Source organism: Monodon monoceros, unplaced genomic scaffold, assembly GCF_005190385.1.
Source record: "Monodon monoceros isolate NGI ecotype Baffin Bay Population unplaced genomic scaffold, NGI_Narwhal_1 Super_Scaffold_15, whole genome shotgun sequence".
Classification (NCBI taxonomy): Eukaryota; Metazoa; Chordata; class Mammalia; order Artiodactyla; family Monodontidae; genus Monodon; species Monodon monoceros.
In genome coordinates this window covers 54,233,086-54,377,264 of record NW_021703771.1, presented here as the reverse complement: position 1 = coordinate 54,377,264, position 144,179 = coordinate 54,233,086, and the positions used below count along the sequence as shown (strand labels likewise).

Here is a 144,179-nt window from a genome sequence, read left to right as displayed (position 1 = left end):
AAAAGTCCCAATTGCCAAACAGAGTATTCTGAGTGTTCACAACCAATTCTGTCTCTTTCAAGATTACTGGGACGATTGAAATCTTAACTTCCCATCAGTCTTCAGTGTTTTTAATCTATGGAACAATTATCCTCCTGTATTTTGATTTTTTAGATCAGAATTTTTTAATGCCATCCTCATTAATTTGCCAATATGATTTAAGTTGAAACAATGTACTATATTGTATATTCCAACTTTCTTGCAAGTGGCAGAAAGCAAGGTTATTTGCATGGCCGAGTGTTTTGTAGGTGCATGTGTTGATATAGGAAGTATCAGTATGTATTTAGATAAGAAAAACTTATGTGCTAGTGTTGACTTTGAAATTATAACATGTATACCTATATATTCTTTGTGTTTATTTAAAATTTTTAAAAATATACAGTATTATTTATATTTTTTATACCTTTTAATAGGTATCCACTTAAGGCTCTTGAGGTACCTATATTAACTAACCACTTCCTTGGTCCCAGCTACATACAAAACTAATTATACATATATCTAACGTTAGTAGATTTCTACAGACAACTCATAGTTCCTTAACCCATATAAATATAGACTAATACCATTGATCTCCTTGTTTACTCTTTTAAATAAACAAAAGTGTCACAGGTTTAAACAGATTAGCCTTCTAAAGCAAACATAAAATGTTCACAAAAGCTTTGATATATCATTCAGCAGTCCATTGCGGCTTTCCCTGTATACTTGATCCTCAGAGCCAGCATCCTAAGACTGCTTTATAAACGACGTGACTAAACCATGAATTCATTTTGGCAACTTCAGTAACAAAATACCTTAAATAGGATATAAAAAGAAATTTAATTATGCTGAATTCTACTCTTTGGTAAAATTATAGTAAATTTTTGTTCAGCTACTTTATTTGGAGTCCTACATATTGAGAGGTAAGTTATTCACTTTTTCCTTTTTCTAACCTTTCCCCTAAAATTAGTAGATAAGAGACGAATTCAATTTTTTATTAACAAAGAAAATCAGGAATGATATTTCATTGAGAACTGAATTATATTTCTTATAGTGTACTACATTAAGAAAAGCCTTAAACTAACCTTTGGCATCCATGGGGCAGCATAAGGGGCAGAAACTTTTTTGGGGCCACAGTTCATGAACAGTGAGCATATTATATCTATATTGAGAACTGACAGAAATATGAATGTTGAGGTGCTTGGAATTCTACATGAAAGATCTTAGAAGCAACTTTGCTCTCCATTGTCTCTATGTAAAACCAGCTACATTATTAGATAGTAATTCTATTTAAGCTTTTCTTTACTAGCAAAAAGGTTAAGGAATTCTTATGGCAAAAGTATTCAAAGAACCTTCTCCTTGTGATACATTCTAACAATTTAGAGAGATTCACTTCATTATACCATGACTTGAGGTAAAGTAATTAATTTTCAAATCCCAGACTGCCTTAAAGGCTCAAGACTGTTGCATGGTGATGGACAGATTCATACTTACCAGTAGGAGAGCTTCCAGGAGTTGAGCAGAATTAAACTTCTAGAAGGTGAGGTTGGAGCAGATAATAAGTAAAGGCTATAGATCCAGTCTTTTAATTCTTGTTTCTTTCAGGAATATCCTTTTCCATAGGAAGACTATCAGAGAAAAGTAACCTGGACATTAAATGATGTCACTCATATAATATGCTTTTCATCTAGAAGGGAGAAAACACTGGGGAGGTGGTAGCCTATGGCATAAAATGATGGACCTGGTAGGAAGATTCTGCTGTGTAACATTGGAGAGCCTGCCCAAGGGCTGTGTGACATAGCTGCTCCTCTCCTTCACTGCATTCCAGGTAGTCTGATGTGGATCTGTGGTTCCTAACTTGAATTACAAGTCAGAATATTGAAGATTGTTTTTTAAATTAGATCCTGACCTCACCCCATAATTACTAAAGCAGAATTTCCAAGGGTGGGGAGGGAATCTTGAGTCCTTAATGAAACAAAGCAAAATATTTGATGATTAGGGAGATTTGGAAGCAGTGACATTGATTCATACCCCAGTGGATGGGCACCATTGGGTAGTCATGTTACTTCTCTGGAACTTGCCTTTGTTATCTGTAAATTAAAAGGGTAATATTGTCAGGCATCACAATTTTATGCCACTTGTTCTAACCATTTGAATGAAAGAGGGGAACACGTTTTAACATCTTGTGTTGACAAAAATCATAGAATATTAGAGCTGAAAAAAACTTAGCATCTAGTCCAACTCCTTGATTGTAAAGACGGAAAAACTAAAACAAAGATTATTTGAATGTTCTGTTTTCTCTCTTTAAATATTTTACAATTTTTATGGAAAAACCTACGAGTTAAATGGAAATTATCCTTGAAAATACATGTTTGATGTATCGTGATTTTTAACCAGTAGTTTTTCTACTTTGGATGGGCATTTTCTTCCCAACATACCCTTTATTATGCCATCATTGCTGGATTTAAGGGATTTGTAAACATTTCAGGAGCACTTGATTAGATGTTTTCCCTGGCAGACTTTTTGGGGGTGGGATATCTTATATTATTTCAATAGAGGGTTATTGATATTATAGGTTGATCTCAGAAAGGAATAAGAATGAGGCAGAGAAGAGTGCTTGAGTTTCTGTGGGTGTGCGTGTGTGCACACGCGTGCACAACCCTTGCCCGAGTTCTCCATATTCCCTTATGCCCGAAGCCAAATATAAATGATGTTGCATAATTCATTTTATCAAAAATTATCTGTAACTTTCATTTATTTTTACATAGACAATGAAGATGATGAGATATTAACATGCACAAAACGTGATTTACCTCTACATAGAGGATTTAGCCAGACTCCATGTCATCCTGAGAAAACATCTGGACCTAAAAAAGGAGAATCTGCTTTCCTACAAAGATTTTTTAAATTATTTTGAGGCACACTTGCTGACAAACAACTACTTGATAATAAAATCTCTTCAGTCATTGGAAGCTATCAAGTAAAATAGGTGGGGAAACACGTGCTGTGGCATCGGTATACGTGAGGAACATTTTTATTTTCCTCCTTTTCTGGTGAAACTCCAGCTGAGAGTTTTTTAAAGTCTAAACTCAAATATGTACACAGTTCAACCTAGCTTCTCCTAAAATGTTTCTAGACAGTAGAGTCTAAAGACCAAGCCTGCCTGATTCCTACACCCAGCCGAATGCCAACACATCTAGTTTCTCATGTACTGACACCATTTTGTGCCCATTTTTCTGCTTATTGAGTCCGATTAAGTTTTGTTTAAAAAAGGAATACTCTGAAATTTTCTTTTACATGATGAAATTAGTTAAATTATTTTTAGGCATATTACAATTTCTAATATAGTACGATTTTACTTCAAATTCTTAACATTTCTTTTTTTTTTTTTTTTTTGCGGTACACGGGCCCCCCACTGCTGTGGCCTCTCCCGTTGCGGAGCACAGGCTCCGGACGCGCAGGCTCAGCGGCCATGGCTCGCAGGCCCAGCCGCTATGCGGCATGTGGGATGCTCCCGGACCGGGGCACAAACCCGTGTCCCCTGCATTGGCAGGCGGACCCTCAACCACTGCGCCACCAGGGAAGCCCTGCACATTTCTTCTTAAATAACAAGTACCTTTATCAGAATCTAGAACCATGACTTACTCATTTTACTATAGCTCAGAAAATATGCTCCTTCAAAAAATGAGCTTCATGAAGCAAAAAAATCAAAGCAAAGAAAAAAAAGTTGGGGGAGGAGTTTTAAGGCAAGTGTCTACTCAACATTTTTTAATCTTTGTCTCAATGGGAAAAAAATCATAAGACTTAAAATCTGACATATATTTCAATGATCTCATGAATCCAACAGGTAAGACTGGCAAATTCTGAAAAAAGAAAAATTCTGTTTATATGAAGCTGTGATGGAGTCTAGAAATGAGAGAAGAATCTAGAATAGGAAGGACCTTAGAAACCACACAGCGCAATCTCATCTAGAGGAGAGAAACCCGAAACTTGGAGAGGTCTGCATGGCTGCCAAGGTTATAGGGCCAGGAACCCAGCCAGATTCAAACACCAGTGGTTTGCCTCCTTGTACACCCATGTGCATCTGGGACTCGATGGTTTGCAAAGCACATTCATATGCCTAGACTTATTTACTTCTTAACAACGAGCTTCAAGGCAGCCATTGTGATTTCTCATTACAGAAGGAAAAATTAAATAGTCAAGACAATAGAATAAATATTTCCCAAGATACTGTTTAGAAATAAATAGGTGGCTCTTCGACTCTTAGTTCAGGTTCTTTTCCCAAAGAAGAGAAGAGGAAGGCAAAGAGTGAATAGTTCCTTTTCACTTATGTTTTATGCATGACAATGGAATTGTTTATTTTGCTTTCATTGAGAATTTCTCTTAATTTTTTTATTAATATCTTTATTGGAGTATAATTGCTTTACAAGGGTCTGTTAGTTTCGGCTTTATAACAAAGTGAATCAGCTATACATATACATATATCCCCATATCTCCTTTCTTGCGTTTCCCTCCCAACATCCCTATCCCACCCCTCTAGGTGTTCACAAAGCACCGAGCTGATCTCCCTGTGCTATGCAGCTACTTCCCACTAGCTAGCTATTTTATATTTGGTAGTGTATATATGTCCATGCCCCTCTCTCACTTTGTCCGAGCTTACCCTTCCCTCTCCCCGTGTCCTCAAGTCCGTTCTCTACTTCTGCACCTTTATTCTGGTCCTGCCCCTAGGCTCTTCAGAACCATTTTTGTTTGTTAGATTCCACATATATGTGTTAGCGTACAGTATTTGTTTTTCTCTCTCTGACTTAATTCACTCTGTATGACAGTCTCTAGGTCCATCCACATCACTACAAATAACTCAGTTTCATTTCTTTTTATGGCTGAGTAATATTCCATTCTATTTATGTGCCACACCTTCTTTATCCATTCATCTGTCGATGGACACTTAAATTGCTTCCATGTCCTGGCTATTGTAAATAGAGCTGCAATGAACATTGTGGTACATAACGCTTTTTGAATTATGGTTTTCTCAGGGTATATGCCCAGTTGTAGGATTGCTGGGTCGTATGGTAGTTCTATTTTTAGTTTTTTGTTTGTTTTTTTTTTTGTGGTACATGGGCCTCTCACTGTTGTGGCCTCTCCCGTTGTGGAGCACAGGCTCCGGACACGCAGGCTCAGCGGCCATGGCTTATGGGCCCAGCCGCTCCACGGTATGTGGGATATTCCCGGACCGGGACACGAACCCCTGTCCCCTGCATCGACAGGCGGACTCTCTACCACTGTGCCACCAGGAAAGCCCTATTTTTAGTTTTTTAAGGAGCCTCCTTACTGTTCTCTATAGAGAACGGTATGGCTGTATCAATTTACATTCCCACCAACAGTGCAAGAGGGTTCCCTTTTCTCCACACCCTCTCCAGTGTTTATTGTTTGTAGATTTTTTGATGATGGCCATTCTGACTGGTGTGAGGTGATACCTCATTGTAGTTTTGACTTGCATTTCTCTAATGATAGTGATGTTGAGCATCCTTTCATGTGTTTGTTGGCAATCTATATACCTTCTTTGGAGAAATGTCTATTTAGGTCTTCTGCCCATTTGTGGATTGGGTTGTTTGTCTTTCTGATATTGACCTGCATGAGCTGCTTGTAAATTTTGGAGATTAATCCTTTGCTAGTTGCTTTGTTTGTAAATATTTTCTCCCATTCTGAGGGTTGTCTTCTCGTATCTTTTATGGTTTCCTTTGCTGTGCAAAAGCTTTTAAGTTTCATTAGGTCCCATTTGTTTATTTTTGTTTTTATTTCTATTTCTCTAGGAGGTGGTTCAAAAAGGATCTTGCTGTGATTTATGTCATAGAGTGTTCTGCCTGTGTTTTCCTCTAACAGTTTTATAGTGTCTGGCCTTACGTTTAGGTCTTTAATCCATTTTGAGTTTATTTTTGTGTATGGTGTTAGGGAGTGTTCTAATTTCATTCTTTTACATGTAGCTGTCCAGTTTTCCCAGCACCACGTATTGAAGAGGCTGTCCTTTCTCCATTGTACATTCTTCCCTGCTTTATTAAGGATAAGGTGACCATATGTGCTTGGGTTTATCTCTGGGCTTTCTGTCCTGTTCCGTTGATCTATATTTCTGTTTTTGTGCCAGTGCCATACTGTCTTGATTACTGTCGTTTTGTAGTATAGTGTGAAGTCCAGGAGCCTGAACTTCCAGCTCCGTTTTTCTTTCTCAAGATTGCTTTGGCTATTTGGGATCTTTTGTGTTTCCATACAAATTGTGAAATTTTTTGTTCTAGTTCTGTGAAAAATGCCATTGGTAGTTTGATAGGGATAGCACTGAATCTGTAGATTGCTTTGGGTAGTATAGTCATTGTCACAATGCTGATTCTTCCAGTCTAAGAACATGGTATGTCTCTCCATCCGTTTATATCATCTTTACTTTCTTTCATCAGTGTCTTATAGTTTTCTGCATAGAGGTCTTTTGTCTCCTTAGGTAGGTTTATTCCTAAGTATTTTATTCTTTTTGTTGCAGTGGTAAATGGGAGTGTTTCCTTAATTTCTCATGCAGATTTTTCATCATTAGTGTATAGGAATGCAAGAGATTTCTGTGCATTAATTTTGTAACCTGCTACTTTACCAAAATCATTGATTAGCTCTGGTAGTTTTCTAGTAGCATCTTTAGGATTCTGTATGTATAGTTACCATGTCATCTGCAAACAGTGACAGTTTTACTCTTGTTTTCCAATTTGGATTCCTTTTATTTCTTTTTCTTCTCTAATTGCTGTGGCTAAAACTACCAAATCTATGTTGAATAACAGTGGTGAGAGTGGGCAACCATGTCTTGTTCCTGATCTTAGTGGAAATGGTTTCAGTTTTTCACCATTGAAAACAATGTTGGCTGTGGGTTTGTCATATATGGCCTTTATTATGTTGAGGAAAGTTCCCTCTATGCCTAATATCTGGAGAGTTTTTATCATAAATGGGTGCTGAATTTTGTGGAAAGCTTTTTCTGCATCTATTGAGATGATCATATGGCTTTTCTCCTTCAATTTGTTAATATGATTTATTACATTGATTGATTTGTGCATATTGAAGAATCCTTGCACTCCTGGGATAAACCCCACTTGACCATGGTGTATGATCCTTTTCATGTGCTGTGGGATTCTGTTTGCTTGTATTTTATTGAGGATTTATGCATTTATGTTCATCGGTGATATTGGCCTGTAGTTTTCTTTCTTTGTGACATCTTTGTCTAGTTTTGGTATCAGGGTGATGGTGGCCTCGTAGAATGAGTTTGGGAGTGTTCCTCCCTCTGCTGTATTTTGGGAGAGTTTGAGAAGGATACATGCTAGCTCTTCTCTAAATGTTTGGTAGAATTGTCTGTGAAGCCATCTGGTCCTGGGCTTTTGTTTGTTGGAAGATTTTTAATCACAGTTTCAATTTCAGTGCTTGTGATTGGTCTGTTTATATTTTCTATTTCTTCCTGGTTCAGTCTCGGGAGGTTGTGCTTTTCTAAGAATTTGTCCATTTTTTCCAGGTTGTCCATTTTATTGGCATATAGCTGCTTGTAGTAGTCTCTCATGATCCTTCGTATTTCTGCAGTGTCAGTTGTTACTTTTCCGTTTTCATTTCTTATTCTATTGATTTGAGTCTTCTACTTTTTTTTCTTGATGAGTCTAGCTAATGGTTTATCAATTTTGTTTATCTTCTCAAAGAACCAGCTTTTCTATCTTTTCTATCATTTCCTTCATTTCTTTTTCATCTATTTCTGATCTGATCATTATGATTTCTTTCCTTCTGCTAACTTTGGGGGTTTTTTGTTCTTCTTTCTCTAATTGCTTTAGGTGTAAGGTTAGGTTGCTTATTTGAGATGTTTCTTGTTTCTTGAGATAGGATTGTACTGCTATAAACTTCCCGCTTAGAACTGCTTTTGCTGCATCCCATAGGTTTTGGGTCTCGTGTTTTCGTTGTCATTTGTTTCTAGGTATTTTTTGATTTCCTCTTTGATTTCTTCAGTGATCTCTTGGTTATTTAGTAGTGTATTGTTTAGCCTCCATGTGTTTGTATTTTTTACAGATTGTTTTTCCAGTAGTTGATGCCTAGTTTCACAGTTTTGTGGTCAGAAAAGGTACTTGATACGATTTCAATTTTCTTAAATTTACCAAGGCTTGATTTGTGACCCAAGATATGATCTATCCTGGACAATGTTCCTCGAGCACTTAAGAAGAAAGTGTATTCTGTTGTTTTTGGATGGAATGTCCTATAAATATCAATTAAGTCCATCTTGTTTAATGTATCATTTAAAGCTTGTGTTTCCTTATTTACTTTCATTTTGGATGATCGGTCCACTGGTGAGACTGAGGTGTTAAAGTCTCCCACTATGATTGTGTTACTGTCGATTTCCTCTTTTATGACTGTTAGCATTTGCCTTATGTACTGAGGTGCTCCTATATTGGGTGCATAAATATTTAGAATTGATATGTCTTCTTCTGGATTGATCCCTTTATCATTATGTAGTGTCCTTCTTTGTCTCTTGTAATAGTGTTTATTTTAAAGTCTATTTTGTCTGATATGAGAATTGCCACTCTAGCTATCTTTTGATTTCCATTTGCATTGAATATCTTTTTCCATCCTCTCACTTTCAGTCTATATGTGTCCCTAGGTCTAAAGTGGGTCTCTTGTAGACACCATATATACAGGTCTTGATTTTTTATCCATTCAGCCAGTCTATGTCTTTTGGTTGGAGCATTTAATCCATTTACATTTAAGGTAGTTATCGATATGTATGTTCCTATTACCATTTTCTTAATTGTTTTGGGTTTGTTACTGTAGGTCTTTCCCTTCTTTTGTGTTTCCTGCCTAAAGAAGGTACTTTAGCATTTGTTGTAAAGCTGGTTTGGTGGTGCTGAATTCTCTTAGCTTTTGCTTGTCTGTAGAGGTTTTAATTTCTCTGTCGAATCTGAATGAGATCCTTGCTGGGTAGAGTAATCTTGGTTGTAGGTTTTTCCCCTTTATCACTTTAAATATGTCCTGCCACTCCCTTCTGGCTTGCAGAGTTTCAGCTGAAAGATCAGCTGTTAACCTTATGGGGATTCCCTTGTATGTTATTTGTTGTTTTTCCTTTGCTGCTTTTAATATTTTTTCTTTGTATTTAATTTTTGATAGTCTGATTAATATGTGTCTTGGCGTGTTTCTCCTTGGATTTATCCTGTATGGGACTCTCTGCGCTTCTTGGACTTGACTATTTCCTTACCCATATTAGGGAAGTTTTAAACTATAATCTCTTCAATTACTTTCTCATCCCTTTTTTTTCTCTTCTCTTTTTTTTTTTATCTCTTCTTCTTCTGGGACCCCTATAATTCGAATGTTGGTGCATTTAATGCTGTCTCAGAGGTCTCTGAGACTGTCCTCAATTATTTTCATTCTTTTTTGTTTATTCTGCTCTGCAGTAGCTATTTCCACTATTTTATCTTCCAGGTCACTTATCTGTTCTTCTGCCTCAGTTATTCTACTATTGATTCCTTCTGGAGTATTTTTAATTTCATTTGTTGTGTTGTTCATCACTGTTTGTTTGCTCTTTAGTTCTTCTAGGTCCTTGTTAAATGTTTCTTGTATTTTCTCCATTCTATTTCCAAGATTTTGGGTCATCTTTCCTATTATTACTCTGAATTCTTTTTCAGGTAGAATTCCTCTTTTCTCTTCATTTGTTTGGTCTGGTATGTTTTTACCTTGCTCCTTCATCTGCTGTGTATTTCTCTGTCTTTTCATTTTGCTTAATTTAGTGTGTTTGAAGTCTCCTTTTCGCAGGCTGCAGGTTCGTAGTTTGCATTGTTTTTGGTGTCTACCCCTAGTGGGTAAGTTTGGTTCAGTGGGTTGTGTAGGCTTCCTGGTGGAGGCGACTGGTGCCTGTGTTCTAGTGGATGAGGCTGGATCTTGTCTTTCTGGTGGGCAGGACCGCATCCAGTGGTGTGTTTTGGGGTGTTTGTGAACTTAGTATGATTTTAGGAAGCCTCTCTGCTAATGGATGGGGTTGTGTTCCTGTCTTGCTAGTTGTTTGGCATAGGGTGTCCAGCACTGGAGCTTGCTGGTTGTTGAGTGGAGTTGGGTCTTAGAGTTGAGATGGAGATCTCTGGGAGAGCTTTCGCTGTTTGATATTTTGTGCAGCCGGGAGGTCTCTGGTGGACCAGTGTCCTGAACTCAGCTCTCCCACCTCAGAGGCACAGGTCTGACACCCGGCCAGAGTTCCAAGACCCTGTCAACCACACGGCAGATGAATGGTTTATTACCGAGGATATTGAAGCACAGGAACCAACAGCCAGATGAAGAGATTCATAGAGTGAGGTCGAGAACAAAGAAACTTCAGTCCTCTTGTAGTTAGTTTGGAGCCCAGAATTGTGGCCCATGGAGGCATTCTGCTTCACCAATCTGGAAGCTCTCTGAAATCCCTCCTTTTGGATTTTAATAGTGACTGAGAATTTCTCTTAATTTTGTCTTCCAGTGATCTTAACCAAAATTCATCATTCCTGATATGTATGATTTCAGTTCTTCCAAGAGATATTATTCAAGAGGTCATGAAGTCTCACTTTATGAAAATAATTTAACTTTTGATTCTTATGCTCTGATATTGTATACGTTTTGTATGTAAGTCAAAATGTTAAAGGTAAAAACCAGTAAGTATCCCAATAACTATCCAAAGCAATTCTCATCTATAGCAGCAATTGAATCCTGACCTCTTCAATCTTCAAAAGAATCACAGAAAATGTTCACTCTATATGACTTATGTGTACTCCAGAATAAATGCACGCATTTCCCTTGGTGCATGCAGTTATTTCCAATTTATAATTTCGCTCTAAAATTACTTGTGTCCCATCAATTTCTTTTTGAGGCTTTATTCTCCAATTACCTTATTTACTCATGTAATTTTATAAAAATCACTGAACAAATTTAATCCAGCTATTTGGGATCTGCATTTTTTTTTCCCACATAATGCTATTCAGCCTCAAAGTAGCACCAAATTATACAACCTGAACTATAAAATTTTTTATTTCAGTCTTTGCAAGAAATTTTTATGTTAAAATTAACCCAGTAAAGGATTCTCTGAGTTAATGATACCTAGAGTAAAAGAGTTAATTAGCAATGAAGGCCAGAAAAACTTATTTTTAAAAGGAAGTTATATAAAGGAGTAAAAGGGGACAATATTCTGTCTCTTATACATTTAAATTCAGGAGGTAAATCATTGAGAATAAAGATTCTTCCTGGGAAATCCCAGGCAAGGAGAGAGGAGCTGAGACCAGGCTTGTCACCATTTCATTATGACGGAAACTGGTGGTGGTGTAGCCCAGTGAGCCAAAGCGAAATGAACTCATGACATTTTCAACACAGCAAAAGCAACCACTAGGCTTTCCCAGGCAAACTGAGGGCCTGGGAAAAGTACAATATCAAGGACTCCAGGGTGGATGTGCTCAGGAGTCACACAGGTGTTCATCTTCATGGAGATTCCTCATAAAGCATCAGAGACCTGACACTGGGTCCAGGGCCAGGGTAGGAATGAAGTGTCCAGAGAAGGCAAATAGCAAGAGCAAGATACTAGATCAAGAAGCCTAGTCCTGGGGACCAGCATGTAGGAAATTTGAGAGATAAAACTAGAGGTTGGGAGGGAAATTTCCATTGGAAATAGGAACAGAGAGGTTTTCACCAGTGTACCAGATCTTTACCGAAGCTTGGAGCCAAGAAGACTTGAGTATCAAGTGAAGGACCCATTTGTAGGGAATTAAGAGTGTAACCACCAGAAACTAAAATAAATGGAGGATCAGTGCAAATTGAGCTCTGATTTTGCAAGACAAGTGAAGGTGATGAGGTATGGACTGATGTTCTCTTCTTTTCACCTTCCTTTTATTGTCATTTTCCTGTGACTCTGCTGCCAGAATCTAAAATTTTACCTAGATAATCTCAGAAATAAAATAAGCCATCTGTATCTTCACATAATAGACCATAAGAGCAAAACTAGATACCCCAGAAATTGAAAGTGACATTTTTCTTCAATAAAAAATAAAAATAGGCACACCATCAAAGAGTACCACCATTTTTAGAAGAACTTCTTAGAAAATTACTATATATATGAAGTGGATCAGCATAGGTAACACCCAGATTGCATCTGAGAATAGAATACAGTCTTAGAGAAAAAGAAATGCAATGTTATCATAACTAAAGACGGTGAAACGTAATCAACTTCTCTGAGCTCTGTCTGAATGGAAAGGAGGTAGATTTCATGGAGCAGAGGAAAAGGTACCTGAGAGCAAGTATCCAGTGTTGATCCACTGCTATCCAGTTAAAAAAAAAAAAAGGCCAGGGTCTGAGAACATGAAGTTTCTGACCACAGGATTATTCCATTCTGTCTCGGGAGGAAGAGCTTCCCACACACTGATCTGTGCCACGAGGTCACCCAATGCCATCAGCTCACTTTTCCACACTAACTCAAGCACCCTTCTGATTCTCAAATTAATGACCTAGATATTGAGAGAAGTAAGAGAGCATCTAGACTGGTGTTCTTTGACTATTTCCAGGAAGTCTTCTCTAAGAGCAGAGAAAAGAAATCACTACCCAAAGGTCTCTGACGTTGTCTAAAATTCTTTAATTTGGGGGGGTTGTAACTTGAAAATTTTTACAGTCGTTAAACAAACAGGAATTTTGTTTGCTTGCCTTTGCCAAGCGCTTAGGAAGGTGCCAGCAGAGAGTAAGCTCAATAATGTTTGTTGAATAAATTAACAAAAAATTTTTGTTAACTGTTTAACAATAACAGAATGAAGTGTTTTAATCACCTCCTATCAGGAACTTCAAAATAGGTTTTCCTGTCTGCTTCCTTATTTAATTACCACTGGACTGAATTTATTTATTTCCTAAAATTGAGCCACCTGAATTTACATTGTATATTCATTTCTCTTCTTGTCATAGTGTCACCATATTTTTAGCACTTAAAATGTGCATACAAATTGAGATCATTTTTTTCACTCTTTTGTAAACTTTATAAGCATAATCACTGAGGCAAGATACAAAATCACTACCAAAGAGATAGTATTCCTCTATGTTTGAATTGACTGCTGGTAGAAATTTTAAGTATCTTTTAGCTGAAAAGTTGACATGTTATATGAAATATTGTAAGGCTGTATCTTTTATTATCTTAGGAGAAAAACAGTTGAAGGGCCTTTGTGAAGGAAAAAAAAATAACAGTATATGGACTAACTTTTATCACAGGTCATTGAATTAAAATTTCCAAAATTTCATTGTCGATAAGGTCAACTCTTTACAACTCTCACACTTCAATTCTGCTGCAGTCTTATTACGCCCAGTGAAAGCTTTCACAATTTCACTTTCACAAAGAATTCAATCTTAACAAGTTTTTGCTAAATAAGCCAACTCTGAGAACTGCTGTTTATCATTAGCCAAAGCAGTGATTCATCATTTTAACCCATATTTTAGCCATTTTTACAAGTTTTTAATTCTCCATTTAAAAAAGAGTAATTCTACTAAATTGAAAATCTGATCAGCATTTTTCTCTGTCTAAACCAGCACATATACATGTCAAAGTGCAAGTTTTCAGACTCATTTCCCATTTCCTTATAAATTTATCTAAAAGATAAGCATCTAAATAATTATTTTTGTTAATTTTCAACAAAATTCAGCATTTATTTCCAACCCACTAATACACAAAGAAAAGCAAAAATCAAACTCTTTGAAAGGAGGTATTATTGATGCACAGCTTCAGGGCTGCTGATTCATGCAGGATGTAAAAAGTGACCTTCCCCATCAATGTCAACATCATAGATTCGTTTCTCTGCATTCACTCATCAATGTGTATTTTCATTCATTAAAAATGAATCTCATATATAGTTTAAATTTTATTTTTACTGTTGTTTTACTCTAAATCATCCATATAAAATTAATGGGCAAGGATTAATTAAATTGCCAAATTATTAGTGTCCCTGCTTTTCAGTTAAAATAAAGAGCAAAGTTAATGTTCGTCTCTCAGTCATTCCAGGATATACTTCTGGTGTGTTAGAACTATTGAACATCATTTAATAGTTGTGTCTTTTTCACCTTGTCAGTTTCTTTTTAAGCCCCAAACAGGTATAACCATAGCTATAGCATGGAGCTTCACCAAGGTTGGGGTTTTTTTCTTTAAATAGACTTTAATCATCAGGAAATTTTGACTTTTCAATTGTGCTTTTCATTCCTACCTAATTTTTTTTTCTCTGTTGGTGCAACATTTTCTGGTTGTTTGAACAGTTCATTTTAATATTAACCACAAGAACAGTGATGGTTTATGCAATTATTCTCAGGGTTTTATCCACTGAAAGATATAAAGGACTAGACCTTTGGCAGGTCCACGATATTATAGCTCCTATTTCAAATATGCCTCTAAGTACATCCTACTATTTTTAGATGGCAGCTACCTAGTACTAGTTCAGCAGTAAAGAGAATGGCCTATGACCTTTTCACCATCATTTTCACCGGAAAAACTCATCTCTCTGACCTTTGGTGATTTCTGGATGTACTAAAAATTTTAAATCATCTGTTTTATTTTACTCAATATTCAGCTTGTGATTAAAACTTCCTGTATTAAATCACAAAGTGTATTTCCTGTAGGGAATACAATTTTAAAATTACTACATTTTAAATGTATAAGTGAAAAAATGATAACACAGTACAGATTATTTTAGTATATATATTTGCTACTGGCAGGAAGTAGAACTTAGAAGGAATCAAGCACTTGTAAACAAAATACACAATGACAGTAATTGTTAGAAATTCTTAAATTCCATTTTGGAATCAATGACTTTACGTGGCATGTAATCTAAAGTTTGAAAACACTGACTCTTGCAGTAACTAAATAATTTCTCTAAAGAGTGGCTGTGCAGGTCTCTGAAGACACGTGACGAAATCTCGCTTTTCAGCTTTTCCGCTCTAGCAGCCAGTGCCTTAGCACACTCTGTTCTTCCCCTAGTAGCATGTTCAGATTAATTTCTTGGGACGGTAATGTTGTCAGCCCTTTATTCCCTCAGCACGGGAGTACCAAATTTTCCAATCAACAATCGTGCCTAAGCAAGTTATGCTTTCTAGGCTTACATAAAAGCAGCAAAATATTCACCAACAAAGAAAATCAGATTATCTACTTTTCATTGAGTTGGCATGTACTAAACACAGCTTTTTACACTTTTTACTTTGAAGTAATAATAGACTCATAGGCAGTTGAGAAAATAGAACAAAGAATCCCCCATGCACCCTTTTTTACCCAGCCTCCCCTGATGATGACATCTTATAAAGCTCTAGTGTAAAATCAAACCAGGAAATTGACATTAGGATATTACCGTTTTAAAACCTGCATTCATTTGTGTGTGTGTGTGTGTGTGTGTAGTTTTATGCACTTTTTTTCATGTACAAATTTGTATAATCACCACCACAATCAAACTAATTGCTTGTTCTATCATCACAAAAGAACATCCTTGGCTGCCTCTGCGTGTTTGTGTCTCCCTCCTTCCTGCACTACACCCATCCTTGTGCCCTGGCAGCCACTAACCTGTTCTCCATTTCCCTAGTTTTATCAATTCAAAGACGCTATATGAATGGAATCATATACAATGAAATGTTGTGAAATTAACTTCTTTCACTAAATGTAATGTCCTTGGGGGTCCATTTGGTTTGTTGCATATATCATTAGTTCACTACTTTTTATTGCTGAGTAGTATTCCACTGCATGGATGTACCAGAGTTTGTTCAACCATACATCCACTTAAAGACATTGAGTAGTTTTCAGTATTACGCTATATAAACTGCTGTAAACATTCACAGGTTTTTGTGTGAAATAAGTTTTCATTTCACTGGGGTAAATGCCCAAAAAGAGTACAATTGCTGGGTGGTACGATAAGTGTATTTTTAGTTTTGTAAAATCCGGAAAACCATTTTCCAGAGTGGATGTACCGTTTTACATTCCCAAAAACAATGTATTCGAAATCCAGTTTCTCTTCACCCTCCCCAATATTTGTTATTATTATATTTTTTATTTTAAATGTTCTAATAGGTAGTAATATCTCATTGTCATTTTTGTTTGCATTTCCCTGTGGTTTTTGTTTGCATTTTCCTCCACCAGAGTGGAGGAAACCAGAGTGCCATCCAGCCCACTTCATGCCACCTGTCCACCTTGATGCCAAACAAGGATGGAGACTTGGCTCTCCATTTGGCCCTGGAGACAACAGGTATGCAGACTAAAGACTAGCGCAGCTTGCATCTCCTCATTCTACTTCATTGATGCCGTAGTGGGGTAGAGGCTCAGCTTCCAGCTGGACTCCACTAACACTACTACCCAGGAAGAAACACCAGAGGATTGCCACCTTCCTCTACTGAGTAAGAGGTAGATCGGCTCGCCACTTATCTTTGCCAAAACCACGGAGGGTGTGCAGTCAGTGAGGTGGACAGTGTATTGTACTGTAGTGGTATTTTGCTGGAGTACAGTGGGTATTGTCAAGAAGCTTTTATGTTCTGTTAGACTGCCTTTTTCCTGGTCCTTTGACCAGAACAAATAGGCTTTGCTTGGAGTTCGTTTTGCCTGTGCCTGTTGGTGGTCCAGGTTGCAGGCTTCCCCGGTGCCCTGTCTGAGTTACATGAAAGGCCAAAAGAAAAACCAAGGAACTGAATCCCACGCCATGCCTCACATCCTGGGGTAACTGGTCCCTCTTCCATCTTTATCCCAGCTTTCAGAGACTTCTGATGTTTGTTTATTGTGTTATGTCCAGTGTGTTTAAAGAAAAACGACCTGGGAAGAATTGGACTACTTCACATTGGCTAGAACAAGAAGTCTTCCCCAAGCAATTTCTTTTTATAAAAGCTTTATTGAGATGTAATTCATAAACCATAAAGTTCATCATTTTAATGTGCATAATACATTGGGTTTTAGTTTATTATCAGAATTATACAGCCATCACCACCATCTGATTGTAGAACATTTTCATCACCCCAAAAAGAAATCCTGTACTAGTAAAAGTTACTCTCCATTTCATCCCCTACACTTCCCTTTCCCCTCCCCCACCCCACACAAGCCCATGGCAACTACTAATCTAATTTCTTTATGGATTTGGCTTTCTGGAAATTTCATATAAATGGAATCATATGATATATGGCTTTTTATAACTGGTTTCTTTTACCTAGCATAATTTTCTCAAGGTTCCTTCACATTGTAGCATGCATAAGTGCTTCACTTCTTTTGTTTCCCAGTAATATTCCATTGTATGGTTAGAACACATTTTGTGTTCTAACCATATGTAGAACCATTCATTGGTTACATTGTAACCAATGTAGAACCATTCATTAGTTGATAGACTTTTGGGTTGTTTCAGTTTGTGGGCTATTATAAATAATGCTGCTCAGAACATTCAGGTACAGGTTTTTGTGAGAATATATGCTTCATTTCTCTTGATCAGATAGCTACGTATGGAATTTCTGACTCACGTGGTAAGTCTACGTTTAACATTTTGAGAAGCTACCAAATATTTTTCCAAAGTGGCTTCTCCATTTTACAATCTCACTAGCAATGTACGAGGGTTCCAATATCTTCACATCCTTGGTAACACTTTACATTGTCAGGATTTTTTTATGTTAGCTGTCCTGCTGAATGTGAAGTGGTATCTCCGTGTGTTTGATTTGCATCTCCCTTATGATGAATGATGTTAAGCATCTTTATGTGTGCTTATTGGCTATGTGTTTGTCTTCATTGGAGAACTATCTATTCAAATTCTTTCCCAATGTTTAAGTTTGTTGACTTTTAGAAATTTTTTACATATTCTGGACACAAGTTCCTTATCAGATACATGATTTGCAAATATTTTCTACTATTCTGTTTTTTTTTAAATTTTCTTAATGGCGTCCTTTGAAGCATAAAAGTTCTTAATTTTGATGAAGTCCAATTTATCTATTTTTTCTTTTGTCACTTGTGCGTTTGGTGTAATATCTAAAAAACCATTGCCTATTGCAAGGTTATCAAGATTCATTTCTATATTTCTATAAGTATGTTGCTTTTTAGCTTACTTTTAGTTTTATGATCGATCTTTAGTCAATTTTTGTATATGACATGAAGCAAGGCTCTAACTATATTATTTTGGATGTGGATACCCAATTTCCCCAGCATAACTGATAAAAATAAATGATTTATTTCAGGACTCTCAGTTCTATCCCACTAATCTGTATGTCTATCTTGATGCAAGTACAATATTGTCTTGATTACTGTAGCTTTAGAGTAAGTTTCTGGGCTCCTTACATTCCCATATAAATTTTAGGATCAACTTATCACTTTCTGCAACAGAAGAATGCAGCCGGGTTTTGGGTAGGGACTATATTCAATCTGTAGATCAATATGGAGACTATTGCCATCTTTATTATGTCTTCTGATCCACAAACATGTGATATCTTTTCATTTATTTCTATCTTCTTTAATTTCTTTCCATAATGTTTTGTAGTTTCCAGGGTATGAGTTTTGCACTTTTTTTGTTAAAATCAGTTTTAATCATTTTATTCTTTCTGATGCTATTGTACATGGAATTGTTTCTTTTTATTTTCAGATTGCTCATTAATAGTGTATAGAAATACAATTTATTTTTATATATTGATCCCGTGTCTGGCAATCTTGCTGAATTCATTTGTTAGTGCTAATATTTGTGTGTGTGTGGTGGGGTGTTTCCTTAGGATTTTCTACATACAAGATCATAGCGTCTGCAAATAGACATAGTTATACTTCCTCCATTCTAATCAGGAAGTCTTTCATTTCTTTTTCTTCACCAATTGACTGGGATAGAATATCCAGAACAATGTTAAATAGAAGCAGCAAGAGTGGACAGCCTTGTCTTGTTCTAATCTTAGGGGGAAAGCATCAGTCTTTCATTATTAAGTATGATGTTAGCTATAGGCTTGTCACAGTTCTTCATTATCAGTTTGAAAAAATTTCCTTCTATTTCTTAGTTGAGTGGGGTTTTTTGTTGTTGTTAGGTGAGTGTTTTGTTTTGTTTTTTAATCATGAAAGGGGGTTGGCTTTTGCTGAATGATTTTTCTGCATCTGTTGAAATAATCATGTGATTTTTGTCTTTTATTCAATTGATATGGTGGACTACATCGATTGAGTTGATATGCTAAACCAAACTTGAAGTCCTGTAATAAGTCCTACTTGGTCATGGTGTTTAATCCCTTTTATATGTTACTGGCTTCAGTTTGCTAGTATTTTGTCATTGAGGGTTTTTGCATCTATATTCATAGTGGATATTGGTCTGTAGATTTTTTGTGATATCTTTATACATTGTTTTGGTATGAGGGTAATATTGGTAATACTGGCCTCATAGAATGTGATGTGAAGTGTTTCTCCTCCTTTTATTTTTTGGAGAGTTTGTGAAGGATTGGTATTAATTTTTCTTCAAGTGTTTGGTAGAATTCACTAATAAAATTTTCTGCCCAAAACTTTTAAGCTTGAAGAAAATATTGTCTTTTTAAACACAAATCTCAAAGTAAATATACATTCCAGTAAGCTGTGTTGAGTTTATAATATAAACTTCTATTTACATTTCCAAAGCATGAATGTACTTTATCATTCTTTTGTAAAACCATATACCTTGCTATAAAAAGAGCATAATTCTTAAGGTACCTCTTCATTCTGGTGTCAAAGACAGATGTCCTGTTTGTAGTGTAGGATTTCTAGTGGCTTCGTATCAGTACTTTATCAGTCAGGGGCCAGTCAGGAAAACAGAAACAATGGTAGGAATCTAAACACAAAAGAACAGGAAATTGATAACAAAGGTACTGGCATTTCTGGAAGAACAACTGATGATGGGGCCTAGAGGAGCAAGAAAGGAGACGTAACACCTAGAGATTAAGAGCTAATGTTCCTAGCCTGGAGCACACACTTGATGCTGCGCTGTTGGAAGCTCTGTCAGGGCTGATTCTAGGATGTTAAATAAGGACCATTTCATATAGAAAAGTGCAGCTTCCATTTGGACTGTTGAGTCTGAAATCACCTCACCTCCACTACCATTACAATGACACCAGCAGTTACCACTGGGTGGGAGCTAGAAGCTTCTCTTTCCCTTTATCATCCTGATCTCCTGCCAGTATCAAAGGAGCTTAAGATGTGTAGTCTCCCAGCCCTGACCATACACAGCAGAGTGTACAAAGGCAAGTGGGAAAATCCAAAATGCTTCTGCAGAACTTACTATAAAATTAAACATTTGATTTAAAATGCCTTAACAGGAAAAATGGTAGTACATGGCACCTGTTGGGAAACTTTATTTTTTTACCCCAATATTTTAGAGCAAAATGAAATTATCACCAGTGTGTAGCAGGATCATTTACTTATAGATTTTAGTAAAAGTCACAAAGAGGGTTTATAGGCTTAAATTGGCACAGAGTACTACATAGAAATTTCAAACTGCTAGTAAGAGAACAAAGAAATTTGTGGGGGTTTTTCCCAAATTGTACTCAGGATATTAACTTGTTTGTGTGAAGGAGAAGAGCAAGGAATAAGTCTGCTCTTCTTTTATGGTATTGAACACCATAAAAGTATTTAATCCATTCAAAAAAAGAGAAGATTAATAAATCACTGAGGATCAGCCTTTAAACTGCATTTCACATTTGTGCCCTAAGCAAGCACCTCTTACCCAGGTCATCCTAATTTAATTTACAAAACCTGAAAATATATTCATTCACCTGGTATCTCTTCTCCAACTCTGTAATTTACACTCTAAAATGTTCATGGCTTATTAAACAAAACTTCCATAATTATTTAAATGAAAAGACAGACCTGGTTCTAAATCACATGACTGTTACTGTCCCCAAATTCAGGCAGTGCATGTCATGCAATGGGGGCACAGACACACACAACATTAGCAGCCAGAGGTATAAAAGTAAAGCGGTTGTCCTGGGGAAACATACAGTCAGGCACACTCAACAACAGCAAGGCACACTCGATCCCGTTGACCTGCATACCCTGCACAGCTCACAGAGGCAAGCTGAGGAGGGGAGAGCAGGACTCTCATCGTAGAAAGGGCTCTAGGAGAAAGACCTCACATGATACTACTATTCTACATATTAATAGAGAAAGAGGGATAGGAAATGGCCACTTGATTTTGAAAGTGTAACAAGGGGAGCTTATTTTAATAATGTCATGGGACATGAAAAACAGCCTTGTGGGAAAGGCAGAGCCCCAGAGCTCAGGCACTGCTGCCAGCTTGTTCTTTCATCAGGCTGACTCAGACCAGAGTCTAGCTAGCTACCAAAAGGGGGAGGAAATGAGCTACTGACACCAGCCATCTCAAGGTGTCTCTCCTTATAATTGTGAACTGTAGCAGCCAGGAAAAGAGAAAGAAGAATTTAGAGAAGTTTAGAGGACTTAGTAGCAAATAGTCACTTAATCTTTTGACTGTAGGAAAAAATGTTGTTATACTGTAGAATGGAAAAATGTAATGGGATTTCACTTATATATAACAAATACCTTTGTATTTTCTACTCAAAATTTTATAGAAACAGATATGTGTAAAGAGAAACAAATTTTAAAATATATAAACAAAATATGATTTATTTTATTTAGTCTTTCAAATGATTTTTATCTTCTGGTGTCCTAATTAGAAAATTAACTTAATTTTCCTCTAAAGTATAAGAAAAAATATTTTTATCTTATAAATAAATCACTTTCTATTCATTTAAGTTATATAAGCATTATCTGTTAGCTGAATTGTGTTTAATCTATTAACTTATTTTAAATAATAGACTATAAAATACTGAGTTAATGACCCTTACCCGGGTTAAGAAATTACCATCCTGAGGAAAACTGTTCCAATAAGCATATTTATGATGACCATACATGTGGGGTTGCTATACTTAACAATTATAAATACAGAATGCCCAATTAAATTTGAACTTCAGATAAACAACAATCGGTTCATAATCACCTTATTGGTTTATTCTACTCTGAACCGATTGTTAACACAAAGATAGATAAATAGATGATGGACGATGATGGTAGGTAGATAGATAGGTAGATAGATAGATAGATAGATAGATAGGTAGATAGAACACAATATTTGGGACACACATGCTAAAACATTTCTTGTTGTTTTCTGATTCTCAATAGAGGAAAGAAAGAAAAAAGAAATATTTTTAAACCAGAAAGCAGAGACCAAGGGAAGGGCTAACCAGACTAACAATAAACTGGTTGCTTTGAAAAGCAGAGGAGGTTTTAAGTTGATCTCCATGGGAGACTGGTGGAGCTCCTAGTTGCTGCAAGATATGTATTTCTCAAGCTTAAAACCCTACAACATGCAGCTCAGAAGAAAATGGAACAATCAAAAGAATTCTTTTGACTTGGAAAAGTCAGTCTGGAGCTAAAAGGAGTTTATAGCTTAGAGTAGGATACACTAATAAAGTAGTTATAAACTGTTAACAAAAAGATTAAGAAATCAATTACAAAATAGAAGCTAATTACAAAATAAACTATTTTTCCATTGTATTCATAATAATGCTTATTATATAAAATTTGAAATTGTTAGAGAAATATAATTAAAAACACTATGTTTTCCCAACCCAAAAAAGTAATAGAGAAAGACAGCACTTTTGTTTTTGAATAGGTGTTAAACCAGACTATAATGCACATCACAGGTAACCTGCTAAGAGACTGCGAAGACAGAAAGGAGTCTTACCCTCTTATATAGCCAAGCTGATACAGTCCATTGCACACCTATTTTCTTTTTTTCTTTTTACATCTTTATTGGAGTATAATTGCTTTACAATGGTGTGTTAGTTTCTGCTTTATAACAAAGTGAATCAGCTATACATATATATATATATCCCCATATCCCCTCCCCCTTGCCTCTCCCTCCCACCCTCCCTATCCCACCCCTCCAGGTGGACACAAAGCACCGAGCTGATCTCCCTGTGCTATGTGGCTGCTTCCCACTAACTATTTTACATTTGGTAGTGTATATATGTCCATGCCACTCTCTCACTTCGTCCCAGCTTCCCCTTCCCCCTCCCCGCGTCCTCAAGTCCATTCTCTACGCCTGCGTCTTTATTCCTGTCCTGCCCCGAGGTTCTTCAGAACTAACTTTTTTTTTTTAGATTCCATATATATGTGTTAGCATACGGTATTTGTTTTTCTCTTTCTGACTTACTTCACTCTGTATGACAGACTCTAGAACATCTATTTTCAAGGTAATAATAACTAATCCTCAAAGGGAGGACCGGGCAGCGCCGCCTGGCACGTAGAGTTCATCCTAAATTCACCTGGTAATTGGGGGTGGCCATCTGTGTTAGCTAACTGACCTGTCCAGAGGGAAAACAAACTTCTCACGTTCTTATGACAGAAGGTAGTTTTGCAACTTGGAGCCAGGTGCCCACTGAAGTTAGGCTCCTGCCCATCCACAGAGACTGGGAGATAGGGATGCCGTCTTCCTCAATGTTTATGTTTCCTGTTGTGTGTGATGGGGGCGGTGGAGGGGGCAAGGAAGACTTAAAACATTTACTTCTCATAGCTCTGGAGGCTAGGAAGTCCAAAATCAAGGCGGCCGACAGATTGGACAGGTTTGGTGTCTCGTGAGGACCCTTCCTGGTTCATTGACTTCCAGGTTCATTCTGCTCACTGTGTCCTCACAGGGCAGAAAAGTTTGATGTTTACATTTCAAAGAGATGGTTCCCAGATCTTTGAGAGAATACGTTCCTGGTTCATAAAGCTGACAAAGGACTATCTAGTCTCCAAAAGGATTTACATATATTTCAAAAAGAGGAGAAATTACAGTTACAAGTTTTCTAAAGTAAATGCTCTGAGAAAAAGGAAGAGAGGAAGATTTCTTCCCTTATTTTCAACAAAAAGAAATAAGCCTCTTATTTTTAAATTGTATTTCCCCTTAAATATTATAAGAAAAGTTAAGGAGGTATCTTGATACTACCTATACGTAGATATAATCCCTTTAGCATTTTGGTATATTTTCTTTTATAATATTTTATATGTCACTTTGTTTCTATAGCTTTAATTGTACCATATAAACATAATTTTGTGTCTGACTTTTTTCTCTTAACATTATCCTATGTTATTTACAAGTATCGCTTTTAATGGTTATATTTTAATTGTTACATTATGGTTCATTTTATACAGCAGTTAATATTTTGGTGAATAAAGCTTTTATTCCTGCATATTTAACATTATTTTCTTTTGAAAGATTATCAGAGGAACTTCCCTGGTGCTCCAGTGGGTAAGACTCTGCACTCCCAGTGCAGGAGGCCTGGGTTCAATCTCTGGTCGGGGAACTAGATCCAGCATGCATGCTGCAACTAAGAGTCCGCATGCCCCAACTAAGACTGCATGCTGCAACTAAAAGATCCCACATGCTGCAACGAAGATCCTGTGTGCCACAACTAACGCCCAGCGCAGCCTAAATAAATAAATAAATAATTTTAAAAAAGAAAGATTATCAGGAATAAGGTTTCTAAGTAAATAAGAATGAACCTTTTAAAGCTTTTGATAGATGTTGCTGAGTTGCTAAAAATTACTTTTCTAAATAACACAGTATGTTTTATCCAGTAGTTTTTCTGTCCCTCATTCTTCAAGCAACTGCGCAGTTCCTATGATTTTTAAAGTGACTTGAACAATTCCTTCTCCTTAATCCAATTAAATCCTCTAACGCATTTAGAACTACTGGGAATCATGAAAAAAATAGTCCTGTTATTTTTTTCCCTCTTTATAGAGACAGCCCACATGTTTTGCCCTCATTGGAAGCCATCACTTGACAGTGAGCCATCACTGACAAGTCAATAGAAGCTACCAAAGATAAGAGGAGAAGGAATACTGGATGAATCTCACGTTACCTTTGACCATGGTTTGAAGCCTTAATGAACACTTGTGATAATTGTATCCTCATATAGAAACACAGATTGCTCAACTTCAAATTAATAACTGAAAGGTGACTTTGAAATAATCTATTTGGCTGCATTACATATTTTTCTTGCTCTGCTGCAGGCTGTCCTGTTTACCCTAGAGACCGACTAAAGTAAACCCTGGAGACTCCACTGACTTGAGTCTCTGAAGCAGCCACTGAAGTCCTTTGATCAATGGATTTAAAAAAAATAGGTCCCGTAAACAAAGCATCTTTTCTCTCTCCCTACCCCACCCCCAGCTTTTCCACTTTTGTCAGCTGTTTGAAAGATCTAATTAAAGCCACTGTGTTTTGATACACAGCCAGCCCCCAACAGGTTGAATTACAAGTCATTCTGTAGTCAGAGATTCAAGTCAGTGTTCTAGCTTTTAAAGTTAAAACAGTGAGTAATAAGTTACATTTGATCAAATTCAGCATTGGTTTTCAGGCAGAGAGATAAAATGGAGGGATATATAATTTTTAAATTAATATACAGAACTTAGCTCCTCTTTGTCACAGTTCTGTTTTAAATTACCCCACGTCCCCTGTAACTAACAACAACAAAGAATTAAGCGCTATTTTCACATATTGCTAACCAACTAATAAGATATTTAACATGAGATACTCTGGAAGCATTTTATCACCGTATCAAATCCACCCCATTAGTTGACAAATATCTTTGTTTATATAGAATAGAAAAGTACTTGGCCAGGAGTATTGAGGAGACAAAGTGTAAGAACTATACAGCATTCTCAAGAATTCAGGATGTAGATGGAGAAAAAATACAATACAATACAATACAAAAATACAATACATAAAATTGTAACTAAAACAATACATGGTATTAAACAAAAATTATGATATACTCAATATTTCTATAATTTATTAAAGTGTACAAAGTTTGGCCTTCACTAAAACTCTGAATTTGTTATTATTACCACCATACAATGGATGAAGAAATTGGGATTTAGGGAGACAGGAACCTGCCTAAGATTTCAATTCTAGTAAGAGATAAAGTCTGACATCAAATTCATGATTCTGAATATTCTAGGCAATTAAATGTCTAGAAAATCAAAATTGGAGGGGAGCATTTATGACAGATGCTGGATTTGACTGGACCTAAGCACATAGGTCATGTTAAGTGAAAGACAACTTTGTTGGCAAAGGCATGACAAATGGAATTCCTGAGGCCTCCACTGGAATTTGGAAAACAGTGAGTGGACCAGGTTGCCTGGAGGGGTGGCTTCAGGAGAGACTGGAATAATAAGGCTAAAATGTTTATACTTTATTAAGTAAACCAATGGGTACTAATGAAAATTTTGAAAGAAGCCAGTGACATTTTATCTTTGAAGAAAATGACAGTAGGCTTCAATAAAGTATATGAGTAAAAAACATTCTTTATATTTTTAAGAAATTTCTTCTAGGAACTCGGGACTGCCATACTATGCCAGAATATATTTTCGGACCACTAAACTTGGCAAAAATGTTATAGGTATCAACTGTCAAAATCCCTTCCCAGATGCTCCTATTGTATTTGATAGTAGCTAAAGGATATCCGTTCATGTCAACTGTTTCTTTGTAGAAATGCCCCAAGATTCTGAGGACCATTTTTCTGGTTAAGAAACTTAGGTCATTGTTATCTTAATAAATAGACTTTGTTTTCAGGGACTTTGAACGTATTCTGAGGCAGTGTTGATTCTCAATCCTTGAGATTCCAGGAAACTGGGAAGAGGCATGGCAGAGAGGAAGTGAATGGCACAACAGTGACATGAGTTTGGAGTCTACTGGGTGAGGCTTTAAGACAGCCAATAGATTCCAGTCTGGGGTTAGGGGACATTGCTTCTTTGTCTTTCTTTACCAGGTCAGAGCTGACTAGCTTCCATCTTGCGATAGAATAAAGGTGTATAGCACTGGTTCTTTCTCAAACACAACTTTGTCCCTCTTCTAAAACTCTTTGTCAGTGAAGCATAGGGAGAATCTATGAGTCTGAAGGATTCACTAAAATTGTTCTTATGAATACTATGCTTGTTAATTTTATAACACTATATGGAAACAAGACACACCAGGTTGGATAAGATTAATTAGCGTTCTGAAAATGTTCTCAATGCTTAAATAATTGGAGATAAAAGTTGAAGCAACATAATGGAAAGTTATTCTTTCACTTATTCTTTTTCTTCTATTCTCTGATTCCACATATCTTGATATTTTAAAAACATGCAAGATTTATTTGTTCTTATGTATGTCTTGAATAGCTTGGTGTAATTGATACCCATGGAATATGATTATAATTTTTATGGCATTATTTGACTCTCAGGATTAAAAGACAGTCATCACTGAACCATAAATATGAGTTAACCTATATTTTATTGAGCCTCTGCACACATCACCATTTTAGACATCATAGTAACCTGGGCCTTTGCCCTCAAGTATTAAAACATGGTTATAGAGAAAAACATACATGCTTTGAAGCATTTCCAAAGTTAGCAGTCAGTAAGCATAAAACAATACTGTAATAGCACAAATTAAATGCGTACATGTAGAAATGACAGACTAGACAGAGTAATAATATTTCTGACAAACTAGACAGATTGAGTAATAGTATTTCTGACCACATATGGTGCCTCTGTCCCACTCAGCAGATGGAGACTTTTTTCAAGTTCCCAGCATTTGCCAAACCCCATTCTATGACCTACATAAAATAGGTCATCTTTGTTCCATCTGATTAAAACCCTGATGACATTGCCAGTCCTGAATATAAAACAAGAATGAAGCTTCTAACACTGTAACCCAAAATATGCAGGGGGATGAAGAAATTCCTCTAGATTCATAGAAATCCATAAGAAGATTAGAGGTCATTTTAATAAGCTAGAAGACCCAAAGAAATGCTATGCACAATATTCAGAGAATAAAAGATCTCATTTATTTCGTTCAACAAATATTTATCAAGCACCTTTACGTATTAGGCATTGTCGTGGGTCTGGGTGAATACAAGCTGATAAAATCCCTTCCCTTGGCGCTTACAGTTTAATGAAGGAAGAAAAACCAAGAAAAAACATACAGAGAAAAGATTTTGGATGCCAGGTGGGAAGTAAGATGTTGGGAAATGAACTAGAAAGAAGACAGAATGTGCTGGAATGGGAATTCAATTTAAACAGAGTGATTAATGAGGGCTCATTGGGAAGAGGATATTTGAGCCAGGATCATAAGAAGGCGAGGGAGTGAACTCTGTAGGTATCTGGGGGAAATGTGTTCTAGGGAGAAGGAGTAACGAGACCAAATGTCCTGAGCCAGCGGAGTGTCTGGTGAGTGAGAGACCCAGTAAAGAGGCCAGTGTGGCTGGAGAAGAGCGAGCAAGAGAGAGAAAAATAGAAGAGACTGGAAGGGTCATGGGGAGCCAGGTTGTGTAAGGCCGGCTGAGATGTTTTAAAGGCTTACACTTCCACTCCAAGCAAAATAGAAAGCCCTGGCAGGACTTTAAGCAAAGGAACGACGTGATCTTACACATGTTTTAAAGGCATGGCTCTGATGCTGTGTTGAGAATTTAAAAGAAAAATCTAAACAATTCTCCGTTGCCTTGAAAGCAAGGAGTCCATAGAAGTATCTATCAAGCGAAAAAAGAAATGCCTTGTCCTTTGGACAAAGATGTGGATCCTTTGTTTGGGCGTTCGGCAGAAGAATGGTGGGAAAGCTGGAGCTGATGCATCCACCCTGTCTAAGCCTGTCACGCTCCTGCCCAGTGCGCACAGAGGAGCCAGCTGGCCAGGATTAGGTGCTTCCTCCCACACAGGGAATGAAGGAAGGCGTGGGCCTTGGGAGCTTATCATTGGCAAGTGCAAAGTGAACGACTTCTCTCTCTCCTCCTGTTCCTACTAAGATGAAAATCAGCTTAATCTCAAGAGCAAATAAACAGCATTTTTACTGATAAAAATAAGGTTTCTTTACTTCAATTACTTTCTCGAAAAATATATACAGCACACAATCCTCAGAGTAAAATGCAAAATCCCAAACCTGACATCCAAGGCCTCATCACCACAGCCCTGCTCTGTCTCCCATCTTCTATTTTTTCGGAACACACACAGTGAGCGTTAGCCAAACCAAACAGCCATTTTCTACTCCTTTGCTCATGTTATTTGCTCTGCCTGAAAAGCTTCCCCAGCTCCCACTTCTCCTGATCCAAAATGAAACTACAAAATGAAGTTGAAAGAGCAAGAACTTAAAATGAGGAGCCTGGGTGACTAACTATTAAATTTTGACCCCCGTCTCTTAAACTTCCTCAGCCCATTTCCTTATTTGCCTCACATAGTGTGTTATATGCCAACTAGATGATATATGTGAAAGTCCTTATAGATTACAAAATAAAAACATCACGTGAATTTATTTAGTCAATAAATATTTATTTCATTGAAGGGGACAGATTGAAGAGAATAGGGGGAATGTAGGAAGAATTTAGGAATAAGAAAGCTCAGTGATAAGTGCTGTCACAGAGGGGGTCTATGGCTGCCTAAGGATGTTCTCCTCCACTGCACCTAGTCATATGGTGGAGAGAAAATAGTCAGTCCCACCCCTAACCCTCATGGGGCCTGGGGCAATTGTACAAAATGGAAACCCATATTCTATGTGTCACATACCTTCATAACAACAAAATTGCAAAATACCTGTAAAACTATGGTTTTCATATAACTTGAAAATCTGAGAAACACCAAAGTTGGCTGAATTCAATTACTGCTACACATGTCCAGGATTCTATTTATAGACTGGTGGTGTGATGAGTAATAAAACAAAGGCAAGCATAATTAATGAATAACTTAATATATTCCATTAAATTTATTTTTCTTGTCTTCATTTTGAGAAAACCACTAATGCTGTGCTAGAAGTATAAAATACACACAGAATTTGAAGACTTGCTACCCCAGAAAAAGAATGTAAAATATCTCATTAATTTTTGTATTGATTAAATATTGATACAGTATTTTGTAAAAATTGGATTAAGTAAAACACTATTGAAATTAAATATATATATATATATATAGTACGTATTGACTTTCAAATGTTTTTGATAAAACTAGGCACTGAGCAGTCTAACGCTAATTTGGGATAAGTCCCCGTTCATTTTATTTCTGAGGCAGGGAAGATGATAGTGATCATTGCTCCTTCAATCCTTTCCTTGAACAGACATAAGAAGAACACGGCAGGAACAAGGGCTGGAGCTCAAGAACCTGACTCAGCCCAAGTCCACCTTTGGCCATGCTATGCCTTGTTACAAGAGAGTAACTCTGAGCCTGATTATTAGTGCAGAGGGAAGGTGGAGAGGACTGAATAATATTGGCTCTGTGAACAGGAAGAATCTGCAGCACCTGGAGGACGGCATGCTCTCACAGCTCCCAGAAAACCATAGCCAGAAAAACCTCCTTCCTCACCGAAACTTGAAATCCTGGAAAGAATTTCTTTCTAAAGTCACAGGAGGAAAGGGATAGCATCCAAACTACCTCCCAGAAAACTGTATTTCATGTTTTATGTAAGTCAAAGAGTATCTGTGAAATCAAGGACTTAGGAAGTTCCCAGAAATAACCTTGAAATTGAAAAGTAGTTGTAAGTGACTTATAGTCTGTCAGATGGGTTTTGCATCTTTAAGCTGTGTTGATATTTGCCTTTTTTCATTATTTATTCGACGAATATTCACTGGTCTTTTTCTTCTGGTTAGATCACAGTGAAAAACGAAAACAAGAAACTTTCTAATTTTTGGACTCATATCTTTTTACGGCATAATTTAAAAATAATTCTTCTAATTAAACATTTCTCAAAGAGGTGATATTTGAATGAGCACGTTGTAAGCTTTGAACATGGAGAATATTTACTCTGCTTTTTCTTCCAGTCCAACAGAGCAATTTTGAAAACTGTGCTAAAAGCATTTACTTACAAGATCATATCTGGGCCAAAGATACTTGATAATTTTCAAACTGGCTGCAAGAGAGGAATGAGATTAAGAAGACAGGCCATTCTGCATATTATCAAAAGGAGGGAAGGGATCAGGGGCACCTACCAATCATTTTCACTAAAGTATTGTAAATCTAAATTTTCCACATGCCTGAGACATAGTTTTATTATTGTAAAGGTTATTTACATATAAAAAAATATACCTTTTTATAGATTCATTGATTTTCGTTATATAAACAATAAAACCATGTATTCGAAGGGCGTAAATAATTATACTAAAGTGCTACTGGTATGTGTGTTCATGTGATGAGATGTGTTCTTCCCTCGTTCCTCTGCTTTCTAAATTTTAGACTTTCTTCTATGATTTAAATAACACATATTAGGAGGACGGGGAGGTTCTTGCACCTAGCCATGACATTCACCTAGGAAAATCTCCGATTTATATCAACCTGTTGGTTTCTTTTCTCTCATCAACTGAGCAAGCTAGAGGAAATCCTACACCTCTGAAAGTTAGTATGTCGCCACAAGGGGCAACCATCAAGCTTATCAGGGCCTCAGTGCCTGCCGCTCTTTTATTTTTCCCAAGCCATCTCTCTCCTTCTGCCTTATGGGTATTTCAGTCCTACATTTTCCCAAAACCCTCTATTTCATATTTCTTCCTTGTTTTCAACAGTTTATCTTATTTTTAACTGAAAGAAAAGAAAAATAGAAATCATTCTGCAAGAACAGTGTCACCTTTCTCCACATCACACCATCACTCCCTCCTCCTCTCAAAGGTTGGCTCTTTCTCCTGGTGCTCTAAAAACAATCTCTCGGGCTTCCCTGGTGGTGCAGTGGTTGAGAGTCCGCCTGCCGATGCAGGGGACATGGGTTCGTGCCCCGGTCTGGGAAGATCCCACATGCCGCAGAGCGGCTGGGCCCATGAGCCATGGCCGCTGAGCCTGCGCGTCCGGAGCCTGTGCTCCGCAACGGGAGAGGCCATAAGAGTGAGAGGCCCGCGTACCACAAAAAAGTAAAAAATAAAACAAATAAAAACAATCTCTTTTTCAGTCTCTAACCTGTTCTTGACAAGGGAGACGGTAGAGGTTATACTCTCTGCTGGAAAGTTCATTGTTAGCAAATCCAACTGTGAGGAAATCTAGGGTCATCTGTTCCCAGACATGAGTAGTACCTGCAGTACTGGATCAGGAAAGGGTCTCAATAGGTACAATACCTTCGTGTTATTCCTTAATTTATTTAACAAATGTCGAATGTCCTCAAAAATGTTTACAGTCAATAGGGAGGAAACATATTAAGCCAGTAATTACACAGATCATTAATTATATTCTATTAAATGCTCTGAAGGAAAGATACAGGATGTTGGGAGTATATAACAGGAGACCTTGCCTAAACTACAGCATTAGAAAAGCCTTCCCTGAGAAAATGTCAGTTAATTGAGAGGTGGAGGATAAGTAGGAGTTAGTTAAACAAACTGATGGGGAAAGGGCCTTGTAGGCAAAGTGATCATAAAGCCTGGCATGAAACTTGAAAGCTATGAAAATTGAAAGTAGGTCAGTGTGGCTAGAGTTTATTGACCAAAGAGAAGAAAGGGTAAAGATGGAGCTTCATAGGTATGCTGGGACCAGATCTTGGAGGAGCCTGGTCTTATCCTATGATCTTATCCTGCGGGAGCAATGGAAAGCCACTGAAGGATTTAAATCGATTGGCCTTATTTGCATTGTTTTTAAATGTAGATTTCAGATTTTTTGTTACCAGCACCAACTAAAGCACTACTATTTTAACCCATAAAATGCATATTAAATTCCAAGAGTACATTACTGTTGGGTTTTTCTTTCTGGTTATCTAAATCCCACACCATTGAATGCACAGCTCACCTTTACTTCCATGAGCCTTCTTTGAGCATTTCAGGGCTCAGTGATTTACAATTTTGTGAGTTCTTAGAGCCATTGCAGCCTTGTCATTCCCTGTCAGAACATTAGCTTCAGGATGACAGGGATTACCATCTGCTGACTTTACTGATCTATCCCTATCCATAAAATAGGACCTGGCCATAGCTGGTGCTCAGTAAATATTTGTTAAATGAAAGAATGTACTGCCCTCAGTAAGGTTTTGGGATTCAGGATTTGTAATAGTCGTTTTGGAATTGTTATATTAATTTATTATTAAGCCTACTTTGCCTGAAAAAAAAAATTCTGGCAAAATACAGCAAATATACATATTTGTTTAAGGTATATATGTTGAGATCTTCATAAATGTCCTGCTTCACATATAGTTTATATATAATATAGTAAATTATACATATGTATTAAATATATATTTATGCAAAGCAGAACATTTTTAAATATACAAACTCACAGATTTGAAGGAAATGCCGAACAATCAGATTCCAAGAAATATAGGAACCAGGGTAACTCTGGGGATCTCAGCCATGGAAATTCTCAGATGGTCTTTTTAGGGCCCCGACTCCTGTGTTTGTGTGGCTTCACTTCAGATTGAGATTTTTAGGAGATGACAATTAGCACAGATTGGAATACATGCATTGCTTGCCCTCTACCCCTTTGAATCTGGGATGAGGGAGGGACAACTTCCAAAAGGAAAAGTGAGGTGCTCTAAACAGGCACCAGAACAGCTGACAAGGGAACATCTGCAATAAATAACAGATGTCCAACACACAGTTGTCCCTCCATATCCACAGGTTCCACATCCTCTGATTCAACCAAACACAGATCAAAAATATTCAGAAAAAAAATTCCAGAAAATTTCCAAAAGCAAAACTTGAAATTGCCCACATGCTGGCAACTGTTTAAATAGCATTTGCATTGTATTATAAGTAATCTAGGGATGATTTAACACGTACAGGAGAATGTACATGAGATATATGCAAATACTATGTCATTTTATATAGGGAACTTGAGTATCCTCAAATTTTGGTATCTGTGGGCCCGGGGTGGGGTGGGGAAGGAGGGTGGTAGGTCCTGGAACCAACTCCCCACAGAAACTGCAGAACAACTGTGCTCACTTTACCATGATGCAGTGTCTCTTCCTTTAATTAATTGCTATAATAGACAACAAGGTATAGGTACAAAGAGGCTTCAGTTCTTGAAAACTTAGAACAGTATGGAAGTATTATCTGTATTTATGTAAAAGAATAATTATTTATAATTAATAATTTATTTATAATTTTATATGATTCATATTAAAATGTAGACCAATGTGATGAATTCTAAAAGTGGCCACAAACTCTTTCTCTCCCTGAACCCATGTCTTTACAATTTGACTTTACAGGTCCTCCCATGAATAGGTGGAATCTTCTCACCTTTGATTTGGACATTAGCAAAGGAGACACGAGCGGCAGAAGCTTGACAAGCAGTTGCACATTGGAGTTTGACCATGTGAACAAGCACACATGGCTAGTCAAGACAAGGATGACAGATCGCATAAAGAAGACACAAGCCATACCAGCTGAGGCCTCCCAGACCAACCGCCAGCCAACCTGGGCTGACCGCAGACACACGGCTGACTGCAGACACATCAGAAAAGACCTGCAGACTCAGACCAGTGGAGCCCAGGCCAAACAAAATTTCATGAGCCAAATAAATGTTTGTTGCTTCATGGAGCTAAGTTTTGGTGTAGTGTGCCATGAGGCGAAATCCAACATATATAATCGGTAAATTAACATTTTAAGCATAAGAAATAAAAATGAAAAAAGCAAGTCAAGCAAATTCAACCATAACCATGTATGTTGTCTCTCTTCCTCGTTTGATCTGATAAGTATTCTTTAAGACAAGATAGTATGTGAAAGTAAGCCAATTCTGAATTAACCTCTTCATCTCCTTTCGTGATTCATTCTCTTAGTAGGAACCATACTTTAGATTTCAGGTACTCCGATTCTTTTGTTCTCAGAGTAACTCGTACCTGTTTGATTCTAGGTTTTGTTGTTGGTTGATGTGTCTCTTTTGTTTTAATTTACAAAATTAAAAAAAAAAAGAAGTTTCTCTTCCTCGCCGATGTTTAAAAAACATTTTACAGAGCTTCTTCTCACAGTTCTTTCTTGGATGAAGTCTACCATCTGAAAAAACAGAAAGCAAATTTTCTCTTTCTGGCTCTCCTTTGCCTTTCACTTTTAATAGTGATGTTCTCTGATGATATTCTTGGTTGTTTTCAATGAATTTCACAGATGAGCACTCCCAGTCCCACTCAGAGTTCATTACAGCCCATGGAAATTTCTTTCCTCTTATAACATCTCATCTTTCTTCAGATTGTGAATGAAAATTAGCAAGACACATAACAAAGTTAACACTGAATACAGAAATTGAAGACAGAAGTCCAGCAGATCTAAGTTCAAACACCACCTTTGTCACTTAAAGGCCTATGGCACATTATTTACATTTCCATTCTTCATTTTTCTCATTTGCAAAATGGAAGTAAGTTATAATTTACAGGATTTTTAAGAATAAATGAGTATTTATAAAAGTATTTTGATAGTGCTTGATGTAATAAAAATTCTCAGTAGAGGTGTTTTACTATGGTTTTCATATGTTTAGTATTTGTCCAAGTGCATTGTTTCCAAAGTTATTTATTGACAATCCAGAGAAGATGAAGACAAGCCTATAATGTTAACATGAAGAAGAAGAAGAAGGAACAATTCAAAATATTCAGAACACTTTTATTAGTTTATCTCACCTAAACTTCACATAATCCTATGAAATGGTTACTGTCATCACCCACTTAATAGATTTGTAGAGTGAAATCTGTGAGTGTTAGTGTCCTTTGTAAATTCACACAGCTTTGAAGTGGTCACCACTCAAATAGAGACCCATTTGGCTCCCAGTCTCATGCTTTCTGACAACTGCATGCTGGCATACCCTCTGCTATCACAGAACAAGTGTCTCACATGTTGGGAGTAATTTTCAGGAAGGCAATGCTGAAAACCACTGTATATGCAGTCAGTCAAGCCTTGCTCAACTTTTAATTCAACTGATGAAATGGAAACTTTGGGTCTTCTATCCCCAAAGTTGCTGATGCCACATCAAAAGCTTAGAAAAAGCCTTCAGAGGTTATCAAATATTTCTCATATCATATAATATCATACCATATCATATTCTTCCCTTTAGAAATATTGGTTAAAATACTAAAAATGAAAAAAAAATAGGATAATTCTTTGTCTTCGCTGTCTCTCAAACAGGTCCAGAAATATAAAAAAGCTTCTAGAAGGAAAAGTAGTACTCACAGGGTTTCCCTGGTGGCGCAGTGGTTGCGAGTCCGGGGACACGGGTTCGTGTCCCGGTCCAGGAAGATCCCACATGCCGCGGAGCGGCTGGGCCCGTGAGCCATGGCCGCTGAGCCTGCGCGTCCGGAGCCTGTGCTCCGCAACGGGAGAGGCCACAACAGTGAGAGGCCCGCGTACCCACTCCCAAAATAATAGTACTCACAGAAAAGCCCAAGAACACTAATTTCAAAATTCTTCCTTTGTCTGCTGTAAGGTTTTATTCAGATGTGCATCCCACATTATATAAGTTGCATTACTTAAAGTACTAGCGTATGATTTCTATAACTTGCATAATGCACTAAAGAAATGAAATGGGTCAGATTGCAATTTGATTTCATTGTGCAATAGCTTGTCTTAGAATCAGGGTCTATTACTCTATTCCCAAACTTACCCTATCTTTGTATTCTAATGTTACTTAACTGAGATATTTTTGATCGATGAATATACAGTATTTCATTTTGAGAAGCAGAAACTCATTATTGGATCATGTGATAAAAAGATCATATTAAGAAAAATAACAGGTGGTGCTTCAAATTGTTTAAAAATTAGTCATGAAAGCAAATTTTTACTGCTGACAGTTTTGGCAGAATGCAAAGAGCTGCATCACCAGAACTGATAGACGTGCGGAGCTAACGAGCAACAGATGTCGGGCAGACAAACATAGATTCCACAGTTGCTCCCATCATTTGAGCAATACTTAATTGTGTGATAAGCACCTCCAGTCCTTGTTAACATGCCCTAGAGGCCAAGGAAAATATTCTAATCCAGCAAGATATTCTCTGATTTACAAGTTCTATCAGAGATTTCTTAGTGTTGATATTTTTAATCCACAGAAGTGTGATTATATTTTAAAATGAGCTGCACATTTATTAAAAAGAGAACATTTCTAATATTCTTCCTAGCAAGAAATAATGAGGAATAGATCCAGAATGCCAGAGTAAATCTTTGGTTTATGTTTTGAATGTTAAAAAGTAAAATGTTTTAAATGGTGCCATAAAGCTGATAAAATAAGATGACTGATTCCAGAGTTGGGGCAAGGAAGGTACAAGATGAGCCTGGAACCCATTGTTGTGCCAGAAATTAAGGAAGTACTCATCAGAAAGGAAACAAAACAAAACAAAACCAAAAAAACCCACAATGGGGGCATAAATAAGTAATACAGAAGACAGCCTGAAGTGTCTCCACTTTGGCAATCTGAGACATTTTAATTATTCAAATACATAAAGATGGTAATATCATCAAATAAAATAGGAATCCATGAGTCCACATTACAGATAGATAAATAGAGGAGAGGAAAAGCCCTTACTTAGAGTAGAATGACAACTAATACACGTGGAACGAGCACTGGAGTTGTGAAATCATTTTGCCTCCATTATAGTAAATATTGATTTGGGGAAGAATAGTCAATAGATGGATATGAAGGCAGGGGCTAGGGTTAAGTTTGATGAGTTTGTTGAATTGTTTTAACCCCATAGACTATTTATCAGGATACAGTGGAGAAACCAGACAACATACTGACCAGTGATCAAAATTAACATCACCAAGAAAGGGTTGGTGGATATCATGTGACTCCAGATATGACACCCTAAAAAGAACACAACATCACTTTTGTAGCATTCTGGCCAGGAAGGCACTACCTGTATCTAACTATGAAAAAAACATCAGACAAATAAATATTCAGGAATATTCTATGAAATAACTTGATCATAGTCTCCAAAATATCAACCTCATAGGCTTGTGAACTATTTCAGATGATTGAATACAGAGACGTGACAACTTCCTGCAATGTGTGAGCCTAGACTAGTTTTATACGGAAAAAAAAGACTACATAAACATTATGATAAAATTGTCCAAATGGTAATATAAATGTTGATTTGATAAAGGTATTGTATCAATGCTAAACTTACTGAGTGCAATATTGCGGTAGTGTAAGTTATTCAAATTTTTCTTGTAACTTTCCTATAATTTGAAACTATTTTAAAATAAAAAGTTTGAAAAAAAGAAAACATATAAGAAATGTGTTATATTATTCTATTCCAATAGTTCATAGTACTTTATAATAGATTACTTCATGTAGATACATACATAAAACAAACATATTTACACCAAATTAGCAGAAAAGCAAATTTGTGATGTAAATCAGTTAACTTTTTAATATATATAATGGATTTATCTCCCCCATCACGATCTAATTTATTTGTTTAACATCTTTATTGGAGTATAATTGCTTTACAATGGTATGTTAGTTTCTGCTGTATAACAAAGTGAAGCAGCTATACATATACATATATCCCCATATCCCCTCCCTCTTGCATCTCCCTCCCACTCTCCCTATCCCACCCCTCTAGGTGGTCACACAGCACTGAGCTGATCTCCCTGTGCGATGCAGCTGCTTCCCATTAGCTATCTACTTTACATTGGCAGTGTATATATGTCCATGCTACTCTCTCAATTTGTCCCAGCTTACCTTTCCCCCTCCCCGTGTCCTCAAGTCCATTCTCTATGTCTGTCTTTATTTCTGTCCTGCCCCTAGATTCTTCAGAACCATTTTTTTTTTTTAGATTCCATATATGTGTGTTAGCATACGGTATTTGTTTTTCTCTTTCTGACTTACTTCACTCTGTATAACAGACTCTAGGTCCATCCACCTCACTACAAATAACTCAATTTCGTTTCTTTTTATGGCTGAGTAATATTCCATTGTATATATGTGCCACATCTTCTTTATCCATTCATCTGTCAATGGAAATTTAGGTTGCTTCCATGTCCTGGCTATTGTAAATAGTGCTGCAATGAACATTGTGGTACATGACTCTTTGAATTATGGTTTTCTCGGGGTATATGCCCAGCAGTGGAATTGCTGGGCCATATGGTAGTTCTACTTTTAGTTTTTTAAGGAAGCTCCCTACTGTTCTCCATAGTGGCTGTATCAATTTACATTCCCACCAACAGTGCAAGAGGGTCTAATTTATTTTCAATATGTACATTACAACTTGGTTCTGGTCCTATCCATCTGCATCCATTCTAATTTCAATTATTTTAGTAACTAGCATTGCAAGTTATCTGTGTTACTGTTTCAATTAATTAAAAAATAGATAATACCGGAAAGCTGGACCACACTTCTATTTAAGCCCCCTGGGTTAATTAAATAAGTGCACTGGAAATATGGTCCAGTTTTCCAATATTATTATCAATAGCAGGAAATAGAGTCTTTTTTTTTAAGCTAGTAGCTGTCACTGTATTTACCTATTCTTTTATTTCCTGATTATTGAGAACAAAGCAAGACCATCTATAATAGTGAAAACTTTTTTTAACTACTGGAAAGGCAGAATAATAATTGTTCTACAAGTGACCTCAGGCTTTTATACAGTCTCAGATGTCCGAAACTGAACTCTATGCTATATTCTTAGACTTGTTTAACACATTTCTACTATATGCAGTACTTATTCTATTTCCTGAGCTAGCAAACTTGGAGCTTCTTTATCCAACATCCATCCAGTCAAATCTCTTGGTTACATCAGATGTATCTCTTTATTCTGCCCACATGAAACTGCTCATCATTTCCCAAACATCACAAGTTCCTGTTAGAACTTTGTGCTTTTGTACATGCTGTTACTTGCAAGGAAGTATTGTTCTTTCTGTCTGCCCAACTTTTCTCATCCTTCGTGTTCTGTCTCAAATGTCCCCAAGCATACTAAGCAACACCCTCCCCTGTGCTCCAGTAGCAATTCTATCATTTTTGTGGTATTCTGGTATTTTAATTTATCTGTTTACAGGCCTGTCTGACACAGGAGACTATGAAATCCTTCAGAATAAGGAACGCCTCTTATACATCTTTATATCTCAGTCAGGATGTGGAATGTGCATCATAAAAAGCAAGTATTCAGTAAATGTGGAATGAATGAATGTAAGAATAAATAAAAAACAAATGGATGAATAACAGTAGAATGAAATTAAAAAGCTAACATCTCTGGGGGAAGCAGGGAAGAGGTAAGACTTTTCAGGAAATAAAGAACTAGGAATGTTCAGTCATTTGAATTTACAGAATATCAATATACATATGTGTCTGGTCATATGTATATTGCATTTTTTTGAATGGAAGTTCTCTGGGGTCCAAAAGAAGAGTTCTTAGATCAAACTTGGAAACAACTCAAAGCAATGGCAGAAAAAAGGGCTGAGAGTCTTGGTTCACGACAAGGTGAAATCTGCCAATCATGTCCGGGCAGGAGCAGGAAAGGCCTTCTTCTCAAAGATGACACCCCTCTTGCACAGCAAATCTCTGTGAGCTGTCTTTTGGCCTGTGACGATTCTTAGTCTTCATGCATTTTTATGGTGCAAGTCATCTCTCTGTCCTTATCATTCTTTGTCTACTACTCTGAGTCATGTACCTAAGAACTACATGGCCTTGTTCTGTATAAAACCCTGCGACTTCACCTTGGTTCATGGGATAGTCTTGTAACTCACCAACACCTGGCCTGGCCTCAGCTTCCTCCTATCCAAATAAGGGAGAGGAACTCTAATAGTCCAGAAGCTTCCTTCTAGGTCTAAAATTGTGTGATTCTAATGATAATATCAGGTTATACTAGTAACACAGGTTATCTGGTATGCTGCCAGCTGAAAATCACTAGTCCATCCCATGGGTGAAGGCTCTGAGGTTGAGAGTGACATAATAACTCAAGGAGACTTTTGCAGTGGTTGAGCTGAGAGAAGCCACCCTCCTAGTGAGCCACCTGGCCTAGGTAGGCAGCTGCGTCACCAACAGTGTGCTGAGCTTTAACTACAGAAGACTAGCCTCTCAGATGTCCTTGAGTCCACGTGGTGAGCAGAGCTAAAAATCCTAAATAGCTCCTGGGTCTCCTAGGCTCTGTTTTTGTAGATGTAAAAATAGAAGAACATTGTGTATTAGGTCTTTTATAAACCATAAACTGGAAATACCAAAACACATGCTTCCACTGTAGAGATGGGGTAGGAGTTTGTCATCCACCTGGCCTGAGGGAGGCAACAGGATAATTGATATGCCCGTTATTTATAGCCGGGCCATAATATCATGTTGGTCATTTTAGTTGTATAAGAAAAGAATGTTTTTTAATTCCTGAATAAGTCCTGGACCATATTTAAATGATATCACGCATCCAAATAAGAAAAGCAATCTTTGTGTGATAAATGAATGGGAAAATGAATGAATGCCTATCAGCTTGATGTTATACAGGCAAAATAGCTTATAATGTGATGGAATATTACAGATCCACACAGATCATTCTTGACATTACACAGATGTGGCCTCAGGCTTTGTCAGAGGCAAACCGCTCAGAAAATTATGAGCTTTGGGAGACAGGGTGGTGAATGTGTTGTCTGAGCTGGTCGCATTGTTTATACATACACTATTGCTATGAAGTTTTCATTTAGCTTACATCAGGCAGCCACACTTGTCCTGCCAAGTGCACGATGACTCCAAGACATTGCATTCTTAGTCATGGAAATAGCTACAGCATTGCAAAAATGCATGATACTCTCTACCCCACACTATAGTTAGTGTCTTCTGGTCTTATTCAGTCACGTTAAAGTGCCCAGAGTTTTCTTGACCTCATAAACTGTGTGTTCTCATCCAGACACAATTTCTGGCTTGTCTGTCCTCTTCTCACAAAAGGTACTCTGAGTTCATTTATTTTATTAGTTCTAGTAAAGAATAGAATATCAAAATCTGTCTGATATGCTGAATTAAATTCTAAGGGAAGTGTTATTAGTACATTTTTATGTAATGGAAATATTAAATAAATTAGGATGCCATATATCTCTTTCTTCAACATCTTTAAAAAACTGGTTGAAGTTTTCTTCTTTATTTTTATTAATTTATGCCACTGATGGCTTCAAAATGCAGCTCTTAAAAATATTGCTTTATTAATTTGCATTTGCCTCATATAGGGAATTACCAGTGAATTGGTAACTTATGAACCCTGGAGATTCATTTTAAGTGAGTTTTTTAGATTTTGAAAGAAACTAAAACCAGAACTAAGACAGAAATCTTGTAAGAAAAGCATATGATAGAAAGACCATGATTTTAAAACCAGACATCTCTAGCTTTGAATTCTAAGTTTGCTGCTTACTAGTTCTGTGCAATGGGAAGAATTGAATGTCTGTTTCCTCACCTTTGAAATAAGAAAATACTTTGGGAAATATCTTTTTGAAAATTGAATGTGATAACCTGTCCAGCCCCTAGCACAGTGAGTCACAGACTAGCCACCAGTAAATGTTAGTTCCCCATCTACTACTCCTTCCTTCTTAGTAACATTAGATTTTATTAAGAAAAAAACAAACCTTCTATCCCTTTAAATTCTACATGCAGTAGCATATTAATTGTTTCTAGACTGTACCTATTATTTTATTCAGCTCCAAAATGCTTCACAGAAGAAATTGGTTTGGAGTAGGTGCCAAGCAGTTGAGCCTAGAGAACACTGGGTCACCATTCTGTGGAGAACTTGCTCTGTACCAGTTCATAAATGGAGATGAAGCTAGGGATTCTTATAGTTGCACAGTCCCGATGTGCAGCTGTACAATAAGAAGAATGAGAATGAGTTACAATCTCTCTACTGAAAATATTCTCAGAGGCTTTCCCTAAAAAGTTGCTGTTGTTATGGTTTCTGGCCAACAGCTCTGTGAAGCCATTTTCTTATGATTTAATTACCTTACTAAGTGAGAATCTCTTTCAAAACTATTCATTCAACCTTCCATACAATGTGTTCTTTATACAATTCTGCTCTCAATCCAGCTCTGACCTGGGGATGATAGAATATGAAGGATATTATTTGTCGACACAGATATACTCAGCTCTACAGGGAAAGATTAGTGACCATTTGGATAGAGTGTGTAGGTAATGGTAGGAAGAGAGACTATTCCTGCTTCTTCTGCTGTTACCACTATTGCTTTTTTTGGGGGGCCTCATCTTGCAGCATGTGGGATCTTAGTGTCCTGACCAGGGATCGAATATGCACTCCCTGCAGTGGAAGCGCAGAGTCATAACCACTGGACCGCCAGGGAAGTCCCTGTTACCACTATTCCTGATGCAAGTCATGCCCAGCTGATGCGGTAATTCATTAAGTCAATCCAGGAAGCAAGAGCTCTCTCTGCACTTCACAATTAAACGCCCAAACTTTCTGATTGTCTCCTGAATAACAGGGGGAGCTCTAACTCATCTCAGCTAAATTGTCTTTAAAATATATTTATGTCTATTAAATGAGGATAGAAAATAAAATTTTGTAAATCCAAAAATATGCGTATGTGATATAAAACATATATGGAAATATGGTGATTTCAGTTTTCTGTCAAATCATAACTAGCCTGTACCTAAGGAATAGGACATGCTAAAAAATTAAGGTAATTATTTATATTTAATTTAATAAGGGTAAAATGTTGAAAATGTTTCCTGCCTTTGAGTGATGTATCTTGAGATTTTTTTTAACATGTGAGTATTATATGCAAGATAATAGTTCCTTGCTCTTGGTAAGTGGACTGATGCAATGCTGAGTTAAATAGACTAGTAAGCCCGGATTAGATAAAGTCTATGTTAGTGACACTGTACGTTATCCTGAGGGGAACAGAGAGTCTTTGGAGACACAACTAAGTATCACAGTGTAGATCTGACATGACAGATCTGATATCTGACTATTTCAACAAGGGATAATCAGTTCTGTAGACATTCCCAATGTTTCTGTTATTTTATATATGAAATAAAATGCATAAAATCTGATTGGTCCAACCTAATTCATATGCCTGTACTGTAGATACAAAGGAGTTTGTGGGTGTGAATTTTCTGACTTCTACCTTCAGAAGGCAGGACTCATAGTGTGAGGAATTACAAAAATAAACGGAGGTATTCAAAGGAGTTGGCCAACTACAGATGACGAATGTCCACTCAAGAGCAGATTTGGAGAAGAAAATAGGTGAAGTAGATTTTCAAGGCAAGATGAAATTTCATCTGGAAATATTACCTTTAAATGTTGGGGCAAACAGACAGGAAGACATATTTAATAGGCTCTTTGGAGCTAAGGTAAGATGTCTGAACTACAAGTACAGAGGTAAGAATATTTATAAATAATCTACAAATGTTGAAGATAAAATGTTGCAGGTAAAACTGCCTAGAAAGAGATGGTATTTAAAAAAAGGGAGCAGGGTGAAGGTGGGGAGAACTAGTAATGGAGCCTTGTGGAAGAGTTGCACCCAAAAGAAATTTAGCAATTAGTAAGGACAGTTTCACAATGGGGAGAATAGAACCCAACTTCCACTGGAAGGATATAGGGAATATTAGGAAGTAAGGAGTTCTGAAAGGAAGAAGAGATAAAGTTTCACACTACCCCTGATTGTCTGAGGAATTTTTCTGACCCTCAACACGATGCAGACGAAAGGACTTGGGTATTAGCTGAGTGGTCACTAGCTGGCCCACTGCACTATCTAGAATGACAGCACAGGCAAAGGTCTTTACAGCAGATTCAAAGAATTCACACCCCATGGTCCACTTGGGTTTAATCTATTAACAGACATGAGTCCTGTGTTCTACACAAAGTTGTTGTCTTTATTATTTTCTTCTCTTCAAGTATTCTTTTTTGATGTGAATTACACTGGCCTGTAAAAAAGAAAAAAAGAATTGACTGAATGAACTGAGTTCTAAAGAACGCAACTGCTATTAAGGAGAAGACACAGTAAACTCTGCAAGCTTATGCTGCATCCTGATTCCAAAAAAAATGGTATCGGAAAGTAAAGCCTCAGTAACAAAGTCCTTGAATGTGGCTAATTAATAGATCCTTCTGGGGGGGTTAGGAGTGAGAGTGCTGGTCATGGAGCCCTTTACTTTCACTCTGCTGCTTCAACCCCTACTAGCTTATCGGTTTATCTGCCTCTTTGCTACATGCATTTCTAGTAGCATTGGTACTTTTGGCACTTTCTGTGGTTAAATAAAACCCACCTTTCTCAGGGAACCAACCCCAACACCAGGAAGTAAGGGTTCCTAAGGACCCTTATCTGTGGAAAATATCATTGTCAACATAGCCATAGCTATTTGATCCAAGGATGGATTCCAGAGCTATCTGGAATGTCCTGTAAAACCTGACTTTTTATTTTTTTCCTTTTTTTTTTAATACAACTGCCTGAGTTAAGCTTGGATTGTTGAGGCATCCACTTTAAAGAGGCATCCACTTCAAAGATGGTTTTCTAGAATAAATTTGCCAGCCATAGGACTAGATAAAGAGCCAGGTCACCTTCTCCCACTGAGACCCCTTTGTTTTAGAGACCTTTGTTGATTTCAATAACTGACCAGTTGGACCACTTGTTTTTTCTCTTCCCAAACTTTAAATTCCAGCTCCTATACTTTAAATTCACCAAGAAAGAGTAGAGTGCACCCCTGAAACCCTAGGCCCCCATCCTTGACTCCAGTGAAGGCAGAACTCCAGGCCTGTTCTCTCTCTCTCTCTCCCCCCGCCCCCAAACAACCTCACCATTAGGCCCCAGGTGTGCCATGTGCTTTCCAGGACCTGTGAGTAATAAACCTTTTTTCTTTTTTTTTCAAAGTTTCCTGATGGTTATTGCTGAAAGGCATCTTGCAATAATAATAAGAACCACAGGGCTGATCCAGCCACAACATTGGTTATTGACAGGCTGTGATCGGCACAAAACAACTGGTCAATCAGAAGAAAGATTAGAGAGCCTGGGAGTTAGTTGAGCTGAGTTCCTTAAATGGCAGGGAGAATCTGGACCACAATGTTTACAGTCTCCTGCTACTGGGTTTCTGGATCTGCCTTCTTCCTTCCTTTCTTGCATCTTCATTTTTCTTTTGATTTTGTGAGATATGTCTGTCTTCCAACAAATTCCCTGTTTTTGTTTATGCTAGTCAGAATTGGTTCCTACTGCTCCCAACCAAAAGAATGTAATGAATGCTCTTAAAATAGAGATGCCTTGAAATTAAAGAAAGGCACATTCCTCGGAGATTGCATGGAAGAATTGGCATTCTCTGGTTTTCAGTGGAAGCTTGTGCCAGTGATTGTGTGCTGCCCCATCAGAGCACCTAACCATACACTATACTTGGATTGTCTGCTTCATTGTCAGATTCCCCACTAGACTGTAAGCTTCACAAAGGAAGGGAACATTAGTGATCTGCACATTAATGAATCCCATGCACTTAGCACAGGGCCTGACATTTCATAGTTGTGCCAATATTATTGAGTGAAACACTTAATGAGCTAGACACCTTATCATCCTTGCCATGGTTCATTTGGCAAAATTGGCTAAGTTCATTTTTTATTACCACCATATAATTGTTAATACTATGTTCTTTTATTGCAGGGCTTCCGTTTATATTGGCATACAGTTTTCTTCTTCTACTATATCTTAAACCTAGGTCAATTCCTTTGTTTTATAGAGCTATGTTCATCCTCAACTCATGAGTGTAAGATCATGACTTTACTCAGAAACTGAGTTTCAAACATGAAAAATGATGAAGATGAAGTGCTGACTAACAAAAAAAATAACAAAAATGTACTTGCAAGGAACTACAAACAGCTGACCCAACAGATTATTCTTTCTGATCCGTTCATTCATGTAAGAAAGAGGAGAGGTCCCTCTCCATCTGATTCTCTTGTTCAGTGGAAAGTCAGTCATCTGTTGGTGGGCTGGTGGGCATCTAGTGAAGCTAATGCAGTTTACAAAGCATTAGAAGCAGAAACCTCACATCCTGGGCTTAGCTGAAAGGAGTGAGGGAGGTTATTGTCTGGTGAGTGATCTGAGTCTAGATCAAAACAGCTGCAGAGCAACTAGATCCTGCCTATTTACAAAATTTTCCTTCCTTCCAGGATATAACATGTATAAACATCTGACCTAAGAGTTAGGGTTCCGAACGTGGGTGCTGGTAAATGTTTTACAACTGGTTTTCTGGGGGGGAAAAGTAAACAAAAAACGTGGTGATTGTAGCGTTTGCTGATTTCCACGGTGTACATTGCTTCTAACATGGCCAATTTCCAGGTACCAGTGTGATATCAAGTAGCTCACAAAATTCCTGAATATTTATCAGTTGACTCTCATGAGCTGGTAGAGGTAAACTCCAACACACCACTAATCCTCTTCCTTGGAGGGTGTTTATCACACACCTCAGTCCGTTATGGTGTTTGGTTTCATTAACTGACACATGCATACTTATATTCATTTACTAAACTAACACTTATGAAGTGTCTTGTGACAGAAATGGGAGATACAAAGACTAACTCTACTCTCTAAGGGTTAATACTTTAACAGAGACAAATTTTTTAACAATAACAGGTAATATTAGAGGTATGTACAGGCTATATGGGGCCACAAACAAGAAAGTACTTAAATCTATGTGAGGAGGCAAAGGAAAATAATATTAACTATTTAGTCATTTAATGAGCATGCTTTTAGCAATGATTATTACCAGGAACTGCTAAGCATTTGATCATACAAAGGCAAATTAGATACTTCTAGAGAGGGCTTCACATTATAGCAGGAAAGATAAGTAAATAAATGACCATAATCTGGTATAAGTACAATTATGGAAGTGGATATTAGAAGCAGTGATGGCATATAAAAAGCATAAGATCCACACAGCTTGGTATAACCCACAAGACCTCAGTCACGGGGCCCCTTTGTGTCTCTCTACACTCATTTCTGACATACCGTGTAATCCATGCTCTGCTCTAACAGCATCTTGAAACTCCTTTAAAATGCCCATTTCTTGCCACTGAAACTCCGGCTTTCCTCTTCTAGATTCAAGTGGTACTGAATATTTCCATATCACTTTTTTGAAGGGAAACATACTAGAACAGTCTTTGTGTATCTTTCTGTCAGACATTCTTCTTTGTTTTGCTTTTTGAAAAATGTCATATTAATGTATATAATTTTCACATAATAAAACTTACCATTTTATTAGTTCAGCAAGCCTTTTGCATTCCAGACCATCTAAGATGAGCTTACTTCTTCTGAAGTGTGTCTTTAAATGCTGCTTTATGGTGGACTCTGGGAAGGTAGTAAACTCAGTTTTTTACTTGTAAATATTTTTATTTTCCTTTCATTCTAAAAGGTTTTGCTAAACATGCAATTCTAAGTTGAGAGTTATTTTCTCTCAATAATTTGAAGATGTTATTCCGCTCTCTTCTAGATTTCATTGTTGCTGTTGAAGTTTGCTGTAATCCTATTATTGTTGCTACTCCTCTGTAGTTTGGAATGGAAAGAATAACAATGGGTCTGGAAGCCATTCCTTGCTCCACAAGGACACCAGAGGCAAGCTTGACCCTGAGCAGAACTCCTTGCAAACGTTAACTGGTGGAATTTACTGACTAAGAAATACATGAAGGTTATGCAGGGGTTTTGATGTGCTGATTACAGAGCTAGGAATGCTTTTAGCATGGTGGATCTGTTCCAGGCAGATTGGTCACTGTAAATAACCTGCAATTTATATACTGCCATTGCACTGAAGAATGGAAGGTGTGTACAGTGGCTTTCCTGTGCTAACTTGGCCCATACTCAGTTCTCAACACTCTAAAAGCAACCACACACTGGTGAGGGAAAGGGATTCTGAAAATGGGGTCTGACAGTTTGGGGTCTCCTGGATATTGATGTTGAATACACTTCAGTGTTTTGTGTGAGTCTGTTGAACAGTTTGAGTCTGTGATTATGCACAGGTATCTGTTCTTCCTCTTCAACTAATTTAAGAACTCCCCCCGACTTTGGTGTTATGCAGTTTCACAATGGTTTGCTATGTATGCATTTATTTTTTATAAATTACTGTATATCTTGAATTTTTTTTTGCTTCCAGGATCTGTAGATTCATATTTTTCAATAGTTCTGGAATGTTTTCAGTCGTTATCTCATTGAACATTGTTATTCCTCCAGTCTATCAAATCTATCTTTTCTAGCTCTTCAATTAGATGAAAGTTAGACATTTTCATGCATTTCTTTTAAAAACTCTTTGTTTTCCCTTTATCCTATAGTCCGTAATTTTTTTTTCAGTTATAAATTCCATTTAAGTAATTCTCTTCTAATTTACTGTTTAACTATCCATTTCGGTTTAATTTTAACAAATACATTTTTTTGCTTCTGAAAGCTTCACTTACCTCTGTTTTCCAAATATTGTTTATTCTTGATAGATTTTTATTGCTTGCTTATCTTGTGTAAGAATAAGCTATGTTCTTAAAATTTTACGATGGGATATCAATGTGATTTCTCATAGTTAGCTGTATTTGTGATGAGAAATGTGAAATACCAACACTTGAAGTATAGCATAAAAATCACCCCAACTTAACTGTGATTCGACACTTATCACAAGATTATTTGGGATATCTGAAATTGCAAAGGGAGTGTAGTGGACCTGCTCATTTTCCAAATCCTCTAATATCTCTAGTCTGCATCTATATTATAAATTAGCCCTCAGTGAAACAATAACAGTGTTATATTTCTATCATTTATTTATCACTTTCTACATCCTATATATTGATTCAAAGCTATTTTACAAGATAGGTGCTGGTATTATTCTTATTTTACATATGCGAAAACTCAAACTTAAAGAATGTGTGTAACAGTTATACAACTAGCAGGGCCCAAGATTCAAATTCAGGATTGCTCAACTCGAAATTCCAAAAGGATTTGAACAAAGCATGAAATTATTTACCAAAATAGTACCTAATTTCCCTTACATAACAACTGACTTGAAAATTTCTCTTTAAATGCAGCATAAGAAAAAGATTGTCACTATAATCCAAATGACACGCTTTCTGCTATAGGATCACTAGAATTATAACACCTCATCTGATTTCCTCTGTATCTTATCTGTCAGAAGTCTCAAAGTAAAACAGAATATCTACCTGCCATAATAAACTATAGTCAGATGCCTGGTAATAAATATCAATTTGCTTTTGTCAAGTGTTTTTTGCACTGTTTTAATTCTTTTACTTTTATATGTCCTTTAACTTTTAAAGAGTTTCAAATATTTTTATAATGTAGGCAAGATATCTTTAAAAACTCAACGTGCTTGGCATGAGAAATATTCATTGCCTCAACATTAATGGCAAGTTCAGTTTAGTTCAGTCAAAATTAGTATTGTTTCAGAAGCCATCTTCAGCCTTAGTTGACTATAACAGCGGCTCAGTCTTTGAGGAGTTTGCAGACAACTTATGTGGTCAACTTACTTCCCAACAGAAGTGTGGTTTATTGTGTTTCTCTTAGGCTCAGACATTAAACATTACAGGTAGCAAGGAAACTTCTTTTCACCACCTACCATCCCCCCCTGTATTTCCACAGTTATATGTATCCACCCTTGAAAAATTAGACCCAAAGTGTGTGCATTACCATCTTTTATTTAATCTTTGTTGAAAAATATTCTCAAATGTTGCCAAAAGCCAAGAAAGAAAATTATGGTTTTTGTTGTTGTCATTATTATCCCATTTGTAATCTTTTATCTTGATAACATTTTAACTCTTTGATCATTGCAAAATGTACATATTTTAGAATGAACTAAAATTATTTATTTCTAGATCACTAGTATTTGTTAAAGGCCTATTGTATCCATATTTGTACTAGATATTATGAAATTTAATAAAGCAATAAATAGATAAGTTCAAAACAATACAGATGAAAAGTATACAAAAATAAACAACCTGAATATAATTCTAAAGGTGAAGTTATATGATATAAGCAAGATAGAGAGGTATGTTTCTGGACACGTCAAGTAAAATGTTAATGGATAACTTGGCATTAGTCAGACAGTGTAACATTTTAATTGATAGTAAAAAGATGGGAGACTTCTCTGGTTGGGAGAACAGGATGAACAGAGAATATAAAGGGGAGAGAGAAGAAGGAGAGTAGTCTCTCTGAGAAGTATATCAGGGAACAAGGAATCACAGGCCATTGTAAGCCAGGCAAGGGGGAGGCAGAGTGGACAGGAGCACAGCACAGTGGGTAATAGCCCCAGTTCTACAGCTATGTAACTTGAGATAGAGTCTCGGAGGCTGATGAACAGAGGACTTAAACTTTAGGCTGGCACTTCTGAAAGATCATAAAGGATAATATTTCAATTAATTAAATTTCAAAGTGGGTGGTAGTTATATTTTGTTTGTCTTGCCATTTTTTAAAATATAAATTGCTACATTCACCTAAACAAAAACAGTTGGTGATCAATTTAAAGACAGATGGCACAAATATTTTTCCCTACAAGTATGGCTTTTTTCCAGTTGTGATATTTTCTTTCCTGAAATTCAATTTTTAAAGATCTCAAAGGAAGAATTTCTAAAATATAAATGATGACTGCAGTAGAGAAAAAAAAAAAGCATACTGATTATTGAACTCAACTGTAAGAGCAAATGAGTTCCAGTGGGATATGGCTTGTGTGTCCAAATGTGTTCTAGCCATGAGGTCAAGAGGCCATGATGTCAAAGCCACCCTTACTTGTCTGAAGAGTCAGTGGCTGCCTAGGAAATGTTCCTTCAGGGATAACAGGAAAGGTACCTGTCACTCAAAACAACTCCCCTGTCTATAGACTGACTTGTGATGTCTTTTCATTCTCTCTAAAAAGAGGACTTTTAAGTGAAGATACTCTGTGCAATATAAGGAGTTGGTTTACATTTGCTTGAAGATATAAATGAATGAGGTTGATTCAGTCATGCCAGTCTCATGAATACTCACTTTTGATCTAATGAGATAATTTGACCACATATCACAGCTCTCTTTGCCCAGGGTAAGTTTGCATAGTATATCTATATACTCTGTACAGTGTGGAATAGCAGTAAACACTCTGGGTCGCTTATTTACTTATCTAAATAACTTATTGAAGATACATTAGCAAATGCAGCTTCAGATTTTCCTACCACCCAAAACAACAGAATCTGTGTTTTGAGTAAAATTTAAATTGTAACCCAAGGCCTTCAAACTTAAAAAAAAAACAAATTTCCAGTTCTAAAGAGTATAGTCTCTGATCTTTAATAAGCACTATTTCTTAGATATCAAGGACTTCATGCTATTTTAGGAAGAGAAAATGTCATATGAGAAAGAATCTAAAATGGATTTACTTTTAGATTCTATGTCTATTGCTGCAAAAGACAGTTACAGTTGGCATCTAAAAACCACACAGCTTTCAAACAGATACCATCTGGAACTGTGAGTAGTCTCCTCCAGGCAAAAGAAATGAGGGGATAATTCAACAGAAACAGCAGAATGAGGACATGGGAAGTTATTAAAACAATAACACGTGCATGTCCATCAATTTGGCAACTATCTTAGTGTCTTGTTACAACACAAATCTAGTGTATATTTTATGAGCAACACCTGTACTTTAAGTATTACAGGTTGCAAACATGAGTTTCTGTTTTTAAAATTGAAGTAAACGCACCCAGAAATTACAGAAATGAGACAAACATGATCATGTACTGCTGGTGGAAGAGTAAATTGGTCTAACCTTTCTAGAAAACAAATTGGAATCAAATATCAAATGCCTTTAAAACTTATTCATGACATTTTAACACTTCTAGCAATCTATCTAAGGAATTTGTCAGTGATCTTTTAAAAAGGGAATATGACGTTTTGCACAGTACTCTTCTTAAGAGCAAAAATTAACTCTACAACAAGGGAATGGTTAAACAAATCATGCCATTTCCACATTATGTAACATTGTGGAGCCCATAACCATGTTTTGAAAACTTAGTATTATTTTTAAAGGTTTATGATTTAATGTTAATTTTTTTGCAATTTCATAACTAAAATTTTACATATGTGACCATTAAAATTTGTAAAAAAGAAAGTAAATCAAATGATAATATTTCAGTTCTTTATATTTTCCACTGCCAGACAACAATAGCTGTAATATTCAATGGGGGGTCAGTCTTAATCCTGCTCATTTAAGTCACATAGAACAAATGTATTTCAACTTCTTCACCTTTCAAATATTCGAAACTAGGTAGAGAGAGCTGTCAGATGATCTGTCTACTCCTTCCCAATCCTGACAAAATGTCACAACTTCTCCACGTTAACTATTCCTGATACCATCAAAGATTTCCTACATGATATTTTCTATTTATTTACTTAATTCTATTTATATACAATGCTTTCTATCTACTGGTTACTGTTCTGTGTGCTTTACAATGGTGAGTTAAAGTGGCCTTCAAGGTATTTTCTGATCTAGGTTATCTAGAAGTTTGTGTTCTAATTGTGTTCTAAATTCAGGAGCCAACAAAGAAATAAGACCTTGGGACTATTCCAGGTGGAGAGTTAAACTGAGTCTTGCCCTCCCACCCCTGCACAAAGTTGTGATCTTTGAAGGGCTGTGCCTTCTGAAAAATGATAAATGAGGCAAAATCTATACAACCAGAAAATGTGTCTGACTTAACTTGAGCTATGAGTGAGGAAAGAAATCTCCCTTGAGAATTTGTAAACACAGGCATAGTTCAAGCAGTCTTAGGGTTTTATTTTAAACCTCCTGGGTGGTTAAGTGCCAAGCTGAGAAATATACTTGCACTGGTCCTCATTGGCAGAGCCCTGGGTGTCTGGCAGAACATACTCCCTAAGGGCATAAATTTAATCCAGATTTGTGGATTAAACCTTGGATTCTCAGAAATCCAAAAGTCAAGCAGATAAAGTCAGGGTAACATGACCTCACACCTCATAATTACAAAACTCTCGAAGTTAAAACAGTTTTTGTTTTAAATTTTTTAAAATTGGGGTATAGTTGCTTTTACAATTTTGTTTTAGTTTCTGCTGTACAATAAAGTGAATCAGCTATATGTATACATATATCCCCTCCCTCTTCGACCTCCCTCCCCCACCCATCCCACCCATCTAGGTCATCACAGGGCACCGAGCTGAGTTCCCTGTGCTATACAGCAGGTTCCCACTAGCTGCCTATTTTACACATGGTAGTGTATTTACGTCAAACTCAATCTCCCGATTCATCCTACCCTCCCCTTCCCCCCTTGTGTCCACACGTCCGTTCTCTACCTCTGCATCTTTATTCCTGCCCGACAAACAGGTTCATCTGTACCATTTTTCTAGATTCCATATATATGTGTTAGCATAAGGTATTTGTTTTTCTCCTTCTGACTTACTTCACTCTGTATGACAGACTCTAGGTCTATCCACATCTCTACAAATGACCCAATTTTGTTCCTTTTTATGGCTGAGTAATATTCCATTATATATATGTACCACATCTTCTTTATCCATTCATCTGTCGATGGACATTTAGGTTGCTTCCATGTCCTGGCCATTGTAAATAGTGCTGCAATGAACATTGCAGTACATGTGACTTTTTGAATTATGGTTTTCTCAGCATATATGCCCTGTAGTGGGATTGCTGGGTGATATGGTAGTTCTATTTTTAGTTTTTTAAGGAATCTCCACACTGTTCTCCACAGTAGCTATGTCAATTTACATTCCCACCACCAGTGCAAGAGGGTTCCCTTTTCTCCACATCCTCTCCAGCATTTATTGTTTGTAGATTTTTTAATGATGGCCATTCTTACTGGTGTGAGGTGATATAAAAGTGTTTTAAATGCTTGAAGAAGTAGTAAGAAATTAAAACTGAGCAATTAACCAGGTATTATGCTTCTGACTATGGGCAGATGTGAAAAGTAAACAAATAGAAGTTATAGAAAAAAATTTAATATGTATGTATATAGTGTTCCAGAAGAAAGGAACAAATAGATGAAAAAGGGCAATGTTTGAAGAGATAATAGTCAATAAATTTTTATAATTGATGAAAGACAAATCCACATAATTAGAATAAATAAAGAAAAATTCTTCCATAACTTATCACAGTAAAAATAAAAAACAGCAAAGACAAAGAGATGATCTTTAAAGCAGTCAGAGGAAAAAGATTGCCTACAAAGAAATAACAGTTAGACTCAATGCAGACTTCTCAGTCTCAACAATGGAAAACAGAAATGTTTCAAAGTACTGATACAGATTAATTTCAGCCCGTAATTATATACACAGATGAATTATTATTCAAGAATGTGAAAAAATAAAAACATTTCAGAATAACAACCAAAATAGGTTCATTCTCTTCCAACAAATCCTCAACAAAGGAAATTCCAAACTATATTTCAGAAAAAAGGAAAATGATTCCAGATAAGAGAAGGAATAATGATCAAGAAACTGATAAAAATAAAAAAGTGGTAAATCTTTCTTAAAGGACTGTATAAAATGATAATAATATCAATGTCTAACTCCAAGAACAAAAAAAGAAAATACAAAAAAATATTGGACAATTACATAGTAAGATAGAGTTCATCAGAGCTATATATTATATTTATTATAATTTTCAAAGGAAAAACAAGATAAATAGAATTTATAATTTACAAGTCAGTGGGAGAAAAAACAACAACAATAGAAGTTTTTAAAAAACCTCCAGTAATCCAAAAGAAATTCAGAAGAAGAGGAGAACCTAAAAATCATGATATACAGAAAGCTTAAAATAAGAAAAATTTAATATGAAAACCAGTGAAGGACAGAATAAGAAAGAAAATCTGTCTTTTCCCAAGTCATAGATACAAAAACTTTTGTAGTAGTATCAGGAAACTGAATTAACAGTGTATTTAAAAATAATACATCATGATCAAATTGGATTGATCCCAGGTAAGAATGCAAGAATACTTGAGCATTTGAAAGCTTATTAATAGAGTTCATCACATTAATATATTGAAGGAAAAAAACCATTTGATCATCTCATTAAATGGAGAAAAAAACATTAATAATAAAATTCATAATTTCTATCACAACAATTCGTAGGAAATTAGGAATAGAAGAAAAATTCTTTCCTGATAAACAGAACCTATCATAAACTTGCAGACACTTACTATACCTGATGGTGAAATGTCAGCTTAATGCACATTAAAATTGAGACAACAATGCTCATATCATCAACATATTGAATGTCATAAAGAAAGCTGGACCAGCACAGTTAGAAAAGGAAAAGAAAAAAGAGAAACTAATCAAGTAGTCATTATTTTAAAATGTGTTTGTAAAAAAATGTATAGAAAAGTATCTGATTTAATAAGATTAAAAACAGCAGCTGGATATAAGAATATATATATATATATATATATATATATATCCAGAAAAAAGACAACTAGAAAAGATAATTTTAAAGATATAGCATTCATAACAGCAACAAAACAGAAAAATGGCAGGGAGGAATAAACCTAATAATATAAATGTATAACCTTAGTGGAGAAAATATGAACAGTTTGCTGGAAGATATTAAAAAGATAAATCAAGGACCTGAAGGAAAGGCTCCTATATGGCAAAGCTGAAGGAAAGGCTCCTATATGGCAAAGCTGTTTATATATATCTTAACCTGTAAATTTAATGTGAACTCCTTTCAAAATCCCACACAAGTTTGTTATGCAATTTGACAAACTGGTTTGAAAATGCAGATGTATCAGCTAATGGCCACAAACAGGCCAGATGATTTTGAAAATGAAGAACAAGATAGAAGGATTTGCCTAGTTATATACCAATGCTTATTACAAAGCAATAATAATTGAGACAATACTGTGTTGGCTCAGAAGAGGATCAAAGGAACAAAACAGTAAGCATAGAAAGAGAACCACACACAAACTTCATATATGACAAGTGGCATTGCTAATCAGTAGTGAAAATGTGGACAATTCAATAAATGGTTAAATAATTGGTTATAACCATGGAAAATAAATTCTATCTATAAGTCACACCATACATAAAACTCAATATCAAATTAAAGTCTTAAAGACGGTAAGCAGAAGCATAAGACTTCTGAATGATAAGGGAGCACTGTATGACTTTGGGACAGACAAGAATCAATAAAGAAGTTTAACATCCTTAAGGAGTTGAAAATTAACCCTAATACAGGAGGAAGACTTGCAGCATAAGAGGAGTCCGGCTCCTGGGTAAAACTCTTTGTGTGATGTTTCAGGCCTGACCACAGGCCGCATGGAGACAACTGCCCTCCCCACCTCAGATCTGGCACACAGCCCTCCCTCTGCAGCTTCTCAAGGGAGTCGCAGTCAACGACTCAGGCTCCTCTGGCAGGCGGTGCTCTCCACACGAGCCTTCATTCCCAAGCCTCTTTATCTGAGGCTTTGGGTGGGCTCTTCTTCAGGCACCTCTGCTGGGACCTCATTATCAGGGGGAGGAAGGGGAAGCATTGAAGACACTTTCCACCAGCCTGACTCAGTTACTCTGTACATTTCCACTCCTAGCCCTTCCCCCTTGCTCTCTCCTCATCGCAAGTTTCGTAAAACCTCCAGAGCCTTTTGCTGGGAATATTTAAATATTCCCAATTATCCTAAATTTTGGTTGATGAAATATGGGCATGATATTTGGAGATAGTAAAAGTGGGACCATTCTAATCAGCTTTCACTTGCCTCAGTGTTATAGAAAATGAGATGCTAAAATTTCAACCTAAAGTGCCAAGTAATAGGTTGATACGGTGTTTTAAAGATTCAGCTACTCATTTGTGAATGATGTTATTTTCAAAGTTTGAATCCTTCATAATGTGTGAATGATTATGGCAAAAAGTTGTTCAATTACATGGAGTTTTGATTCCTTCACAGCAATATTAATAAAGTTCTATGAAAGAATGGATATTTTTAGAAAATATATTCTGTGGAAAAATATAAAAAGAATGAGTACAAAGTAAAAGAAAGAAAGCAAAGAAAATAAGTCTGATGAGAAAGTATAAAACAAGATAATCTAAATAAAATCAAAACCTCACTAATAACAATAAATGTCAATACATTAAGCCTTTCCCCAGCAAAAGTTGTGCTATCGGTTTAAATTTATATACAACCTAACAGAAATAATATAATAGATGGATATAATTTTTAAAACTGATGTGATATTACAATTAGCAAGGAGAAAGGAATTCAAGGAAATTGCATTTAATGGAATTAAGCCAGTCATTTTATATTAATAAAATTCACAATAAACTCTGTGTATGTGTGTGTGTGTGTGCACTTGTGTGTTGAGAAATCTATATGTACCAAAATATTGCATCAAAATATATGATATCAAAACTATCTCAGTTGAAAGGAAAAAAAATTCCCAAACATAATAGTAATAGACAATATAAATGTAGCTTTCAGTCCATGATAAAGTAGGCAGAAATTATAATGAAGGTAATCTGATAATGTAATTAATAAAATATATTAATTTTTCTAAACTTGTGCCCTACAAACAAGACAACTTATTTCTTAAAAATCATGGAGAATTTACAAAAATTGAGTATTTATCAGGCCACAAAGGAAGCTCAAATTACAAAAAACATAAATGGCATAGGACATATTCTCTGAAAACAATGCATTGAAAACAATGATTTAAACCAATGCAATAGTAAAAGGATAAACAGCAACAAAAATCAATCACTTAAAAATTTAAAACTCAGAGGATTCATCATATTTTCATCCAAGAAGAAATCAAACCTCTATTTTATTTAAACTGTAATTTTACTTATGGGGTTTCCCTTGTATGTTATTTGTTGCTTTTCCCTTGCTGCTTTTAACATTTTCTCTTTGAATTTAATTTTTGATAGTTTGATTAATATGTATCTTGGCATGTTTCTCCTTGGATTTATCCTGTATGGGACTCTCTGTGCTTCCTGGACTTGATTGACTATTTCCTTTGCCATTTTAGGGAAGTTTTCAACTATAATCTCTTCAAATATTTTCTCAGACCCTTTCTTTTTCTCTTCTTCTGGGACCCCTATAATTCAAGTGTTGTTGCATTTAATGTTGTCTCAGAGATCTCTGAGACTGTCCTCAATTCTTTTCACTCTTTATTCTGCTCTGTGACAGTTATTTCCACTATTTTTCTTCCCAGTCACTTATCTGTTCTTCTGCCTCAGTCATTCTGCTATTGATTCCTTACAGAGAATTTTTAATTTCATTTATTGTGTTGTTCATCATTGTTTGTTTGGTCTTTAGTTCTTCTAGGTCCTTGTTTAACGTTTCTTGTATTTTCTCCATTCTATTTCCAAGATTTTGGATCATCTCTACTATCACTACTCTGAATTCATTTTCAGGTAGACTGCCTATTTCCTCTTCATTTGTTTGGTCTGGTGGGTTTTTACCTTGCTCCTTCATCTGCTGCATATGTCTCTGTCTTCTCATTTTGTTTGGGGTCTCCTTTTCACAGGCTGCAGGTTCGTAGTTCCTGTTATTTTTGGTGTCTGCCCCCAGTAGGTGAGATTGGCTCAGTGGGTTGTGTAGGCTTCCTTGTGCAGGGGACTGGTGCCAGTGTTCTGGTTGGTGCGGCTGTATCTTGTCCTTCTGGTGGGCAGTGCCACATCCACTGGTGTGTTTTGGAGTGTCTGTGGACTTATTATGACTTTAGGCAGCCTCTCTGCTAATGGGTGGGGTTGTATTCCTATCTTGCTAGTTGTTTGGCATGTGGCATCCAGCACTGGAGCTTGCTGGCCGTTGGGTGGAGCTGGGTCTTAGTGTTGAGATGAATTTCTCTGGGAGAGCTCTTGCCGACTGATATTACATGGGGCTGGGAGGGTTCTGGTGGTCCAGTATCCTGGACTCGGCCCTCCCACCTCGGAGTCTCAGGCCTGACACCCATCTGGATCACCAAGACCCTGCCAGCCACACGGCTCAGAAGAAATGGAAGACAGAGAGAAAACAAAAACAGAAACAAAAAACAGATTAAAAAAAAAAAAAAAAACGGAGAGAAACCTAGGATAAATGGTAAAAGCAAACCTATACAGACAAAATCACACAAAGAAGCATACACATATACTCTCACAAAAAGATAAAAGGAAAAAAAAATATATATATATATATATAAATGAGGGCTTCCCTAGTAACTCAGGGGTTTAGAGTCTGCCTACCGAGGCAGGGGACACGGGATTGTGTCCCGGTCCAGGAAGATCCCACATGCCGCAGAGCGGCTGGGCCTGTGAGCCATGGCCGCTGAGCCTGCGCATCCGGAGCCTGTGCTCCACAACGGGAGAGGCCACAACAGTGAGAGCCCCGCGTACGGCAAAAAAAAAAAAAAAAAAAAAAAAGGAAGAGAGCAACCAAACCAATAAACAAATTCACCAATGATAATAAGCACTAAATACTACACTAAGATAAACATAAACCTGAAACAAATTAGACACAGAAAGCAAACTCCAAGTCTACAGTTGCTCCCAAAGTCCACCACCTGAATTTTGGGAACATTTGTTGTCTATTCGGTGTTCTTCAGATGCAGGGTTTATCTAGTTGACTGTGGGGATTTAATCTGCTGCTCCTGAGGCTGCACGGAGAAATTTCCCTTTCTCTTCCTTGTTCACACAGCTCCTGGGGTTCAGCTTTGGTTTGGGCCCTGACTCTGCATGTAGGCTGCCCTCAGGAGTCTGTTCCCTGCCCAGAGAGGAGGGGGTTAATTCAGAAACGATTAGGGCTCTCTTGCTCACTCAGGCCACGGGATCGGTAGTCAGAATTGGAATGTGGGGAGAGCCTGAGGCAGCAGAGGCTGGCGTGATGTTGCAACAGCCCGATGCATGCCGTATGTTTTCCCAGGGAACATGTCCCTGTATCATGGGACCCTGGCAGTGGCGTGTTGCACAGTCTCCCAGTGAGGTGTGGATAGTGACCTGCACTTGCACACAGGATTCTTGGTGGCAGCAGCAGCAGTGTTAGTGGTTCATGACTGTCCCTGGGGTCTGAGCTGATAGCTGCCGCTCGCACCCGTCTCTGGAGCTCACTTAGGCAGTGCTCTGTCTTCTGTGGGCACACTGGAAAGGAATACCCTCTCCTCGCACACCCTGAAACAAAGGTCTCTTGCCTCTCCAGCAGGTCCAGACTTTTTCCTGGACTCTTTCCCAGCTAGCTGTGGTGCACTAGTCCCCTTCAGGCTGTCTTCATGCAGCCAACCTCTTTCCTCTCCCTGGGGTCTGACCTCCGAAGCCCGAGCCTCAGCTTGTAGCCCCCACCTGCCCCAGCCAGTGAGCATACAAGCCTCTCAGGCTGGTGAGTGCTGGTTGGCACCCATCCTCTGTGCGGGTATCTCTCCACTTTGCCCTCTGCACTTCTGTTGCTGTGCTCTCCTCCATGGCTCCAAAGCTTCCCCCCCCCCAACCCCCATCCCCCCAGTGAGGGGGCTCCCTAGTGTGTGGAAACTTTTCCTCCTTCACAGCTCCCTCCCAGAGGTGCAGGTCCTGTCCCTATTCTTTTGTCTCTGTTTTTTCTTTTTTCTTTTGCCCTACCCAGGTATGTGGGGATTTTCTTGCCTTTTGGGAAGGCTGAGGTCTTCTGACAGCGTTCAGTATGTGTGTAGGAGTTGTTCCACATGTAGATGTATTTCTGATATATTTATCAGGAGGAAGGTGATCTCCATGTCTTACTCCTCCACCATCTTGAAGGTCTCTCCTCAGAAAAATGTTGTCTTCATTCTTTTTTCTGTTCCGTGATAGTGAATTTCACCATTCTGTCTTCCAGTTCACTTATCCGTTTTTCTGCCTCAGTTATTCTGCTATTGATTCTTTCTAGTGTATTTTTCATTTCAGTTATTATATTGTTCATCACTGTTGTTTTGTTCTTTAATTCTTCTAGGTCTTTTTTAAGCATTTCTTGCATCTTCTCGACCTTTGCCTCCATTCTTTTTCTGAGGTCCTGGATCATCTTCACTGTCATTATTCTGAATTCTTTTTCTGGAAGGTTGCCTATCTCCACTTCAATTAGTTGTTTTTCTGAGGTTTTATCTTGTTCCTTCATCGGGTACATAGTCCTCTGTCTCTTCATCTTGTCCATCTTTCTGTGAATGTGGTTTTCATTCCACAGCCTGCAGGATTGTAGTGCTTCTTGCTTCTGCTGTCTGCCCTCTGGTGCATGAGGCTATCTAAGAGGCTTGTGCAAGCTTCCTGATGGGAGGGACTAGTGGTGGGTAGAGCTGGGTGTTGCTCTGGTGGGCAGAGCTCAGTAAAACTTTAATCTGCTTGTCTGCTGATGGGTGGGGCTGAGTTCCCTCCCTGGTGGTTGTTTGGCCTGAGGCAGCCCAGCACTGGAGCCTACCTGGGCTCTTTGGTGGGGTTAATGGTGGACTCCAAGAGGGCTCACGCCAAGGAGTCCTTCCCAGAATTTCTGCTGTCAGTTTCTTTGTCCCTGCAGTGAGCCACTGCCACCCCCCACCTCTACAGGAGACCCTCCAACACTAGCAGGTAGGTCTGGATCAGTCTCCTGTGGGGTCACTGCTCCTTCCCCTGGGTCCTGATGCACACACTACTTTGTGTGTGCCCTCCAAGAGTGGAGTCTCTGTCCCCCGCAGTCCTGTCCAAGTCCTGTAATCAAATCCCACTAGCCTTCAAATTCTGATTCTCTGGGAATTCCCCCTCCCATTGCCAGACCCCCAGGTTGGGAAGCTTGACATGGGGCTCAGAACCTTCACTCCAGTGGGTGGACTTGTGTGGAATAAGTGTTGTCCAGTCTGTGAGTCACCCACCCAGCAGTTATGGGATTTGATTTATTGTGATTGCGGCCCTCCTACTGTCTCATTGCGGTTTCTCCTTTGTCTTTGGATGTGGGGTATCTTTTTTGGTGAGCTCCAGTGTCTTCCTCTCAATGAATGTTCAGCAGTTAGTAAACATACATCCTTCTACTCTGCCATCTTGAACCACTCTCTCGATATGCCTGTATTTTACATTTAGACAACAGTTGGAAGTTCTCTTTACCTCTCCCTAAGTTGAGCATAAGAACACCAAGAGTAGCATTTCAGACATATCACTGACATAAGAGAATTTGAATTCCAGAGGGATATTTAACGTGCAATTTCTTTACACAAAGATCATTTTCAGCTCGTTGTTTTTGACATTGACCAAATGAGTTTTGCTTACTTTGAGTACTGCTTCACTTTCTGCCACTTAATTTTTGCAGGAACTGGGTTACTTTCTCTAAATCATGGCAAGAAAAAGACTGACTGACAACTACTTTCCTCCTCCCACCATGATCCCCTCCTGCTGTTCTCATAAAGAAGGAAAAGAAGGGAGGATAGAAGGTCCTCCAAAAATGTCAGGAGGATACACAGTGATCTCTGCTGAGATGAAAACAGATCTGAAAAATCCACAAGCACTGTCCAAACTGCGACTTCTGCAGAACTCATGACTTTGCACTCTGACCAAGTAAAACATATTTTAAGATTTCTGAAATTTCAAAATAAATTCTCCCCTCTTTCCTACTAAATTTGGTAAATAGTAATATCGTTTCAAACTATTTGAATCACTGGTATGACTCATTCAAATCCAAATTATTTGACAGGTAAAAATGACAGGAAGAAACCAGTTCCATGTTAAACTAAAACTAGTGCAGTGCTCACTGGGTTTTCTTCTGGTTCTATAAAGCTACATCCTTAAGCTTTCTCTCTCTCAGCTTCTCAAGTGAGTTTCATAAAGTTTTTCCTTTGGTACATTCAAACAGTCCACTCTTATTTTAATTATTTGGGCAGATGTTACTTGATTTTTGTGTGTGAGTTGACTTTGCTAGGTGCTTGAAAGACATGAGGAAGTGTCAGCAAGTATAGAACAAGAAGAACTTTGCTTTGTCTGTTATTTTACCTCATTTTTCCAAGGCAAGAATAAGAAATGAGGAGGTGACGGAGATAGTTTGAGGAGAGAAAACTACTGCGCATCTTATTCATCCATTCGTTCATTCAAAAATAATTATCCGGCACCTCTCATATGGTAATCATGGCAATTCAGAGCTAAAGGAGATAGTAATGGTCTCTGTCCTCATGAAACTTAGAGTTTGGCTAAGAAGACATTTATTAAATATATATTCACATGCACACTGAGCCTTAGAATAAAGTATAAAGTATACTGGGTGTGTGTGAGGAGCTAATCATGAAAACAAAAACCACTGAGTATTTAAAACAGCAGAAATTTATTGCAAAGGAATGGTGACACAGGTGATGAAAAACTGAGAAGTCCAACAGAGGACCCTGAGGCTATCTAGAGGCTGGCAACAATAGGAACCCATTATCTCCTCACTTCAGTCTGAAAGGACAAAAGGCAGAGGTGGCATTATGAGAGCACAGGGGCCAGAGTCACCTGGTGGGAACTGGAGCCACGTTAGGAAACACAACTTCCATCAATTATGACACCACGGGCCAGGAGATGTGGAAACGCCGTGGCTTTCCTTTTCCTCCCACCCTTCAGTTTCTCTACAGTAGTCATCATTGGCAGTAAACAAACTGGAATGGGAGTTTATCTTTTTGCTAAATAGAAAAGACCAAGAAGGAGATTTGAGGACAAATTGACCCAGGACCTGCACAGAGAATATAGAGAATTAGAAATATCTAACGTAGTACTGGGGATATCAGCTTTGAACCCTCTACTCACTTCCTACCTCTACATCAGCCTGGCTATGTAGCCACACAATCAGAAATGTTCACTGCCAGTCTTAAAATACTCTTCCTTCTACTTACTCAGACATAGATCTGAGGAAAGGAGAAAAAGGAGGTGGAGGAAGCTCTAAAAATGGTATAAGAGACCAAATGGAGGGGGAGTTTTATATATATATGCAGCTCAGTATAGATACAAAGGAGAAACATAGTCATTACTGAAGCACTATAAAGAAAACCCTCCGCAAGATTTGGGTTCAAATTATATCTTTTGCAATTACAAGCCATGAGCTCTTCGGCAGTTTATTTAACCAATTTGACCTCAGTTTCTTCATCTATAAAATGAAGTTAATAATATCAATACTTACCTTTGGTTGCTGCAAGGATTTCCATATATCAGACGTAGGGGTGGCAAGCTGGTTGGGGGTGGGAGAATGACAGCTAAACTCATGTTTGCACAGAAAGCAGCAATTGCCCACTTTGGTACTGCCACCAATTAGTTAATGCCATGTTAATCTCTTGGATACATAGTAGGTGCTCAATAAAAAGTTACTTTTATTATGTTTATAAATCATTAAGTAAAACTTTGTGTGTAGTTTATTCATTTGGGATTCAGGTAGGTGTTGAAAGGAAAATTATTTATTTTCTCATCTCAATCTTCGTGTTCATCTTTTTACAGCCATTTGGAATAAACCGATGTAGAAACTTCTATAGAAAGAAACCCCTATTTCTTCTTTCAATGTCATCTCCTTCTCCTCCTATACACCTGCAACCATGTCTATTTTGTTCACTATTTGATCTTCAGTGCCTAGAACAAGGCCACTTAGGACGTGAAAGGTCCTGAAGTCATGTTGCTATGCAGGCTCCACTTTAGTAATTGATTGCTTAACTGGTAATTCTGAAATAATTAGGTTGTTGAAAGCAACCACTGAAATTTAAAGATCACTTCCCGACATGCCTTCACAGTTTGAAGACTGAACCTACTGTTTCCATATCGGAGCAAATGCTTTATGGGAGCCGACTATAAAATTCAAAAAGTTATTATTCCAATTAGTAAATCTTAAAACAATGGTTGAAATTAAAGAATTTATTCTTGGTTGAATTTCTTCTGTGTGAATCAGAAAGACTAATGTTGTGGGTAATACTAAATAAGACAGATTATGTCTCTGTGTCAAATATCAAAATAATTTTGATATGCGATGCATAATTTTCTGAATCTTTTTGCAACATCTCCTGGTTATGAAACATCCCAACATCCCACATCATCTCCTTTCACACCTTTAATACTAGGCTGAGAACTTTCTTTTTCCTTTCATCTCCTGCTGTTATATATGTATATAAATGACTCATCAGAAAGTCTAGCCTCATAATTTCTCAAGCTCCATATTTCCAAAACCTTTTATCTCCACTTCATTTCAGTCAGTCTTACAGCTCTGAATTGCTCCCCTTCGAAGATTAAATCTCAAGACTCCACTTCTATCTAATCCTTTCCTCCTGCTCTGTTTCCTCTCATATTTGTTGCATTTACTCTTCAGGAAGACCTCTGGTGTCCTTTCCCCTTCTGTATCTTTTCAGTACATTAGAGCTCCTTTTGGCTTCTCTTACGTTTCTATTTAGCCTAATTCCATGCTTGCACATCTCAACTCTGCCCTTTTTTCCCAGCACTTTTGAGTCCCTAGACTCTAACCTTCCACCAACTTACAAAATCAGGTCATAAACCTTGGTAACTGCTACACCCATCCCCTTCTTTTCCTTAGAATGCCTAATGTTCCTATATGTCAAGTATGATCCTGAATCATATGAATTCTTGCAATTTTTACCTCAATTCCAGGAATCTTTTGCTGTTTTTTTTTAAAATTTATTTTTTATTTGTTTATTTTGGCCGTGTGGTGTGGCATGCAGGGTCTTAGCATGTGGGATCTCAGTTCCCTGACCAGGGATCGAACCCGTGCCCCCTGCATCGGGAGCATGGAGTCTTAACCACTGGACCACCAGAGAAGTCCCCCAGAAATCTTTTTTTTTTTTTTTTTTTTTTGTGGTACGCGGGTCCCTCACTGTTGCTGCCTCTCCCGTTGCGGAGCACAGGCTCCGGACGCGCAGGCTCAGTGGCTGTGGCTCACGGGCCCAGCCGCTCCACGGCATGTGGGATCTTCCCGGACCAGGGCACAAACCCGTGTCCCCTGCATCGGCAGGCGGACTCTCAACTACTGCGCCACCAGGGAAGCCCCCAGAAATCTTTTAATTCATTTCTTGTGGATTCAGAATCATATTTCCTAAGGAGACCTTAAAGAGTATTTTTCTCTCCCCCCTTGTCTCCCAGTCCCACCACGGCCTTGTTCAGTCTCAATGGAAACTTTTTCTCATTTAATTTCTATGGTCTTGAACCAATAAGTTTAGGCTATTAATCACTGGGACATCTTTACGAAGGAGACACATTTACATGCACCTCTCCCAATTGTGCCGTATACAAGAGTAGTCAGAATGCAAGGTGGTGGGTGAAGGGAAGAGAGGGGCACAGGCTGGTTTGTTTGAAAAACTCCCTAGTGTAGGAGGCACTATCAATATCCATAATTTCCATGCATACCATGATTGCTTCCAACATCTTGGGCTGCCTGAACTCACTTTGCTGGAGATCACAGCAGGCCAGAAGCGCCGGGAAAATGACTCGCTGGTGTGGGAAAACATATGCTCTAGCTCTCAACATTCCCTGGATGGGACAATTTTGCACACGTGTTTTACACTGTCTTCTAGAGCTTCCCTGGGGATTAGGCTCCATTTCCCCCACTGTGGTATCATGCTTAATTACTCCTCCTTCAATTCTCTGTATCACCTCACCTGTGTTCCTGGCTACTTTCAATAAATTGCTTGCATGTGAATCCTTGGGTTAAGGTATGCTTCTGATGGAGGCAAAAGAAGACACTAGGGAATTCTAAAGTGCATACACTTTTGGGAATCAGTGCCTTAGTGAGAAGATCAAACCCAGCTCTCATCAATTTATTTTATCTTTCCTGTTTTTCATCTCAAGACACATTGCCACACCACTCCCCTCATCAAAAAATATTCAGTAACCTCCCCAATTAACTTTTCCACTCTTGTTGACTTGGGAGAAAAGCTATCTTTTCTCCTTGTCAAGCCATGTTACTTCTTATCTACTTTCAACACTAAAATCCACTATTAAGAGATTGCTTTTATTTAAAAAAAAAAACCAAAAAGAAACCTCTCCACCCTTGTACTTCTTGTCTATGATTTTATAGCTACCCTACCTTGCATCAAAACATCTAAAAGAGTAGTTGCTAGCCAGCCTTTGCCTTCACTTCATTACCATCCTTTGAGTTTTTAATCATTTGCACTGCTTCTTCCCACCTTAATTAAAGCTGCTCTCTCAAAGGTGACCTATTTCAGGAGTCCCACCTCTGGAATGGCAGCACGAGGAGTTCCATGGACCCAGTCCCTAACCAAATAAGCATAAATTGTAAAACTTATTTTTAAAAAACATGACGTTTTAATGTATATGGAAATTGGCTTAAGGACATACAACAAACATTTATTCAAGAAAATCTACTAAAACTCAGTAAGAACAGTGAGAATCTGGACCATTTGAATCACAACCTGTTCCCTCTGTCCCTTGCTCCACATCAGCATGAAAGAAAGTTCATTCCAGACAAGTGCAACCAAGAACATAGGGTTCCGTCTCCTCTTAAGTGCTGTGCAAGGGACAAGCTGCCAGTGTTTATCAAATACCCCAGCTACATTTTGCAGAGGCTAAATTCCAGGTGACTGCAGTAGAGGTCAGAGGCTCTCTTCTTTCACCCAGCCTCAATTCATAGGCCAGAGGCTCTACCACAAGTGCGGTAGGCTGAGAAGACTGGGCCCTTGATTTCTCTCATGCTAGCTGATTTCGAGGTGGAGGTTTCACTATAGGAGAGGCAAGCCAAGAGGACCAGAGGCTACTGCCTACACTTAGCGCCTTCCTCCTGAGGGAAAGATACCATACATAGAGAAGTCAGAGATTTTTTTTCCTCAGGAGGACAGATAGGCCTTTAGAACAGAAATTTCTGAAGCTCTACCAGATGAGCTAACTTTATATGAAATAGAGTGTGGGAAAGGTCAAACCTAAGGGTGCTCTTAGAAACAATGGAGCTGTTTGTTGGGAGTGAGAATGCCAAGCTAAAAGGCTGGCCAGCAAGTTTGCTAGAGGGAAACAGGGAAAGAGATGCCCAAGAAAATCACTCCTGGAGTCAGAGCAATCTTCATACACTGGCTTCAGACACTACCCCTAAAATGAGGCCCAAATTTAATTGCATCAAACTGTGGAGCAATTTATGCCCAAGGGCACTATAAAACAATACAGCAGATCAGCCAGAAATTGAAGGAGTCTAACATCTGGGTGTGATCAGGGAAAGAGACAAAGAAAGCCCTGCTAAAACCACTATCATCTCAGCAACGTTTGCAGTACTCTCTTAGGAGCAACGTCAGAGCCTTCAAACTAAGATAGCAGCACCAGTAGCTAAAGAAATAAACAAGCAAACAATGATAAGCACCAAATGGGTGGGGGAGAATCATATGCAGAGTTACTACAATATATTATCTAAAATGTAAAGTTAAAAAAAAAGGAGACACGCAAGAAATTGGAAACGGTGACACATACACAGTTTTGTTTTTTTTTTTAAAGCAGGCAATAGAAACTTTATTTGAGGGGGCCCAGATGTTGACCATAGCAGACTTCAAAGCAGCTCTCACAAATATCTTCAAAGAATCAAAGGAAATCATGCTTAAAGAATTAAAGGAAGGTACAATGATAACGCCTCACCAAAGAGAGAATATCAAAAAGGAGAAATTACAAAAAAGAAACAAATAGAAATTCTAAAATTGAAAATACAATAACCAAAAAAAGAAAAATCACTACAGGGCTCAACCGCAGAATTGAACTGGCAGAAGAAAAAATTAGCAAATATAAAGAAAGGTTGATAGAGAGTATACAATCCAAAAAAACAGAGAGGACAAAAAGAATGAAGGAAAAATGAACAGAGCCTAAGAGAAACGCATAACATCACTAAGCTCACCAACATACACGTAATAGGATTACCAGAGCAGAGAAAGGAGAGAGAAAGAAACAAGCAAACAAAACTGCAAAAACTTATTCAAAGAAATCATGAAAATTTCTCATATTTGATAAAAAACATTAATCTACACATCCAAGAGGCTCAACAAACTACAAGTAGGAAAAACACAAAGAGAGCTACCCAGCAACATGATAGTTAAATGTTCAAAGACATTTTTGTCTAAAGACATCTTTGTCTAAAGAGAAAAATTTGAAAGCAGCACAATGGAGCTGTAATAAAGACAATGTCAGGTAAACAAAAACTGAAAAAAATTCATTGTAAGTGAATCCAACTAACAAGAAATACTAGGAGAACCTCTTCAGGCTGAAAGCAAGTGACCTCAGACAGTAGTTGGAAACCATATGAAAAAAAGAAAAAAGATACTGATAAAATAATTATGTAATGATAAAACATTGAATGTGTATTGTTTCTCCTTTCTTCTCTTAGTTGATTTAAAAAGCAATTATGTAAAACAGCATGTATAGAAGTAGGTCTATAACATATAGAAATGTAATGTATTTGCCAATAATAGCACAGAGGAGATTGGTGGGAGCAAAGCTGTATTGGAATAAGGCTATGATACTAGATGGTAACTCAAATCTTAAAGAGAACCATAAATGATAAATAAGGTTAATATAATAAAATGCTATAAATATACATTTGCTCTTTTCTTCTCTCAGTTTTTTTAAAAGATATACAACTATATAAATTAACACTTATAACAATGTACTGTGCAGTTTGTAACATTTATAAATGCAGTATGTATAATAATAATGGAACCAAAAGGCAGAAAAAAGAACTCTATAGGAGTAACATTTCTATATGTTACTGGAATTAAGTTAGTATAAATCTGAAGTAGACTCTGATAAGGTAAGATGTATATGGCAAACCCCAGAACAACCACTAAGAAAATAACCCCCAAATAATGAAAAAACTGTAAAAGGAAAAAAAAAATGTAACAAGAGAAAACAATCATTAATGCAAAACTAAGAAATGAAGGAGAAATAAAGGAAAGAAAGAAATGAGACAGAAAAAAAAAGGTAAAATGGCAGGTGTAAATCAACTATATTAATAATAACATTAAATGTGAGTGAATTAAAAAAATCCAATAAAAAGACAGAGATTGTGACACTGGTTAAAAAAAAAACAAGAACCAAGTATATGTTGTGAGAGTGGACAAATTTGTATTTATAGATACAAATAGGTTGAAGGTAATAAGATGGAAAAATATATATCATGTAAATAGTAACAATAAGAAAGCTGGAATGTGTATGCTGATATAAAGCAAATTGGACTTTTAAAAAATGTTACAAGAGACAAAGAGGGACTTTAAAAATGATAACAGTGTCACCCTTAGGAAGATAAAACATTCATAACCACATGTTTACCTAAAGTTAGAGCCACAAAATACAGGAAGAATTTACAAAATTGAAGGGAGAAACAGACTTAGAAAAACACAATTCAACAGCAACAGTTGAAGGTGTTATTAACCTATTTCCTTCCCCCCCCAACTTCATGGAAGTATAATTGACAAATAAAATTGTATATACTTAATGTATACAATGTGATGCTTTAATATATGTATACATTGTGTTATGATTACCACAATCAAGCTAATTAACATCCATCACTTCACATTTACCGTGTGTGTGTGTGTGTGTGTGTGTGTGTGTGTGTGGTGAGAACATTTAAGATCTACTCTCTTAGCAAATTTCAAGTATACAATACAGTATTACTAGCCATAGTCATCATGTTATACATTAGATCTCCAGGATTTATTCATCCTATGTAATTTAAATTTTGTACCTTTTGACCAATATCTCCCCATTTTCCCCATCCCCCAGCCCCTTGTAACCACCTTTCTGATCTCAGTTTCTATGACTTTAGCTTTTTTTCTATGACTTTGGCTTTTTTAGATTTCACAAATAAGTGATATCATAGAGTATTTATCTTTCTCTGATTTATTTCACTTACTGTAATGCCCTCAAGATCCATTCATATTGTAGCAAATGGCAGGACTTCCCTTCTTTCTTATGGCTGAATAATATTCCTTTATATATATATATATATATATATATATACATACATATATATACATATGGCCATCAGATATAGATATTGCTATAGATAGACTATATCAATTTATATTTTTAGAATATACTCAAATATTAGCAGTTATCTCTGTGAATGGGACTAGGGAAGGTTTTTGTTGTTCTTTAAAATTTTCATATGTGCACAGTAACATTATATTCCTAAATAGAAAAAACATTTTTTTCTAATGCCAACAGAGAATTACACTCTTTTAAAAGTAGACGGGAGGGAATATCTCTTACTATCTAGGAAGTGAGGAAGTGTCGGAAAGAGAGAGGGAGAGGGGAAAGGCATGGAAGAGACAGAGGAGAGAAGAAAATTGCAAAGAAACAGAAGTTATAGTCACTTGATGCTTTTCATATTTGATAAAAATATCTCCTTTTATCTCTCAGTTGGGTTTTTCTTGGACATCCAAACTCTTTAGAAAGGGATGAATGGTGACCTATCCAGATATAAAGTTGGGTCATAATACTTTTTAAGGTCCAAAAAGTCTTTTGGAATTGTTATAAAAATGCAGAAAAAAACTAATTGTGACAGAAAATTTTATGTGCCTCAAGACTGAAAGCTATTTTGAGCCAATCTCTCGGAAGAGTAGATACTGAAAAGTCTTGACTGTAGAACATGAGATGGAGTAAAAGGAAGAAACGCAGTTTAACAGCAAGTCAACTGAAGGAGGGGAAGAATAACTGGATATGTATTTTATGAAAACTCAAATGATTAAAGAAATGGCCATCCAATATTTGCAGATTGAGCCAGCAGTTAGACTAGGCACTGACATGCTAATATTACAGCACATTAACTTTGTAGTTCGGCACAACGGTTATTGTAGTAAAAGGTATTTTTACACTAAGTTGTATGTAAATGTACACTGAAATGCTATTCATACAGATGGGCAACCAGAACACTACTGGAAAATAAAAAAAATGTCAAAGACTAGCTCTTGGAATAGAAAACTTTTTCTGTAGGATATGGGAAGCAAGTATCAGATATCCTGGTCTCAGCCCTCCCAGCTCCCACCTTCCTGTCCTCTCAGGACACTTAAATAAATAAATACTTTTTGTGGTTTAGCCTCATAGTAGATTCCAATTTATCAAGGCTAATTACAAATGTACACGTGTGTGTGTGTGTGTGTGTGCAGGGGGTGTGAGGGAATTTCAACATGAAATTCAAGTAAATATCAATAGAATTCGTTATTTAGGCCCACTGCCTACCACCACTGACACGTCATTGCAGATTCCCATCTACTCTAACTATATAGCTGTGGGTGAAGAGGCACTTCTGTGGGTGAAGTGCGATTAGAGAAAAGAAATACTGGTCTATCAGCGTATTAGTCACTGTACTTAAATGCATAACTGTCATCTTCTGTGCTACCTTCCATGAATCTTCACTAGTTGCCAAACTTGTTCCCCTTCCTCCAAACTCCTGAGCACCTTTTCAGCTACCTTCCAAAGCACTTCGGATTGGCAAATAATTTTAAGCTTGTTGAGCGTTACAATGACGCTACTACACGAGGTGCATATGCTTTCTGGCAAAAACAAAAAACACAAAAATGCCTTCTCTCCACTCAATAACACAGATGACATGTGTAAGAAGGCACAGCCTAGATAACTTCCTCTCCCCTCCCGTTTCGAAATTCTCCTAAACTGGTCCTTCTCCTTCACTCTTTCCACGTTTACACAGGAGCCTGAAACAGCGCAGGACTTCGGGGCTTCCGGGCACCAGCCCCGGCCCTGCGTCGCGAAGCTCGGCAGATAGGAGCCCGCTTTCAGGGCTCGCTCACGACACGAGCACCCGGCCAACAACGGGGGCTTCTGGGTCTGGGATGCCCGCCCTGGAGCGGCACAGGGTCGCCGGGAGAAAGAGCCGACGCGTAACATAGGTAGCGGGCCAGGGAAGATCGGAAGGCAGCGGGCGGTGCGGAGTCGGGGGCGGGGAAACGGAAGAGGATCTGGGCGGAGCGGAAGGGGGGGCGCGGCGGGGCGGAAGGGGAAGTCGGCGCTTCTGGGAGCTGCGGGACCTTGTGGCCGTAGGGGCTTCACTTTAAGTAAGTACCGTCTAGGAGAGGGCACTAGCTGTCTCTGCGTAACGGACTTTAGTGTTTCTCCACAGGGATTCCAGACGGCGACCCGCGGGGGTTCGGCGGCGCGGTCCGTGTGAAGCCGCCCCGCAGGCCCGCTGCCCTTTGCCAGGTGAGGGGAGGGTGATAGGAAAAGATGAGTCGAACTTTCCTGGGAGAGTGGAGAAACAGCTGACATAAACGTTTTCAAAAGAATAGGGAGACCTGATTTCAGTGCACTAATTTAAATGCTGAATACTTTCCAGGCCCTCTTCTCAGCAGTGTTAAAAAAAAAAAAAACGACTAAAGAAAATAATTTAGGTGATACAGTTTAAGTTCACATTGACATGAAGTGGGCAGTCTCCTTTTGGAGACATGCAAAATAAGGTGGAAGGCATGAAGCTTTTAAGATAAAAGTAAAACAGCCGTTTATTTTACCAGCAAAATGGGCTTATTTGGGAATAGCAGAGGAATTGCAATTCGAGACAAGCGAACTGTAGGAAAACCCATAGATAAGTTCAGCAAAGGAGAGGCCCATTCTGTTACAGAGAAAAAGGAGGAAGTTGGGAGGGGTTGTTCTGAAGAAAGTCCCCTGGTAGAAAGTGAGAGTTCAGGTGGTGATGGTTCCTCCTAGGCAAAGTTGCTGGGTGAACAGGAAATCTTCCCTCCTAGTAGGTCTGTGAATGATGCTTTCCTGTTGGAGTATGTAATTAACGGGAGTAGTTGATGCTTCCTGTGGTAGTGTGTGAGGGTTCCCCCTTCTGGACTCCCAGCTATTTTAAATGAGGTTTCCTCTATTCAGTTTGACATTTTCTGCTTTTCTCTGAAAGCATCGCTGATCAAGAGTCAGGTTTTCCATCTAAAGTGGCCTTTGTCCCTTGGTGCCAGGACTTTTCCTGGGTGTTGTGTCCCACCTTAAAGGGAAAGTGCACAGATTGGAAACGACTGAGGTCATGTTCAAGTAACGAGGAGTAGGAGGGAGAAATCTCAGGCACTTACCATCTAAAGTGTGTCATAAGCGTTGCAGACCATTCTGATCATTTTGAAATGTTGAGCCAGCATTACCTGTTGGACACATCAGTTTTACAAAGGTGTTACAGGAAACAAAATACAGAACTTAAAATAGTTATACAAACCGGAATTAAAAGTAACATAACTCCAGGGCTTCCCTGGTGGTACAGTGGTTGAGAGTCCGCCTGCCGATGCTAGGGGACGCGGGTTCGTGCCCCTGTCCGGGAAGATCCCACATGCCACGGAGCGGCTGGGCCCGTGAGCCATGGCCGCTGAGCCTGCATGTCCAGAGCCTGTGCTCTGCAACGGGAGAGGCCACAGCAGTGAGAGGCCCGCGTACCGCAAAAAAAAAAAAAAAAAAAAAGTAACATAACTCCAAATTTTATGATGGCCTAAACTAGGACCTTAGGCCTGCGGGTAGCCAGCTGAACAAATCATGGAGGGTCAGGTGAGACTTGTTGCAACCAGTGCTCTTTCTCCTCGATTCTTCCATGCAGTTGAGTTTCTGCTGCTCTAATCATGTTTTCTTTGGCACTTACTCGGACCTGAGGGAAAAAAGGCCCTTCCTACAGCGGCAGACGTGGAGTCATGTATGCCTCCTGGAAGTTCCCACTCAAGGTGGCCATGAAGGTTTAGTAAAATGGATCAATGGGAGGCTTCTGTTTTGTATTGAAGAGAAAATAGAACAGTGAATACAGCAACAGCACAAACTGAAAGAATTAACTGAGCATATTGGGAAGACAGGGCAGGAATAAGTATGGAGCAATAGCTTATGAGCTCTTTGCAAAAACAGCAGAACTTCAAAGACGTATTAAAATAGTATTGTTATCCCAAAAGAGCTGTTTAGAACCAAGTGTGTTATCCAGTAAGACAGCCTGTAAGGTTGCAAATTCAAAGACCGTGAATCTAGGTAAGAATCCCGAAACAGTTAATAATCCAGATGAAAGAAAGACTTCAGTGAATTCTAAACCTTCTAACTCTTAAAAAAAAACCAAAAGGCAGGTGAAAAGACTGATTTGTTATGGGGTCATGATGAGGTAGTTTCTGAAAGGCCATAATCAAAAGAAGAGGATTTGGGAAATAGAAACAAGGGCATCGTCTTTCTGTTAAAGAGAGAGAGATTAAAAAAAAAAGCAACAGTGAGAAAAAGGGTATACAGGCCTGGTCAGGTCATCTTTGGAAAGCTGTATGCCTCCGTTGTCAGCTGCTTTTCTTCCTAGTCATTTCGATTTGGAGGTTTCCAGTGTTTGTGTAGGACCACATGTCAGGTGCGGTCTTCTCTAGCTGTGAGATGTGTACTCAAGGTTCGAGTCCCTGAAGTTTGGCTGCCTTCTAGGTAGTGAGGAGGACCTGGTATAGTCCCTTCCAAGAGGATTCAAGGCAGTCTTTGTTCTTACTGATTTCAAATCAGAAGAGTGGAAGAAAATTGAAAACATTAGTCTGGAGAGGAGTAGCCAGACATTATTGGAGACTAGAAGAATTTAGGATCCAGTCCAATGTGCAGGTATATGACAAAACCTTGGAGATAATTGATAGGACTAGAACTTAATAGCTACGTAAGTGCAAACATGATTTTTCTCTCTATGATTGTCCTCACTTTTATCAAAGATAATCATAGTAAAACTAATTTGTTGGTATTAAACTTGGTTTGATTATTTACATAAATGCAGCAAGAATGGTGATTGACCATATAAGCTCTTTATCAAAATTGTTTTGCTGGAATCTTGTAAGCAAGGTACTAGGCTGATTTATTTATTATTTTTGAGAAGTTCCTTAAAGCTGTCTGGTCATATCTGTCTATGTACGTCTTTCTTGAATATGATAATCCAGCCAAAGCCTTGGCAATATAGCCAATATTTCCAGTTGTGTCTTGTTATGAGGAGAACAGATTTTCATTGAATTTATGCAAGTACACATATTGTCATGAAAAACATACTTAAGTTTTTGAATTCTGGAGGGATCAGGACGGGAGAAAAAAAATAAATATTTTAACCTTTGTTACAAAGATACGTTTTCTTTTTTTTTTTTTTTTTTTTATGCGGTACACGGGCCTCTCACTGCTGTGGCCTCTCCCGTTGTGGAGTACAGGCTCCGGACATGCAGGCTCAGCGGCCATGGCTCACAGGCCCAGCCGCTCCGCGGCACGTGGGATCTTCCCAGACCGGGACACGAACCCGTGTCCCCTGCATCGGCAGGCGGACTCTCAACCACTGCGCCACCAGGGAAGCCCAAAGATACATTTTCTTAAAGGAGAGAAAGAAAAAGGCCCTTTAAATCTAGTTCTGTGTAATAGCTTACAGTTATCTAACACCTGCCTTCAAGAGTATTTGTCAGGATCTTTTCTGTGATGAAAGGTACTAGAAATGATATTTGCAAAAGCACCAGAGTAAAACAACAACTGTCTATAACTGACAAAAGACTTAAAAATAGTAATGATTAAAGATCTGATGAAGGTTCATTATAATGTAGTTGACAAGTCAATTTGGTTATTTCTGTGACTACATCTTTAAAATCATGGCTGATAACATTATGCCAGGACACATCAGAATCATAGGAATTTTCATACAATCTCTAGAACATTTAATAACATTCACGTATACAACATAACCTAAGAAAGTTTATCATCATTTATTTGACAAAGCTTCCCATATAATCTGACATATCAGATAAACCTGATTAACATCTCCCTTTTTATAAGAAGAGAGAACAAGTCTCTGGAGATTCCCAAAGTTATTTTCAGGTCAAAATGACTTAATTTAGAGTTTGATTTTGGGGAAGTGTTTCAAAAATATCAAAAGGTTTTGGACATTTGACCAAATAAGATTACTGAAGATTACAAAACACCAAGTATCTATTTAATCAAAATGACAAAAAGATTTCAAAAGACAAATAGAGAAGGTTACATAGCTGCAAAACAAAAAAAACCAAACCCTTAGCTCTTCTTTATAAAAAAGACAGCTTTTTAGAAAAGCACAGGAAATAATTTTGATAAAACACAAAAAAGTAAGGAAAAACCTTTCACAATCTCTTATCAGGAGCAGACCAATAGCCCAAGCAAACCATGTCCTTTTAGCAGCTGAAAGAAAATTAAGTTCCAGTTTTACATAAGTACACTATTGATATTAAAGCTTACTTTTTAAAACCCTTATAGCAAGTATATTTAATCTTATCCTACTTTATTGCATATAAAATTTCTTTCAAAAGATTCTTGTTTCACAAACCCTTCTACAGTTCTCTATTTACATTCAGATTTTGTCTTATCCTTTCCTTTTTATTCTGGCAACTATTTTACTTTAGGACAAAACTACTTCCTTTGCATACAGCAATGTTTTCCTTATCATTTCTAGTAGCTTTAATCATATTTATTAATCAGAATATATAACCCTTAGAAACTTTGATTTCTAGTGAAAACTAAGAAGTAAGCAATTTTAGACTAGCAAATTTATAAATGTATTTTCTAGTTTCCAAAGGTATATGCCATTTTAAATAGTATAGTCTTTCAGTGTGACACAAGACATGGTTACTAAAAGACAAAAATTTATCTTTGGTTTCTCTAAAATAGAAAGCCAAAAGCAATAGATCTGTGTTCAGTAATTAATGTTCTAGTAATTTATCATGTTTGGAGAATGATCCAGACATTCAATAAAGATTTGAGTATGCTATTTTTTTTAAGGACACATATCATAAAACATAATTGTTGTACCTAAAGACTCTTACCCCATTTTCATCTATCTGAATTATTTGTTCCCAACATTTATGTTTAAATTACTCACAAAAATTTTATGAGACATTAGACAAAGTCAGCCATCAACTCAAGCAAATTTTTTTTCTAACAAACTTGCAACAGAGATAACATGAACTTATTTGACTAGTAAACCCAAGTAGAATAAAAGTATTATATTTAATGCTGTTAACTCTGAAGACATGCCTGTTTCAATTAGACTAACAAATTTAAACTAGCTTTAATGCCAGATATTTTCCCAGATCACATGAACCACAAAAGCATCTGTTTGAGTTTCACTTATATTTCTGATAATTTAATTTATATAAGTACTTAATTTTTTTAGGCCAGTTAAATAGAACTGTTTTTATAAATTAATTTTGGCAATACCATCTGGAGGTATAAAAAGAACACATATCTATAACACATATATGGACGCACATCACATACATACAGACACAGAGATCTTATAGCCTGGTACAAAACTCAAAGAGAGTATTTGGATCCAAATTGTATTTCTGGCAGATGGACTAAGTTAACCTGTTTAATTGCGTACTGTAAGGATCCTCTTAGAGCTGTCTTTTTGGAGTCCTCTTGTCTTTTTAGAAATTTCTGCATACCTGTTAAAGAATGCATTCCACTGTCCTCGAGATCAGGTGTCCTAAATATTGAACCTGGGTTTGAGCAAACTGCAGTTTTTCTTTGGAGACATTACATCCCCTTAAGGTCAAACATTTTAACAGGTGGATGCTGTTTTTCTGTGAAGAAATTTGAGAAGGGGGGCAGAGAAACAGATTATCTACATAGTATAACAAAGTAGAGAATAGAAGAGTTTATCGAAAAATTTGATCTCAGTAGGAATGGATGTCAGTAGCTTGTAGGGATTAGGAACAATAGGGTACTGAGGGATAACGGTGTTATTTATTGTTCAGAGGTTCTGGACAAAGCTCCATCCCTGCCCTTGGGTTTTCTCACAGGTCAAATAGGGGTATTACAAGGAATGAGTTTATTGCTTTGAAGGCTTATTTTTTTTTAACATCTTTATTGGGGTATAATTGCTTTACAATGGTGTGTTAGTTTCTGCTTTATAACAAAATGAATCAGTTATACATATACATATATTCCCATATCTCTTCCCTCTTGTGTCTCCTTCCCTCCCACCCTCCCTATCCCACCCCTCTAGGTGGTCACAACCACAGAGCTGATCTCCCTGTGCTATGCGGCTGCTTCCCACTAGCTATCTATTTTACGTTTGGTAGTGTATATATGTCCATGCCTCTCTCTCGCTTTGTCACAGCTCACCCTTCCCCCTCCCCATATCCTCAAGTCCGTTCTCTAGTAGGTCTGTGTCTTTATTCCTGTCTTACCCCTAGGTTCTTTATGACATTTTTTTTCTTAGATTCCATATATATGTGTTAGCATACGGTATTTGTCTTTCTCTTTCTGACTTACTTCACTCTGTATGACAGACTCTAGGTCTATCCACCTCATTACAAATAGCTCAATTTCGTTTCTTTTTATGGCTGAGTAATATTCCATTGTATATTGAAGGCTTATTTATCTACTGTCAAATTCTAGAATTATTATTTCCTTTATGGGGAGAAAGAAATCCCAGCATGATACTTTTCTAAAAAGTCTTGGCCTAATAAATGAATAGGGGGCAGAGGAAGTTAAGGAGGGAAGAGTGGGTATCTCTCAGAAGGCCTAAAAAAAGGCCTATTGCAGAGACTCCCACTATCTGAACCGTGTTAGTACCCGTCTTGGAGAAGGGAAGGAGGAAGCTGGCACTGGAGGCAGGGCCTGAGACAAAGAAAACTGGAGGAGGGGAAAGAGAGACCTCAGAAGACACGTCTTTCTTTCTTCGTTTGAAACGTGCATGAGGTAGGACTGCAATTTTTAAATATAATACTGTCCAGAGTCCCTGAAAGGGCAGGGGGCGAACTCCAACATGTAGCTTACTGGGATCTCATTTCTCAAGTTTTTTTTGTTTGTTTGTTTGTTTGTTTTTTTAATTTTATTTATTTATTTATTTTTATTTTTGGCTGTGTTGGGTCTTCGTTTCTGTACGAGGGCTTTCTCTAGTTGCGGCAAGCAGGGGCCACTCTTCATCGCAGTGCGCAGGCCTCTCACTATCCCGGCCTCTCTTGTTGCGGAGCACAGGCTCCAGATGCGCAGGCTCAGTAGTTGTGGCTCACGGGCCTAGCTGCTCCGCGGCATGTGGGATCTTCCCAGACCAGGGATCGAACCTGTGTCCCCTGCATTGGCAGGTAGATTCTCAACTACTGCGCCACCAGGGAAGCCCTTCTCAGGTTTTTTTCCTAGAGCAAAAGAAAATTCGTAAACAGTCTGCAGGTCAAATACCAGCACAGTTCCAATAGGAACAGCCTGATTCCAAACGAGTTGGGCCAAATGCTAAGTGAGTGAGTGCTCACAGGAAGGATAAAGCCTTTATATAGAAAGTTATTTAATGGAGGTTGTCTAAGTTTTGGTTTGCTGATGTGGCACCCGTGGCAGGAACAGCTCTATTTTGGGCCTAGCAATTGATTTCAACAGTAGGTAATGTTCCCTGGGAACTCTGTAATTGTCCTTCTCACTACCTGTATTAAATTATCTTGCTTAAGTAAAATTTGCATCCTTCGTTTCATGCAGCCAACTTTTCAACAACAACAAAAATGACTAACTCATTTTTGGTAAATGTTCTTTCATTCTAGAATTCTTTTGAGCCTCATTAATCCTTTTAACGCTACACACACATATAACTGTGAAATCTGCTGGGGGAGGAAGGAGCGTGGTAATAAAACAGAACATCTTTTCTTGATATTTTATTGGTCTGATCTGAAAGGTGAGCAGATCTCCATTAGTTGGGGCACAGGCAGTGATCAGGATTCCAAGAAGACAGACCAGCTTGCAAGGAAGAATGGAACCGAAACAGGGTGAGTGGTGGGAATGATAAACAGGGTAGGTAGAGTTGGTTTGTGGACAGCTTCTTAAGCCTTGTATGGCATTATGGATTCTCAGGCATTGTGTGCCAAATTATTACTGGTGAATGTTATTTGTCAAGTACTGTACTAGGCACTGCAAATGTCCTCTTGCAACTAAATCTAGTGGGAAGATTTGGTTAAAGAAGTAATTACAGGAAAGCGTGATTGAGGGTTAATAAAGGATATAAATATTGTGAGAACAGATAGTAAAAGTATTTTGTATAGTTTAGAGTATTAAAGGAGACGACTTGGAGTTACTGTGAGGAAGAAAAAAGTGTAATGGGTGGGGGAAGCACATATTCAGAGGCTTGGAATGAAGAGAACACCTGAAGGATTTGAAAAACTGAAAGAAGTTCATGTCGGCTGAGAGGAAGAAGGGTATGTGTGGCACGTGATTAAACTTGAAAGGTAGGATAATAAATGACAGCCTAAAACCAAACTAAAATACGAAAAACAGGTCATATACTGACAGTCTAAAGTAGAATAGTTTTGATTTTTTGTTTACTCCCTGCGTTAAGCTAATTGTTTTCTTACTAAGTATGCGTTTGTGTTTATTGTCTAGATTTAGCAGTTTCAGCACATGGTAAAACGGGTTATGCCTTCTAAGAGAACAGCTAGCTTAGATCCTGTGCAGGGAAGGGAGCTATTTGATCACCTTTGAAGAACTTTAAAACAAAATTGGAGAAAGTGAAACCTTTGATCTCAGATGTACACAGGGCTCTCTTCTCTTTTCCTTTTCCCATGGTACGGTTGTAAGCTTGTTCAGCTGGGCTGACTCTACTTGTGGTAGGACAGCAAAGCATCCTGCAGGATGAGTTTTAAACATACTTTTTGTTCTGAAGAAAATTTATAAAATCAAAAATGCCTCCAAACCTTTTCGTTGCCTCTGATCCTGGGACAAATCCAAAATGCCGATTGCTTAACTACATGCTTATAAAAGACCAGAATCTCAGCCCTTGTTTGTTCACTTATACTTTCAGATAATATGGTAGTTTAATAGTGGTTTATACCTTGTCATCTTCTAAGTACTGAACTATTGTTTAATTTAATCTCTGAGTTTAGAATTGGGATGAAAGTATCCATAATAGGCTATTTCAAATGTCAAGAATTGGATCCCTAAACTTGAGATCAGCAAACCTAATAGGCTTAAGCAGTGCCCTTGAGTTTCTCTGGTACTAGTGTGTGGCACAGACAAGGGGATATGAGGGGAGGAGAGAAAAGAAAGGAGAGTTAGTGGAAGGGGGACAAGAGTGAGGGGGGGAAAGAAAAAAAATATGGAATCAATAGAGAAAAAGGATAATGAGGTTTTTATTATAAGGTTTCCATGGAAAAATCAGCATATCAAAGTTGTCCAATGAGGCAAAAATATTAGTAACATGAATATTTAAATTTGTAATGATTTAAGTATGAGGAGATACAGATCTGATGATGTCTATACTAATTGCCCTTGTTTTGGTTAGTGGAGGTAGGGAAGTGTGTGAAGACAGAACAGACAGACTCCTTACAATGAAAGAAGATAACGTTTATTGAATCTATTATCCCTTCATAATACTTAAAAATGCTAATGATTTTATAAGCCTTACCCCTTCTTATTTTCTAGTTTAACTCCTTATTCTTTTCCCTAAACAGAATACTATGGAAAACAGGGAAATTTATTTATTTTTTTAAATAGCCATTTAAGTTCTCATCAAGTTTCTTTGGCACAATTCTTTTATACTGAAGTCATGGTCAATGTGGAAGAGACCTCTGCCCCAACTGAATTTTCCATTGAGTGGTCTCTTCTATATATGACTTATCCCCAGGGGCAAAACGTGCATAGAGCATATTCTAGGCAAAAGCAAGCCTGGTCATATTGTGTTTGGCTCTGACCCTCTATGTAGACCTCTCAGTTTTGTGAACTGATCTGGCAGGTGACCTTGAGAGCTTATTTTTCTTAGACTAGAAGCAGGCCTAAGGAACCCTGAGCCCTACTGCCTTTAACCTTCTTCAGATGCCTTCCGAAGATAAAGGCAGCCCCTGCTTCCATGTACCACACAAGCTGAAAAAGAAAGAGAGGAGAGAGAGAGAGAACCCAGTAGAGAGGAAAAGGAGGAAAGGAGGGAGATGAGAACAAAGAAATCCAAAGTGGCAGCAGTGCCAATGGAAACAGTTTCACTCTGTTGCCTTCTACAGAAAGCTGTGGTACTTTGAATGTTGTTGGCTCAAAACCGATAGCATCTTCCTTTGAAGGAGGAGTGGGGAAGGTAGGGCAAAATAGGTCAAGTCATGGGTTCCCCATTTAAATTTGCCACGAACAGTTACTAGGTCTCTTTTAAAATTAATTTTTATTTATTTTGGTTGCACCAGGTCTTAGTTGTGACATGGTCTTAACCTCAGTACTCACTGGGTAAATTGCCTTTCATTCCTAGAAAGTTAGAGAATGTAACAGGCTAGTCCTAACCCTTGTGAGGGAAATCTGGTTATATAGTTAAAGTATGAAGAATACTACTAACCAGACCCTTGTAAAATATGTATTACCAACCACAGACATTATAAATAGGTAGAGCGATGTTTTGTTATCTATTACTTACCATCATTTCTTAAAAAGTGTTAGTATTTTCATTAATGATCCAATAGAGATTGTGTTGTATGCAAACCCAATTTGTAAACATGAAAAGAAAAAAAATATCAGACCCAAAGCTCTTGTCTGTTTTGTGAAAAGGAGCAGGGGCTCCTAAGCTAGGACTGACGGTGGAGTGGTGGTCCTGGATCAAACTGACCAGGGGCCAGTGAAAAGGAGATCTCCTTCTCTGGCTGACTGTAATACCCTTAAGCGCTTGGAGCTACATATCCTGGACTTGCATTTCCTAGAATTCCAACAATGAAATAAACTTTTTCTGTCTGGCAAATAGAGATCTTTTATTTAGTTTGGGAAATGATGGTTAGGTACAGTAATCCCTGTATGGTAATAACCACGTTAGGTATCATTTAGTACCGCAAATATTAAATGTAAAGCTCTGTATGCTAAAGCCATGAATAAGATGTGGTCCCTACCCATAAGAGTTTTTGAATTTACTGGAGGGAGGAGCTTCATCTCTAATTCTTTCTTATCTGGTTTCTGGTTGTACATCAATTTTTAAGAAATATCATTACCTTTAATAAGAACACTTGCTCAGTTGTCAGACCTGCCAGAACCTTCAGACACTTATGTGGCCACCAATGGCAATATTTGTGTTCTTTATTAAATATCTTCTATGCAAAAAACAGAGTATTTAGAAAACTAGTCTTGAAATTGGCAGTTTAGAAGGTTGGGAGAGATTACTGGCAAAGGTAGAGACCATCCCCTCTAAATTTGGAATGATATCCTTCAGTTAAAAAAATGTTTAGTGAGAAATGTAGCATACATGCATATAGTGAAAAGAGCATAAGAAGAGTTTAAAGAAAGGCAACAACAAAAAGAAATACCTGTGTATCCATTACTTAGGTTAAGAACTACAACACATTCATTCTGAAACCTAACTTTTTCAAAAGTATGTTAGGTTAGCTTTCTTCATTCTTCATGTCTACATTTATTTTCATTCTGGCTAACTGTAATACAACCTGATTTCAAAGTAAGTAAATGAAAGCAATCTTTTGTAGAAGTAATACATGAATAGTAGTGTCGCACAGTTTCATATAACCTCATAAATGTTTTGATTTCATCCGATAGCCTTTATGTAAAGTATGTTCTTGTCTATTCAAAAGACTTGTGATTCTAGGCAGCTATTTAGTTACCTAAAATACTGTCTCAAGTTTTAAAGGTTTTTATAAATTGATAATTTGTTTTAAAAAATTACATGTATTTATTTGGAGAAAAAGCAGAGTGAGAACTTCAAGAGCTTTCCTGTTGTTTCAGAATTTGACAGTAAGCAGGTCACTCTCTAGAGGAAAGCTTCACATAAAGGTAAGCTTTCATTACTTGTAAAATGGAAATGTGGGCCCTATTTTCTGTTTGTCTGTTTTCTAGATTTGTTTTGGGAGGGTAGTGGGACTATATAATTTTCATTCTAATAGATTAGTGCTAACATAATCAGGTGAAGAACTGATACTCTGGAAATATGTAAGATGAAAGTGTTTTGAAAGTAGAGCCCTCTGCCAATATTTTGGCCACAAGACACTGCAAAAAAAGAGCTGATCTGAGTTTACTTTTTTCTTTGGTTACTCCTCAGCAGAACTAGGATGGTGCTTGATTTTTGTTCTACTTCTGCTTAGAATGTTAAAACTTGGAAAGAATGAAGGGAAATAAAGTATAATCCCATGCACTGATTTAATGTCTTTGGATCCATTTCTGCCTATAGAAAATTCTTAGACTTCGTGATAAAAGTTTATTGGTGAAGAGAAAAAAATTCTTCTATGAAGTTATGGCTATATTTTAAATTTGATGCAGGTCTCTAATAGAGCTTAATAAAATGAGGGATTTTGTTCTATTTTCAACTAGAGAGTTGAACATTATTGCTGAGTGTGTATGTATTTTGTTTCTTTGATAAAACTAAAAATACTTTTTTTTTCTCTCTGAAATAGCTAGTTAGCAAAGGGGAGATCACTAAATAGGAACTCAATAAATACCAATTGAATTGTTACCAATTATATCTTACCAAATGCTCTTATCATATGCATGTATGTTTATATACTAGGATCCCAGTCCTTTGAACTTCTTGGCTATAAAAACCTATATACACATGGTGTAATTTACTTAATGACTTTTATGCAAAGAAACTATTCAACCATTTTTTATTCTTAGAATGAAGCTATTTACTTTAAATAATCCAAGAAAGAATACTGTCCTGTTTTAAAAGATTTATCTTAATTGCTAATCTAGTTATTATGTATGTTTTTTGCAATTTGTCTTTTAAAAAGCAAGGAAGGCTTCCAAACTCATTTTGAATGATATATTTTGACCTTATTTTTCCCACAGACTTTGATCACTGAACTTGAATCTAGGGATAGTGAAAGGGGAGATGAAAAAGAAGGAACAGTGGTTGGGGATGAGAGGGCTTTTTTGCACATTGCTGGAGTTGTGAGCATACATATAAATATACATATATATCTTGTCCTGAGAATATAAGTTTTGCTAATTTAATTTATTTCTAGCCCCATTGCTTGTAATTTCTCAATAACTCCTGAAATTTTTAGTGTAGATTTCCTCTGCTAGCTAAGAGAATCTTGAGAGAACTTGATACTTATATTTAGTTGATACTTTAGGAAGCCTCCAAAATCCTTGTGTTTTTTCATAACTATTTCGTACTTTTTAATTAGTAAAAACATTGTATTTCCCCCCCCCATCCCTTTCATTTCCCATAGACCTAAATTTTCCCACCTTAATCACTTTATTTCCCCTTCAGGTTCATTTTTTTAGGTTCATGTTCAAGTCCTGAGAAGGACTAATTTTAAATCTTTTCAATTTCTTTGAAAATGTATATGAAGATTTGTACTTCTGGGGGCATACAGTAGAAAGATAGCTCTGATTTTAAGGTGTAGTATACAACTAATTGGTGACCACTGTATTTATCCAGGTACATAGGTTTGAACTATGTTAGTCATAGAAGAAGTAAAGGATGAGAAAAATAAAAAAGGTTGCATATGAGAAATGAAGGTGGGGAAGGAGATTGGATTTTCTGCTGTGGCTTTCTGGGTTGAGGATACTGTGGATAGTTAAGGGAAGGAATAAAGTAGTTACAGGTTTTAAAAGTGTGAGTTAGGTTTAAACAGTGATTTTGAGAAACCTGTGGTACATCTAGAGGTGAGGAGTAAGAAGTAGATTTTTGTTTGATTTAGGAGTACTTGGGCATAAGGTCTCAACTAGAGATGGAAATGTAGAATTTGTTGTCTTATGAGTTTTAATAAAAACTGTAGGCAAATGAATAAAAGAATTCCAACAAATTAGTACTAAAAAGGCAAAAAAATGAGCAAGAAAACTTGAAGAGGCACTTTATAAAAGATGATATGCAAATAACAAGCATATGAAAATGGAGCTTGACTTCATTAGACATCATAGAAATGCAAAGTGATACCACAATGATATACCACTCTCTAGAATGCCTAAAATGGAAAGAAAGGAAAAAAGACATTGGCAAGTGATAACAAGGTTGTGGAACAACTGGAACGTTCACTAGCTGTGGATGTGAAAACTCTTAGGCAGTATCTTTTAAAGTGAAATAAATGAACAGATGTGATCAATATGACCAGTGGTGTACCCGGAAAATGGCTGTGGGGGGGGGCGGGGAGAGATTGATATGTAGAGTTTGATAATACTCTCACCATGGTTAATTTCAAGCTACCTATGGTTTAAAAAGCAACTTGCAAAATTCTTCAGTGTTTAGCAAGCAGTTTTAGCCAGCTGCTGCCTGACCCACTAATTCCATTTCTAGATATAGCCAGCAGAAATGCATACTTGTTGACCCAAAAGACAGATACTAAAATGTTCACAGCAGCTCTACTTGTAATGCCAAAACCCAGAAACAACCCAGATGACTATTTACATTAGAATAGATGAATTGTGGTATATTCATATAATAAAATACAACAATGAAAAGAATGGACTATTTAGAATCTAATTACACATAATAATAGTAATGGGTGTCACAAACGTAGTTGAAACTAGACACAAAAGAATATTTACTATATTTTTCAATTTATATAAAGTTCAGTAGCAGGCAAGCTAATGTTGGGTATTAGAAGTCAAGATAGTTGTTATTTTTATTTGGAGTCATGTTCAGTTTCTTGATCTGAGTGCTATTTATTTGAATGTATTTACCTTGTGAAAATTCATTGAACTGTAACCTATGATTTGTATAATTTTCTGAACGTATTTTTTATGTGAACAAAAGTACTTACATAGGGCAAAAAAGCATTTGGGCAGATAGGAGATTACCCAGAGATGAGCTATATAAAGTGAGAAGAGTGACAGAAGTTTGGGGAATACAGAAACCACACACATACATTCCTATTTCTTTGCCCACTTTCCTCGGGACCCATTCCAGCTTTTTCTATAAAGCATTACATAAGGTAAGGATAATGCTGAAAATAAATTTTCTGTTAGAGACTGGAACTGCTCTGTAGCATTTCTGCATAGAGATTGTTTCCAAGGGGACTTCTGGACTGAATTTATTCTTAGATTTAGAGTTAAAGGGAGAAGAACTGCTGTCATGAGGAAGACTCCCTGAAGGCAGGAGATGGTGCTAACTACAGAACAGCAACATTTTTCTAAATCCTCCTAGTGTGTTGGATCTCAGTAAATGCCCTATAACTACGTCATCATCTCCTGATGATATACTGAAATAATGTAACTTATATCCTTTGGTTTGAGAAGCGGGGGGGAAGGGAAGCAATCCTATACACTCCTCAGAGAGTGTTTTGAGAAGTAGGGAAGTCCTCCCAATAAACAGAAAGGTCTCTCACTAAAGCCTATTAATGTATAATATTCTAAAAGTGTCTGTTTATCCAGACTACTGCATACTTATCTCTCTTTTCCAGAAATGGCAAGACATGTTTTGAAGACATCACCTATCCCTATGAAGACAAAATTGCTACATCAAATAGGATTGTCACTTTATAATACCTCTCATGGCTTCCATGAGGAAGAAGTGAAAAGAAAACTTGAGCAGTTTCCTGGTGGATCCATTGACCTTCAGAAGGAGGACAGTGGCATTGGCATTCTTACTCTGAACAATCCAAGTAAAATGAATGCCTTCTCAGGTATAGAGAGCTTTCTTTTGTTAGTTAAAAAATGACACTAAATCTAACCTGCTATCTCATGCTTTTATCCTTAAATCTGTTGAAGAATTCTTGAAAGTCATGGTACTCTTTGTAGAACATGAGAAAACAAAACAAAACAATCACCTGAACCAGGAACCCTTTTACTAATTGTGAATATTTTAATGTTTTTAAAAAATCCGTGAGTATGGATGTTGGTAAAAAGGAAACCATCAAATTAATCTTGATTATTTTTTCCATTGAAATTTTAAGTGCTTAATAACTTCATTTGTTTGTGTTCAGCTAATGTCACTGGGAGACAAAGCGAAGGATGTTTCAAAGATTTTAAAACCTAAAGAGAAAAGCCTAAAATGAAAAAAAAATTATTTAGCTTAAATTTTTTTTTTCTATGAACTGAAATAAGACTGTCATTTTAACCATGTAGTTCCAATAATCACTGAAAACACTGCACTTGCCTACTTGTTGCCCCTTTCTAACTCTGAGATACAGGTAAATACCTTCTATTTACTAGGCAGCGCTCTTGGCATATAAGAATTTTATATTTAAGAGACCTCAAGGTCCAGGACCTGTGATAATTTGTAATTTTTTGCCGAAGCTCAAATTTGAATTATCCTACCGTGATGTTACACAAGAGCTCATGAGTTACCTTCCTGACTACCCAGCACTCGTGTTTCCAGGTGATTTTGGCAATCTCTGTTTGTTAGTTACATACTTATTGTGGGGGGAGCGAATTATATTTTATAGTAGCATTTGAAATATTGGGTTCAAAAATATCCCAGTAAAGCTTCTTGTGTCTATATATAATCATACTTATACACATAATTCAGTAGACTGTAAACTTTGTAAATTATTAGTGGTGGGTCTTCAAACACAAGATGACTTTTCTTTACATTCAGCAGAATTCAGAGATGTCTCTATTAATGTTAACCAATAGAAGTATAATGCAGGACGCAAGTGTCAGCTACATATGTAATTTAAAATTTTCTAGTAGCCATATTTCTAAAAAGGAAAAAGAAAGGTAAAATTAATTTTAATAACATATTTTATTTAACCCAGTGTACTCAAAATATTTCAACAAATGACTGATACAAAAATTATTAATGAGGTATTTTCCTCTTTTCTTTTTTCATACCAATTCTCTGAAATCTGGTATGTATTTTACACTACTGTTACCAAATCAGGTCTGGTTGCTTGCCACTCAAAAATCAATACTCAAGAGAGAGATGTTGGTAGAAAGGAAAGTAGCTTTTAATCAGAATGCTGGCAATCTGGGGAGATGTTGGACTCAGTTGTCCCCCAAAAACCACTGAAGATTCTGCTCAGCCATGAAAGTTTTAAAGGGAAAAGGGGAAGTAATCTCAGTCGTTGAGATAAGGGGTCAGAATTGTCGCCATCCCCCAGTGTGTGCAGGCTTGTTGACTTCTTGTGATTTTTCTTTAGATGCTATCTTGTTCACACAGATCTGTTCTCGAGATTTCTGAAGGGGAAGCTAGGGAAGAGATCTGGTCATGTCTTAATTACTTATTCTTCATTTCTACTTCTTTGATCTACGGAAAGAGCCAACAGGTTAGGCAACCTATTGTGTGATCAAAAGATCTGAAAGTTGTGCTAGGGCCAGAGATGAGTAGAGGATGGGGGTGCCTGGCTTAAGGTTAGTGACAAGAGAAAAGGGGCCTCCTGTAGAGAGCTCTTTCCTGCAAAGAGGCCTTTCCTGCCCAAAGCTGTTCACACTACTGCACATCTCAGTTTAGGCTAGCCATGTTTCAAGTGCTCAATGACTACATGTGCGCGGTGGCTACTTTACTGGACAGTGCAGCTGCATACCCTCAACTGGTTCAGAGAATAAAAGCCAGTTTTTATATTAGCCTAGGAAAAATAAAATTAGAAAGGTAAGACTGCTCTAGAGATTTAGACTAGATAAATACTTGTTTTAACTTACTACTGAATAGCTACAATTTATAATTTATATTAGTAAAACTTTTTATTCAAACAGAAACAAGTATTAATTTGATGCCTAATATTTAAAACTAATACAAGCAGAACTGCTTTGATTTGGATGATGGTGGTTGGGTTGGGTTGGGTTGTGAGATGATGAATTAGCCCCACACCACACAACTCTCAAGGCCCTTATTTGAAAATCAGCCAACCAGATACTCTTTAAGGTCTGTTTCAACTCTTATGTTTATTTTACAAAGTCAAAAAGATTATTTTATACTGGTACAGATTTCTCATACTTAGGGCCAGCATTATTTTTTCTACCTAACCACATATTTATGTGACTTCTTAATTAAGGGAGAGAGGGAGAGAAAGAGGTCACTATCAAGTTGTAAACTTTTAAAGCAGAGACTGTCATGCTTGCCTCTTTCGTATATACTCCTTAGTACCAACATGATAGGCATTTGATAGACATTCAGTAAATATTTGTAAAATTTGTGACCTAAGAGTCTTGTTTGACACCTTACAGTTTCTAAATTATTTCTATTTGTCCAATATTTTATGTGTTTTTGACTCCCCCTCCCCTCTGGCAGGTGTTATGATGCTACAACTTCTGGAAAAAGTGATTGAGTTGGAAAATTGGACAGAGGGGAAAGGTCTCATTGTCCACGGAGCAAAAAATACTTTCTCCTCAGGATCTGATCTGAATGCTGTGAAAGCACTAGGAACTCCAGAGGCAAGTATTGTATGAATTATGCAGTAGGTTCTACATGTTTGTCAGACATCTGGGCTGAGATACTTATATTCTACTTATATGGTTATTATCATGACAGCTTTTCTTTAATAGCTTTCCAAGGATCCGAGTTTTTGTTTTGCTTCTTAAAGTAAAGATTAGCTTGTAATAGTGTGAAGTAATGAGGAATAAAATGAAGGACAGGAAGACTAGCAATAAAAAGTTAATTATTAAAGCCAGCAAGGATTTTAATTTTTTAAGTGGAAGTCCCTTAGCATCTCATGATAAGGAGTTTTCCATGAGGTACCTAGCATAGCTTTGGCACATGGTAGACTTCAAAAAATGCTAACAGTTAAAAAATTTTCTTTTGAATTATGATTACAGAAAAGGAATCCGAATCATCTCTCATTATCTGTCCTCCAAGCAACCTGTTTTTCTTGAATTCAGCTGTCCACTAACATCCCCTAGGCAGAAAAAAAAAAAAAAAGAGAGAGAGTGAGAGAGAGAGAGAGAGGAGAGAGAGAGAAGAAAAAGAAAAAAAACTATCTGTTGCCATTTAATTATAGATGTGAGCTGTACGTAGGTAATAATGTTTTAATGTTATTGCACAACTCTCATACCACTCTATGTAGTATAATGATCTCTATTTGCATAATATATGAGGAAGGATCTCTCTTTTGGAAATTTTGATAGGTTTGTATTTGAATGCTGGTTTCAACATTTTCTGGCTAAGTGATTGGGTAAATCACTTACTCTTTCTAAGTCTTATTTTCCTAATCTATAAATAAGAATTGTATATTTCACAGAGCTATTGTGAGGATTTAAGATAATATATATAAAGTGCCTACTAGCATGGTGTCTGAAAAAGGTAGCTATTATTTTTATTTCAAAGATCATCATCCATGATGATCCGTAATTTGTAGCAGCACTAGCCTTAAATTTGTAATGCCTCTGAACGGTTAGAGTGAAACTGCAGAAATGCATCTCGGGGTGGGGGGCTCCGAGGAGCTCTGGTTCTTTATGTCTCAGATCGGAAAGAATTCAGCAAGAGGCAAAGTGATAGATAAGAAATGATTTATTAGAATAGGATGCTTATAGGTTTACAAGCAGGCAGGCAGGAGGGTGCTGCCCTGAGAACTTAGTGGGCTACAGTTTTATAATTAAAGGAAAAGTGGGGAGGGGGAGATGACCACCTTCTTCCTCATTCTTGAGTAGACATCACGCTTCCAACATTGGTTCCTCCTCCATGTCGGGTGGGGGATTTTTCTTGTCCCTACATGGTCAAACTGGGGCTGTCATGGTGTAATGGAAATGAGCAAAAAGGTAGTAACATATACTAAAATGTGGTAAATCATCTCAGCTTTCAGTATAATGTCACCTTTTCCTTGTATTTTTATTTTCAGTGTATGCAGAGAAGCATGTCCTAGAAATCATTAACTTACTGACCTCACTGGACAGGATGTGGGTCTCAATCCACCATTATTTTATTGTTTGGGGCATGTCTCATGCTTCTGTTGCATGATTTTGCTGCTAAGCAAGCCTGCTTGGTTTTGTGGTGAAGCAAACCTGCTTTCTTGAGTGATCATTACCTTACAGGGTCTCCCATGCTTTGTCTTTACTTACAGTCCCCTAGTGGGATTAACTATTTAATCACCTACTTTGTCCCTTTAATCTGTCCCTATCAAGAGCACAAAGCTGGGGATCTGAATATATGGATTCTTGCCCAGGCTTTACTGATAATTAACTATGTGACCTGCAAGTCATTTGATTATAATTTTTCATTTCTAGAATAATTGTATTGCTAAGCACTTTACTTTGTTCACAAAAGATACTATAAAGATATTGTAGAATGAGATAATAGATTACTGTGGGTCTGGTGTGTTGTCAGCATTGGGCTGCACCCTGCAGGCCTGCAAGGCCTGTATTTGCCTAGCTTTTAAGACCTAAGAAAGAGCCCAGAGTCAGTGACAGAGACATCAGTGGTTCAGTGGATAGGGGGAGCGTCTGAAGCAAGGTCCTGGAGCAACACCCCACCATCTGCAGCAGATGGTGGGTGGGACAGGGCAGGACAGTCTTCACTCCAAGGGCAAGGGGAGATGGGAGATTGCCAGTTTTAAGGGGAATTAACCTCAGGTTGGCTCATTGGTTACTAGGGAAACTAGCAGAGGGGCACACCCCTCACCACCGCTTTGTTAGGAACAGTCACTAGCTGGGGCCTGGGGCAAGTATGTAGGAAGGTCAGTCATGTGAGTAGGGTGTAGGTAAAGCAGGCACTGGTGGAGCAGGGAATGTATAGAGAGCCAGAGAACAGCCATCTTGAGTGGCCTGACCTTACAGTCAGATAGGAAAACACCCCTAAAAATGTGAAAGGTTATTTTGCTTTCTTCTAGTTAGAAGGTTGTTGCTGTCTAACTAGATCATGTGGCCAGGAATTTTTTCCCTATAAATGTAAAAACTAAAAGTGGAGATATGCTAATTGTTTCACATATATGTAGCCAGCCTGATGTAAATCATGTAGGAAAATATGTATCATTTTTATTCAGACTTCAGGTAAGGGATCACTAAATAAAGTTTATTCTTTCCAGTAAGGACATTCTCCAAGTAATCTGCGGTCTTGAATGCCTGCAGTAGAGTAAGATTGACTTTTGATCAACAGCTGAGAACTCGGGTGGTGTTACCCCAATGCTTAAATAACACTGCCGGTGTTCGTCCCTTGTAGCTATGCACATCTGCCAGTCTCATTAGAAAAAAAAATCTGGAATTGTGATTCTGCTTTACAGTGTGTATGCTTCAAGCCCAGATTGGTATTTAAAATACCTTATTTTATTTAAAGCATTTTTTTGTGTAGATGGTTCTTTTATTGTACTTTTATGAAACGTTCTTAGTCATAGTTATAGGAAATATATAGCATGGAAATAAACAATTTGAGTAAATTCTCTTTATGGATAATATTAAGAAACACAGTAATATTTATAAAGTATGGTGTATTTGTCACATGATGATTTTTAAAATTAATAAGAAGTGGAAGCAGTTTACATAAAGCTCCTGTTAACTATTTCCATTTCTCATATAGAACATATTCCTGTATGCCTGAGAAGTAACTATAAATACATGTAAAACTGAAATTTTCAATGGCCTTGGGACTTTTGAGGCTCATACATGTTTATGAATTACAGCTGCACATATAAACGCATCTGTCCCTCACAGCTGAGAGATTCTGAGATGCTTAACATGACTTTAAGTATAAACAGCCTTTCTCTCAACAAAGCTCTTCTTTATCTAATATACTTACTCTTTGTTGTTGCAAATGCGTCATTGCATCTGCTTATTTGGTGAATTTGCTCTTCTGAGGATGATGAGATAAGTAGAATAGATGATTTTAGTAATTGGGTTACTTTCCCTTCTCATTATAATAAGATACATGAAAGTGATTATTAAATGGCTTTTTAAAAAAAGATAATTATGTTGATGTTTTTGCCACTGTATGTTTTCAGTTTTGAAAAAATATTTTATTAATGAAAATTACCAAATATAAACAAAAGTAGACATGTCGACTGAAAAAAAGTGCATGACCTAAAAGTTGAGAGTTATGTATTTTTCAGCAGACATTCTTAGGACTTCAAGCCTGGAGACAGCATCTCAAATAACCCTGAGAAACTGCTCCTAGGAGGTGAGGGGGAACCGGAATATATAGGAGTATTTGCAGCAAAGGGCAGGTAGTCGGAATGTCAAAAGATTATTGTTAATTAAAGAAAACCAGATATATCAAGTTAAGGAATTTACTGCTTTTCTATGTATAGGGAGGTGCAAGAGTCTAGGCTCATTGAAATCATTCCTTTGATAGGCACTTCAGCTATCTGGGGCCAGTGTTCTGTGTTTTCTCATCCTGAGTTTCCTTAAATCTGCAGTGTTGGGGTGGCTGCAGTTTAATGACTGCTAGATGGGGGGCATTCCTTGTTTCCATCCTGAGTTCCCTCAGGGCTCACCATCAGCGGTGGCTGCTGTGACTGATGGCTGTGACATCCTTTGTTTAGTGATATGACAGGCAATATTTTTCTTCTCAGACTAATACGTTGATACCCTCATGTACTCATAATAGTATCAACAGTCATCAACATTTTATTTGCTTATCTGTCATTCTAGTTTTTTTTTCTTTATGTATGTGGTCTTCTAAGAGGTTGGTTTCATATTGGTACCCTTTGTTTAATGAGCAGGAAAAGAGCTCTAATTGTTCCTATTAGGCAGTTAATCCTTGGTTGAGAAGGTCCAGGCAGGGAGATTAATTAGCATAACACAAGCGTTAGCCCTGAAAAGTTATGGGACAGAAAAAAAGAATAAAATAGGAAAAAATCTAGTGTAAGTATTAACCCATTTATAAGATTTGAATTGATACTACCAATGTTCTGCAGACTAAAAGAAGTCTTTTTTCAGAGGGCAGAAATAATCAAAATCCAATTAGAAGCTTCAAGATTTGGGGTAATAAAAACCTGCTTACTCTGCAGTGAATGGGTTTAATGCCTCAAGGAAAAGTCTGGCGTTTTAGAAACCTTTATACTCTTAATCTAGCTGGAAGATAATATCCTCCGTTGTCCGCTGACCTCCCTTGTTACTTTTCTACCAATCTGTTGCCCCCTATTTCTCTGTTGCTTAAATTTCCACAGCGACCTCAAAGTTCTTGTCTAACTTCTTTGCTTTTGCTATGACTGTTGTACAGTTCCATTGTAGCCTTATTAATTTGTAGACAAGCTATTATAATTTTCTTGAAAGCCTTCCATGTATTTTGAGGAAATTAATATATACAACAAGCACTTAGGGAGAAAAAAAGAGGCTCATTTATGGTTATGTTACTGTAAGGGGCACCCCTTCCAGGGCCCAAGAGTGGACTCTTGTCTAACACTCAGAATTGAATTGTCCAAGGAGACACCTGTACTGACAAAGCAAAAGACTTTACTAGGAAGGGGTGCCTGGGCGGAGAACAGCCGGGTATAAGGAACCCAGGAGAACTGCTCTGCCACGTGGCTTGTAGTCTCAGGTTTTATGGTAATGGGGTTAGCTTTCCAGGTTGTCTCTGGATAATCGTCTTGCTTGTGCCCATATTTGGTCCACTTCCTGGCAGCGCATACATCTCTCAGTCAAGATGGTTTCCAGCGTGAGGATTTCTGGGAGGTTGGCAGGACATATTATGGGCTGGCATCTCCTCCCTCATTTAGGCCTCTCTTCCGGCTGGTGGTAGCTTGTCAGTTCTGTTTTCCTTATCAGGACCTCCTGTTGTGAGATAATTCATTCAAGCAGTTATTACCCTGCCTGGCCAGGGCAGATGATTTCTGTCAGTGGTTCCCTAACAGTTCTAGGATAAGATATGTTTACAGGCTGGGCATTTTTCCACTCAGTATACATGTGGTTTAGAGTAAATATGACGTTGATAGTTCCCTTTGGCACTTAGGCTGGGCATTGTGCGTCTCATCTTTGTTATTCTAGGAGGAGCTGGAGGAGGAAGGTTGGGTCTCAGGGTATCATCCAGATAGGATGGAAGTATCCCCTTCTGCAGCAGCTCTGAAAACCTTTATTAAGTTTAAGTTCCAAGCTCCCAACTTTCATTCATCAGAGTAGGTCTAGATTTTCATTGGTTCCTTTCTTTCAGTTTATTCTATCACAGGTCAGGGTTTCTCTGTCACTGGCTTATTTTCATCCTGTAGCCTAGGAAGAAGCCTGAACATTTAGTCATTGTTGGCTCAATAGCTTTGGGGAATAAATTTAATAAATTAAATATTTCTTCTCCCTAGGTCATGTTGGCTAGTGCAGTGTAATCTCTATGATACATTTAAAGCCAAAGCATACCTTATTATCTGATTGCTATTACTGATATTAATTATAATGATGATAGATAACATTCTTGTTCTGGTACTGTATGTCAGGCACTGTTCTAAGCTCTTCTGTGTTGTAATTTATTACTAATTCCCCTAATGAGATATAGGTACTATTACTAGCACCATTTTACAGGTGAGGAGACTGAGGCACAGAGAGGTTAAGTATCTTGCCAAAATTCAAACTAGCTATTAAGTGGTAGAGCCCAGATTCAAACCTAGGCAGTTTAGCTCTAGAGTCTGTGTTGTTATCTATTATTCCATATTGCTTTTAAACATTTTTAGTGTGACTTTTATCTTTTGAATGAGAAGCATAATAGTACATAGGTTAATACCCCCTTCACTTTTATTTCAACCAATTCTAAATAATTCCATCAGTATTTTAAGTACTCTAAAATCTAGTAATAGAAAATAAGCCCATTAAAATTACTTTGTTGAGATAATTTAACAGGCTTTATAGGACAGATTTTTAATAGAATATAAACTATTCTAGTTTTAAACCTTCTAGCTCTTTGTGCTTGTGTTAATTTTCTCATCACTTTATTTTATAGACTGACCTTCCTGATAAAGGCTTTCAGTTAGGAAATTTGTATCATACTGGTTTTTACTACTCATTGACTGCCTTTGTTTTATGAATCAACATAATTCTCCACCTTAAATTCATCTGAGTCAGTTAACTTCAGCAAGCACATACTATATGCAGAACATTGTACTACTAGCTTCTGAGGATAAAGAAGGCATTTTGTTAGCCTCAAAGACTTTATTATCTAGGCCTAGCAAATGCCATCTCCCCTTTTCCTCTATAAAACCTTCTCAACTACCCCAACCCAGTTGAAATGAATTGTTTCCTATTTGCCACTGTTCTCAGCTTGTTCAAGCATTTCTTAAAATACTTATTATACTATACCTTGATGCATGTTGCATTTCTTTATTTCTCACAAGATTTTTGAGGACTGGGAACTGGGACCACATTCTACTGATTATGTTCCCTATCCTTATTTTGTAGAGATGATGTGACTGATAATAAATCCAAACACAGTGTATACAATCTATAAATTCTGTAGTTAAGTTAGAAAAATAAAAATACTGCAGAAACACAAAGGAGAAAACTGTTACTGTGGGATTTAGAAACTCCTGATGGAAAAATATTTGATCTGAGCATTCCTTGAAATAGGTAGAGAAAAGGACAGGCTGTTCCAAATAGTGGGAATGATGTAAGCAAAGACACAGGAACAACCGTAACTGTAAGGTGTTAAAAGAATGACAAATAGTTTGTCGTTGCAGAAGTTAAGATGCTTGGATGAGGGGTGCAGTAGTCAATAAAGTTGGTAAAATAGTTTGGGGTTAATCCTTCCCAAGGAATTTAGACTTCATTTTATTGGTGATATGAAATTATCATCCTACAGGGAGGTTTTTCAGGCAGGATGCAAGATATATCACAGAGGAAAAAGAAATTAAATGTAGAGAGACCAGTTAGGAAGCAAGGCTGTTGGTAATAATCTAAGCATGAGTAACACAAGTCTGAGCTAGTGTTGCGGCAGAGAAAATAGAAAAAGAAGGGATTTGCATTGGAAATATTTCAAAGGAAGGATTGAGGGGACATGCTTGTTAACTCATCTAGCATGGGAGAACTGTGAAATGGAAGAGTTAAAGATAATATCAAAATTCTGAGCCTTTTGGACCAGAAAACCTTTCCTATTAACTCAGAACTCACTCTGTGATCTTGTACAGAGTATCTAGGTACATTTTCATCTTTCCAACCATTCTTTAAGTCAAATAGAACAGGTTTTTAAAATTTTCATTCCTTCCTTATGGATGAGAAAACCGAAGTTCATAGTTATGACCTGCTCAAGTTTATGTTATTATTATGTGGCAGTGCTAGGATTAAAACCCAGCTTTTTCACAACCAGTTGGTTTTGCCATGCTGAATTTGAAGTATTAGCAGAATGTGAAATTTCTAGCAGGTTTTGGGACTCTACATGAAAACAGTAGTTGAAGCAATGGGAATGGTTGAGACTTCCAAGGGAACAATTGTAGATAAAGGAGAGAAAGAGAATCATGGATTGGATTTTTGGTAATAGCATTTAGCTGAATAAAAAGAGAGAAAGAAGAAAACTGGAAAATAACAATCAAAGAAATAGGAAGGGGATCAGGAGTGGAAGATGTTGCTAGAAACTGAGAATATCAAAATGCAGAAACTGGTCAAAGCAAGATGCTATGTATACTGTGGAGACACAGAGGAAGATGAGGATAAGGAAAAGCCATTTAATTTAACAATTAGGAGATTATTAGAAACCTTTGAGGAGAGTCTTTTGAGAGAAGGCTGAAGACCACATATTATACTAGTTGAAGAAAGTATATGAGGGAAAAAAGAAGGGGCAGTGAGTTTACACTACTATTAGGAAACTTGTTTTTTATGTTTATATTCTTAGGGGATCAGAGTTTGGGATAATAGGTGGGTTTGTCTTATGCCTCTTCCCTCCAAATTACCCTGAGTAGAACTCCCCTCTTTTCTGGGGTATATGACTTAGGTGTGAGAGTTACTCTCTCTCTCTCACATCTAAGTCTTTACTAATAGCGCATGCAAAGCTGAGCTCAAGGAACCCTAGAAGATCCACACAGTTAAATACTGCATCATTTGCATTTCAGACAGCTTCAAAGAGTTTTAAATGATAACCTCATTTTATAAAGTTTGGTATATTTTTGGCTTTATTACTTTCTAAATCCTGAAAGTGTTTTTTAATAATTTCTTATATAATACATTTGCATTGTATCTTTGTGCTTATTCTTATTTAAAGGATGGAATGGCCGTATGCATGTTCATGCAAAACACCTTAACAAGATTTATGAGGTAATGTATCTTTGTTTTTAAAATATAATTTCTAATAAACCAAAAATAGCTCTTCATTCTGTGATTTGCAGTAGTTAAAAAGCAGTCACTGACTTTCTAATCATATTTATTCTAATGATGAACTATTTGTGCCATCAAGGATTGTCATATAATTAAATGTTACTGAAGGACATACAAGAATATCTCTTAAAAAATAAGAGATGAGAGATAAAAAGAATTAAAGACATAGCACTTTTCCCTAAAGAGCTGATATTTAGGTATAATCTGGTTATATTTAGGTATAGACATGGGAAGGTTAAATACTGTTACTAGAGCAGAATAGACACTGGTCAAGAGATGACACATAAAGATTACCTAATATTCAAAATTAGTAGAATGTATAGTGAAGTGGTCTGTATCTGCAAGGAGAGAGAAAAAGAGTTCCCAATTGGAGAAGGCTTTTATAGATTTCTGAGGAAGATGGATTCACTTTGCACCTAGATGAGGAAGAAAAATGAGAAAATTTTGGGCCTGTCATTTTGTATTTGGGGTTACAAACTGTGAAATGATTGGGCTGATTAGCTTTCTACTTCTATATTCTGAATGTAAACAATTTAAATATAATTATAACTAAGGAAATTCATATTTATTTAGCATACTTGTTTATTGGACATCACTATATTTTTGGTACTCTTTGTATGTGAGTCTAGAAAGAAAAGTGGAATCAACATTACTGTTTAAAATACCTTCTTCATTGTCTTAGCTCCTATTCACCTACTTCTCCCTATTACACTTGACTTTTTCTTAAATAAATCTTAAAACTTGGGTGTTTTTTTTTTAATAATCCTTTTTAGGGACTTCCCTGGTGGTCCAGTGGTAAAGAATCCACCTTACAATGCAGAGGACGTGGGTTCTATCCCTGGTCAGGGAACTAAGATCCCACATGCTGCAGGGTAACTAAGCCCATGTGCCACAAATACTGAACTCACGCACCTCAACTAGAGAGCCTGCGTGCCGCAAACTACAGAGCCCACGTGCTGTGGAGCCCGTGTGCCACAACTAGAGAGAGAAAAAAACCCACATGCCACAAATAGAAGCCCGTGCCCTGCCAGGAAGAGCCCGCATGCTTTAACGAAAGATCCTGCATGCCTCAACGAAGATCGTGCATGCTGCCAGTAAGACCTGATGCAGCCAAAAAAAAAAAAAAATCCTTTTTTTTTTTTTCTTTGCGGTACACAGGCCTCTCACTGTTGTGGCCTCTCCCGTTGCGGAGCATAAGCTCCGGGCGCGCAGCCTCAGTGGCCATGGCTCACGGGCCCAGCCGCTCCGCGGCATGTGGGATCTTCCCAGACCGGGGCACGAACTCGTGTCCCCTGCCTCGGCAGGCGGACTCTCAACCACTGCACCACCAGGGAAGCCCAAAAAAATCCTTTTTATTTGGAAGCAGTGTGTGTTAAGAAATTTGCAATTACTTTAGACCTGCACCTTTTCATTTTGGTTAGACCTACAAAAAATTCTGTACTTTCAAAACATTTAAAATTCACCTTTTAAATACACTTTGCAAAGTGGGTCTTTGCAAACACAAAAGGTTAAGACTTTTTTTTTTTTTTTGGTACGCGGGCCTCTCACTGTTGTGGCCTCTCCCGTTGCGGAGCACAGGCTCCGGACGCGCAGGCTCAGCGGCCATGGCTCACGGGCCCAGACGCTCCGCGGCATGTGGGATCTTCCCGGACCGGGGCACGAACCCGTGTCCCCTGCATTGGCAGGCGGACTCTCAACCACTGTGCCACCAGGGAAGCCCAAGACTTATTTTTACTTCAGAACCATTCTTTTATATAGGATCAGTCTCTGGGTCATTTTAGTGAGTAATGAAAACATTTTTGATAGGAACCTTCAATAACAGTTCTGGAGCTCAATCTTCTGTACCACAATTCTTCCTTTTGGATACAGCCTTAATTTTCCCATCCATAATTTGATACCAATAAAAATGGACTAAGACAGTATCACATTGAATTATTCCCGATTGCCAGCTGCTGAAAAGTTCCAGGAGCTGTATCCAGGCCTACCTCAGAGATATTGCAGGTTAGGTTCCAGACCACTGCATAAAGCGATATCGAAATAAAGCAAGTCACAAGAAGTTTTTGGTTTCCCAGTGCATATAAAAGTTATGTTTACACTCTACCATAGTCTATTAAAGTATGCGATAGCATTATGTCTAAAAAAAATGTACATACCTTAATTTAAAAATACTTTATTGCTAAAAAATGCTAACCATCATCTGAGCCTTCAGTGAATCGTAAACTTTTTGCTGATGGAAGGTCTTGTCTCAGTGTTGACGGCGGCTTACTGATCAGGGTGGTGGCTGCTGAGGGCTGGGATGGCTGCGGTAATTTCTTAAAACAAGACACCAGTGAAGTTTCCTGCATCAGTTGACTCTTCCTTTCATGAATGATTTCTCTGTAACATACAGTGCTGTTTGATAGCATTTTACCCATAGAGGAACTTCTTTCAAAATCGGAGTCAGTCCTCTCAAACATTGCCGCTCTTTATCAAATAAGTTTATTTAACATTTTAAATCCTTTGTTGTCATTTCAACAGTCTTCACAACATCTTCACCAGGGTAGATTCCATCTCAAGAAACCACCTTCTTTGCTCATCCATGAGAAGTAACTCCTCATCTGTTAAAGTTTATCATGAGATTGCAGCAACTCAGTCACATTTTCAGGCTTCAGTTCTAGTTCTCTTGCTGTTTCCACCACATCTGCAGTTACTTTCTCCACTGATGTCTTAAACCCCTCAAAGTCATCCAAGAGATTTGGAATCAACTTCTTCAAATTCATGTTAATGTTGATATTTTGACCTCTTCCCATAAATCGCAAATGTTCTTAATGGCATCTAGAATGGTGAATCCTTTCCAGAAGGTTTTCAAGTGACTTTGCCTAGATCCATCAGAGGGATCACTATCTATGGCAGCTATAGCCTTATGAAATGTATTTCTTAAATAATGAAACTTGAAAGTCAAAATTACTACTAGATCCACAGACTGCAGAATGGATGTTGTGTTAGCAGGCATGAAAACAGCATTAATTTCATTGTACACTTTCATCAGAGCTCTTGGGTGACCAGGGGCATCGTCAGTGGGCAGTAATAGTTTGGTTTTTATAAATTTATTTATTCTTGGCTGCACTGGGTCTTTGTTGCTGTGTGCGGGCTTTCTATAGTTGCAGTGAGCAGGGGCTACTCTTTGTCGTGGTGCGCTGTCTTCTCATTGCAGTGGCTTCTCTTGTTGCGGAGCACAGGCTCTAGGTGCGCAGGCTTCAGTAGTTGTGGCATGTGGGCTCAGTAGTTGTGGCACACGGGCTTAGTTGCTCTGCGGCATGTGGGATCTACCCGGATCAGGGCTTGAACCCACGCCCCCTGCATTGGCGGGTGGGTTCTTAACCACTGTGCGACCAGGGAAGCCCTGGGCAGTAATAGTTTGAAAGGAATCTTTTTTTTCTGAGCAGTAAATCAGCAGTGGGCTTATTCAGTAAAACATGTTGTAAACAGATGTGCTGTCACCCAGGCTTTGTTGTTCCATTTATAGAGCACAGAGTAGATTGAGCATAATTCTTAAAAGCCCTAAGATTTTCAGAATGGTAAATAAACATTAGCTTCAACTAGTAGTCACCAGCTGCATTAGCCCCTGACAAGAGAGTCAGCCTGTCCTTTGAAACTTTGAAGCCAGGCGTTGACTTCTCTCTAGCCATGAATGTCTTAGATGGCATCTTCTTCTAATATAAGGTTGTTTTGTCTACATTGAAAATCTGTTGTTTGGTGTAGCCACCTTCATGAATTATCTTAGTTAGATCTTCTGGATAACTTGCTGCAGCTTCTGTATCAGCACTTGCTGTTTTATCTGGCACATTTATGTTACGGAAATGGCTTCTTTCCTGAATTCTCATGAACCAACCTCTGCTAGCATCACACTTTTCTTCTGTATCTGCCTCACCTCTCTCAGTCTTCATAGAATTGAACAGAGTGAGGACCTTGCTCTGGATTAGGCTTTGACTTAAGGAAATGTGGCTGATTTGATCTTCTATCTAGACCAATAAAACTTTCTTCCTATCAACAGTAAGGTTGTTTTGCTTTCTTATCATTCATATATTCACTGGAGTAGCCCTTTTAATTTCCTTCAAGAACTTTTCCTCTGTATTCACAACTTGGCTAACTGTTAGCCAAAGCCTAATCCAACGCAATAAAGCGAAGCACAATGAAATGAGGAGTGCCTGCATTATACAAAAACATCCATTCATTTGGAAGAAAGTTGATATGTCTATAGTTTAAAAATATATAATGATTTAGGGATGTATTTTGATAAGCTTACATAGCATTTAGTATGAATTATTTTATCTTCATTATTATACTGTTTTGCTCATGATACATTGGCTAATAGTTCTATACTTTGAGGTGTGATTATTTTTATAAACATAGTTCAGTAATTTTGTTTCTACTGCATCTTAAGTTTTAAAAGTATTTGTAAATATCAAAATTAAAAATATTAACATCCATTTTTCCTTTTTCCTTCAATATACAGACTTCCTTTAATAAGTGTTGCACTAGTTCAAGGTCGGGCCCTGGGTGGAGGAGCAGAGGTTACTACAGCATGTGATTTCAGGTAGGGTAAGAATTGTATGACTCCTTGCACAGGTGTAATTAACATGCTCAAATTCATTTTTGCCTGAATATCAGTATTTTATTTATTCTTAAAGAGGATAATCAGTTAGTGAATATTTTCTTTTTGCCAATCATTAAAGTAGATAATTTTAGTCAGTCTAGTATAATTCCATAATTATTTCTTTACTATGCATTTCAAAAAGTTAACAAAAGGATTTGAATAAATCAAATCCATATTAGCAAAGTCCCTGGGGAAGGAAACCAAGAAAATATATGAAACTTTAAGATTCCCAAGAATTATACAAGAAAAGTAAAGAACTAAAAAAACCCAGAGAAATAAAGTAAAGAGAATAGAGAAGGAGACTGCTTAAGTCTTCCTCTTACAAGAGGTTTTCTGAGAACTATTTCCTATCTTTACTGTGATTTGTAGTAACTTTGTGGAGATTTTGGGCTGATTAGGGAATTCAATTAGAGAAAGTTATTTGGGACCAATTAACCTTTCAATCCCTAGAATTCTTTTTAGTATTGGCTAGCTGTACTTTATAGGAATGACACAATTTTGATAAGGCCTTCTATATTTTGGTTTTGTGTGTATAAAACATAAATGTTCAGTTTAATGACTGGCTACAAAATAGGAACCTATGTAACCATATTATAGGTCAAGAATTGAAATATTGGGGCTTCCCTGGTGGCGCAGTGGTTGAGAGTCCGCCTGCCGATGCAGGAGACACGGGTTCGTGCCCCGGTCCGGGAAGATCCCACATGCCGCGGAGCGGCTGGGCCCGTGAGCCACGGCCACTGAGCCTGCGCGTCCAGAGCCTGTACTCCGCAACGGGAGAGGCCACAACAGTGAGAGGCCCGCGTACCGCAAAAGAAAAAAAAAAAAAAAAAAAGAAAGATTACCGGCACTCCTGAACCCCCATACATGCACCTTCTAAGTCATAGACCCTTCATTTCCATCTATAGGAAACTATTACCCTGTAATTTATGATAATTACGTTCTTACTTTCCTGTATAGTTTTATAAGTTAACTATTCTGTAACCAATATATTCTATTTTTTTCTTTTTGAACTTAATATAAATGGCATCATATACTAATAGAAATACTATGAGGAAAGATTCAGTAAGCTAATTCATGCAAAGTAGTAGCATTTTATTGATATTTTAATTTTTCTTTTTAAAATTTATGACAGGTTTCAATTTATAAGTTGAAATATATCACTTTGTATTCACATAAGTCGGGATTTTAAAATAGTTTTGGTGTGTAAGACAATTTACAAAGATCCCAGTCTCTCTGAAAACTAGTACTTACTAACTGGGGAGGATTCTTGTACACAACGAAAAATGGCGATTTCACATGACAGTGACCCCTGCTGTCATCAGTGCAGATTGCATCAGGAAGCTACATTTCATTCTGTGAGGAGGAAGCAGTTATTGGCTTCATGGACAGTATGAGACTAAATATAAATGCTCTGTGTGCGAAAGGATTAAATGCTTTCTCACTTTACCCTGAAACACAGGTACTTGTGGAATATATAATTTAAATATATAATTATATAATATATATAAGATATAAAGTATATATTTAAGTATAATTTAATATATTTAAAGAATCCTAAGGTATATGTGAGTATACATTATTACACTTAAAAATTCTCTACATAAAAAAAAACATTCTTTGCATAAAAGTAAGTGCAAGTTAAAACTTTATAGATGCACTCTGGAGAAAGTGTACCCTCTAACACAGTCTGGTGTTCATCTTTAAGCATTTATTAGACTTTTGCATCATCCTTTATATTCATTCCTGACCTGTGTTTGGGTGTAGTTAGGATTTAGGCCAAAAGGCAAAATCACAGAAAAAAATAGAGATTATTTAGTCCTTTAATACTGCTAATTTACCTTGCTATGTTATTCTCTAAATGAAGTGTCATGTGTTCCTAGAGCCTCATAAAATATTTAGTTTTTTTGATTATGAGTTGTCTGAGGGTACTGCCCTCATCAGATATATTCAGTAACATAACCAGATACAGTCACTTTTCCAATGAAGACATATTCATTTGTGGACCAACTACTTGGCATATACAGACCCTCATATTAAATTGCATTCAGTAGAGTCATTCATTAAACATAGTTTAGCACCATGGCTATCTAGGCACTGCCATTTAAGAAACTTGTATGTTTTGGGTTTTTGTTTAGTTTTTCTAGTAATACAGTTTTATTACATTTTATAAAATTTCTGATTCACAACTGATAAGAAATTTTTAAAAAAAGAAACTGAGCCTTCACAATAGAAGTGTGAAAAGCACTGTCCTAGACTATTCAGCCCTTTTAAATCTTTGTACTAAATGCAAGAGTTCTTAAAAGATAAAGGCTAATAGAGAGGGTTGTATACTGAAGTACATTACTAGCCACAGTTACAAGGTAGTGATAAATCAACACAAATTACTCTAGCTGATTTTCCCCCCAACTTGATCAGTACCCTGTCAGTTATCTTCTATGACAAATTATATTATAAAAATACCTGCTTGTTATTAAAAAAACACCAAAAGCTTTCATAGCATTCTGCTAAAAAGATAAGTTCCTTCCATAGGTTGGCTCTTTTTAGCTTAGCTTTCTTACCTTGGAGAGTTGCCTGGAATTCACTCAACTGACAGAAGAAGAAGAGAAATAATCTTAATATGAATATTCCAAAGAATTGAGCTCATGCACCATTCTAGCATTATCCTACTCCCTGCCCCAAAACCCTTTAAGCACCAGCTGATAATACATGTAATGAATTAATATGTCAGAAACAGGTCTGCATGGCATATATAGACCCTCATACTAAATTGCCTTCAATTGAGTCATAATTTTCATTTAAACTTTCTTGAGAAAATGGCTTTTTAAAAACATTTTCTAAAGCAAAACATTAACTTATGAATTAAAAAATGACATTCTACAGTGCTCACAATCTCGTCACTCTAACATCTTTCCCTTTAGTGACAAAATTGATGAGGAAATAAAAAGCTAGAACTGTATTAAAATCATTTGCTTCAGATTTTTAAATTTGTCTTGATTAATTAAAATATCTAGAATGAAATACAAATTAAGAAAATATTTGAGTGTTAGTTTTCTATTGCAGCCGTAACAAATTACCACAAATTTAGTGGCTTTTAACAACATCAGTTTATCTCACAGATGTATAGGTTGGAAATCTGGCTGGGCTCAACTGGGTTCTCTAAACCTGGTCACACAAGGCCCAAATCAATATGTTGGCTGGACTGGGCTCTGAGGGATCATCTACTTCCAGGTCCATCCTGGTTACAGCTGGCAGAGTTCAGCCCCATGCACTTGTAATTCTGAGGTCCCTGTTTTTCTGTCAGCCTGTCAGCCAGGGGCCAGTCTTTGCTCTTGGAGGATGCCTGCATTCCTTCTCATGTTTTTCATGTGGCCCCCCTTCAGCAGTGGTGGGTTAAGTTCCTTTCGTACTTTGAATCTTTCTCACTTTCCCCTCTGCTGCATCTCTCTGACTCCAGTTGGAGAAAGTTTTCTGCTTTTAAGAGCTCATGTGGTTAGATTAGGCCCACTCAGGTAATCAAGGATAATGCCCCTATTTTGGTGTATATAACCTTAATTACATTTGCACAGTCCCTTTTACTATGTTTACTATGCACAGCTTCCAGGGATTAGGGCCCTGGACATCTTTGTGGGACCATTCTACCTATATCGTATGGGCTTGGCGTAGAGAATATTGCCAGATTTTTTGCTTTTATATTCCTATTTGATCACCAATTAAAATTGGTAACTTTGTTACTCTAAGCTACCTTTGTAACTCTTTTTAAACTTTTATTTAGGTACTTTTTAGACAACATTAATAGGAGTTCCTATATATACCAAATTAATAAAGGTTCGTTGATATAAACATCATTTTAAGTGTAGCTATAGTATGGTTTCTTAGATTGGTTTCAAGCTCAAGTTTCCAGAATGTGTTTTAGGAGGTACTTAGAACACTCATTCCTTGATTCTGCTTTCTGTCTTATTCCATATCATTCAGAAAAAGGGGGTCGGGGTGGGACAAAGGGGAGAGAAAAGAAAATCTCTCAGAACTACCCTAGAAAATAGAAAATGACAAACTCAGACTGCTTGGCTTTTCAGCATCAACTTTTGGCAGTCAAAAGCATGTAAACAGTTTAATTACATGTCTAATATTTACTTTTTGCTACTTAACTTGGTATAAGAGAGAAACTGGAATTGCATTTTTTGTTTGGAAATATAGTCAGCCCTCTGTATCTGCGGGTTCCAAATTCAAGGATTCAACCAAGGATTGAAAATATTCTGGAAAAACATCCAGGAAGTTTCAAAAAGCAAAACTTCAATTTGCCATGTGCTTGCGGCTGTTGACATAGCATTTACATTGTATTAGCTATAAATAATCTAGAGATGATTTAAAGTATATGGGAGGATGTGTGTAGGTCACATAAAAATACTACACTATTTTATATGAAGAAATTGAGCATCTGAGGATTTGATATATGTGGGGAGTCCCGGAACCAATCGTGGAATGAACAGAGAATTTTCCTATAACATATTATCACTTAAATTTACCGATTTTTAACACCTTGCTGTTTTGTTTTTCACCTCGTGTGTGTGTGTGTGTGTGTGTGTGTGTATGTATGTTTTATATATATATATAATAATTCTGAGAAATTTGAGTAGGTTGCAAACATCTTGCCCTTTTACTCCTTTAAACACACATGTACTCACATAAATATATATTATTTTTTAAGAACTAGAGTATTTCCTTATTTAACCACAGCACAGTTGTCAAATGCAGGAAATTTAACATCAGTGCCATACTTTTATCGAACATACTATCCATATTCCAGTTGTGTCGATTCAGCAGTAATACCCAGTAGAGCACTCCTGGACTTTTCCTCCACTGCGAGATCATGTACTGCATTTAGTTGTCAGAGTTCTTCACATTCAGAACTGAGATTATTTATTTATTTATTTTGAGATAATTTATTTTTAAGCCAATAAGTTTGTGTTATAACATCAATAGTAAATAATACAGGTGATGATAGTTTTAAAATGTTTATTGTGCTTTCTGGTTGTAAAAGGATATGTGTACATGCTGGTGAATATGAATCACCTGGGGATTTTATTAATATGCAGTTCTGATTTCATCTCAGGGGTGAAGCCTGAGGTGATGCTGATGTTGCTGGTCCACAGACCACACATTGAATAACAAGGTGTAGATTATTTTGAAAATACTTATTTCAAAAATATTTTACATATTGTAAAATATACCTTACTGTACAGTAAAAAAATTTTTTTAATGTACAGTTAGTTATAGACTAAAAATTAAAGTTGTTGCCATTCAGAGATAATTAGCATTAGCACTGTGGTGTGCTTTCTTCACATCTTTTTAAAACAGACGTATAACTATTTTTTAAAAATTAGGATCATATGACATATAGTTTATATTTAATGTACTTGGAAAACATGAATTTAATAAATTTAAAATATTCCATCAGTTTGGATTACTAAAATATCCTCCTTTGGTTGTTCCTAATTTTTCTCTATTATGATTAATGCTGTGATAACTGCCTTATAAATAAGGCTTTGTCCTTTTGGATTATTTCCTTAGAATAAATCCTAGTACTTATTAAGTACTTCAGGTACTTAGTCAAGGGATGTGAAAATGTTTAAGGTGTTTGATATATGGTGCCAAGTTATCCTCCAGGAAAGATTCTGCCAATTTATACAACTACCAGCAGTATATGAGTGTGTTTGAGAGCATCCTTTCTTACAATGAGTATTACTCTTTTAAAAGATCTTTTCTAATTTTGATAATCAAAAATTAAATTTTATTTTAATTTGCAATTTTTAAAGGTTTCAGTGAGGCATAAATTTTCACATGTTCATTGATGTGTATCTGTGTGTGTGTGTGTGTGTGTGTGTGTGAATTGTCTGCATTTCCTTTTTGCTCTTCTTTGGAGTATCCAAGATTTAGCTGTTTATACACTGGATGAAAAACATTTTTATTCCTCCATCTCCCTAGAGAAATAAGATTCTCAATTATGCAGTTTAGAGCCTGCCTATCTAATTTGTTTTCAGTCTCTAACATTGCTTTCATGAATATAAATAACCCTCAGCCAAAGGTATTAGCATTTCCAGCTGCTACCCATTAGTTAAAAGTATATTACAAAGAAAGGGAGCTATAAACAGCCTTGTCCCAAGGGAGCTACTGTAGGTAGCTCTTTTCTTAAAATACTAACTTAACAAGTAAAACACAAAATACACATACACACTTGCACAAATGTGCACGTGCACACACCAACCAGCACATCCCAGAGTCATTAGAAAAGAAATTCCTTTTTTTTTTTTTTTTTTTGTACGCGGGCCTCTCAGTGTTGTGGCTTCTCCCGTTGCGGAGCACAGACTCCGGACGCGCAGGCTCTGCGGCTATGGCTCACGGGCCCAGCCGCTCCGCGGCATGTGGGATCTTCCCGGACCGGGGCACGGACCCGCGTCCCCTGCATCGGCAGGCGGACTCTCAACCACTGCGCCACCAGGGAAGCCCACAAATTCCATTTTTGCTGTGGCAGTGCCTGTTCTCTAAATATGAGATGTCCACCTTAGGAAGCAGTCACGCTGCCCACGCATCACTGTATTATGCGGAAAGACTTATTTTAGAGCCTGTGATATCAAGAAAATGCACCTCTGAGCATGCTAGGATTACTGAGTATTAAAACCAGACTATATTCCCAAAACATTTTACTGTCTCTATCTCACTGTACCACCACACACACACACACGCGCACGCACACACACACACAATATTCACTCATTCAACCACATACTCTCTTAGTCAAGCAGTCTCTTTGCATAAAATACACGGAGCCTCATGAGAACAATCAGCTGAGAGCAGGAAATCAGAACAGTGAGCTATGGGGAGAATCTTTGGAGTCTTTCCTTCTGTTTTCCATAATTTGTCTTATGTTGTGATGGCAGGTAGAAAACATGAGGAAGGAGGTGCCAGGAAAGGACATGCACAAACAAATAAGTGTGTGTTCAAAGCATGATTTTAAAGTATTGTTTGTGGTCAGATATGTTGTTGCTATTATATAATTTTATGTGCCATATTTCCCCATATCACCAGTTTGCTTTGTTGTATTTGGGTCTTTGTTTCTGTGCGAGTGCTTTCTCTAGTTGCGGCGAGCAGGGGCCACTCTTCATCGCGGTGCGCGGGCGTCTCACTGTCACGGCCTCTCTTGTTGCAGAGCACAGGCTCAAGACGTGCAGGCTCAGTAGTTGTGGCTCACGGGCCTAGTTGCTCCACAGCATTTGGGATCTTCCCAGACTAGGGCTCAAACCCGTGTCCCCTGCATTGGCAGGCAGATTCTCAACCACTGCACCACCAGGGAAGCCTGGTTCGTTCTTAATACCATGTAAAAGGACCAGCAATTTCTGGCCCTACAGTTTTATTTAAATCAATGATTTCAGACTTCAAATTTATATCATGTGATTTAATTTTGTAACAGGAGTGCCTTCTTTAAAATTTTTAAATATTTCAGCTTTTACTTATATTGCACGATATTCCTTGTTAGTCTTCGAGAGATATATGTCTATTTTTTTTTTTAAATCACCTTGGAATCTTCTGCTTCAGCCATATCTAACAGAACACAGTATTATTTCTACCTTTATTTGGAAATGAAAAATTGTATATATTTTGTATTCTCCATTAACAGATATTGAGGAAAGGTAGTATATCATTATTTGCTGGGCTTCAGTGCGAGTATAGCTCTTACTTTAGGGACTGAGTGAGTTTAGTCCAGGAAACAACTTTATAATGTCTTTCTAGCAGAAACACTGCTGTATTTGTAGTGACTTATTAATGTAACCAACTTGATAATAATAAAAGCTAGTACACATAGTTTAATATGTACATTGTGAGGCTACAAAATACAATTTTTATATTCCAAATAAAAGTATAAATAATACTGTGTTCTATAGATGTGGCTCAGACAGAAAATTTCACACTGATTTTTTAAAAATATATATAAACACAATTCCTCTAAGATTCTGTTTAAAAGAATTGTGGTGTATATATGTTCGAAGTAACTTTCATATATTAACCATTTAATACTCATGGTAATTCTATGGCATAAGTACTATTGTTATATCTATTTTATAAACAAGCATACTGAGGCCCAGGGATGTTAAGCAATCTACTCTTCCTCATCCTCTTTATACCATGTGTCTTTTTTCTTTGCTGTATTTTACGAGGTGTAAAATGCAGCCGGTCTAATGGCCAAGCCAGGCAGTCAGTCTGGTTTACATTTATGCACTTCACATCAAAGCTCCTACTCTATCCCAATGCAGTTATTTATGTGTTTCTAACTCTTTGCCACAGAGATCAGTAAAAGTACCTTTCTTTAATAATAAACAGTTTTTAAAAACTTTTTTATAACTTTTACTAAAAATCCTCCTGTTTTAGTAAAATTTAGTAATTGTTTTAAAATTGTTTTTCTTGAATACATTTGTCCAAAGTCCTGCAACTTATAGCTAACTCATCAGAAAGTAGTAGCACAATGAACAGTCCTTTCAGATATCAACATTGACTTTGCAACACCTGTCAAAGGTGATACTCTTCCTCAAGTTATGGGTAGTTTTTCCTATAACACTGATGCATCCATACTGTAACACCAGGTATATCCATATTTGATTAAATTTCCTCATCTCCCCTCTCCCAAGGTGTCGCAGGAAATTTTCAACTTTGCTAATAATAATGACACTAATAAACAGATGATACTTATAATTCTTTTACTTTTCAAAATAAGAGAGTTTAATATGGTTTTATAAATGAGTCGGCTATAAGGCTTCAGAATCTTAAGATTCAGGTCTTCCAGTTTTCTACATAGATTAATAGATTATCCCTTGCAATAAATTACATTACATACAGGTAACTGCATCTAAACTCTAGCAGTAATTAGTGTATAATCCTGTAAGGCCTATCAGGAAGCAGTTTCTGTTTTTGGATGCATCTTGCTGATATGACGTTTTCTTCATAAATTCTGGTTATCACCATTGAAGATTTTATATTTAACTTTTAGGTTAACAAAGAGTATTGTGGAAGGTTATCATCTGAATGTTCCATATTTCTTTCATTGTTAGACTGAACTACTTTGTGTTCTTTTGTCACTAATATACATTTTTTGGTCATATTTTCTAATATATTGATAATATGTACATCAGTACACAAGTACACCCTAGGCATGACATGTAAAGAATGGATGTCAGAGTTTGATCACAATAGGTATTTTTATAAAGATCACCTCAGGATTTGTTAGAGTTATAAAATATGATTCAAAAAATCATACCTCACCTTATAAAATAAGGGAAAAACCACACATGGTATAAAGATGGTAATAAACATTCTTCTTTAGAAGCAAATAATTCCAAATATAAATATGCTTACATATATAATAACTTTTGTTGTCATAAGTTCATCTACATTATCCCAACATCTAGAACTTTAACCAACTTTTATGTTCAGCTGATTTTAAATGAATTTTTCCCTGACATAATCCTTTTCTGTACTGTAGGCATAGATCTGAGCCATCAGTGTCAATTCCAGTATATAATGAGGAACTGTGACACATTTATTCTGTGAAAAGCTTTATAGGATTTTCAGTATTAACAATATTCCTGTTTCCAAGTCTATTAGACATTATTGTAATGTCTATTCTACTTTCTTAATTTTTGACCTTGATTTCTGTTTATTATAAGACAGTACTCCTCTCACAACTTGGGGCTAGATTCAGATTAAGACACTTGTTCTTTTTTCCCTCCCATTTAAAAATAATTTATTGAAAACTACTATTTTCATGGCTATTTGCTTCTAATAGCAGTTGTCCATAATAGAGGCAGATTTTCTCTTACAGGAATTCACAGCTGTGAAGAGAAAGTTCTTTCCCAGTGGGTTAGTAAATAGGCTTTTGTGAGAATTCTCTACTGGAATATTTCTCTTGATTAAAGGGTCAGAGACTGAAAGTCTATTGTTCTTGGTACTAAAAGAACCAAACCACCTGCAGCTAAGCATTGAACTCTTTGGAAAACCAGAACTATCTTAAAGTCTTCGTTTTTGTAATGAGTAGTTTGAAAGCAATAATTTTTCTTAAAAAATTAAAATTCAGACATGACTTTTGGTCCAAATTAGAGATTTTAACATAGTGAATGCATTGAAGAATGCAGTCCAAATAAAACTCATACGCTGCATTCTCTAAACAGTATAGCTTTCTGCAGCCTATTAATATTATACACATATTTAACTGGCAAATGTGACTGCTGTGCCCACTAATCTCTTTGTGTTTATTCCTTTTTATTGTTCCACTTGATTATTAATCCCCCTATTCATAAAAGTCCCAAGATTTGGGGGAAATGAATCCCTGCTATAGGAAATCACTCAAGTCCAACCCAAGCCACTATCAACTTTAATGGTATCCCTGCTTCCACTCATCTAGTTAACTATTTTATGTACTGTGAGGTTAAGAGCACACATAATGAAGCTAACTTACTTGGATTTAAAATTCTGGTCCTGCTATAGCTGCATGGCCTTGGGTGTGCTATTCATTTAATCGCTGTTGCCTCTGTTTCCCTCTGTAAAATGAGTGTATTACTGTACCTCATATGGTTGTTCTGAGGATTAGTTAACATAAAGTTCCTTAAATAGTTGGTGTGCTATTAAATGCTAAATAGGCTACTCTTACAAAACAAATCAGATACTACTCCTTTGGTCAGCCTCCTCCTAAAGAGCTTCACACTTAAAAAATAAAACCTGACCTCCTGAGTGCCTATAAGCTTACCTGTCTGATTTCATCCCCCATTACTCTCTGTTGGCTCTATTCAAGCTACATTAGCCTGTTCCCCAGAGATACTAAGCAGTTCTACTTCAAGGCCTTTGCACTTGCAATTCCCTCTTCCTGGAATTCCCTCCCAGAACTTTGCATCGCTCACTCACTTGGGTAGCTGCTCAAATATTCAGAGGACTCCATCTAAAATAGCACACACCCAACACACATTGCCTCATTCTCTAGTTCCTTGCCTCATTTTCTTTATAGCATTTATCACCACTGACATTATATTGTCCAGTGTCTTTCCTAACAGGAATGTAAACTCAGCATAGGGATTTTATTTTGGTCATTCCTGTAGTCCCGCATCTAGCGTTGGTAGTGCTTAGGAAATATTTGTTGGAAGAGTGGATCAATCGAGTTAAAAAAAAACCAAACATTTTTTTTCCCCCTGAGGACTACTGAGTTTAACTTACTATGCATTTTTTTTCATGATATGCACCTAACATTCCTTACTCCCATATTTTCACTTTAATCCAGGTTTTCTCAGTAGGCCACCACTCACTTGAGAAAGATACACTTTGGGCTTTTAGAAGTAAACATATAGATTCTTATATGCAAAGTAAAAGATAAGCGAGCACAAGAATGTTGACCGTGTTTTCAAAGGGAAGTGCTAAATACTGTGCAATAAATTGAATTCTATACTTAGCCAGATTTTTTGAACATTGTTTTTAATACAACACATCTACCTGTAAAGATCTATGGAGATTTCAGATTAGATTACGAATAGGTAGTACTTTGTGACTAAAGCATATATAGTTTCAATTAAGTTTTTTCTTTTTTCTTCTGCAGATTAATGACTACCGAGAGTGAGATCAGATTTGTCCACAAGGAGATGGGTGTAATACCAAGCTGGGGAGGTGCTACCCGGCTAGTTGAAATAATTGGCAGTAGACAAGCCCTCAAAGTGTTAAGTGGGGCCCTTAAGCTGGATTCAAAAAAGGCTTTACAAATAGGAATGGTTGAGGAGGTCTTGCAGTCTTCAGATGAAACCGAATGTCTCAGAGAGGCACAAGAGTGGCTACAGCAGTTTATCAAAGGGCCACCAGAAGTAATTAGAGCTTTGAAAAAATCTGTTTCTTCAAGCAAAGAGCTTTGTTTAGAGGAGGCATTACAGACTGAAAGAGATCTTTTAGGAACAGTTTGGGGTGGACCTGCAAATTTAGAGGCTATTGCTAGGAAAGGAAAGTTTAATAAATAGTTTAAAAAAATATGTACTACAGGTAAAACTCCAATGATTAATATGTATAAAAGTTAAATGATATTAAATATGAATGTCAGAACTACTTTGAAGGCTACTATTAGTATTTCAGTTTTAAACAACTGTTTGAATACCTGAACTCATTGGCCTAGTTTTCAGTCTATGTGGGTACTTACCAAGTAATTTCGAACATCTGACTAAAATATGCAACACTTTCAGCTTAAAAATTATTAGCAATTCCCAAATTCCCATATTAGTTCTTAGGCTATAACCAAAGACCAGTTTTTAAAAGAAAAAACTACACAAAATCTCTTGTGTTATTTTTCATAAAGTCTTTGTCTTGCCTTACCTGGAAATTATTTACAAAAATAGCTTAATGAAACTTAGCAAAAGTGGAGAGGGGTCAGGGACAGGAAAATACGCAAAGGTATGGTTAGTCCTCTTCTGCTCCAAGCAGCTGCATTGAAGAAGTCATGGGTAACAGCCCTTCTTTTAAATAAAGATGCTCCTCACCTCAGCCCTCTACAAATCTGGACCTTATTTATTTGATCTTTTAAATAATTATTAGATTTCTATTTTAAATTATCTACGAAACAATGATAGCCACCACAAAGAAAGTCTACTAACTACAAAATTGGCCAGTTCATTTGTGTGTTCCAGAATTTCCAAACCAGTAGTTAAGAAGTACTGTAGTTTATGTAGTAATCAAATTGAACTTTGATCAAAACTGCCAAAGACTGCAGAGACTGAGGAAGCATCCTGTAACATACATTTGCATTTTACATCAGATTTCTATTTTTTTCTGAAAAGTAGCTAGCGTTTCTTCTTTTATAACTAGCTATCTTTTAAAAGTAAAGTTAATAACAATGTGCAACTCAAACTTTTATGATCTCAGTAATACAGACTTTAAAAAACGTAAGTCAAAGAATTGAGTCCTAATTCTAACCTATCACAACAAGAGGTAAAAGGATGGACCTAGAGTCTGTCATACAGAGTGAAGTAAGTCAGAAAGAGAAAAACAAATACTAACACATTTGTATATGTATGCTAACACATATACATGGAATCTAAAAAAAAAAAAAAAAAAGGTTCTGACGAACCTAGGGACAGGGCAGGTATAAAGACACAGATGTAGAGAATGGACTTGAGGATGCAGTGGGGGAAGGGGAAGCTGGGACAAAGAGAGTAGCACTGACATATATACACTACCAAATGTAAAATAGCTAGTGGGAAGCTGCTGCATAGCACAGGGAGATCAGCTCCATGCTTTGTGACCACCTAGAGGGGTGGGATAGGGAGGGTGGGAGGGAGGCTTAAGAGGGAGAGGATATGGGGATATATGTATACATATAGCTGATTCACTTTGTTGTACAGCAGAAACTAACAACATTGAAAGCAATTATACTCCAATAAATATGTAAAAAAATAAAAATAGTGACAATTTATATTTGCTATTGTAACATTCAATTCACCTTTGAAAAATCATATTAAAGACAACTTGCGTATGCTTTGTGATCCTACTGTTTTACTTAGGAAAATACAGAAGAGAAACTCATGTTACTTTTCTTCAGAATCAAATTCTGGATTACCACGTTAACCCAATGCTTCCTACCTTGCTATATAGATTGTACAACATTTTGTGTTGAATCACTTTGTGTCTACTAATGCTGTTTAAAAATAAGCCTACCATTTAATTCAGATTAGGGTTAGCCATTAATGAATACTGGCAAAGAAAATCTAATATATATACGCGGTCTCTGCTATCAGTTATTTAAGGCCTTTAAGTCTCACAGGCTTTAGGTTTATTTCCATACATATTTATTCCACGAACATTCCCTGTAGACTCTGTTTAAATATTCTCTATGAAGAAATCAAACTTTTCTGAGCAGGTGACTATGTAAGCTGAATACACCACCAATTCAAATCACCCCCTTTTTTAGTGACCTTTTGGCCACAGATGTCAAAATGTTTCCATCCCCTTCCAGACTCAAACAAGAGACAGATTATTTTTGATAAACTCTAGTATTTATTAAATTATAAAGTCTGTAATCAAAAAGAAAAATGTGGATCAAGACACCTCAAACTACAAGGACTAGACAGCAAAGCCTATGGGAACGCCATGAAGTGTGTTACAGACAAGATTCTGAAACATAAGTTATAAGCTGTTTTCTTTACATTTCCATTTCAGTAACTTTACTATTAAATAGTTGTTATTCATCTATTTTAAAACCCCAAATTCACATCTATGCTCACATTAATTAAGCTGCTTGTTCATACTGATCCCAGACATCTCATAGGTGCCAAATTTTAGTAATGGTTTTATGTCATTCCATGCAGAAAAATATGACAATGCAAGAGTCAGATGAGGATTGTTAATGCACAAATAATACACGCTGGCCAAAAGAACTGAAGATATTTAAAAAAACTATAAACAGACCTCAAGAAAACTGGGTTACTACTAAACAGCTCTCAACTATTAACACCCAAGTTCCTTATATTAAATAAATTTCTCAACAGAGACATGTTAGACATTTTAATTACAGGTCTATCCTTACCATACCCCTTCCCACCCCAACTCCCAAAATGCACTACTAGGGATGAGTATAATGTTATGTGGGCAGAAATTTACAGATAACCATTTTTACCTTGAGCATGGATCTGAAAACTTTTTTACTTAAACTTCAGTTACTGTGCACTGTCCATCAGGCCTTCTGGATCTGACACTGACACCCACTGTTCCACCCCCTGCCACAGATCGATCAGTTCCTGATAGATCAGATCGATCAGATACTGTCTGGTTGGGATTAGGAACCAAAAGTCTCTGTTGGGTCAAGGAGTGTTGCGCAAGAAGCGCAGATCCATCCTCACTATCACTACTGACATCTGATTCGGTTTCTTCAATGGAAGTGTCTGGTGCTGGTACCCTGCCTGAAGATGGTGACTCATGATCTTCTTCTCCTTCCCCCCTATGACTCCTTTCAGCTATGCTGTCTCCACCAAGTTGTAAATGTGCAAAAGAGTCTTCCAGAGAAGTGCTTGCATCAGGGGATGGTGTTGCAGGGCTTGTTAACTGACCATCTACTGACGTCAGGGGCCTTACAGAAGAAGACACTAGAGGCTGAACAGAAGCTCCACTCTGTGCTGATACACTGTCCGCTCCATCAGCAGAGCTCTCTCTTGCTAGGTTTACGGTATTAGCATCACAGTCCAGCCTAAGTCCGGCTACTCCCTTCTTTGGTATATCTATTATATCCCGCTTAATCTTCCTGCGACGTCCATGTTCATTTCTCCTATATTGAACCATATTTTCAAGATCGGCAACATACAGAAACCCAGCAATTAACATTTCGGTGCTCTTTTTACCTTTGGAAAAAGCATCTTCCAGCTCTCTACTAGTGCGCTCATCATACTGCCACCACCCATTTCTTCCTTCATAATACCATGCATATTCACCATTTCCTCTACTTGCTGCCTTGAGTTCTTCTGGTGACAATAAGGTTGGCTTATCAAGGAAATCCTCGGGAATTTCTTGTCGACAGAGGGCACATCGCTTTCCAAGCCATGACGCTCCCTTCACACATAGATAGCAGAAAACATGCTTGCAAGGCAGACTGACTGGGTGAACACATGTTTGCAGACAAATGGCACATTCAGGGACAGTTAGAGAAGGTGCAGTATTAGAACAGGACTCATTTGCTTTCCTGTTCGTAGGAAGCATATTTATTGAGTGATCAATTTCACCACAGCCAGCCATCCTGAGAAAATGAGAGAAAATACATATAGTATTAAAATCTTGTTTTAACTCTTCCAATATCTTAATTCAACAATTCAGAAAACATTAAGTACCTGTTACATGCAAACCACATCCTAGACAATGGGGATACAAAAATGAAAGTAGAGAAAAAAACTCTAACTTGTACAGAAAAATCTTTTTGATTTGTATTGATTTTTACTTGTGGGTGGCAATGAGGCACACAAATGTTAAGCCAAGAATAAAAACATACAACCAAAGTATAGATTTCAAATAAATACACCATTTCTATTTATTCACAGAACTTACAAGATAGAACTAAATGCAAAGATTTTAAAATGTATCAATACAACTCATCTAGACTTTTACAATCATTCTGGAAAGTAGAGAAACAGAAAATTGCTAAAAGTAATTCAGGTTACAATTGCAGAAAGTAACAAATTTTGTAGCCTTTTAGGATACTACTAGGTGCAGTTTTGCAAATATTGCCATGTATTAATGTACTTTTGGTACTTGACAAGGAGACCATATGAAATCAATACCAGAGTTTAAATTCTAGAAATTCCCTTTCTCTGCTGTATAATCTAAAAACACTGGTTAAACCAGTCATTTCATTCCCCCTCTGTGAAACACTCTCTTCTTATGGCCTTTTCTGTTGTTGCTGCCTCTTTCTAAACCATATATATGCTCTTCTTGCTATACTCTTTCAAGATAATCTCATCTATATTCATGGCTTCAACTGTTACCGACTCACAAGTTGACAATCACCAGCCCAGGTCTCTCCTTTCAGCCCTATACCTATACTTTTAATTGCCTATTTTAGATCTCTTCTTGGATGTCTTGAAGGCACAAAAACTGAATTTATGATCTGCTTCCTCCTTATTTACTCACTCCCTAAATGCCACTCTGGAGATACCTCTATTCATCTTGCTTTTCAAGCCAGAAATCCATCCTTGAAGCTGTCCTTCTCCTAACCCCTCCCCAACCAAAACATCAGCAAGTTTTATATTTTATCTCCTAAATATCCCCTAAATCTATCTACTATCCACCTCTATCTACTATCCACCTCTACCCTTCCCTAGTCACCAAGCAAACACTATTTATTAAATTACTGCATATGCCTTTTAATGGGTCCAGCCTTACCCCTTTTTAAAAGGTTGATTTTAGGTTAAAGACCAGGATCTATATGCCCTGCATGGTTTGGATGCCAGCTCCCACGCCAGCCTCATCTCACATCAAACTTCCCCTTGATCAGGCTTCCAGCCACAGTGGATACTCCCTCCAATAATAGGTTTTCTCTATACGGAATATTTCTTCACTTCTTGCCTCTCATGCCCCTCCATGGACAAACTACTACCCATCTTATATCTCTCTTGAGAAAGCCTCCATGAATTCATGAAACTTAGGTGGGAAACCACCCCACCAAAAAAAAAAAAAAGCTCAACAAATGTTACAATCATATAAGACCATGGGAGAAAAGGACATGAATACCGAAGTTGCCCTGAAGAGGAAGGAGAGAGGAAAAAAAACCAAAGATTTGTCAAACTATCTACAAACAGTAAATGCTGCAAAGGATGTGGAGAAAAGGGAACCCTCCTACACTGTTGGTGGGAATGTAAACTGGTGCAGCCACTATGGAAAACAGTATGGAGGCTCCTTAAAAAACTAAAAATAGAACTACCACACAACCCAGCAATCCCACTACTGGGCATATACCCTGAGAAAACCGTAATTCAAAAAGATACATGCACCCTGATGTTCACTGCAGCACTATTTACAACAGCCAGGACATGGAAGCAACCTAAGTGTCCATCAACAGAGGAATGTATAAAAAAGATATGGTACATATATACAATGGAATATTAGCCATAAAAAAGAACAAAATAATGCCATGTGTGGTAAAATGGATGGACCTAGAGTTGTCATACTGAGTGAAGTCAGACAGAGAAAGACAAATATCATATGATATCACTTATAGGTGGAATCCAAAAAAAAAAAGGGGTACAAATGAACTTATTTACAAAACAGAAGTAGAGTCACAGATGTAGAAAACAAACTTATGGTTACCAGGGGATAAGGTACCATAAGCTTGAGGGATAAATTGGGAGATTGGGACTGACATATACACACTACTATATATAAAATAGGTAACTAATAGGAATCTGCTGTATAGCACAAGGAACTCCACTCAATGCTCTGTAAGGGCCTATATGAGAAAAAAATCTTAAAAAAAAATAGTGGATATATGTGTATGTATAACTGATTCACTTTGTTATGCACCTGAAACTAACACAACTCTGTAAATCAACTATACTCCAATAAAAATTTTAAAAAATTAAAAAATAAAAAAGATTTGTCAAACTGGATGTATAAAGCTTAAACACTGGTATAAAATTTGGAACGTCCACCTTACTGATTCAGATAAACATTTATTAAACTACTACTATGGTCCGTATACAATTCTGAGTATTGATGGATCTAAAGATGAATAAGACACATACCTACTCTGTTAAATAAGGAAACGTACATGCAAACAAGCAGATATTCACAATGTGACCTGATTCCTGCAATAACTGAAATGTGTTAGGATACTTATTAAAAGTAACAATGATAAGAGAGATGAGAGGATAGACATAGGTTAGAAAATTTGGGGTGCAGGAGGCTGGGGAGTGGAGGAGATTCAAGGCAGAGACATGTGGAAAGCACTGAGTCATAAGCAATGGAGCAGCAGGAAATTAAGCTGAAAAGGTAACCAGATGCCCAACCTGAAAACCTTATTGTGCCCTGCTAAAGAAACATCTGATTTGGTTTAATCCCATAGTAATAGGAAACCACAGATATTTTAAAGGGGGAGAAAATGATAAGAGGGTGTATACGAGTGATAAGTGAAAGACTGAGAAATGGAGGTGAAGACCTCACAGAGACTAGCAACCCTTAATTAACTGCTGCTTAAAGTGAGTGGCAATCTCTCTCTACTAGTTGGTTCTACCATTTTAAATATGGAATATTTAGAATTTAATCACCATAAGGATATTTGCTTTTTTCCCAAGATCAAGTTCTCAAAAATGGGTTCAATGGTTACAAAAGGTATAGTCAGTAAAAATGTTTACACTTATCTCTTAGGCTTTCATCACAGTACATCTAATCAAACAAAAATACATTCTCTTACTGCTTTTTCTGTGTCCTTGGTTCCTCAACAGGCAAGGTTCAAAATGATAGTAAGTTTTTGAAAAGACTGCACTTATCTAGAAAAGGAAGCAACACACAGTCTCAAGGGAAAGAACTGATCTCCATGAAATGCTTAATTTCCAATCTTTTTTTTTCAACCTTTAATTTCACTTCCAATCAACTCCTTTACCAGAAATTCTAAGTTACAGAATCTAGTAAAATACAACTTTTTCCTAACCTATGGTAAATTCTAAGTCAACCAAATATGACCTCTTAATATGTGTTATTAGGCACTACAGGAGCTTCAGAGTATTCTGAGATACACTTACGCCTTCAAAGATTTTGTAATTTAACAATCTGAGTTATAAGTGAAAGCACATGCTTCTCAACCGGTCAATTAATATCCCCCACCTATTTCCCCTAAAATGACTGGCTGTACACAGAATATTTTGTTAGGCTCTCAAAAACTCATATGTATTTCTTGAATACAAAATCTAAGTACTTTCCAAAATGGCAAGAGACAGAATACCACATATTTCATTTGTCATTTAGCAAAAGATTCAGAATACTTTTGTCTGCCCCAGGTAGTCTTACACTGTGGTAACAGTTTATGTACACTACTTTCAATTTGGCCAAATACTATACTCAGTGCCCAATGTACCTTTAAGAGATTTAAAAGAAAAAATATCTCACACACCATGCTTCTGGGACTTCAGTTTTCTCATCAGTAAAACAGGAAAAATTCATGTTTTGACTCAAAATTCCCTTTTCTAAGATATCTAATACATGCTCATCACACAGTACATAATAAATACTTGCTAACTGAATTTAGCCTCTCACTTTTCTGTTTGTTGGCAAAAGCTATATATAGGCCGTGCTCAGGAAAAGAACTGAAAACAGTTGTAAGGCACTGGCTACCTAGTTTTAATTCATCAGGTCCTATCGCTACATTTAAATCTCAGGATAACTTTAAACATTTTCATAACAAAAAGAACTAAAATCAGCTGTAGAAAGGGTGAACAATTAGTACATATATTCTTTCATCCCTTTCAATTTAAGTTAAAGAAATCAGTTGTCAATGAAATTCTTGAAAATCTTTTTTTAAATCTCCATATTTATTTGAAGCCCAAGTAAGAAAAAGAAAATAAGGACGCCCTGCATCCACAAGTAATAATTTAACTGAGTAAGACAGATGTTTGATTCTATTCGGAAGACAAAAATGTTGAAATGGGCTAATGCTCATCAGTACTTTGAAAAAACGATAGCAACATCTCATATACAATAAGTCCATATCCTAAACTATCTAGGTACCCTCTGGGCAAAGGACAGGCCAATAAATTTAAAATTTTAAAAAGAAAATGTCTAGTAAAATGTAAATAAAATATCCAACAGTGCAACCTGGATGAATGCCATACTTTAAAAAGATACATAATCCCAAACCCTGTTGTACTTAAGTAAAATTAACCCAAAAGTCGATCTTCCATTAGATGCAGTTATCTACAAAAAGAAAGTTTTCAACCTAAAAACATTACTCTCCATCTTGTTTAACATGATCAATATTTTATATGACTCTCACTCTTGCATGCACAAATAAACATATAATTAACAAACTAAAAAAAGCAATTACAGCCATCCCAGGGGAAGACATGAACTGTGAAAGCAACATGCTTATTTAGAAAGGCAAAACAATTCTTTTGGGGCAGGTATTTTGGTTCCCTCATTAGAATGAAGTAAAATTGGATAAACTTCATCAGAAAACAGAGAGACACAAGATAGTTAAAGTTTCATTCACCTAAAGCACTTTCAACTATCAATTTGCCATAGCAAACATCAAATTCTAATTCTGTTTAGCCCACCAAGTACACTCCTAGTCTATCACCAACTAAGAAACGGAGAGAACTTATAAATATTTTTACATAGCTCTGGATGAGGCACATACAGTGGACAAGATACCATTAAGATATTTAACAAGATAAAGACAAAGCAACCCACTAGCCTGCCTATCTATAGACACACTTCAAGGTAATTTTCATGACCATTTTAATCTACTCTACAAAACAGATTTTTTTTCTTTGCATAGTTTCAATGATCTTCAAATAGGTTGGAGACTGAATATGTTCAGAGGATCATACTGGTGTGTAAGAAATGCTTTTTTTCCTTTCCTTTTTGTAGAGCAAGGATTTGATAAAGAGAATGCTAATCAAAGAGTAGTATTCCCTAACTAGTAAATGTCTCAGGAAACTTCAGAGATGATTTTGAAAAAGGGAATTTATTTCCTGGTTACTAAATTAAGAATAATATGTAGAAATTTGGAATGACGTTAGTCCAACTCTGCAGAAGAACATAGTAAATGTTTCTTTCACTCATTTTCCAAGACTTTCTTACTAACTGAACTCTTAATGTGATATGACTTTTAAGCATAAATCCCATTCTTCTTCTAAACTATGTAAAATATTTCCGGAAGACAAATAAACATCTATTAATGCTAGTAAGGCTTCTCTCTTCAACAAGACCAAATATAGAGGGATATGGGCAGATTCAGTGGAAATCTCCAAGTATTCAGATTTTGTTTAATCTTCTTAAAAATATTTCATTAGTCAAAAGAAAGGTAAAATTACTATAAATGAAAAAGACCTTTAGCTTACATAGTATTGAAGAAATTTCTGCCAGCAATTAAAAACTACAAATATTAAAAGTCAGGTTTTTAATTCTGGGCTCAGAATCCAATTAAAAACATAAAAACGGGAATAAAGAATAAGGTACTGCAACATCTTTTGCGCAGACCTACCAAAAAAGAATGTCATCTTCCTTCCCAAAACTTTGACTATTTTTTAAAAGAAAAAAAATTCCTCAAGGGCTTCCCTGGTGGCGCAGTGGTTGAGAGTCCGCCTGTCGATGCAGGGGACACGGGTTCGTGCCCTGGTCCAGGAGATCCCACATGCCGCGGAGCGGCTGGGCCCGTGAGCCATGGCCGCTGAGCCTGCGCATACGGAACCTGTGCTCCGCAACGGGAGAGACCACAACAGCGAGAGGCCTGCGTACCGCAAAAAAAAAAAAAAAAAAAAAATCCTCAAATCTTTAGTTCTGCTGGAATATAAAGAGTTTGAGGTTTAATACAAGTTAAAAATATAACATTAAAATTTTAACAATGACCATTCCTAAGCCCTTAAGACAAAATTCTTAACTTTTCCTATTGTACAGTGTGTTGTAATTGGTGGGTGTTTAATTTCTGTTGGATGTCTGTTGATGCATAGCTCATTACATTAAAATATAACAACTAACATTTACTGATTGCATAATATGTGGCAGATACTTTGCGAAGCACTTTATATCTAATCCTCCTATCACCCTACGAAATGGGTCCACTATTTTCCTTATTTTACAGATGAGGAAACTGAGGTACAGAAAGTTCAGGTAAAGAAATACCCAAAGCCACAGTTCATTAAGTGATGGAGCCAGGCTCAAATCTAGGTTTCATAATCCAGGTGATCTGACTTCATAGTCTTTACCCTTAACTGTTACAGAATGCCTCTAAAATAATCATGACTATCCAAATATAAGAACCACCATCAATAATTTTAGGAAAGACTTCAGGAAGTTACTAAGAAATTTCACAGACTGATAAAGGAATGACATTTTTATCACCTGCTGCAAGAGCTGTCACGTATTTCTCCTTACTCCTTTTCAGTTTTGAACAGAGAAAGTGTCTCAGCATCTACCATGCCCATGGCGGTAGCAGAGAAATGGATAATAAAACTGCCATCAAAGTTAAGTTGAAGAACACTACATTACCTAATGGTTTCTGATAAGTGTAACAGATACCATTTCTTCCTTTGTACTCCCCAGTAACTAGCAGGGAGGGGATAGATACATTTTGAATGGATGAAATGTACTATGCACGAAGTATTGCAAAGACCTTGTACATTACGCTATCTTAGTAAGTTTAAACACTTATTTTAAATACAAATGGTTCTTAAACATTTTTAGGTCACAGTCTTATTAGGGAAATCTTACATATAACATCAAGGAGTTCAAGGATCTCTATGAAGCTGGTCCATATATGAACCCTTAAGGAGGCAACGGGAATTCATTGAAAAGTTTTATGTTAGGAAGTGACAGTTTAGTAGTTTATCAAGACCATTTGGACAGGAGTTTGGAGGAAGACTTGGTGTCATGGGGCTAAAAGGAAACTAAAGTTTAGAGTAATCCAGGTATAAGATAATTGGGGGGGGGACGACAGATGTAAGGTTCCAACAATAGAATATAAGAAATACTAAGGAAACAGAAATGAAAGCATTTAGTTACTGATGGATGATGGCATCATTCATCAAGATTTGGAACTTGAGGCGAGTTCTGACATAATGACTTTGAGATATTTATAAAGTCTTCAGATGAAGACAGGTAGATGACAGTTGAGTTTACTAGATAGGTGCTCTGAAGAAATCTAAGCAGAAAGAAGTCTCATGAGTCACCAACACATACACGGTTCTTGGGACATGAAAATGTACGAATGCCCAAATTAAACCTGTTAGAGCACACAAAAGGGCCAGCGATAGAATCTTGGATTACTCCAACATTTATAAGTGAGGCAAAGGATGGGAGGAATGGTCAGAGAGGAATGGGGAATAAAGTAAGACTGCCACCTCGAAAGCCACAAGGGGAGACATTTGCAAAAAAGAAGGGTCAAGCAAGGAGAGAACTTATAAAAGTTACTCTTCAACTTATGAAAATTTCCATATTTGTAGTGAAATATATGGTGCAAAAATTGTGAGCACCATACACTGATTAGTTATTTTGATTCCCAGAATCCATCAAGCCTGCTATCAATTACTTTTTACTCAGCTAAGACATCTTTCTTTCCCTATTCCCACAAAGACTATTACAAAACTTCTCCAACCTCTTAGTAAAGAGATATTCTGGACTCCCTTATTAAGAAATTAGGTATGAATGACTCCTCAAATTTTATTTTTATCTTCACTCTACCTTATCATCATTCCTCTTGGCTCAGGATGGGGTACTGCTAGTTTTCAAAGCTAAACCATCCCAATTCCTCCCAGATTTCAATTAATATTCTCCATCCCTAAATTTCAAAATCAACTAACATGCTAAGTCTAATGACCTCTTCCAGTCTGATCTATTCGATCCCATTGAACTAAATGATATTATTAACCATCGACTCTTTTTCTAAAAATTTATATTATTCATTTCCATGATGGTACTCTCTCCTAATTCTCCGTTATCATTTTTTTTCTACCTTCTTTAGCTTCCCTTAAATACCAGTATTCCTCACAGGGGCTCTGTGGGTGACCAAATTTTCATACTACATTCTATGCCTAGACAATCTACTGAATATTCCAAACTTATATATATGTATTAGTTTGGAATACTCAGTAGATATATAGTATATATATATAAACCCCCATGAGTCCCCAAATCTAATATCCAGAACTGTTCTGGGTACCTAAAATCTGTATTTCCAATTCTGTATTCAAAAAGTCTACCTCAGTATTCTCCAGTCACCTGAAATCAAACATTAATAAAACCAAAATTATCTGCTCCCCTAAACCTACACCCTCTTCCTTTGGTCTCTATCTTGGATAAAACTTGGGAGTCATCCTCAGTGCTCCCCTATTCCTTGGCCACTTTGCTTTTCTGCAACAGAAACTTCTTTAGAATGTGTTCCCTTTAAAGCTGTGACCTTAATTCTGGCCTCTTGGACACACTCTTGTACAAAATACTGACCTCCCAAGTGGCCTTCCTGACCTCAGTCATTTCTTCTTCATCTTTCCTCAGTTCAATTATGTCTAATTAGTCTCCCCTCCACTCAATCTTCAATAGTTTTCTATTGCCTACATAATCCCACAGAAATTCCTAAACACTGGCTTTCAATTACACTGACATAGCCTTCAGAGTATAACAGACTTAGTTAAAATCTATCATTTATTCTTACTGTTGACCTAGAACAGTGTTTCCCAAACTTCTCTAAAGATAAGAATTAGCTGGTGTGCTCTCTCCTGGAAATCTGGACACATCTGGGTTAGAGTCTAAAACTCAGTTTTCAACAAGTGCCCTAGTAGATTATTCTCAGAGATATTTGGTAAACACTGACCCAGGGAAAATGACTTCATCTCTGTTTCTTCATCAGTAGATAAGGCTACTACCATCTTGTGACTGAATTCAGTAATCCAAGTAAAATACCCAGTAAGCACCTGGCAATAAGTAGACACTAAATAAACACTCATTCCCTGTGAAGTCTCTATTTCCCACTCCACCTTCACACATAGGACTGCTCCCCGACTCCCCTAAGATACCTTGATATTTAGGCAGCTGTGCCCTTCCCCATTCCCTTGGCTTAAAATATAATTCCTAGTTTTCTCAGATTGTTAAAATTCTATTCATTCTTTAAGACCAAACCAAAAGTCCCCTGTTCACTCTGAACCCTTCAGATGGAATAAATCCTCTCAGTTCTGAAAGCATTGTATTGTTGCCTCAATACAGTATTTCTTCCACTATATAATTATTAATTACATATGTGTCTTACTGACTACACCACAGTCTAGTTCCTTGATGGCCATGATAGTCTGATGGTCAGACTATCTGACCTACAGGATTAAAAAATATACATATGTATATAGATAGACAATACATGAACAGGGTTAAATAAAAAACATATTTGTCCTAATTTTAAAGAAAAATGCTTACTGGTTTCAACTGTCTTTTATCAAATTCTCAACATTGACTAAGAATGATATGGTCATACTTTTAATGGGAATATATAATTAAAGCACCATATTGGAAAAGTAGATAACAACAGTTATATGTCAAACTGGGAGAACATATGAAATAGTATCTACAAGGGTCACTCTCTGGTCAAGTATATTAAACACTGTTATCACCAAAACTGTAAAAGTAAAGTGTTCACTGCATTTTTCATGAATGACTCAAGTTGGATATTTTTCATATCAACTTGGAAGACAGAAATATGATGTTCATTGTGTGAAAAAGTTTCATCAATAACAGAATGAAGTTCAATATGGGCAAGATCAAGGTAGTAGCAACATTTTAAAGCATACTTCACAAAGAGAAACTGATAGGAAAACAGAACTGGTAAAACTGGGGACTACAGTGACTCCAATAGGAATTAAAATGCATGTACTAACTTGTTAAAAGAACCAATTAATTAAAAAAACCTATTTATTTTACTGAAACATGTTTTTAATAACTAGTATTTTATAACCCATAAGTCTTTCTTATTTATAAAGGCTGATATTATCTCCTTAGCTTGGTTATTTAAGTAAATTACTATGTAAAGAAAAAGTAGAACCTAGAAGACCTGGAGATCTTTCCAGTTTTTTTTTTAGCCTTCTATGAGCAAATTTCTCTGTCTTCAGTTCCACTTTTTAATAGAGATTTTTCCCTTTGAAGAGATTTTTTTTTGGAAATCTACATTAATAATAATTTAATGTGAATAAAATTGTCAACTCAAAGTCTATATAAAATGCTCATTTTGTATAATTAAAACTAACTATGACAGATACTTGATTTATTACATTTTATACCAGTCCACTTAATTTACTGCAGCTTTGGAACAAACATGATGCCATACTTACATTTCTACTACAGATTCCACAGATGTCTGTCACAAAAATAAAACATCTTCTTCACGAGCAATCAGCCAGTTTGCAGTATTTTCTCCTCCATTGCTGGATCATCCTGTGCTGCAAAAGAAAAATTTCAACATCAACTTCTCTACAGACTAAGATCAACAACATTAAAAATTAATTTCAGTCAATTATGTATGATTCTTCATTTAACAAAATTCACTGGCAAATTTTATCTCAAAAGTGGAAAAATTTCAAGACAAGGATGCCTGCTTTCTCCACTGCTATTCAACACTTTACTGGAAGTTCTAGCCAGAGCAATTAGACCAGAAAAAGATATGAAAAGCATATAAATTGGTAAGGAAGAAGTAAAACCATTAACTATTTGCAGAGACAGTAAAATTTTCTCTATTTTCTATATAGAAAATTCTGGAGAATCCCCAAGAAAGCTACTAAAGCTAATAAACAAATTCAGCAAAATTGCAGTTTATTATAAGTTCAATGCACAAAAAAGTCAGTTCTGTATCTAGCAGTCAACAATTCAAACAGGAAATCAAGAAAGCAATTCCATTTATAATAGCATCTAAAAGAATGAAATACCTAGAAATCAACTTAACCAAGGAGGTGAAAGACTTGTACATTGAAAACTACAAAGCACTGCTGAAAGAAATTAAAGAAGAGTTAAATAATGGAAAGACAACTGGTGTTCATGGATTGGAAGACTATGAAGACGACAGAACTATCCAAAGTGATCTACAGATTAAACATAATTCTTATCAAAATTCCAAGAGCCTTTTTTTCAGAAATGAAGAAACAAATCCTCAAATTCATATGGAATTGTGAGGGGCCCCAAATAGCCAAAAATAATCTTGAAAAAGAACAAAGTTGGTGAGTTCAAGCTTCTCGATTTCAAAACTTACTACAAAGTTATAGTAATCAAGACAGGGTGGTACTGGCATAAGGACAGACAAAGATACCAACAGAAGAGAGAGTCCAGAAATAAACCCATCTATGGCCAACTGATATATTTTACCACAAGAAAAAAAATTTAAGTGAAACAAGTTCTTTATGGACAAAGTAGCCCACATGGAATGTATTCCATAGCCACTGCCTTCCTACAAGAAGGTAATGTATGGGAAGGCAAGGTCATCATCACATTAACTAGGACCTCCTGGTATTTATATGTATGTCCAAGTTTAAGCCAACCTTCTCTCAAGATGCCTGTTGTCCAGGAAGTCCAGAGTCACCAACTAAAGCATCATCTCAGCCATTAATCCTCTTTCTTCTCATTTAGTATTTCCTCCTTCCACTTCATCATGCCCACTGTGGGAGGCTCATTTCACCACACAGAAATTAGAATCAAGCATACATGATGACTAAAGAGATGACGGGCTTCACAGTAACCACAAGACAGGAGAGACAAATACTCTTTCAGTTCCATGTGCTGCTCAGTGTGGGAATCCATCTCCCTAAAAAATTTGTAATTTTAGTATTTAAGACGATATATGGCCTTTAAATACAAGCCAGCCTATCTCACCAAATGTTTAACAGACCAAACAGTATGCAATCTGTTTCAAAACTGGAGAACTTTCAGAAGTAACTGACTAGAAAGGGTTTCTAAACAACTTGACTTTTTGTTTTACTCTGACTTTAGAACTTAGTCTTTACATGATAAGGACTCCACTGTCCTGACTTCCCACCACAGCGCTTTCACTTTACCCTCCAAGAGCCTACAACTTCAATGGCACCAAAGAATACTCCATCATTCACTTCCCTCCTGTCCAGTTTCACACACAGGACAGCAGGAAACACTCTACTATTCTAACATCATTACTCTTAAAAACAAACAAAAAAACCCCACTTATTCTTTGAAGTCTCCAACCATTGGCTATAATCCCCTATAGCTATTCTCTCTTAACCCTTAAGGTACTGACTTAATCTACTCACTACTGGTCATCCTATTCATCTTATCTCCTGACATCTCACTATGAACCTATTTAAATATCCTTGAGAATAAACCACTCAACACCTAACTCAGAGGTTCCTGAACTTGCCCCACAGAGGTGGCTTGTTAGAAATACACATTCTCAGGCTCTAACCCGAGATACTATAGGCCAGTAGAGATGGGTTTCAGCCCAGGAATCTCACCTCAAGTGATGCTGATGCAGGTAGTCCATCGAATACAATTTGAGAAACACTGTCCTTGTTTTTCAATTCCTAAAATCCTAAATTCAATTAACTTCATCACCCCCCTCCCCCCAAAAAAATATGATGGTCACATTTGGAACTAGATGCGTCCTAAAACTACTGCCTCTATAAAATCTTAATCTCACTCTCAGATCACAAGCTCCGGTCCTTTCAGCTCACTTATTCATTCCCACACCCACTCTTTAATTTCAAGGGGCCCTCCAGTCTCTTGACCACCTCCTTTCCTTTCTCCAATACCTGATGTCATTTCCTTTCCTGCCCAATCTGGAGCCCAACCATTTTAACTTCTTAAGAGAATGCTTGGTTCTCTCATATCTCTGTCTCTCATCTACACATACTCTACACACCCCCATCTCTGCATATATCTAACAATGTGACATCTCAGCTTCCATGCCTTAACCAATGAGTGCTGACAGAGAAAAACAAAATTCTTTTTCTCATTCCCCTCCTAACACATCACACCAAATTCTGTCAACTTTCATCCCTAACACCTTTGGAATCTATCCTCCATTCTCTTGCCATTGCTAGTCCCCTAGTTTAGAATTTTGTCCTCTCTCTCCTGGACTACTGTTCAGCCTGATTATCTTGCTTCAGTATCACCCCTTAAATTTATTCACCAAGTCTCTGAGTGTGATAGACTTAAAAAGAAAAATGAAGCCTTCCATACGCGAAGCCCTATATGGGCTCTCCAGCCTATACAACAAAGGTAAAGCTCCTTAGAACAATATTCAAAAGTCTTAAAGACCTGAAACCTAAATAACTCTCTAGTCTTATCTCTCTCACACAAATTAATACTCTACTTACACCTAATTACTCACTTCTCCAAACTTCCCTTTGTAGTTCTGTATTTCCTCCTGCCTGGTATAGTCTCCCTCTTTTAAGGCTAAAAAGAATGCTACTACCTTTCTCTGACTACCTCCAAAAAACTGTTCCCTCCCCTCTATTTTGTAATTCTTCTATTACTGAATTTATCATGCGCACTGCAATCATCTGTTCGCTTCTGACTCTTCTAGTAAACCATGAGCCCCCTGAAGACAAGGACAATTTATATCTCTAAGCGGCCAGTAAACTGCCAATCAGTTGTTGACAACTTGAACTGGTATTTCTTGGATGAATGAAAAACTAAATTTATTTACTAACATAACACAACATTTGCATTCTAATTGTGAATAGGCACCCAACCACAAAAGACATAAAGATATCTAAGCTCTAATCCTTTCTTTAAACAACTTAAAATCTAACAGAGGGAGTTACTACATTTACAAATATAAAATTCATGCCATCTTTACATCTTTTGACAAGTACATCATTTATCCAGCTTTATTTGCTGGCAATGAATTCTACAGAATGCAGATAAAAATCTAGGAATAAAACCAATTTTAGTAAATCTTGCAAGCTACAGGGACTTTTCCAATTCCTGTATCCCACAGCTAAATTTCAAAGCTGACTCTAAATGGATAATGGTTGAGGGGAGGAAAATGAACTAAAACCTATGTAGTCATCTAGATCCTAGCTATGACAACTGTGGTCCTCAACTAGCAACATCAGCATTACCTGGGAGTTCCTTACAAACAAAATATCTGAAGCCCCACTCCCTACCAAGAGAATCAGATCTCAGGTATTTCATATGCATATTAAAGTTCAGGAAGCACTAGTAGACCCATTATATCATTGAATCCTCAAAATGACTCTGTGAGAAATTTTATAAATGAGGAAACCCAAGCCCACAAGAATTTAACCCCAAATCACGAAACTATCAATACTGGGAGATGAGATTCAAGCTCAAGTATATCTTTAAAAAAATATTTTCCTCAATGTGCTGTATCTCAAAGAAAAGGTCTAGAATAGCATTGTCTAATAGAAAGATGATGCAAGCCACATATGTAATTTCACATTTTCTATTAGCCACATTAACAACAATAATAAGAAAACAGGTAGATTTAATTTAAAGAATATATTTTATTTAACCCAATATATTCTAAACATTACCATTTCCACTGGTATTTAATATACATTAATTATTAATGTGATATTTTACACTCGTGTGTGTGTACACTCTTTGAAATCTAGTGTGTATTTTACTTATAGCACAACTCAATTCAGACTAGCCACATAGTTTGCTCAATAGCTCCATGTGGCTAGTGGCTACTGGCAATGCAGGTTTAGAATGTCTTGCATACCAACAGGTTTTTTCCAACACAAAACTGGCAATTTACTACAAGAATTGTTGAATAAAGAAAATGAACTCCATGTTACTTTACTCACACCTTTGCTGGCACAGATGAAAAAGAAAATTGCATATTTTGCTGTGATCAAAACTGACTGGTTTAGCTAGTCTCAATTCTACCAAATAGATCCATCAACTCTAGCCTCTGAGAATTACAATGCCAATTGGGCACAACACAGGGTATGGCATGTATCAGTAATATTCAGAATAGTCATGTAAAGTAGCCCTCAGAAAACTTCTACATTTGAAACCAAATATTTTTTCTTTAATGGAAGGAGGGGAAGGCTTTTACTTTCAACTAAAGATAAAAGAATAGTATAATTCTAACTACAGGCCAGAATTAATTTGGCAAACATACATAATTCCTTCTGCAATGAATGATTTGTAAATTATCACCAAAATCAACACAATTTATGAATTATTACAGTAAAATTTGCCACAATATTTTGACATGCAAATACCAATTAGCTAATGGGTTAAGGTTCCTTCTTAAGGTGCAAACTTATACAGAAATGAACCATTAGGAAGGTAACACAGAAAGAGAAAACATGAAACTAAATGAGATATTTCTGCCCCTTAACAATTCTAAAGAAAAAAAGTGGCAGACTGAATTTAAAAATATATAAAAGAGATTAGAGAGTATCAGTTAATTTAAATCATCTACCCATTCAACCAATTAAGTATAACTGAAAATGAATATTGTATTACTTATAATTTGTGACCACTCAACAAATTCATGCTCCTATTATTTGCACCTACTGTTATTTTCTCTGAAAACAGGCTTAATTACAAGTCTACTTTTCAAGTCAGTCATGGAGTCAAAAAAAAAAAAAGTTTTTTTTAGTTTACAGATTCAAATAAATGATTATCTTTCTTTAAAGAACTCGTCAAAGAAAAAGATAAGCATGTAACAGTTAAAATATCAAATTACAAAGATCTGAAGATTTCCTGTATTTTTCCAATTATACTAACAGCTAATGTTTAATAAAATAGTTCTTACTCTTTATTCAAAATACACAAAACAGGAAATGTTCTATATAAAAGATATCAGTGCCAGAAAAGAAAAATACTACAAATCTTACAACTTTTGGTATACAAAGTCAAAAAAGAACAAAAAGCAAGGACCAGTAAAAGAAGGAACAGAGAGAGAGAGATCGGGTGTAATTCAGCAGATACATCTTAATATTTCTTAAGAAAGAGTCCCAAATTGAGAGATGTAACTAAATGCCCTAATGTTTCCATTTTTAGCTTTCCTTCTCATCTCCTGCGAAAACTCAGCTTACTGAAAGCACACGTCATACTGGGAGACAAAAGTCTTCAGTCAAAACTCATTTCAACTAAATGGGGTCCAATATTTTACAGTACTCTATGTTAAAGAATTATTTCCACCACTGCGTTTAACACTTCCCATAAAAAACATTACTGTATGACAACCTCCGGCCTTCACAATCTTCATACCCAAGAATTAAATCTTTATATTTTCCACCCAAAAAGGTGGGCTTTGCATTTTAACAAAACATTAAATGTGAATGTGAACAAGTACTGTCTTTTAATCACATAAACCAGGAGTTGCATAGCCTGCAACCATTTTGTAAATAAGAAAAGCTGTGCTGCTAATTATCTGTGTGACCTTGGTCAAGTCACAACTCCCATGTCTTTGTTATTTCACCCTACTCTACACTTCCATAATTCTAAATACTTTAATTAATACGATTTAACAACGGGTTTTGTTTTAACTAACTCAAAGGGTAATAAGCCATGAACACTCAACAGTCCATAAATAGCACAGGTGGTTGTAGCAGAATGTAAATAAGATGGATTCCATACCCACAAAGACAGTTTCTAATCCAGCTGGTCGCACAAAATCACGTTCCTTGGGCACAATCAAAAACCAGGCAAGAGGATGGAAAAGGTTCACCTTGTTACTAACACTGGGGGAAAAAAAGCATTCACATACCCAACTGACAGTGTGTCAGGTGTTTTATGCTAGTAAATTGCTAATACATGAGATAATATTCTCTATGCAGATCAATATTGTGAAAAGAAAAAATTTAATACTATATTTTTCTTCTACTAAGTCAAGAAATCATTTTTAGATCCTTTCAAAAAAAAAAAAATCTGCCCTATCCTTGCGACAACTCAAAAACAAAATACTTTACCAGTTGACACATGTCTCCTACCAAAAAAAAAAAAAAAATTCTTAAAAAATTCTTTTTTTCTTCCTCTTGTCTAATGATCAGCTATTTGGAAAAACAGTTTTCCTGATGATTATAATTCTACCAAGTTTTTAACAACCGAGTAAATAACAAAATCCTACAAATGTTTACCATTATTTTCATTTTGCCCACAATTTACACTGGCCCACTTGAAACATAAATTCTAAATCAAAGATTTCGGCTTAACAAAATGCTCCAATTTAAGATGTACAAGCTAAAACAAACACATCCAAAATCTATTTCTAAAGTGGTTTTTCACTTTTCCGGTTTGCTCTTTAAAATTGGATTACTTGACGTATTTTCATGATTTTTAGAGCACTCCCAGACATTCAACACGAACAGTATTTGCTGGTCACAAAAACAGCAAAGCCAACATCATAAATCCTGTTAGTTGTGCCACGTCTTTTAAAGGTCTAAATATAGATTCACTTATTAAAAAAACAAAAACAGTTTTAAGTCTTCCAGTTTCCGTAAGTATATACTGCTTTTAACGCCAATGTCATACTTTCAAATTCTATTTTAAAAGTACACACATTGGAGGAGTACCTGAAATGTCAATCATCCAAAGACAACGCGTTTTTCTATCATTTCTTGGCTTTCTTCTCTCAATTCCACAGTTTTAATATTACTTAATAAACAAAATATTACTTAACAAACAAAATGTACGTACTTTAGAAACTTGAGAAATAAGTGCTCACTAAAATGGCACTTAGGGAAAAGAAAAACATATTAAAAGCGATATCAAGCGGAAAAGATCTAGTTGCCATAAGTGTGCGTAAACTCAAAACAATTTTTCAGCCTTTCTCTAGATGCCCACGGAAAATAAAACAGCGGCAACAATTTAAGACCCGTACTCTTTCAGTCGGGATGGGGGGTAGGGAGAGAATTCCGCACCCAGCAACCAGAAGAACAAAGCAACAGCCTCCGCTGTTAAGATGCACCGAGGTTTTTGGAGGCTCAACGGGTATTGAGAGATCTCTTAATGATTCTGATGCTTTAATAACAGCGCTGGGCTTAACGTGAGCAAGGCGAGGGACTGCTCGTCATATTAGGCAATACCCAGAAACTGAACCGGAGGAGGAGGGAAAGAGGGAAGAGAAAGAAGCCAAAGACACTCCGGAAAAAGACAAAATGCAGTAACTCTACGCCCTGACCCAAGGCCCGGGTAGAAGCCTCCGCACGGGAAATTGGGAGTAGGATACCCCTTAAACCATTGCCGGCCCTAAATCTTGAGGCCCAAAGTCCCCGTGTAGAGGCCTGACACCACCGATGAGGGGAAAGGAGAGAGACCTGGCTGCCACCAAAGGCAGCGACGAGGACCCCGGCGGAAGAGGCTGCGCAGTAATGGCCGCTGCTCCGCCTCTCGCACCCGGACCGTGACCAGCTCCGGGCTGTCGCCCAGGGCAGGGGCTGCGGCGGCCCCAAGCAACGCAGAGCCCGTCACCGTCTTCTTGCCTGTGACAGCAGCCAAGCTGGGAGCGACGGAAAGGGCTGAGCTGTCCCACCCCGGCTCGGCGCAACAGCCGCGGTCCCCCCGGCCCAAGGGCGTCCACCTACGTACCGGCCCCTGACCCCGCCGCCGCCGCCCCTCTCAGGCCCGGAGCGCAGGGCCGACCCAGAGTGTGTCGCCGTTGGAGGTGACACCGCGGGCCATCACTTCTCTCCCCAAGTTAGGATCCCGGAGCGGCTAACTTTCACCCTGCCCCTCAAGTGGGCTTCGCCCCTACTCGCACCTCTGTGGCCACAGCCACGGTCGCCTCGCAGTCTTTTCTCTTCGGCCTCGGGGCCCGCAGCGGCCGGGGACGCGCGCGCGGCCGTCACGTGACCGCCGGTAGCGTCGCGGGGGGCGGGGCCGCGCGATGCGGAAGCAGCGCCGCGCACCCGTGAGCTCGCTCAAGCCCAGCTCCGCCCTAGTTCCCCACGCCCCGTTCCTGACGCACGCCGCAGGTTGCCTACCTTCTCCTATCTTTGGGGAGCTGCAGTTTCGCCGCTTCTAACTGCTTTATATTTTGCTTTACTTGTAATTAGGTGCCGAAGAATTCTGAAAGAATGCAAGTCCACCAGAGAGAGATTTGGGGCCGAGGAAGTAAGACACGTGTAGAACCAGCAGGTGGTGCTGCTCAGAAACCCAGCTTCGAGATCCAGGAGAAGCCCTTTTGGGCGCCTAGCTGGATTTGGGGGTGAAGAGTCCTTGGCAAAACTACTGGTTCTCTTTCAAAAAAAAAAGGAAGTTCCAATTTATTCATCTTTTGAACCACTGAGCAATTTAATAGGAAAAAAAAATCTTACCTTCCTTTGGGCTCATTTTTCTTAGACCAGGGCGCAGGAAGCTGCAGGAAGAGATTAATCAGCATAAGAATCTAAAACTAAAGAAATGGCTTTATTTTATTGCACGTGTTTGGTTTCAAACATCAGAATCCTGGCAGCACCCTCCATTTCAATTTAGCATATACATCATCTTTTTTTGGAACTGATTGTATTTTCTTAGTTTGTAGTAAAATGAAAAAGGTGGAAGAGCATGCTTTTTTATTTTTAAAAGAATATATGTTTCAACATTCCTTGCCAGCATCTTCTTAATTTGCAATGCTGTTGCATTTTGAACTCTCATTAACTGTTTATGGTTAATTTTCAAGGTTGGAAATTTTTCAGAGTTTATATATATGTGTATTTCTTTTATTCTGTCTGTCTACCTATCTATCTGCTGATCTGTCTGTCTATCCATCTGCGTGCAAGAAAGGAATTAATCAACAGGAGTCTCACTAAAACGCCATTACAGGCTTCAAACTCTCAGCCACAGCCATAGTCTTAGTCATTTCAGTGAATAGCTCTTGCTCACATCATCTTTCCTTGCTCACACCTATCTGTACTTTCTCTCTTTCTCTCATGCCCCATATCCACTTTGCAAATAATCTGCTGGCTCTTCGTTCGAAACACGTTTTGAATTGGACTACTGACCGCCTCTACTACAACCTACATTATCTCTTAGACCAGGGACTGGTTTTCTTGCTTCTGTCCTTGCTTTCCTTTGAGTCTGTTCTCCACCCAGAGGCCACAGTAAACTTATTAAAAAGGAAGTCAGTCATACCACATCTTTGTTGGAAGTCTCCCCTAGCTTCCCAAAACAAAGTAAAAACCAAAGTCCTTAACAGTGGTGCTAAGACTCTCCCCTCATTACCTCCCTGACCTCACAAACTGCTTGTTTAGCTTTGTGTTCCAAGAAGATTCTACAAAGTTTCTCAACCTCGGTCTCTGCAGTTGCTCTTTCCTCTGCTTGGAAAACTCTTCACCATAGTGGCTTTCTCCCTCTGTCTGGGCTCAAATGCCATCTTTTCAGTCAGGCCTCTACTTGCCAAACTATTTTAAATCGTGACATTCCCCCATTCCCAATATTTCTTATTCCTCTCACCTTTTTCTCTCTAATACTTAGCACAATGTAAAGGATGACTTAGTTTACCTGTTTATCTCTACTGTGTGTCTCTGCACACTAGAACATAAGTCTCTCGGGGTCAAGAATTTGTGTTCTACTTTGTATTCCAACTGCCAGGAATAGTACCTAACACACTTAGAGAGGCTCTCTGGAAATATATGTTGAATGATTGAATGAATATGTGCACACACATTTATATACTAAATAATATATAAATGAATAAAAACTTATTTGTCAGCAGTTGTATATAGAGAGGAAAATTGAGTGTATGGAATGTTATGCACCCCACCTTCACCACACCTGAAAGATAGTATGAGTTTCTGTCTATGAGTAATACAGGAGGGCACCTCTCAACATGGACAGAATTATTTGAAAAGTAATTGGTTTCCAGTAATTGTCAAGATGCCCAAACTTTCAAGTGGTTTACATAAAGAAATAAATCAGAGCCCAACAGATTCAAGGTATCTCTGTAATAATGTTATTATCATTTTCATTCTATTTTGCTTCATTGAATCAAGAAGTTGCAAAAGACTGCTAGGAATTGCTCATTATTCATAACTGACTGTCTATTTCCCACAAGCATATAAAATGTGTTCATGAATACCACACATCTCAGGTACCCCCTCCTCCCTGTACTATCCCCCCCAACATATAAAAATGTTTGATGTTGTTAGTTTAATGGTCAAAATATTCTGTTTAGTTAACATCTGAAGACATCCATGAAAACATGCATGAGAAAATTGTATGTGTCACAGTGGAAAATGTTTTGAAAACGATTGATATAGCTAGTCTAGGGCAGTGGTTTTCAGAGTGTTTTCCAGTGTTCCCTGGGGGTCCTTGAGATCCTTTCAGAGGATCCTAGAGGTAAAAATTATTTGGATAATAATATATACAAAGACTCTAGCTGCCTTGTTTCTCCCCCACCCCCTTTCACTTTAGTACAGTGGAGTTTTCCAGAGGCCACATGATATGTGATGTAACAACAGGTTGAATGTAGAAGCAGATTCTAGAATTTGGCTATATTAATTAGGCCAGGGATTAAATAAATTTGAAAAACATAAAATAATACTGCTCTTTTCACTAAGTTAACTTTGGTTTTAAAAATAGTTATTTATCAGGAAATATTTATGAGGTTATTAATGTTAACATTAATGAGGTTATTTTTAATGAATTAATTTTAATTGATGAATTAATTTTAATGAATTAATAAATATTTTAAACAGTTCTCAGTTTTAGTTTGGTAAATATTGATAAATTAACATATATAAACAATACTTCTTCTGAGCCTTCTATAGGTTTTAAGAGTATAAAGGGGTCCCAAGGCCAAGAACTTTGAGAACACTAGTTCTAGTGTAATGTAAAATAGACTGGGACTATTTTGTGCACCAACCCTGAGCTAGATTTCTTCCCACATGCCAGCAGTCATCTGATAACTGTGGACACAACTTTCTCATGTTTCTGGAAACAGAACAAACCAGATTCAGGAATGTACTAGTCATTATAGCTAGCAGATGAATAGAAATAAAGCCAAGGGGAAGTTTTAGAAAGCAAACTTTTCCATTTCAGTTGAAGATTTTGCTCCAAGAGCTGATATATATCTTGCTCTCTGTCCTACCATTTGACATGTTCTTCAGTTATCAAAAATATGTACTTTTCTACTAGAATTCCTTTGTAAATAGTAGTAGACTAGACAGTTTTGCTGGTGCTCGTCCTTTACCTAATGTGATAATCAGTTCTCTCTCTTTGGCTCATTCTTAGTGCTTCTACAGCAGCCATGGAAGTTACAACTGAGTTATGACAATTGTATGCCTGGGAAATAGCCCAACACGAAACAGTCACTGAGTCAGATTTTATAGTTTGTAAAGGCAAGCACGCCTTTCCTAACCCTGACTGTATCTGTACATGAATGTATGTATTGATTTTTAGATGTCTTATATTGGCAATATTAGCTATTATATTATTTCCAAAGTCCATGCTTGTTTCATTGGACATGACCTCATTGAGCATTGTATTGAATAAATGCTCTATTTTATTTATTGGCAAAGTCATTTATTATTTTTTTTATTTTTTTCTTTTTTTTGCGGTACGCGGGCCTCTCACTGTTGTGGCCTCTGCCGTTGCGGAGCACAGGCTCCGGACGCGCAGGCTCAGCGGCCATGGCTCACGGGCCCAGCCGCTCTGTGGCATGTGGGATCTTCCTGGACCAGGGCACGAACCCGTGTCCCCTGCATCGGCAGGTGGACTCTCAACCACTGCGCCACCAGGGAAGCCCTCATTTATTATTTTAAAGCTAGATTATTA

The 144,179-nt window shown here is 37.2% G+C and overlaps 2 protein-coding genes across 16 annotated transcripts; one reads left to right on the top strand and one right to left on the bottom strand.

Moving 5' to 3' along the window:
• Window positions 1-73,658: 73,658 nt before the first annotated feature.
• ECHDC1 (ethylmalonyl-CoA decarboxylase 1) lies at window positions 73,659-118,380 on the top strand. Of its 7 annotated transcripts, none has more exons than XM_029223754.1 (8): window positions 79,888-80,335; window positions 81,297-81,387; window positions 85,310-85,357; window positions 88,927-89,148; window positions 91,695-91,837; window positions 100,497-100,549; window positions 105,105-105,185; window positions 116,872-118,380. In XM_029223754.1, the coding sequence occupies exons 4-8, from the start codon at window positions 88,929-88,931 to the stop codon at window positions 117,278-117,280; spliced, it is 906 nt and encodes a 301-aa protein (XP_029079587.1). In that variant the 5' UTR covers window positions 79,888-80,335; window positions 81,297-81,387; window positions 85,310-85,357; window positions 88,927-88,928; the 3' UTR covers window positions 117,281-118,380. The 7 variants fall into 7 exon arrangements, with proteins under 7 accessions (XP_029079589.1, XP_029079588.1, XP_029079587.1 ...); XM_029223753.1 differs by having other exon boundaries at window positions 81,166-81,387; XM_029223755.1 differs by lacking the exons at window positions 79,888-80,335; window positions 81,297-81,387 and adding an exon at window positions 73,668-73,710.
• A 701-nt stretch (window positions 118,381-119,081) lies between these two features.
• RNF146 (ring finger protein 146) lies at window positions 119,082-140,335 on the bottom strand. Of its 9 annotated transcripts, none has more exons than XM_029224192.1 (4): window positions 140,185-140,277; window positions 131,810-131,917; window positions 124,201-124,276; window positions 119,082-121,035 (listed from the first exon to the last, which is right to left on the bottom strand). In XM_029224192.1, the coding sequence occupies exon 4, from the start codon at window positions 121,032-121,034 to the stop codon at window positions 119,955-119,957; it is 1,080 nt and encodes a 359-aa protein (XP_029080025.1). In that variant the 5' UTR covers window position 121,035; window positions 124,201-124,276; window positions 131,810-131,917; window positions 140,185-140,277; the 3' UTR covers window positions 119,082-119,954. The 9 variants fall into 9 exon arrangements, with proteins under 9 accessions (XP_029080025.1, XP_029080026.1, XP_029080022.1 ...); XM_029224193.1 differs by having other exon boundaries at window positions 131,810-131,912; window positions 140,185-140,261; XM_029224189.1 differs by lacking the exon at window positions 124,201-124,276 and having other exon boundaries at window positions 140,013-140,335.
• Window positions 140,336-144,179: the final 3,844 nt, after the last annotated feature.

Coding starts and splice junctions, on each gene's coding strand:
- ECHDC1 (XM_029223756.1), top strand. CDS start 88,929: ATGGCAAGACATGTTTTGAAGACATCACCTATCCCTATGAAGACAAAA. Junction 91,838..100,496: donor AAGCACTAGGAACTCCAGAG/GCAAGTATTGTA, acceptor TCTTATTTAAAG/GATGGAATGGCCGTATGCAT. Junction 105,186..116,871: donor ACTACAGCATGTGATTTCAG/GTAGGGTAAGAA, acceptor TTTCTTCTGCAG/ATTAATGACTACCGAGAGTG.